The 115,726-nt window shown below is 42.6% G+C and overlaps 4 protein-coding genes across 10 annotated transcripts; 1 reads left to right on the forward strand and 3 right to left on the reverse strand.

The window, feature by feature from the left end:
- Positions 1 to 5,433: 5,433 nt before the first annotated feature.
- On the reverse strand, positions 5,434 to 24,299 carry LOC147795634 (uncharacterized). Of its 3 annotated transcripts, none has more exons than XM_087131525.1 (4): positions 24,011 to 24,299; positions 19,829 to 21,471; positions 10,337 to 10,393; positions 5,434 to 8,758 (listed from the first exon to the last, which is right to left on the reverse strand). In XM_087131525.1, exons 1-2 carry the CDS (start codon positions 24,176 to 24,178, stop codon positions 21,217 to 21,219), a joined length of 423 nt encoding a protein of 140 aa, XP_086987651.1. In that variant the 5' UTR covers positions 24,179 to 24,299; the 3' UTR covers positions 5,434 to 8,758; positions 10,337 to 10,393; positions 19,829 to 21,216. The 3 variants fall into 3 exon arrangements, 2 of the variants coding, with proteins under 2 accessions (XP_086987651.1, XP_086987650.1); XR_015423713.1 differs by lacking the exons at positions 5,434 to 8,758; positions 10,337 to 10,393; positions 24,011 to 24,299 and adding exons at positions 17,620 to 18,032; positions 18,268 to 18,368; positions 21,912 to 23,145 and having other exon boundaries at positions 18,691 to 21,471; XM_087131524.1 differs by lacking the exons at positions 5,434 to 8,758; positions 10,337 to 10,393 and adding exons at positions 17,620 to 18,032; positions 18,268 to 18,368 and having other exon boundaries at positions 18,691 to 21,471.
- Positions 24,300 to 26,585: 2,286 nt separating this feature from the next.
- On the reverse strand, positions 26,586 to 79,938 carry LOC110986291 (TNF receptor-associated factor 4-like). Of its 4 annotated transcripts, none has more exons than XM_022248052.2 (7): positions 79,449 to 79,938; positions 46,628 to 46,679; positions 42,787 to 42,891; positions 34,592 to 34,750; positions 33,831 to 33,992; positions 31,723 to 31,878; positions 26,586 to 30,067 (listed from the first exon to the last, which is right to left on the reverse strand). In XM_022248052.2, exons 1-7 carry the CDS (start codon positions 79,589 to 79,591, stop codon positions 29,450 to 29,452), a joined length of 1,395 nt encoding a protein of 464 aa, XP_022103744.1. In that variant the 5' UTR covers positions 79,592 to 79,938; the 3' UTR covers positions 26,586 to 29,449. The 4 variants fall into 4 exon arrangements, with proteins under 4 accessions (XP_022103744.1, XP_022103745.2, XP_086987657.1 ...); XM_022248053.2 differs by lacking the exon at positions 79,449 to 79,938 and adding an exon at positions 62,421 to 62,703; XM_087131531.1 differs by lacking the exon at positions 79,449 to 79,938 and adding an exon at positions 47,423 to 47,635.
- Positions 79,939 to 82,949: 3,011 nt separating this feature from the next.
- On the reverse strand, positions 82,950 to 99,435 carry LOC110986275 (matrix metalloproteinase-28-like). Of its 2 annotated transcripts, none has more exons than XM_087131542.1 (9): positions 99,362 to 99,435; positions 89,829 to 89,911; positions 89,097 to 89,293; positions 88,095 to 88,319; positions 87,122 to 87,367; positions 86,303 to 86,413; positions 85,581 to 85,757; positions 84,881 to 85,014; positions 82,950 to 84,533 (listed from the first exon to the last, which is right to left on the reverse strand). In XM_087131542.1, the coding sequence occupies exons 2-9, from the start codon at positions 89,900 to 89,902 to the stop codon at positions 84,249 to 84,251; spliced, it is 1,449 nt and encodes a 482-aa protein (XP_086987668.1). In that variant the 5' UTR covers positions 89,903 to 89,911; positions 99,362 to 99,435; the 3' UTR covers positions 82,950 to 84,248. The 2 variants fall into 2 exon arrangements, with proteins under 2 accessions (XP_086987668.1, XP_086987667.1); XM_087131541.1 differs by lacking the exon at positions 99,362 to 99,435 and adding an exon at positions 92,810 to 93,493.
- Positions 99,436 to 106,875: 7,440 nt separating this feature from the next.
- Positions 106,876 to 115,406, forward strand: LOC110986273 (collagenase 3-like). The gene is made up of 9 exons (XM_022248020.2): positions 106,876 to 107,316; positions 110,764 to 111,044; positions 111,280 to 111,569; positions 111,890 to 112,048; positions 112,435 to 112,595; positions 112,704 to 112,851; positions 113,015 to 113,154; positions 113,800 to 113,923; positions 114,411 to 115,406. Exons 1-9 carry the CDS (start codon positions 107,200 to 107,202, stop codon positions 114,647 to 114,649), a joined length of 1,659 nt encoding a protein of 552 aa, XP_022103712.2. The 5' UTR covers positions 106,876 to 107,199; the 3' UTR covers positions 114,650 to 115,406.
- Positions 115,407 to 115,726: the final 320 nt, after the last annotated feature.

Genomic DNA, 115,726 nt, shown 5'->3' on the forward strand with positions numbered 1-115,726 from the left:
GGTAAAAACAACCGGAGCCAAAGTGGGGAAGGATGGGCGGGAGCGGCTGGGCAGGGGAAGTATCACTAGGAGACCTGATCCACACTAATGTGGGGGAGGAGTCTCCTGCGTTCACATACCCCTGCCCTGCCTACATATGCAGAGTGGCACCGAACCCTGGAGGTGGGTCGGCGACAGGAGTGTAGTTACTAAAAGGAACATAATGCGGGTGTCGCAAGAGCGAGCACTCGCCAAGAGAAGCTCCCAAGTCAAAGTATCCACCACCCCACCCAGAACAGCGCTGGACATTGTCAAGACCACTGAGTGCAGGCTGTTTCGCTCTGCAGAACATCTTTCAGGGAGATTTCCAGCAAGCCGCCTGGCAGATTTCAGCTAGAGGAACTCCTCTGAAGTACGACCAGTACTCAGAGGAGGCCTGAACATCGTGGGCCCTGATGTGAGAGCGGGTCATCTCATCATGTTGTGCCCGCCAGTCTTGGCTACCGAAGATAATGTCCGAGACTGTCCATTGAGCAATGGTGTCCTTTGACGCCAGGTGAAAAGGGTTTTGTTGTGGTGACGAGAGCTGGGAATTAGATTCTCGGCGATGCTTGGTCCTGGCAAGATACCACTTGAGAGTCCGGACTGGACACCATCTCTCGTCAGAGTTGTCTCCCGAAAGTGAGACTGTGTCGGGAATGAATATGTCGGGAGACCAGAAGGTAGGAGTCTGGTTTTTCATCAGGAACTGATGGTTGGGACAAAATGAACCCCGAGTGGCTCCCAGCGGATGTGACCATCGGCAATCGACAGGGCATGTAGCTCGCTACCTCGTCTCGATGTAACCGTGCGGAGGAGCACCAACTTGATGCTAAGATGCAGGTCAGACACATCAGCCAGTGGTTTGAAGGGGGGGGGGGACTGGAAAGAACTCCAGGAAAGCTTCCGAGTTCCCAGGATAAGAAGGCTCTGAATGGGCCGCCCCCGGGGACAATGGGGCGTCGGCCCGAGGCATTGTAATGTCCAAGTCACGTCTGAGTGAATCACTGTGGAGTTCATTTGATGGCTGTAGTTCATGGCATGTAGCGGTCATTGTAGCTGGCCCTGGAGGCGGGGGCTGTTCCGATGTGTAGCCTGGTGTACCATACCGATGAATAGACGTCTTGTACGGTAGGCGCTGGTAGTTGGGAGACTGCCAAAGGACTTCAGAGCACGGGAACTGGGGGTGAATGTCAGCCGCCCAGACCTGGCTAGCGGGAGGGTAGGCTTACTTGCCTTGAGTGTAGCGCCACTCCATACTATTGTTGCCTGCGATGCGATCTGGTTATGACCACGGGATATGAGCATTAGCCCAGTGAGGTGCTATTATTCGAACGCACGCCCCACATTGAGAACAAAGGGCTGCCCGTGAGCCCTGTTCAACAGCCATACACAGCGCACTACAACAGTAGGTCACACCCCAACCTGTTGATAATGCACAGAGAAAAGGGGCTGAAAAGAACTACAAAATGCAAAAATAAGCATTCTTACCAATAGAAAAGAAATTACTCTTTATTTGTAATCAGGAATCAAGTCAATTCACAAACGTGAAAGGTTACGGAACTCAAAACTCTGAAAATGCCATAAAGACACATCTGTAAACTATAGGCACTGAGAAAAGAAGGACGAACATGGCGGCGGCATCGCAGTGCATTGTGGAGGGTCAAGGGGCAGTATCCATAATCAAGTCTTTTCAGCGAATTGTAGGCATATGTAGGCCGGGCTGGGGTATGTGAATGCAGGAGACTCCACATGTTCTAACACAGCTTTTAAGAGAAAGGGTTGCCTTAACTGTACAAAAACAAAGGAATGCCCATACTATGTAAGTAAACATCATCTGGCTTACGTATCGGTAAGTGACAATGAAGTTGTCTTCTTTCATTATACTCCCTGCATTGTAAAGTGCTGTATGGTATTCTAGATTTAGCAGTAATTGTAAATATAATCTGAAACCAACGGGTGCGAGGGTGAATCCAGGGGTGGGGGGCATTGGGGCTTCGTTTCCCGTCCAAAAGGGAAATACAATGACTGAAAGGAATTCGATAGGGGCTTAATTTCAGTTCTCTTCCTTCCAGAAGTATGTTGAAAGCCCCAAAATGTAGCAAAATGTGTAAATGAACCTACAAGTTTCAAAAAGTTGTCCAGCCCCCCCCAAAAAAATAGTTCTAGATCTGCCCTTCAGTTGAAACCTTCACTCATAACCTTTTGATTTAAATAAAAAAGTAAAAGGTCAACTTGACTTGACATTTTTGGTAATTTTTTCCTGTGTTTAGATTTGGGCAGACCTCCGTGCCCCTGCCATAGCTGCCTACGTTGAGGCTGACTAACTTATCCTGCACCATGGTGCGACTGGACTGACCAGCAATGATATCTGCAATGTTGAAGACGCAGGCCTTACATCGTGAATGGCAGCAGGTTAGAGTGGCATGTGATTTATGTCGGCTTTTAACCAGTAAACAATAGAAACATCACAGAAAAGGATCAACAATTTGGGGAAGACCCTACATTTGAAGGTACAGTCCATCATTGGTCCGATCCTTTGTGGATTATGTTCCTTTGAGGGAAGAAATTTACTCAAAAATCTAAAGGGTGCCTTAGATCAAACCTGAAGTTTCAGCTCAGTGAAAAGAGTGTATCTACCAAGAAAGACAACATTCTAGGATCACGGTTTGCTGAGTGACGTGTTAGATTGCACCTGCATTCAACGGCCCGGACACATTCTTACATCCAATCAAGTGAAGCTGTAAGATGTCATGCACTGAACCAACGAATTATACATTGAGTAACGCATGTGTCATGTCACAATGCTTGGATATGCTTCTTTGGAAACAACCTTCTTTCATTATTTCTTCATAATGACAGCTTGCTAGAACGACTGATTTCACAGGGAGTTCATAGTCCCTTGACCATCTTTAACCAAGTATGCTTTTCAACAGTAATTTTGTCAGTTAATTTTCGGATAACTGCAAATGATAGACTGTTCCTTTATTACTTAGAATCTAACAGAAATTTATTGAGTCAGATTGAGGAAGTGTTTCCTCCTTGACGTATTGATAAAGATGTGGCCATTTCAATACAGAAGGACAGAGATTCTATTGGTGAACTTAGACCTATCCAAATTGAGCAGAAGCACCCCCTCATTGGCTGAAAAGAGCCATGTTGGTAGGAAGTGCTCATTTTGTTGGTAGCAATGCAATTGTTACGTGCATTTCATATTTGTTTGTAAACCAGCAAAGTGCAGTTTCCACCTAAGGAGCCTGCTTTGCAAGGAAAACTGCGCCCTCTTGGACCTGCTCGGGCCTCATACCCATCCATAGAAGAGGATTTTTTTCCATAACGTCTGTTTCTGCGATACCTGAGCTAATTCTTTTGTGAATGATTCCTTCCCCAGACCTCGTATGAAAGCTATGCACATGCCCTAGGAGAAACCAGACCATAGTGCTGATGAGAAGAGTGCCCTCGCCTCCTTCACCAAGGAAAGAAGCAAGATGGAGGGCGAGATCCTACAGGACTTCCCCTGGGATGATTCGTGTAAAGGAGAGGACATCCTCACCTCTGTCGCTGAGGAAAAGTTTCCACATCAGGATATCAAGCAGTCGTTCACACAGGCAAGGAAAAGACTGCAGTTCCTTGCTTCTGCCTTGCAGAGAAGTAAATCTGTGTGGGGACCAGGGAAGAATATGCTTGGCATCAAAGGACACTAGGGGGCGCTATTCATGATGTACAATGTACACCACAGACACATATAAATGCACAGACCATCAGTCTCGCATGTATATCTGTGATTTTAAAAAGTATGGGCAAACAATTGGCAAAACGATGGAAGGTAGCGTGTTTAGTGCACATGCGTTACTCACAATGCACGTATAGTGCCTTTATTTGTGTACATATGTGACCCACCTTGCCAAAAAGGGTATTAAGGGACACTGCTTTTTCACACTAAGGGTGTTTGTATGTGGAAAGGGTGATTTTTTACTTCTTGGTTTCTTGGCGTCTATTACACCAATACTTTCACAATTCATACCAGAAACCTAACTGTTGCAGTGGGTATTAAGAGACTTCCTCCTTGGCTGATTTTTTTTCCTCTTCCTGTGATTAAAGGGCTTTATCTCTGAAAGCAATTCTGTAAACGTGTATGATATGATTATGCAAAAATCACTGTATCTCCAGATTACAAAATGCCACAGGGTTCAAACCTACACCAAATTAAAGCTTATAATGTGACCAATTCAAATGTGTCTGTAACTCATTTTGAAAAAATGTCCCCTTATACCCATTTTTGTGGAGCTGGTCACATATGTGCTTCCAAAGTACGTTAACTTTGTTGCTCTTTGGCACTGTTATCTCTTCTTTTCAAGTGTTGCAATTGCATTGTTTTGACTCTACATACATATAGGCCACATTTATGAGGATTTTTTGCTATCAAAAAATGGCTTCAGACAATTTTCCGTTGGCTGGAATTCTTCAACTGTTTATAAGTTCCCTGTACGTATAGTTTTGATTTTAGTCGGGCACCACACTGATCACCAAACGTCAGTTAGTTTGGAATGTGATCTGGCGGTCTGTGCGTTTATATATCTGTTGTGTGTACACTTGTAAATCTGTGTTCGGGATTGAGCAATATGAATTATGGACTCAAGGTGGGGGAGTTCATGGATGCTATGGAACACTAGGGGGCGCTGTTCATGATATGATCAATATACACCCTGCAGCCATTAAACTTACATCCAAACTGAATGTTATCTGCCATTTGAGTACTACTGAATACATTTTGACTGTTGGGGAGTTTGAAACATACATCTACCTCAGAATCTGCATTTTTGTCACTGCCAAAAAATTCTGAGTAGGAGATGATCCAATCATCAGCCCCTCCCCTGATCAAAAATTGCCAGGGGGCGGGGCACATAATTCGGACCCTGTTAATAGGAACATTGTAAATACCACATTCTGTTTGTTTGAGGTCCCAATCTCTTTGTTCTTCATTGTTTTTCATTCCTGATAATGCAAGGTTCCTGTTATAACAAGTTAACCTGCTAACTCTGAAAGACCTCTTACAAGTGACGTTTGACTGCATTCCCCCCCCCACAGATTTACGCCCCTGCCACCATATGATAGTGTCTATGTGCATATGTATATTAGTGGGAAAGAGTTCCATGGACATCACTTGACACCCGCTGTACTGGGCCAGGAAATTCTAAGCAGTAAATGCTTCAATATTTTCCCTGCTAAATTTGAATTTTTAGGACTGTATTGCTTCCTGGTGGCTGATTTATATTTCCACTGAGGGCAGAAATGAGCAATGTCAGTGTATGGAACTCTTCCCATAATACTTTCATCCAAATTCATGACTGAAAAGGATATTTTCCTATTTAAAGTAAATACTTAGTCAGATTACGTTTCAACAACCATTCCAAATAATTTGATCATGATACATTTATTCTGATTTTTCTATTGCATATTTCTTGCTTGGAATTCACTTTTTGGGAGTCAGATTTGCATAGCAGCTCTTTCCTCATCTTCCACCTCAGCAGCCCGGGTTTGAGTCCAAGGCTCACAACCTCTAAAAACTGAAGATTTATTTTCCTCTTCATTGCCACTCATAATCATCCTGTAATAAGCACTGAATGTGCATGAAATGAATACATGTATCAATTAATAATAAACTATTAATGGCAGCCATGTACATGTACAAGTAAACTCTATGGGATGATTTTCAATGGGTCATTATCAACTACGGTCCATGTGACAATACGCATTACAATTTTTTGGATGTGAAATGGGGATAGTGTTACGACGTGGGAAGAAAACCCCAAATAAATATTCAAGAAATCAAGTAGGGACTGAAAACCCGATGCACACATCAGCTCGGACAAGATTTGATTCTGGGTTGCTGAGGTGGAAGGTGAGGAAAGTATCGCCGTGCCAACTTGACTCCCCCCAAAAAATAAACACATAACGGTATCACAATGCTACACTTCAAAAACTGTGTCAGTGCTAAAATAAAAGGTCCTTACTGAAATTCCATTAAAAGGTCCTTATTGAAAAATACTTTTTTTAACATGAAATTGGGCAAGAATATTTGTTGAAATTAAATATATTGGCCCCAGAAAACTAGCTTAATAAATAAAAGTGAAATAAATGTTGTCTGTTTCAATACAACATTCCCTTCATGCTCAAAGTAAGACCGAGAAAGTATTTTCCAAAATTTTATTTTTGCTGTAATGACCTTTTAGCACTGGCCCAATGAATTTGTACGATTTGGGAAGACTGCAGTCTAGGGCACTAGAAATTTTACAACTATGTTGCCTGCTTTTAAAAAGTGACCAATTTATTGCACATTTCACATCTCCCCTTTTCTCGTTCAGACAAAATACCAGTTCTGTACCCATGAACACTGTCTAGCTCACTCAGTGACCATTCCAAACCTCATTGTAACAAGTTTTTTGTCATCCCATGGAAAAGGTTCTACATGCCTTTGAATTTTCCTAATGGAAGTCCTTTCATTATTAGCCTTTCCTATTTTCATTTTCACCAAAATTCTGAATCAGAAATTTGTTTGGTTTATAAATATTAGCTTGCTGTGAAAATATGCCTTTTCCAGGTATATTTATCAAACTTTACTTTACTATGTATCAGAACCATTTCAATTATACTTGTGTTTTTTATGAAATAAATGTTTAAACCTACAGAACTGTTTTAATTCTGTTTGTGAAAATGTAGTACTTTGCCACTTGGCCCATTCTCCCAATCTCAACCATTTTACACTGCCAGAGTTACATCTGTTTCCCATCTTTATATTTTACATTGCAGCCTAAGCCCTGCCAGTCTTAAACATCTTCCAAGCTTCTTATATAAAGTTCCCTCTAAGAGCCTTAAGTCTCAGTCTTACAAGGGCTAAAATAAACCCACTAGCAATATGGAACACTATTAGAAGCTATGTCCTTCAACCCTATGGGATCCTTAGAGCTCTAATACTGATAGTCCCAAGCCCTCAGCCATCCACTCTACCCTTCCTATCAGCTCTCTGACTTCCAGCCCCTAAGACTGCCACCCTTACCCATCTCCAGTACACAGTTTGGCCGAAAAATATTCTAAGTCCAAACAATGGAAGGTTTAACATTTAGAAACGAGCACATTTCTTCAAGAAAGTGCCGTGGCATAGCGGTTAAGGACACTAACTGCTATGCACAAGGACCTAGGTTCAATTCCAGGTGGGCATGCACAATTTTGTTAAAAAACTTAGTAAAAAAAAAAAAAAAAAAAAAAAAAAACCTCCTTTTCCGGGGACCCCGGGATTTGAACCGGGATCCCCTGGCCTGGCAGCCAGCTAGCTAACCACCAGGCCAATTGCTTCTTGATAAATAAGATTTCGGAACTTATATTTAAAGGTTAGGATTGCGCAACTTCAAAAAAGGTCAGAGGGCACAACTAATCTGCATATATTTAAATAAGCAAAATTTGAATATGCAAACACAGCAGAGACAGCATACCAATGAGGGTAGACACGGATTGCTAAATACCGACTTTGATGTATTTCAGTTTGATATAAATTCATGCCTCAATCGAGTAAGTATAAGCATTTCTATACCAACTGCTTCAAAATATTCATTTTGATATTATATATACGTCTCTGTCCCAAAAATCATTCAGCGGAAAAGTAACTTTTAACTTTGAGAAAGATTCTGCTAGGATAAAAATTTCAGGTCCTCTTGCTTTCAAACAGGGCCATCTTTGAGAAAATCTTGTAGAAACAAGCCTCTTGTTCAAGCTCCTTGTGACTTGGAATTTACAATGCCTGCTTCTGCATTTTGGGAGAAAAAACAATTTAAAAAAAATTGAAATGTCTGAGAAATACCCTGCATTTTTTATCTATCTTACTCAAGAATTAAAGAGTTATATACAATCCCCACTTATATGAAAGTAAAAAAGGCATAATTATGATTTTGTGCTGTCATAAACAATTTCACAGATACTTTGAAACTACAACTTTGAGTGCACAAATCAGTCTATCTAATGCACAGAATGCAAAATACTTGTGAGTTTTTTTTTAATGAATTGGAATTTGAAACCAACTTCAAGGGTAGCTGCAATCAATTTGTTTGAATACAAATCTTCAATATGCATCTCTGTGATCTTATTTTGTGGCTTTTCTTTCACTATTTCGAAGGGTAATTTACTGCCTTTTGGGTTTTATGCTAATGTTATTTCAATATTCATCAGCAAAACTATGATGTCATCACAGAAGAAAGCCTCAATGTTACACCTGTTTGCACACAAACTAGCACAGAGTAACATGTACAAGTACAATGTATGTCTTCCCCGGACATCACAGAAATAATGCCTTCAGTTGTCCAGGAAAGCATGGGTAATTTTCAATGCATTCAACCAAGAGAAAAGACTTTTCAAACATTGAAGAGTGTAAAGTTGCAGAATGGTTTCTCAGAAAGATCCCCTGCAGCCTTAAATAAGATTACTTCTTTTTCTGTAGACAATACCGATACCAAAGCTGTCCTGCAAAAAATTTCCTTCTTCGTTTGACTAAAATATCTACAACGCAAGCCTGAAACCACTTTTTACTGTGTTTAAGACAATGCTGGACACTTTTTGGGGGGAGGAAATATAACCTTTATGCTCAGGAGCACCCTATTTGCACTGGCCAATCTTGTGAAGTGAAGCCCCTCCAAGGACCACAGTAGACAGGAACCACTTCACCCTGCTTGGCTCACTGATGTTCTTTCACCTGCATAGATGAGAAAAATGGCAAGAGTCTCTTTAGGGCATTATGTTACATGAAATCACTTGAAATAAAGAGCAAATTCATGGCAATATGGATAACAACCAAATTTGTTGTTAAAAATCATCCTTTTTAAGCTAAAGTCCGATTTATCATGTAAAGCAGATTTTAAAAAAAACTTTGTGACTCGTATGTCCAAAACATTTTGTTCTCGAATTAAATGTGCTAATTTATTCAAAACACTCCTTATCACAGACCACTGTATAGAAAAGGATCGCCATGGAAGCTGCATGTAAGTTTGTCATCTGGCGTTCTGCACAGTGCATTTTAGTCTAATTTCTGATTTCTTGTTTTTCTGTCTCCTTACCTGACATTCCTTCTTTACTCTCAAAAAATACAGCCATAACGAATCTTGGTTTGGGCCATTCATCTTTTCAAGTTTCAATGCAAAGCTTCAGCTTTCTTTAAGTTGATTTGTGCTGACTTTTCAACTGTCTTACTTGAAGACCTAACCTATAAATCACGAGAACCCTTGGAGATACTGTAACATCAACCAATGTCCATTCTTATGCAAATCATATTATATGTTATATCATGCATGTACTATGAACATTTTATCTTAATTGGCCTCAATAAATAAAAGTAAAGTCACCTTGATTTTATAAATGAGAGAAAAAAGGAGGTTATACCAGCAACTTAACCAGAATAATCAGGATCCGTCTGATTTTAGAGTGAATGATAATGAAGTGGATTCAGGGAACACAATCCAAAATGGCCATCTTGTGAACAAAGCCAAGTGGGCACATAATAGAGAAAAGTTATATATGTGCATGAAAACATCTGCCTGGCTACGGGTGGAGTGTTAAAGGTACAGTCCATCATTTGCAGTTAGCCCAAAAGGTAACTGATGAAATAAATCGTTGTTGAAAGACATACATGTTCTTGGTTGACTGATGGCAATGGAACTAAACTCCCTGTGAAATTACTCTTTTTCTTGAGCAAGACAAGATGCTGGGTCCTTTTTAAGATTTTTTCGTTTTCAAAATTCTTTAAACATTCATCTTTTCATTTAATGGCTGTTTATATCCAAATGAAGGACTCTTTGGGCACTACTCTAAAGCTGACAGGTAACCTTCATTGACTCCTGAATATTTCAGCCAGGCCTGCTGCCTTGGAAAAAGAGCCCAGATTGTGCGGTGTTACATAAGATTCTTTTGTTCCCGAAACGGGCATAGTGCACTGCTGACCTCTTTTCAATAGGGGCCAGATTAGCGTGCAGCAGTGCTGTGTGGCTCATCGCTGCGGTGGTGGAGCGCTTTTGTCCCCGGTGGTAATCCGCTTGCTCTGAATGCCTCAAACCGTGGTATACTGTTTTAAAACAAGGTTGGATTATCTCCACTATTGAGAGCAAAAAAATGTTGGTAATGCCCAGCAGCTCAATCTTTTGTGCTGAGCACGGTCTTTTGTTATAAGGCCCAACTCTTTTGTCCCAGTTCCGGGCTCCCCAGCTCTGCATATAAAGCCTATGTACTCAAAAACGGGTCGCCCAGCAGGAAGTGGTTAAAAGAATCAATCATGGCTCACCTATGCTCCTTCAGCCAGGTAACTGCATCTCCATGAAAAGCCACGACAACCACAACACTGAAAGGAATTCAAGAAAAATCCAATTTGCTAAATCCTTGGCAATTTCAAGCCATCATGTTCATGATGTTTGCAAATAACTGAAGACACACAAAACATTTTAGCTCAAAGTTCCAAATTAATTGCAAGTGTTTTTCAAGTTAAACTCTGAAAGAACAACTCTGATCTCTTGATCTCTCCATGAAAGTGCTTAGAGCTAGCATTGGTTACTCAGGCCTGGATGGTTAGAGGCTCAAGTCCACCTGCTAGTTCATGTTACTGGGACTAGAGCTAGGATTGGTCACTCAAGTCTGGATGGATAGGGGCTCAATTCCACCTGCGGATGGATGTTGCTGAGACTAGAGCTAGGATTGGTCACTCGAGCCTGGATTGGTTACTCAAGCCTGGATGGTTACATCGGAGAGACAGGCAGGGATCTAACCACTAGACTCAACGAACAACGAGCCCATGGGCGACGAGGAAACGAGAAGTCATCCATTGTTAAACATTCACATGAAACAGACCATTCTATCAAGTGGCATGAACTCATCGCCAGCATCGAGCAATGTAACCCCCGACAAATCCGCAAGGCCATTGAAATCTTCAAGAACAAGACGGTCCTCCAAGACATCGGCTACATTATTGATATTTGGCACCCCCTCCTGTCCAAAGGGTCCCCTACACCCACAGACTCCCAGCCTTCAGTGCCACATGGGTCCCCTATACCTGGCACTCTCTCCAGCACTCCAACACCAACTGACACGCACCAGTGAGCAGCCACAGCAGCCCTCAACACAGTTCAGGCCTTCATGCCCCAGTACCCAGATAGCTTGGATCCCAATTCCCACGCCTAAGTGATCACCCACAGCATATAAGCAGCAGCACAGTTGGATCGCATCAGTCCTGAAGACGGACAGAGCACTCACTGTCCGAAATGTCAAGTAACTAGTTCTTTTCAGAACCACACATACTCAAAAGAGATATTTTCCACATGGTGTATCCGCAACACCCTCTACCTTATCGTATTCCACCATGCAAACCTTCGAGAGCTACTAGGATTGGTCACTCAAGACTGGAAGGTTAGAGGTTCAAGTCCACCTGCTGGTTCATGTTGCCGAGACTAGAACTAGGATTGGTCATTCAAGCCTGGATGGTTAGAGGCTTTGGATAGGAATAGACTTCCACAAATACATTGTACAAGTATATTGCTGCAAGAATGCAATTCTTTCCCCACGTGGAGTCGGTCGGGTCTCCTAGAGGATACTTACGCTGCCCAGCCTACATATGCAATTTTCCATGGGCCTATTACAATTCGCTGAAAAGACTTGACTATGTATTCTGCCCCTTGACCCTCCACAATGCACTACGGTCCCGCCCCCATGTTCGTCCCTCTTTTGGAAGTGGTAAGGTCACAAGAGCCAAAGTTGGGAAGGACGGGCAGGAGCGGCTGGGCAGGGGCAAGTATCACTAGGAGACCCGACCAACTCCACGTGGGGAAGGAGTCTCCTGCGTTCACATAACCCTGCCCAGCCTACATATGCAAAGTGGCACCGTACCCTGGAGGTGGGTCGGCCATGGGAGTATAATAACTAGGAGAACATAAGGCGGGCATTGTGAAAGTGGACACTCACCCGGCGAACCTACTAAGGCTAACTATCAGTCCCCTGGCCCGGAGCAGTGCTGGATGTTGCCTGGACTGCCGAGTGCAGGGTCGCTCTGCCATGGGCTGTTTCACTCTGCAGGACATCCTTCAGGTAGCATTCAGTGAAGGTGGAAGGATACTTCCAACAAGCCGCCTGGCAGATTTCAGCTAGAGGAACCCCTCTGAAGTATGACCAGGATGTAGAAGCGGCCCGAATATTATGGGCCCTGACATAAGCGTGAGTCATCCCATCATGTTGAGCCGGCCAGTCTTGATTAGTGAAGATAATAGCCAAGACCGTTCAATGGGCGATAGTGTCTTTAGATTGACAAAAAGTTGAGAATCAGATTCCCGACGACGTTTCGTTCTGGCAAGATACCACTTGAGAGTCCAAACAAGGCACCATTTCTTGTCAGTGTCGTCTCCCACAAGTGAGGTTATATTGGGAACAAATATGTCGGGAGGTCAGAAGGTAGGCGTCTGGTTTTTAGTCAGAAACCTGATGGATGGGATGAAACGAACCCTGCGAGACTCCCAGTGGATGTGGCCATTGGCAATTGATATGGCATGTAGCTCGCTACCCCGTCTCGATGCAACGACAGCTTGGAGGAATGCCAGCTTGATGATGAGATGGACGTCAGACGCGTCAGCTAACGGTTCGAAGGGGGGCCCAGCAAGAACGCTCTACATGTTCTTGTTGGGCTTCTACACATTTCCAAGATCCCAGGATGAGACAAGGCCTTTGACATGGGGGCACTCAACAAACATTCCTCGAAGAAGATGGTGGATCACAGCATTGTCAGAGACAGTCGATCTATCACTGAAACCCGAGTGTACAGCCGCCAAGGCCAACCTGATAGTTGCAGATAGTGGAAAACTGGAGGCCCCAGTGGAACAGGTACATGAGGAAGTCTGCGATAGATCTCACAGGAGCTTCAGTTGGAGAAACATTGTGGTTGTCGCACCATCTAGTAAAATGATGTAGTCGATTGTTGTAAATCTTGCGAGTGGACAGTCGTCGACCCCGGGCCGCCATGGACGCAGCGTCTGCAGAAGGGCCCAACGCTATGAAGGATCGTTGGACAACATCCAGCACGTCAAGTGAAGATCCTCCAATGCTGGGTGGAAGATCCCCGACTTGGGCTGGGTGGAGGATCCCCGACTTGGGCTGATGGAGGATGTAACCAGAAGGATTAACGGCGTACCAGGAGTTTTGTCAGTCTTGGGAACCATGGTTGGAGAGGCCAGAACGGGGCGATGAGGATTCGACATGGCTCCCATTCTATCGTGGACAGGACCCGTGTGATGAGGGCAATTGGAGAAAAGGTGTACACCAAAGGGCCCGACCAGTCAATCTGTAGGGCGTCAGTCACCCATGCCTGCGGGTGAGGAAACCTGGAACAGAACGTCAGGAAATGGGCATTGTCGGCAGATGCGAAGAGATTGATGTGAGGACGCTCGATCTCCGCGAAGATCTGGCTGACCACATTTGGATAAAGAGTCCACTCTGTCGGTCTGATGGCACCCCAAGAGTGTGTCAGCCATGTTTTGTTGCTGGTTCCCACTATGTGGACGGCTTGGAGGGTGATGCCTTGGTTGATAGTCCACATGAAGAGCTGTCACGCAAGGGTGCAGAGTTGGGGAGAGCGAGTGCAGCCCCGATGATTGATGTACGCCACCACTGAGGAGTTGTCACTCTGGATTTAAACGGAACGACCTACTGGGTATTGACGAAAGTGGCAAAGAGCGTTGAACACTACTTGAAGTTCCTACCCGCTGATGTGCTTTTCCCGAGAGGCAGAGTCCCTGACCCCGGAGGCATGGAGTGGAGGCAGAGAGGCTCCCCATCTGAACAGCGACGCATCTGTCATCACAGTCACGTCCAGGCTTGGAGGGACGAAAGGCAGGCCAGCTGACAAGACACTCGGTGATGGTCCACCAATGAAGGTGATTGCATATGTTGGGTGGAAGAGATACCGGGGTAGTAATTAGGTTGCTCTTGGGATGGTACTGAGAAAGGAGATGTAGTTGAAGTGGCCGCATCCGTAGTCGACACCATGGGACAAGGTCGACCAGGCTGGCCATTAAGCCAAGCAGACAGAGCCAGGCTAACACCCGAGGAGCCTCAGCCGTTAGAAACTGGAAGATGCACTGACACAGGTTGAGGATGCGCTCTGGTGTTGGGAGTCACAATACCTTTGCGGAGGTCGCGCACTGCACCAATGTAGACTGGCCTCTGTGATGGGTTGAGATTGGACTTGATGTAGTTGATGAGAAACCCTAGACGTACCGTTGTTACAGTGCAACCAGTGCATGAATTGAATGTTGTGTTTTTCCGATTACGTTTTTACTGTGTTCCGTTGATCGTTTTTATTCGGAGTATATATCAATCTACCCCGAAGGTAATGGATTCGTCCAAAAGTTGTAGCCAATCAATTGCTCGTCATTCCCGCGTAGATGTAACTCTGCCATTCAGAGAAGGTGTTCGCGAAGTGGGAAAACGCCTTCCCATCTTACGCAATGGTATTTTGTTCAGGCCGTGGTAATTGTCAGAATGCCCATCGTATTATTGTGATTTAAATCACTCCAGTCGATGAAGAATCAGTCACATTGTACAATCGGACACAATTAGAATCTTTGGGTGCATGTTGGAATTTTCTTATGTGAGAGATTTCGAGAGTGAGGGAGGTGGAAGCCCTGGTCTCGTTGGGGAATGGCTGATGATCAGCCAGTCGTCTAGATATGGAAAGATGAACATGTCGTGCTGTCGCAGTTGAGCGGTGAGTGTCTTGGCAACCCGGGTGAAAACCCTGGAGAAGTGGACAGGCCAAAAGGAATAGCCCGAAACTCGTAGATCTGGCCTCAATATTCGAAACGAAGGAATTTGCGGTCCCGGTCATGTATTGGGATATGAAGATATGCATTCCGCAGGTGTATGGAGGCGACCCAACACAAAACTGGCCGGTAGAGAGCACAAGACCATGTTAAGGGTCTCCATTCGAGACCACTTCGGCCTGATAAACTTGTTGAGCAGCTTCAGGTTGATTATTGGTCACCATTTCCCCGGCTCTCTCTTGGGTGTCAGGAAGAATGACGGAAATCGGTGGATGACTTGAGTGTACTGGTATAATGGCTCGTTTGCGTAGTAATTCTGAAATCTCCTCCACCAGAGCCAGATGCCTGGAATTATCGTGGGGAGGGGGAGTAGAGCAGTACAGACCATCTCGGACGGTGGGGAGCTCATGAAAGAGGGTGTGGCCATGGGTGATGGTGATGAGGACCCAGCTGTCTGCGGTGATTTCCCGCCAGAACCTGATGAAATTGCCCAGACGGCCGCCGACAGGTTCGGGATCGGTGGCCATCGAAGGTGAAGGAGAGCAGTCACTGGCGCCGCCCCCCAAAGGGACCGGGGGCGCAGGGCGTGAACCTACGGCTGGCGGGTCGTGGCTGGAACCTCCTGGAAGCAGTCCACGGTGGAGCTGGACGGGGGTTTGATGAGCGAGCTGCTGGCCGAAACAGACGGCTAAAGGGACAGCCTGAAGGAGGAGACAGGCCCGGCTGCCGTCTTGGTGGCGGTGGTGGCTGCCATAACGGAGGAGCCGCGGGTTCACAGAGTGAAATTTTCTTGGCGGTCTCCATGCGCTTCACTTCCAACTCGAGGACATCAGTACATCTACCAGCGAACAAGTCGTCCCCGAGAAGCAGCAGATCGAGAAGTTTGTTCTTGACTGACTCGTAGGGAATGTTCATAGCATCTACCGCACTAGCCCTGCGGCTGGAAGTAGCTAAAAGGGATATGTGGGTGAACTGCTCAAAGACGGAGTTAAGACCCTTGTCGAGCCCAAGCAGGGCAAGGGCCGCAAAGTCAGGTGAGACGGGAGAGCCCTCCTTGCAGGCCTGAGCAATATACTCCGGAAGGAGGAAGGCCGAACATCGGGGCCGAAGCAACAAACAAAGAACCGACTTGAAGTTGGCCTTGTCCTTATCGGGAAGTGAAGCGCTTACCGGCATCTGAAGAATTCTTGTCTCTAAGCAGCATCAGGGATGTCCAGAGCTGACAAGAAGCGAGAGACATCTTTCTGGGGGAAGCGGTAGTAGCACAGAGCCCTGGACGGCATTGCATGCCAGCACTTGGCCTTTGAGAGGACATTCATCATTTCAATGCAGGAGCGATCCAGTGGGATCTCCGGGAAGATGGGCTCAGTTGACTCAAGGTGTGAAGGGTGACGTTTAAATGCTCTGCAGGCGTAGGATCCGAAGATGGAAGACCGAGAACATGTACATGTACCAAGTCGCGCTAATGAAGGCGAAGGCAGCCCTTGGGTTGGGTCAGGCCAGCGATAGGCAGGCTTTGATCTTTACAGCAGCCACTGCCACTATGCACCAGTGAACTGCCGTGATGCCCTTTAAAAAAAGCACATACCTTTCGGCCTCCTGGCTGACGTGCCCCTTTTCAATGATCAGTAGGCTTAGATGTATTTGAAACCTTCAAGTTACCGTTTCTTATATCAGCTGTATCTTTTGGGTCAACGGCCTGCCGCATGGCCGCACAAGCACTGTTTTCTTTTTTCACCGACTGTATTCGTCGCCCGTAGCTGTGGTATTGCAACCATGTCAATGTTGTTGAGTTGTGTGATGCTAAAAACGTAGCACCAGACTACTTTAATACAGACTGGTTATAGATCACAGCACAGAATTACACGCAGTGCACTGATTGGATTCTGTACATTGCACATATTGAGACTGCATCAATAATATTTGTGGGATTGCGGACGGGAATACGACCCATGCAGTCTATTTTTCCCTCCCCATTTCACTGACAATCACTTATGCGATGCAACGGCGGACTATTGAATAAATGTTTCTGACCAGTGACCAACTCGACTGAATAACACTCTTGTAACTTTGTTGGTCGTTTTGTATTTGGTGTGAATTTCATCAATTTTTTCATCCTACCAGCCCATCATGCCTTCCCACAAAAGACTGAAACAAAATCATGCAAGCAAAATGGCCGGTGTAGCAGCCAAGTGCCAACGTTTGGATACATTGCATTGTTTAGGCGAGATTGGTATTTTAACAAGGCCTGACGTTACACTGGTCACATGCATCTTCTAAAGTTAGAGCATGGAATGCAAGCCAAATTATTTGGCGTGCTGCGTACACATGGTAAATGGGGCCTTACCCTTGGGTGGGAATTCGTGTTTATTTCATATCTGGTATTTAATAAAACAACTGTTTTCAAAACCACATTTAACTTGAAGGGTGGAATTTCAGTTGGGCATATGATGTTGGACTTGAGGGCCAGGAATTTTTTTTATAGGTTAGGCTAATAATACTAGGTAGGGGTAGGCCTAGATATCGTTTTTGAATAAGCACGTGGGGAAATCAATATCTTTATGAATGACTTTCGTTCAAGAATCTTGTTTTCTCAGGACTTTTTTTCGAAATAAGCAAGTGGGAGTCATTGGAATTACGATAAATGCATGCAATAAAAGGGGTGGGGTGAAAATAGATAAAGGGATGGGTTCAATAACTAGCAATGCATGTGGCAGAAAAAAAATTCAGCAAGATATTTGAAAACTTCAATGATTCAAGTGAATGCTGCTTTTAGATTGCTGACACTTATATTTTATTTGATTTCAGGCCATAATCACTTCCAACTGATAACTAAACTACAACATGTTTAGCTGTAATACTGGTAGATGCTTCGTCCAATGCCTCTTCCATTGCTTCGTCCAGTGCAAAGAGCAGGAAGACAAGGTCTGACACAGTCAAGTCCAGGAACTTTGGCAGCTGGTTAGACTTCAAAGAAGGCGGCAGCTGTGTTTGCAATGTTTGATGTCGTATTTGCAAAGACTACTATTCTGCTTCAAATGTACATAACACTAGGAAACAGAGGTTGAACTTGAAGTGTGACATGGATGCATATGGCACAACAAATGTGAAAACAAGACACAGCCGTTTCACACCGCAAGTTCCAGTTCCACTTGAAAGCAGTCGAGAAACTTCAGGGTCAATCTGAAACAGCCAAAACAAAGATGACCGTCAAAAACACAGTTACAACACTGAGTGCAAACAATAATGAGAAGATGTGCAAACTGTTTGACCTGGCCTATGTTGTTGCAAAACGTGAACTGCCATTCACCGTGTACAGTGCACTCGTGGGAATTGAAAAGAAACATGGTGTTGCCCTTTGGGATACATATGCAAATGAAAAAGCATTTAAGATGTTTATTGATGAGACAGGACGTACCATGGTTGATGAAATGAACAGTAATTGGCAGTGCAGTGGAGAAAACCAGACACCATTCTATTTTTCACTCATCTTCGATGGAAGTGCCGATAACTCATTCTCTGAAAAAGAAGTGATCTCGGTCAAGATCATCAAAGATGGAAGGCCAGAGATCAAACTGCTTGGGTGAGTATTGTGGGAGATGGAGATTTAAAATCTCACTGTAAACTATTCATTGTCATATCAATGATTGATTCTTTTGTACACATCTTGCAAAGACATTCACTGACAAATGAATACTTGTGTGCTAAATCATTGAGTGCATAAGTGACCTTCAACAATTACTCTTCCACCTTTTAGGATTGCAGAACCAAAAGGAAGCACTGCAGAAGCCATTTACAGTTCAATAGTTGATAAGTGTGATGAACACCGGTTGGAACTTACCCAGTCTTTGGTAGCATCAGCAGCAGATGGGGCATCTGTGGACACAGGTGAATACAATGGAGATTTGGCCACACTGACTCAAGCTGCATGCTCTTGGATGGTGAGAATCCACTGTGTACCTCATCGCATGGAGCTTGCTCTTAAGGATGCATTTTCCAACACATACTTCACCCAGGTATCACAAATAATAGTGCCCACTTTGCCTCTGTTTGACAACTTAGACTTTACAAAATCTGCGATAACCTACACGTAAATGCAATATGATTAAAATTTGTAACTGTATTACATTTCCATTGTTTTTACTTCTTCTCACAGATAGACAAGCTGCTGATGGACATGTACTATATCTTCAAGAGATCACCCAAGAATTGGACGGAATGTCAAAAGCTCTCACAGGCACTTCAGACTCATGTCATCAAACCTGTTAGGGCGTCTGGAACACGTTGGATTACCCACAGAAAGAATGCAGTTGAATCTCTTGACAAAGATTACACAGTCCTGGCTCAGCTTTTCGAGGACATAGCGTCAGATCAGAGAAAGGACACAACAGCAGAAGATACGGCTAAATTGAAGGGGTACCTCAAGACACTGAAGTCCGCCAAATTCGTGTTGAATCTTGCATTCTATGCCGACATCCTGCATGACCTGGCTCAGCTTTCCCTTGGCTTTCAGTCAAATGAAAAGTTTGTCTATCAAGTGAGAGCTAACACTGAAGCAACATTGGATGCACTTCAGATGAAAAAGACAAAGCCTGGGAGACTGACAAGCGCAGCACTAGAAGAGGTTAAACTAGATGACAAATGGACATTCAGAGGACTTGAACTCACTGTGGGTAATTTCACAGTGGAAGCATTCAACAAGATGTCCAGAGCTACCGTCAGTGATATCATCAGCAATGTTGACTCTCGACTGCGATCTTTTACTGAGGATGAAGTTTTGGTGGCCGCCGATATCCTGGATCCTACTAACTTACCAACCAAGCTCTGACAAGAATGCGCTCCATGAATATGGAAATGAACATGTCAAAAATCTGACCCACCATTTCAAAGAAGTCATGATTAAGCAGGGATGCCCGCTTCAAGATATCAATGCAGAATGGATGAAAATCAAGCTTAACATTGCACGAAACCACACTCACCTCAGATCAGTTGATCTGTGGCACAAAATGCTAACTCAGAAGCATGAGGAATTCCCCAACTTTCTGCATGTGGTCAGGGTTCTTTGGGTGTTCCCAATTGCATCTCCACGAGTGGAAAGGCAGTTCTCTGCTATCAAGCGAATTCTGGGTGATTGGAGATCACGTCTTGGACTAAGCATCACAGAAACCCTCTTACGTATTTCACCAGAGGGTTCAGAGCCTGTACAGTTTGATCCACAGCCAGCAGTTTCCAGACGGTGGAGTAGCTGTATCAGGTCCAGCCGACCCAACACAAAGGTACTGGGTCAACGGACCTCTATGCGGCAAGCTGAAAATGCTGAGCGAATCTGATGAGTCCAAGTCACCAGGTGCAAGATCACTCAACCAGTCAGATGAAGAGAGTGGCACAGAACATGAGAAGCAACAGGAAGATGACGAGGATGAATCTGAAACTGACTCAGATAATTAAGGGGATGTATTTTGAATTTGTGAGTAATTCCGTGTAGGCATGTACAATGACTTTCAAAATATGGCATCATGAAAAGTAATGACAACATCGAATGGCACCAGCACAGTATTATTTGTTTTTACTTTTTACAATTCAGGCAGTGTCAATGCTCAGCATGTGAACAGAAACAATGGAAATTTCAGGTTGAAAGTTAAACACCATGTTGAAATTGAAGGAAAGTCTGTTAAAGTCACCAACATTCAAAATGGCCTTGGTGCCCTTTCAGTTGGCCTTGGTGCCGTTTGGTTTTTGGGAGCATTCAAGGCCACATGGCCTTGACCCTCTGAAGCTTAACGTTGAAGTCTGGAGAGAGTCAATGTGTTCATCCTCAGAAGAGAGTAGATGAAGGCCCGCAGGAGGAGGGAGAGGAGCCGAACTGTGGTCAGAGCGAGTCCAGTCACCACGATCCAGGGCCGTATCCCGCTGGAAAAACTGGTCTGGCTGGAGAACAGAGGCCACTTCAACCTCCGAAGGGCACCCCTTGCGAAGGCGGAGGAATGGCCATGAGGGAATCCCGGTCAGGCTCTGTTGCTGCTACCTGAGGCTTGGAGTCTATGTTGTGGGCAAGAGAAGGCCTCCAAGAGGGACTCAAGGGTCGCTATCCATGGGGCGGATCCGGATCGGAGCGGCGTTTCTTCTCAGCCTTGGATGAGAAAGAAGAAGCCGAAGAAGACATTATGGCCTTATGCTTATTAGTCTTTGCCGGTGCAGGGGAGCCGGAAGCCGGGACAGATGGAGATGCAACTGGGCGAGGATCCCCGAGTGGTCGGTCGTATCCTGGGAGGAGTGCCCCATCGGCAGGGCAGAGGTCATAATAGAGCTGCAGATGGAGTGTGGAGGACAAAAGCCCCAGCGGCGTAGCAGTCCAAAAGGGCTAGCATCATCCAATGTAGCTTGAGGCTGGGTGCCGTGTTGTAGCGCAGGTTCGCCCGCAGTTGAGGCGGTGGAGCGTGGTGAGCCAGCCGTGGAACCTGTTGCCCGCTAGGAGGGGGTTGACTGGCCCAGTTTCCAAGAGGACGTCACCCGGTGAGCAGAAGCTGGTGAGGGACCTGGGGCAGACATCACCCCGCAAGCCCCACTGGGCCATCAGTTGGTAGGGTCGCTCGGGGATGTGGCCGGTAGCAACACTCAGTACCTGTAGCATAGAGAAGAAACAGCTTGTTAGGCTTTGGTCAATGATAATCGAGGGTAACGTCAGCTCAGCCCAACCAGTAGGTGCCGGGAGTAGTCTTCAGTGATCAAGGGTAGTGTTGTGGTAGCTGCTCGCTCAACCCTAGCCCATTTATTCCACTGGGTCTCTCCCCGTCACGGCCGTTAATTTCGGATAACGCAAACCGCACCACAAAGGAGCGAGGCAGCCCTCCAGCCCCACTCCACTGCCAGACCCATACAGCATTGGGCCGTTATTTTTCGAACGCACGCACCACATTGAGAACAAAGGGCTGCCCGCTAGCCCCGTTCAACGGCCATACACAGCACACTACAACAGTAGGTCACACCCAAACCTGTTGATAATGCACAGAAAAAGGGGCAGAAAAGAACAAAAGTATGAAATACAAAGAAAAGCACTCTTACCAACTGATCAGAAAACACTCTTTATTCCTACTCAGGAATCAAGTCAATTCACAAACGCAAAAGGTTACGGAACTCAAAACTCTGAAAATGCCATGAAGACAGGTCTGTAAATTAAAGGCACTGAGAAAAGGACGAACATGGCGGTGGGACCGCAGTGCATTGTGGAGGGTCAAGGGGCAGAAGTCTTTTCAGCAAATTGTAATAGGCACTTGGGAAATTTGCATATGTAGGCTGGGCAGGGGTATATGAACGCAGGAGACCACGTTACATGTTCCCACAAGTTTTTTCTAAAATTAGCACAGCACTTGCATGTACCACTTGCACAAAAATGTGCTTCACTTCCACGGCAGATGTGATCCCCACCACACCCCAGCGATACACTGTACTTTGTGAGACATTCTCTGGAAGAGTTTGTGCTGTGGTGCTAAATTCATTCTTAACTCGGCACATAATTTCAGCAAATGTTGTAAGCCTTTTTTTCTTTTCACCAAAGTACAAAGCAGTGGATTTTACAAATTTGTGTGTGCAAAAGTATCTGAAAAGTTGTTTGTTGTTTACATTTTGGCCCAACTCCTTGGGATTTATTTTCATAAATCCTTCAGTGTCAACCACTGTTGATGATAAAGTCTTTGTACTTGCACATTAGGGCCTGTTCTGGAAAGTCTTTGATCAATCAAAATACACATACAAAACAACTTTAAATGTGAGGAATACTGGGTACTTGGGGAAAAATCCCCCCCCCCATTATTGGGAGTTCTTCTCAACCCCATAATCTCCATCAAATCCTCAAATTATTTCATGAAAAAGAATTTCTATCCAGTGGTTGAAAAGGACGTAAGAAGTACTGAATGTGCTCGGTGTAGCTTCTGTATAGAAATCCTTTGGGTTTTTGACTGCCATTGGAAAAGTGTTGCAACCAAAACTGTTTTTCTCTTTCTAGAAAAACGGAAAGACTTCTGTTTGTTTAAAGAGCATCTCCAAGGAAAGCACGTTTTCTCCGATTTCATCTGTTCAAATAAATATGGAAGCATCCAAATTGGATGCAGTGTCATTCGTCTTCAGAGCTCAACTATAGTAAGCTTAAAAGGGTTTTTTTTTTCTGTTCTTGCCAAGATGCGAATTCTGAATGTAGATTGTGTCATTCGGAGAAAACAGAGGAAATGAGGGGAACCCTCGCCCTGTGTTTGTAGTGGATAAACCCTTGTGCATGCCAAACAGTGCATGTAGCCATTATTTGTAGCAATTGGTAGATTTTGTTAGAAAAATACTATTGTCTATGTTGATGTCGTGTTCTAACACAACTTAAACCACTGCTGTTTTGATTTCTCTTCAAAAACATTTGGCAGAATCAGGAGACAATGTTGGAGTCAAGTCCTCAAATCCAAGTACAAAGTACTCCGAGTACTTTAGGGGCTAAATCCTGGTCCGAGTCTAAGTACACTGGTGACGCAAGTACTGGGCCAAGCCAAGTAACAAATAACTTAATTATTAAAATTGAATAACACAGGCATGTGGTCTTCTTGCAACACAAATCTGTATTACCATGTGGATATTCACACCTTTTATTCATGTGAAATTATCAATGCATAACTGGCTATTATTATTTTTACCGTTTCTAAACAAACAATGTGGCTTACGAATACCTGTGCAGAAACCTTTACCAAAGATTTAATTAAGTACATAAGGAAACCCTGAGATATCAAAACTGAGTAAAAAAGCAAGACAATATAAACTTAATAAAGATATGTACTGAAATAGAAACCTACCCAGTCACCTTATAATATTACCTAATGTTAAAACCCAATGACCAAGACAGAGACCCAAGCCTTAACCATAACTGATGCCAAGACTGAGACTAGACTAAAATCTTGTAGCTGAATCACAAAACAAATAACACGAGCGTTGAAGAAATGGCTTGAAAGAATTCTGAATGCACCTTGAGAATCCTTATTTTCATATCAATAGTAATAATGCCCTCTGAACTGGAATGATAAAAAAATGTCTCCTATTACAGGAAATGCTTCACTCTATCGTCTTGTAAACTAAAAGAAATCAGTTTTTCTGAAGTTACACTTCAAGAAAACAAGACTGGAGAGCACCTTGCTCGTGAGGCGGCTGCGACGGGGGCTGCAGGAAAATACCACCTGTGCTGAATACCCGCTGTTGAAGATGGACGTCATCCCACTCTTCTCCGTTATTCTTGTTTTGCAGAAATTGCACACTGTGTTGCTTTTTCCCACTGATGCTGAACTCGCGGTATTCTTCATAGCCCCATTTAATTATATCAGAAATCGCCGACATATTCAATGATTGAAAAGGCCAAGAAAAGAGAAATATCTGTGGCCCACGTGCTCACGAACTTCGGGAATGGTCGGTGCACAGAAACACATATAAATGCATCATGCATTGTCACGTGCATGCACAACGTACCGGCACGGTACTGTAAAACGTGGCCTGAACGTATTGAGTCTAGCCCGACTAATAATCCGTGGCGTGGAGACAGGAACTAGACTAAAACTTTAAGGGCGTCGTCCACTAAATCAGGGCCCCATTGAAAACAGTGTAAAATCTGCATTGTTGGGGACCCAATACTGAATATGCGTACCAACATCCCTGAGGCATCTGAAACATACGTTCAATTACTGTATGGTCCATAATCTTTCACTTTCTTTTCAATTTTCTGTGGGTTAACCAATTACATTTTGAGTTATCAACTCAAAACAAAAGTCCCCCAAAAAGTGATTTTTCAAAAGTCTTCCTGCAGCCATTTTTCAAGTGACAACTCTCAACTTTCTCGGGTACTTGGAACCATTTTTCAAGAGTATTTTTTAGCCATTCTGCTCTCAGATGAAAGCCCAAAGAGCCAGGGAGTTGATTCTGGCAATTTTACACAATCTCACCATTTTGGGGGCCATACAATCTCCTTTTTAAAAGGTACTGTAGGGGGGGGACTTTTAATGCTTATGAACTGGCCAGAAATTCTCGCTTAAATTAGTGGACTGCACCCTTAAAGATCAATCCTTGCACCCAGCATGTGTTAAGCCGCCATGCCCAGCACTTCGATGCATTCGAGAGGAATAGATTAAGCGCTGTACTCGAATTATACCCTGGAGTACTGGGGCCGAGCACCGAGTATCCTTGACGTTTGAGTACACGCAAAATGCAAAATTCGAGTACAAAGAACAGAGTACAGGCAAAGTCCAAATAAATTTTGAGTACTGATAGCTGAGTACGAGCTGCGTCCTTACATGTACTGGAGTTTTACTCAAGTACGAGTACTCCAACACTGTCAGGAGATAATCAAAGTTGGACCGGAGTATTTTTAAAATGCAAGGTTAAGAGCTTGCAACTTTCAATTGTTTGGAGAAAACTCCACATTTTTTAACACAGGTTTTCAGTAAGAACTGCGTCAGAAAATGTGTACTGGGTTCTTTTCTCTTTTCTGAAAAATTGAAAACATCAGGGGGTTAACCTTAAATTTCAAATTCACTTAGGTCCAAATTAGAATTTTCGTCAATTTCTCCAAAATATTGGAGAGAAATACTCATCAAAAATACTAGTGATTTGTCCTGTCTGATAATCTCAAAACCTGAAACCTGTATTAAATTTTGAGGAAATGCATCATATACCAAAATCTCTTGTGAGCACAACATCAATAGTAACTGGGCCCTTACACTTGATGGATGTCCGTCTGAACAAAAGAAAGCTGACTTTCGTCACCAAAATTGAATTAACATACAAGGCTAAAAACCCTTGTGGTTTTTCAATTCAAAGATTAAAGAAGGCTGAGGAATTCAAAAGATTCTGAGACAATCAAACAGGTTAAATGATTGCTGTTAGCAATAATCATTTTAGTTTTTGATCATTACTTCAGAATCATATCACATAGATTAGAGAAAATTCAATTTTGACCCCAGCGAATTAAAAAACAAATGCAAGGTTAACCTCTCGCTGCTTTTTATCAGTTGGGGACAAATGCATATTTTCTTCAGATTTATCAAATGATACAGTGTTTAGCCCTGTGTTAGTTTTTACTGTTCATTTCAGAGTTTCACCGGTATTTAAAAAAGTGCAAGGTTAACCCTTTTTAGAGGCAGATTCAGGAATTTTTTCCAGGGGAGGTCCGGCCGGAGATTGTTTTAATGTCTCATTTTTGTGGATAAGTGGAAATGATGAGGAAACATATTACACAACGTACATTGTTTACAATGGTTGTGGTGCACTTACCTTCGTACACTAGTTATTTTTTATTACCTTCCCCATTTCCAAACTGCTTAAAAAGATGCTCTGAAATCATAGCAGTTACTATCCACAATAACAATTGCTCCCAATGGGCAAAACAAGAGACCATGCCAGTCAGTCCATGATGTGAAACCCATCCAGACTGCTGATTCCGCAGAATGCATCGCCAGCACCAACATCTTTCAGAAAATGCAGTGAATCTTCGTTCTATCACGCAGTCCATCAGGAAATCGCCCATGTCAAAGCCACTGAGATGACCCTTGTTTAGAGTTGACCTTTGGCCTTTAACCTAAAGATTCTGCAGTCCTGTATTTGTTTACACATACATGTAAAACTGTAAATTCAGCTTAATCCCGTGGTAGCTACGTGCTGAAACTATGAATGATTAGCTCCTCAATAAAACAAGTAAAAAAGAACAATTAGACGACCCAGTCAATGAATCAAATTTATTTTTCAGAACAACATTCTTTTATACTGGAAGATGTTAAGCTTTCACACAGCCTGTTAAAACACTACTGTCACCATTGACTCCTGTCGCATATATTCCACTTTTAACAAGTACATTTGTTTTCGTTCCACTAGCACAACAAAAACAGAATCTGAGGTGCATTTTGGTGTTTGTAACCAACTGTTGGTTGATTAACTTGATTGGAGAGTTGGTATTTTCTTGAGCAATGGTGGTCTTCGGTTCCTATCAGAAAAACGTAAAATGCACCCATGGAGAAAAGAAAACTCTCATCAACAATGAGCATCATATATCATCTGACAGAATGCTCAAAATGTGTTCTTGTGGCATTCTGTTCATCAGGCTTACACTGCAACCAACCAGAATGGCCCAACTCTGCCATATTTTTTTCTAACCCGCTTGTCAAAGAAAATCCAAGTGCCCAAAGTTGGATCTTTTTTTTCATACACACCATGGGATGAGCTACTACAGAAGTAAAAAACAATTCCGACTGCAGAATCTGTCTCCTCTATTTTGTACGCACATAGGAGACCCTTGTATAAGCAAGAAATCAATTTGACCACAGTTGTGAGCTGGGCCTGTCTATCTTGGGCATCTCTGTAACCCAGGTATTAAAGTGAGTTGCATACCTTGGGTGGACCTGATCGAAAAGAGGTCATTGCAATTGAGGTTATGTGAATTGTGCACGGACTTAGCTCAGTCCAAAAATAGCTCCTCTCTCTGTCCCAGTTTTAGTGGTTTCTGGGGAGTCAGGGAAATCTGCCACAAAATGAAGAGGAACAGTCAAGGAAACCCATCGACAAAAATCCAGCTTAAAGCACGTGTTCACTGTGCAAGAAAAATAAGTGTTTTCTTCGGGTTGCCTTAACTGTACGAAAACCAAGGAATGCCCATACTATGTAAGTAACATAAACATCATCTGGCTTACGTATCGTATCGGTATAAGTGAAAATGAAATTGTCTTCTTTCACAATGAAATCGAAGAAAAGTACATTATGTATCTACAATGTTAACACTGATTTATGGAAGTCGTGATAAATATACATTGTATCAAATTTACAAATATACACATTTATACTCTTAATAGTTATTTTCCCACACAGTAAGCTTGAATCTTTTGGCATAACTCCTCAAACGTCCCGATGTACCTGTGTAAACACAATTTCGTGAGGAAAGCTGGACATATTAAGTGTCTTTTAATTTCAGTGGTGTTTTTTTTTTTCTTCTTTAAAGTGCTGAAAAAAAATAAGCTTGAAATTACAAAAGTGCATCGGTGGTTAATACTGATTCTGACTTCTCACATTTAACTTCCTGTTTGATGATGGACAAAATATCGTACGAATACCCAGAGTCACTTCCATCTTGTTGTTAGAGAAACTGGGCACTCATACTATGTCAGCGATAGCTAGGAGATGAAGGAATTGGATGTTTAACTGAAAATATTTTTCTGGCAGCTTCAAGTTTAACGGTGCCCTCTTTGGTCAATGCAACCCATGTGGCTTGACCATGGGCTTTGCAAGGAAGGGCCATATGGCTCTATCAGAGAGTGGACAAAACATATGTTAGTGGCAGGCTGACCAACACTGAATGGTGGAGGGAGGTCAATTCTAGATCTGAGGCATTTTCAAGGAAAGTGGCAATTTCCATCCTCATCTATTCTTCCCTGTTATCTTTTCTCCCCCTCTCCCTTTTTCTGGTGAGGGGAATGTCCCCTCTTGCTCCCCCCTCCCAACACCATGTGTCAAACTGGTTCCCAGGGGTCACCATTCTTTGTGCCATCTCTGGGGGCCAAAATACACAGTGTAGGCAAATTTTACACGTCCATGTTGGACCCTACTCCCACTGGCTCGTTTCTAGCTGACTACATACAGTTGTGACGTGAGGTCAGAGTATGAAGCCATTTTGTTTCCCAAATGGAAGGCTATTGACCCTGCTGCTGCACAAATTGATGACAAAAATGTTATGCAACAGATCAAAGTTGGACTGTTGATTGTTTCGCGCATGCATTTATGTCCATTGGGGTGCACGTGGCAGACTTTGGAACCAAGATGGCTTCTACTCCAAAGTTGTCACAAAATCTCTCGATATGCAGCTCTGGTGTATTGGTGCGTGTGGCACCCTCAAGAAGCCATACAAGGACATCTTGGTCAGTACTTGCATTCTGAGTCCCTTCAGAATTGGAGAGACTCAAGAGGTACATGTAAGGATGCTTTGGCATCACAACCTCTGCATCTCCGGCAATTAATAACCTGGAACTTGATATCAGTTACATTTTGTATCATAAACCACAGACAAAATAATATTTACACTTAAACTTTATGGAAGAATGCAGCTTACATGTATAGGTGGTATTCTGTATACATATATATATGAAAGAAAACACAAAGTAAATGTTAAGCTTTTTTTTCTCTTCAAGTGAAAACTGACAAATATTTGTACATGTACATAATGTCTGAAAAGTCTTGAGGCCACAAACAAAGTTGTCAAATACAAAAAACACTAAGATATCTGTTCAATTTTTGTATGTACATGCACGCACAAAAATGTTCAACAAAAGTGAGTACATTTGATTCATTTCTTTTTAAATGTGAGGTATCTTGGATGAAGAATTGGGGACTGTAAAAATTTGGTAACCTTTTGTACCAGCAGTTGTTCAAACTTTCTCTGCTCCTGACATTCCCTCCAGAATGATTGTTCATCCAAACACAAAAATCAGACAGCACTGCAGATTTTCAGTGGTATAAACTTCAGGCAATCATTGCCATGGTTTTGTCTGTTGCCATAGCAACCAGGGATGGTTTAGTCAGTGACTGGACTCTGTTGCTTTTGTTCAGATGATGTTGTTGATCTTGGAGCAATCCACCTCCACCTTGATGAACATCGTGTCGTTCTTGATGTAGTGTTTTGTCTTGAGGAAGGTGTGTGAGACGAACGTCGGGTAGCCGTAGCCCAGCGTGTAGACATCACGGCTGGGCCTCTGGAAGTTCTTCCAGGTGGGGTCCGGCGTGAAGCACTCCTTGACGTGGGATGGTTTCTGGCCATCTTCAGCCTGGTCTAGGAGAGTGAAGGATATCGGGTGGGTAAAGGGCCAGCGCAGGAGGGCATCATTCTCCCCACTGACCGTCCGGATGTACACCGACAGGTGGGTGCCCTCCCCGGATCCGTTCCCATTTGGGAAGGCCGAGACCTGCAGCCGGTAGCCATTGCGGCTGGTGGCGAAAACAGGGCTCCGCAGCTCATATTCGTCCTCCAATTTGGATTTGGCAAAGCGGGCGGCATAGTCGGTGATCTTCCACAGCAGCGTGCCATCCATGCTCAACGACAGAGTGTCCAGCTGTGCCCGCAGGTCGTGGATTTGTTTCTGTTGGCGGCGGACAACATGACACATCAGACCCAGGTGTTCCTTAGTGTTCTCATTAAGATGTCTTTCCATGGAGTACCTCGGACCCTGGTTTGACACAAGACATCAAAACAATTTTTTTCATTATCTTTCTCCATGGCTTCCATAAGCACAAGCGTCATTTAAAGCCAAGAGCATGTAGTATTTGCAGCTTTACGTTAGCAAACGCCAAGACCCAATGTGTGACCCCGTCTGTAACAATGAGGGCGCAAGTCGCCTGAGCCACTTGTGACTATCAGGCCTTGAAAAGAATGTGAACACAACACATTTTATATATATAACGGTTTTTTGCCCGTACCCAACGTATGTTAATAAGCACTGTATGCTCAGTGCTGTCCGAGAGCTTGCGAAAAAAAACCTCACAAGCTTACTCGGGTGGGACTCGAACCCACGACCTCCTGCTTACTAGTGCAGATGTCTTAACCACTCGACCACCGAGCTTGCCGGGGTCGGCTGGCCGGTCCGAGTCAAATGAAGCAGCGGGTACCGCGAATTATTTTCAAGATGTATTTTTTTTTTTTGTCACCATCACAGTGCCCACTGTCATCAGGTTGCCACAATGAGTGACATACAAGGTCTACTCTTTATATGTCACAATTGTCTTTTTTTGGGGGGGATGTGACCCCCGGAATCTCCCCCGGGGGAGGGGGGGCTATGCCACTGCTGGCCATTAGTACAAAAGTAAAAGAATAACTCACAAAATGTTAAAAATTCCATGCAGCTATCAAAACACTACAATAATACATATTCCATTGACTAATAAATGAAAATACAAACCTTTAAAATTCGTGGGACGAATGTACATTTTGCAAGAATGTGAGACAATTATCGAAAATCAATCAAAAGGCAATTTTTTCTGCAAACTTTGCCCTCCATACAAATTGTAGGTAAAATGAGAGAGGTCTATATCAGAACCGAGTGCTAAGCTTGCTCTTTCTTATGCAAACTGAACAAAAATTATTGCAAAAAAATATGGCCTTGTGACTCATTCTCAAAGTACAGGTCTTATACCCAATAAATCCAGAGAAATTTGCACTTTAATCGTTTGGGTTGTAGCAAAGCTTCACCAACAGCCGATGGTACGCCGTTTTCTTAATCACCCAGTGAGAGGGTCCAGGCACAGAGGTTAATTGGAAGGGTAGCTGCAATTATTTTTTTCTTTTAAATACGAACCTCAAAATGCACCTTTGTGTCTCACTGAACATTTCAATTTTTGGTGCACTATTTCCAAGCATTTTTTTTGCTGCTTCTTTGGGGTTTCATGCAGAGAATTTCCATATTCATGAGCAAAACTGTGATGTCATTCCAGGAAGAAAACCAAAATATTACTATGATTTGTGCATAAACACTCTTGCAATTCTTTTAAAGATTTTGCTGGCCTGAATTTTCTCTTTGGTGATTCACTGTTGTGTAGTGAATGGCAAGTGCAAGCAATAAACCTTTTCTCTGAGATGTTTTCAGTGACTAAGTTCTGGGCTCGCTATTTGAACAGAAAAACCTATGCACCAAAGCATGTTGTTACAGCAACAGTACCCTCAGTTTTCCAAGAAAGCATGGTTGATTTTAAAAGTAAAAAAGCGCACTTATCAATACATTTGACCTGACAGATATGTCAAATAGTGTTCATATGTCGAAGAGTAACATATTGCAGAAAAATTATGTCCAAGAAGAAAGTCACTACAGCTACACTTCAAAGATCTTACTCTGTGTTTGCATCCGTGCTGGACAAATGGGCAGCTTGCCATGGAGGAGGGGCAGGAATCCTTAATGTGCTTGTCAACTTCTTCCCTGGCTATCTTAGCCGAGTCGCAGCGGTTTGGGCAACAGACAGGGTACCGGGGACACTGATGGAGATGGCTCTGCAAAGTGAGAGATGAGAGATGATGTTTGAATATTTACTTCAAGATACCCACACTTGACCATCCAGAATTAGAGACCTTTTGTACTTAATAATGCATTTTGTAAAAGCATTTTCCTTTTCTTAAGTGGTGACCTATAGTGTTTATGTTTCAACTTGTTTATGTTCCAACGTAAAACGTGTCTAAAAATGCAGAAATTTTCTTTGTTGAGACTGTGGTTTCCATGTTGCCCTGAAAATCATATACAGTACGACCTCTTTAATGCAAACTCTTTTGACGAGGAATTGTTTGAACTAAATATCTGGTTTACCCATACTGAAAAACAGATGGACTAACAAATGAATATTGTGCCAGGCCTGTCGGCTGGGGGGGGTTCAAGGGATTCGAACAACCCCCCTCCCACTCGCTTCTGAGTTCGGCTTGTTGGGCTTTTTCTTTGTACTGAATATTTTAAATAGACCGTAATATTCAGCACCGTAATATTCGGCATACAAGCCACGGCTTATACGTTGATTCTCAAGCTCAAGGTGACCACGATTCTGCATATTAATTGAGTCAATCTCCAGTCATATGTACCGTCAGGAAGTTCCGGCAAATATCCCCATTTCAGGTGTTTCAAAGGGTTTGAAATCAATGTATTTTTGTTAAGTTAATTCAATATTGAAAACTGCAGTGCACAAGTCTTACATGCAACCTTCAGTTCGCGACAGACGTGAAACTTTTCAATGTTGTTTTCCAAAGCACATTGTGATAGGCCTTTGTATAAAAATATGTATTCACAGTGCCGAAAGTTCCACTTTTGGGTTTGACAAACCCCCCCCCCAGTCTCTGGTCAGGCAACAGGCCTGTGTGTACACTTTAACAAGGAGAATTTTAACAACAAGAGGGTACGTTCACATCATTTTGACAGAGACCAAAACTTTTCCGGTATACCATTTCTCTGTGATAGTTATATGTTCAGGCCAATGGTCCAACCAGACTGGCAAACGGACTGCACAAATCGTAGAGCTAACGCTATCAGGATACAGGTAAGTCTTATCACTGTTTATTTGAAAAAGTCAAACTTTGGGGGGATCTAAAGTTCAGATCTGGTATGTGAAAGAGAAAATTACAGTTAACGATGCCGGTTTTGGTTCAGTTCCCTCTAAACATTAGTCTCTGTCAATGTTACGCCTTCGTGCTCGCAGACACAATGCAGTCAGATCATGGACTACATACGCCTGTGGATACCATTAAAAGAATCTAAAAATGGGTCATTATGTGAGGCAGCTGGGGGTCTCTCTGTGGGGGAGGGCGACTGACAGAAGAGGACTTTTATTATCACTTCTTTTCAACCAAACAGGACCACATTACATCTTAGTCTGTCTACATACACGTAGGCAACAAAATGCTATGTGCAGTTGGCAATGTGTGTTGTGCTTTAGACTGAAAAATGTAGTTTTTGTTTACTTGTTCACATTTCTAAAATTTGACGGAATGTGTGCTCCATTTCCTTCAAAAAACAAGGTCATATGAAAAAACTTGCCACATGGCATCGCACGAACTGCATTGTTGTGGGACTGGAGCTAAGTAAACTGTTCAACATCAAAGGTTACTTGTAGACAATTTTGAAAGTACTGTACAAACTCGTAACCAAAAATTTGGAGGTATGTCATAGGTTTATTAAGCTAATTCAGGACTGCCAGACAAAATCAACCGGAATTCGCTGCAAAATTTCTTCGACTTTAGACCAGCAAAAATCTGTATAGAACACATTATAAATACTATTGGAGAGCCTTAACTATGCTCTGAATGCTCCTACTTACATGCACATCCCCCTAGAATCATCACAGGTACACACATCAGCCACATCTGAAAGACTGGCTGTGGCTATACATGATGCGTGCCACTATGGAAGCCACTTTATATCCCACAGACACACCTAGCTGTAGACTGAAGTAATACGGCCTTACCTGCAATGTGTCAAAAATGAATTCCTTGGCGCAGTACTTGCAGGGGACCTGTCTCTTGGGACATTCGTTCATCATGTGGGAGTTGATGTATCGCCGCTGCAGCTGTGCCCCACACTTGTTCTCACAGAAGACGACTTCCAGCTGACAACGCCCTGTGTGGTGCTGCGAGATCATGGGACCAAAGGAAAGACAGATAAATATAGACTATCCCAGTATCCCTTGAGGACTGGCTGGTTTGTTGACCAAAGAAGCTGGCAAAACAGCCAGCCAAACACTTTCACTAGACTGTATCGATATAACTACATTATACCAACACTTCTATGTACATGTAGCTAATAGTGTGGAAACCAGCTAAACCACCATCCAGAAAATTAAACTTGCTTATCTTCTGACTATACCTTGCTAATCAGCCACTCGCCTGACCAACAAAACCACTGAACCACTGACCAATCTACTGCCAAACCAGTCCATCCAAGAGTCAATCCACAGGCCAACCAGCCAATCCACAGGTCAACCAGCCAATCCATGGTCAACCAATGACCGAGCAGCTGATCAACTGGCCTAGTAGCCGCTGTTTATCCCAACTAGCCAATGTTCTAGCCAACAAAATCAACATGATGGGTAACTATTTAACTCACAGGTCAAGTAGCCATTTCACTGGCCAGCTTTAACCAATCCACTAGCCAGCTGCCTATTCAGTGGCCCACAATCCACTTGACAAGCCAATTGATAAATATTGTGAAAGCGAGATCTTTCCTTACATCCATTCTCTGTCCTGGAAACTGGCCGCCACAGAACTCACAGGTTGAATTTCTCTTGGGACAGTCAAACTGCCTGTGATCCTTCAAATGGTTCCTAGCAACCATTGCCGAGCAGTCTGTGCAGGCGGCCATGTTGTATGCACAGGACTCCAGGTGGGGCTACAATGAAAACAGAAAACAAAAGCGAGAAGATGAAATGAGCTTTTCTTAACCAAACTCTGAAAGCAATAAATAGGGTAATCAATATACTATATTAAAAATGATGTTTTGCGGCAACTTTTCTGAAACACTTAGACATTTAAGACACTGTGATTTATGCGATGAAAAAACAGAGTTTCAACAGCCAGGACTGTCAGCTCACAACAGTTTATTTCCTCCTGAAATTGGGTAGAATGAGCAACTGTACCCTGCTTTCAATTAACAACATCCTACGAAGAAGTACAAAGAAATTTTGAACATAAAGAGCCTATAACTAAATGGTCAAAGCTCTCTCATCACAGAACAGTTTGCGAGATATCCAATACCAAAGAAGAAAGCCGCTTCAGCAGAGGGCTGTATACAAGCACTTTCAAATGCTCCAGTGATTTTTACGGCATGTCTCATTTTTTATACCTACCCATTCATCTCAACCCATAAATATCCAGGAGTGTATATTTACTATGCTTTCAGCTTCAGCGACCATTATTTAACGAGGTCTCTAAAGGCACATGAACGACAGCATAGGAAACCAAATTCAAGGCTCCATAATCATTTCTACATGTGTGCATGTGTATGGCAATATGTGGCAGTGTGCTTGAATGACCAATCCAAGTCTGTCGATGCACGCTTGGGTGACTTCAATTCTTTCCTTCACCACTAACATCTCATCATTAAATCACAGCAAATCATTACATCCATGATTGTGCAGTCCACCGCCAGTGTACTTTCGACAATGATGCCTAATGTACACACAGAAAATTATGCATTCCAAAAAACAGTTTCTGCATAAACCTGATGCACCACTCTGTGTATAAACAAAGAAATTCTTGTTTAGTTTTCTGACCCACTTAAAAGGGGCTTCACATTAAGGTAACCATGTTAGAAACATTCTTTGGACAGAATCATTTCATCACATACAAAATGTGCTCCTATGTTTTGGGACATACAATAAATTAAAACTTCCAAGCCACTCTGTGAATGATACCTCTCAAGTGTTACATGTTTACATAAGGCCAACTGTGTAAGCATGACGACAGTTCCCTTTCCAGCTTTCTCCACTCAAAAAAAAAACACACACACACACTGGCACAGGAGCAATAAACACAGAAATGTGGGCTATTGTAAATAGAGAAAAACTGTCACTGGGACCGTGAATGTTTGAACTGAAACATGGATGACAGGGCTGCCCTGCTTTCTCAGATCAAACAGTGACAGGCTGTTTGAAGAGAAACACGAGATGGTTTGCACAGCGGAGGAAGTTCAAAGAAAGAGAACAATTTTTATGGGCAGACTGTGCGATAATCTTGCCCCCAGAATTATGCGGTGCAAATTTTATTGCCTTCCTGACAATTTTCAAACAGGAAGAAATACTTGGTGGGAAAACGACCTTCTTCCACAAATCTTTCGCCAGTAACTGCTTGCCATACAGCATTTCATGAATTACAGAAAAGAAGACACTACCTCACAACCCCTGTACACAAAACAATTCAAAGGGTGATTTTAGGGAGACAAATTAAAGCATAAATCATGGTACTTTGGTGTGACTCATGCAAGGCTTTTGTGTTTTAAAAGCACTATATTGTGCAATAACATTAGTTTGTTGAACAAATGTTAGTTTCACTTTTAATTTCATTATGTTCTATTGTATGTATTTCAATAAAGTAGCAGAGTGATAAATCAAAATCATCGCCAATTTGTCTTTTGTCTTTTGGGGCTAGACATGACTCAAGTTGAGCAACAAATGTTGAAAATGCTTTGTAAGGTTCCGTTCGAGCCATTCTGTCATTCAAACCATTCATGTCTGAAATTAATCTCACCCATTTTCCAATAAATAACTATTGTTAGCTCTCCCGTTCGTCTTATAACATTATTTCTCCATTTTGCCTTGGACGTAATTCAGATTACTGAATATCAAATACATGTATACATTTTTATTGTACATAGCCTACTAACCTATTTTATTCATTTTCATTTTTATACATGTATATGCTTTCATATTTGTGTTTATATACGGATTTATTTTTAACGGTTTTATGTTTGTTTTAACTATACCTTTCTCGTAAATTGCAATTTCCCTTGCTGTTGGAACTGGTTAATAAATAAATAAAAATGAATACATTTTGTGTTTCAAGTACAAACTTTTCGCTTACAGCATTTAGTAGTTATAATCCCTTTATGATAAGGGTATTACTTGTTACGGAACCTCAACAAGACATGAAGCACCCCAGCAATGGTGATTAATCTAAATATACATACAGACCATTCTCAGTTTGCCAACGAGATGTATGGGTGGCTCAAGTTTTCCCTTTGGTTAGTTTGGATTTCACCTCAATTTTGTTTGAAATTTATATTTGTCCAATTAATATTAAAGAGAGTTGTATTTTCATCTAGGGTTACGTCATAAATGATGGCAAGCCCCTAGTTTTAGGAGCCACTTGCAGGAAAAACACAGCTGTGTATTAAAAAGGAGACGATCCTATTGGGTTGGAGTACAATAGCTCTCAGAAGAGATTTTGACAGAAGGTATCAGTGAATAACCAAGATCCACTCAACCTTACAACATGCCATGCATGACCACGACACCTCCTTATCCAACCACACTAGGGATCCTTACTGCCTCCTGTACCTCGGTCCCCCTCCAACCCCCCCTCCCCCATCAGACAAGCCGTCGCCCGAAGACACCAACCCGCACATAATGGTGTCCAGGTCAGGTACCAAACCCAATTACAGACACTCAGGGGTCCTAATCAGATCTGCCAGCCAGTGGCGTCTAGCCGCTGGACTGTGCAAAATGAATCGGAAAGGAGATGGAGTGATACCAAGTGCGTACACACTCAAGGCAAGTTTTTTTTTTCATTTCAATAACTTCAAACATGTTTATTTTTTCATTAGATACAGCTGGGTATGCAATCAATATGCGGAACCCTATAAACTCAAACAGCCCTCTGAAGTAAGTACATAAAGTTGCGTCCATATTTTTTTCTTGGCTGATAGACTAAGCTGGGGGGGTAAAGTCAGACACCACAGTACAACTTGAAGGCAGAGCCACATGTATCGTATCGCAGATATCGTCATAGCAGTGCATGACAAGATGAAGGTCACATGATCACATTTTCTCCTTATGGAGGGCCATCTGCAAGGGGTGCACACATACATGTTTGTCTTTCCACAGTCCCCCCTCCAATCCAGATTTGTCCCGCCCCCATTCATGTCAGAAAAATCATTGTCAATGTTGGTGGCGTGCACGTAGTGGGATGCTGTTTACGTAAAGGCCAAATAAGCATGCTCCTTCGAAGAGCCCGCTCATTGATTAATTGACCTGCACCAACACTAATGGCTGTGCCCTTTGACACAACGCAGCAAATATTCCCAAACCGATGCATGCATGTATACACATCATTCTAGTTTGAAGACATTGAAGAAAATATAACGGCACAATATGTACAGAGCAGCATACTGAGGCATTGGGTCATATGGTGAAGGATACAAGAGGCTGGGTTAAAAAAATGCTTTTAAATTTCCATTGTTGGATCCCAGTAATGAGTGTTTACAACAGTTCAAATCTGTTATTATGCAAATCAATTCACCTTTTCACCCAGATCATGGGTAATCATGTAATAGTTATCCTTTCACGGCATCACGCCCACATTTATCCTTGTATCAAGCACAGCTGTTTGTCAGTGCTAAATTATTACACTTCATAAAAAAATGATGGAACTATTGTTATCCCTGTGATGACTGAATTGCCTAGAGAAGTGACTGGCCGTGACATCAAGATATGCTGTAAAATTTGACAGCTTTAGAAATAAAAACTAGTGATAAAAAATAAAACTGCCAATCATCCACAAGAAATATTGTTGATCAAAGCTGACACCTTGACAGGTCTGTGGATGGCAGGGGGCTTCAGAACTGGGCATATTTCTCTTGAAATGACATTGGACATTCTACCAGACCCCAGGTGCTCAAATCCCCCAAGGCAGACAGGGTCTACAACCACCCAGGGACTGGAGAATGGTGGGATCATTATCAGTCACCAGTTAATGGGCCTCCTTGGTCAATGTGACAGGAACCTGTGTAGGCTGACTAGGAGGTTGGAATGGGGAGTGGTGCATGGACAGATCCTGAAGTAATTTTTTGGGGGGGGAGGGGAGATGTGTTTTTGGGAGGCCAAAAATTTTGAATTCTTTCAATGACACCTCTAATGGCCTTTCAGAGGGGTGAGGCTACATTGGTAGCTTTTTACCGGAAGGGAAAAGATACAGACTAAAAAATTCTCCTTTCTCTCACTATTACAAAAACATGACTTTTTATTTGAAGGGGACAACAGGACAATTTTCACTTTCAGCAAAGAACAGATTACCAGCGTAAATGACATGCTATGTATGACTTGTGACCAGTTTCCCCAATGAGTTTTATGCTAAGGAGGAAAGTTCTCTCTCATAGCATAGCCTGGAGTGGCTTGACCATCGGCAGATAAACTTGAGCAAACAAGAGCTGAAAAGATGAAAACTTATCTATATAAGCTAACTTATAAGTGCTTTACGATTTAGACAATTGAAACTGCTTGGACACATTTCTAGGCTTATTTGATGATATTTATCTCGACAACAGCTCTTTTTTTACCATCAAACTTCTACTGATATCATGAGGCTGCATTTTACTGGATGTGAAGTATGACTTTTTGAAAAAATAAAAAATCGGTACAAAAACTGCAAAAATAAGAGTAAAATCACCCTTCTCCAGACGAGTGGAACTTTCCACGATGTTTCAAGATTTGTACGTACATTAACATTCGAAAGAAAAGGACAAGGAGTCAGGCAGCTTCACACAACAGAGAGCTGTGCTCATTCAAAAGAGACGATGGTTACTGCATACAACCTTCAGTTTTTTTCCAGGCATCCATATGTAGACCATAAGGCTGATGATCCAACACTGTCATATGATATACACAGACTCCATACAGTAACAAACCATTAATATTTTAGAAGCACTCGGCAAGTTATTGCAGTCTGACAGCTTATTAGAATAGAGAGCAAGACCACACACAAGGAAATAAGCTGCACGAAAATGGATTGTCCGTTTTTGTGCACACTTTGATGTACAGCGTGGCCACAGACCCCACGACTCCTGTGTGCCTTTTGCGGGTAACCGAGGCGTGAGTTTCGCAGATGACCCTCCGTACGGGTGCCAAATCGCATCATTTATGCATGAGATTTTAGAGATGGTGGAAACTCCAGAATGCGCCGACAAAACTGACTCTCTTTGGAAAGCAGCTAAATTGAAAATTAATCTGCTCTTTCCACACACTTTCATGCCATCATTGCGACCAAAAATATCCTTCTTGGAAATGTTTTTGTGACCTTTTAGGCTGAGAATAACTTCTTTCTAGAATTGTCGGCACTTATATTAATTCCCTATATAACCACTACAGCACCAGCTCTGACCAAATAAAGAATGGAGGTTTGTAAAAGCAAGTTTGAAAAACTAAGGCTTAGGTGAAGTGTATTAAATTTGTAGAAACAAAGTACCAAGTTATGTTTTATTTCACTGGTTAACAAACAGCAAAGGAAACCAAAGAAACACAAGTGATACCAAAATATAGCTATAATTCCCATCGGAAGAGAAATCTCATCCAACAAAAATGAATTACGGACTGCATCTTGCTCTGTGCTGGAAAACACATCCCATGATGTCTGGGAAATATTCTCGGATCTCTTTACAAATGAACAATTTCCAGCTGAACAAAGGAAGTATTGTTTTGACAATTCCGTCCTTGCCTACTGCATGAATAAGGTACATGTACAGTATGGAGAGCTGTGCTTCATTATGAAAATGAACGAAGGGCTCAAGGGCTGATGGAATAGACATTTAGATCTTTCATGATATGCTGCAGATATGCCCATTTCGGAGGTAATGCAAGATCCATGTGCATAAGTACACAAATTAGGGGCATCACACACACTATGAACTTGCATGTACATGTAAACATATGTATGTGTTCATTCACCGTGACTTTGTAAACACCGGTTCCTCTTTCACCTGATATGAATGCCGGTCAGGCTCCACTGCTCACAGGAAAATCATCTGCCAAGGTCATCACAATCCAGGTTTGATTACAGATGACAAAAACACAACCAACAGAAGAGCAAGTGTGAAACAGCCTTTCTTCTCCTTGTTATTGTTCCGCAATGTACAGTCCATACCATGGAGTTCCATAGTAAAACTGAATCAAATACGACTCTCTCTGAAAAGGTATACACAAGTCACAAGTATGACAAAATCAGTTTATGTGCAAGGTTGGAAAGCCCACAATGTTAGCTTTCATTCAGTGTGTGGCAGATCTCAATTTCCCATTCCATTTCAGGGATATGCTTTGTCTTCATATCAATTGTTTTCTACTCGTATTAAACTTACAAGTGAGAAAACAGGCTTTGAAAATGTTGAGTCGGATATGGACTTGGGCTGGGAGGATACACCTTAATCCATCCTGGCAACCAACTTGCTCATTTTGAACACTTCTGTTCATGGAACCTGAAACTCTATTATTGAAAGATGTCATTTCTGACAAGAAATGGCATTCCGCAAAGGACTTTGTCATATCAACTTTTGAGCGGGCTGTTGCACACAAAGGCATAGCGTAACTTATACCACCTTTTCCTGGAGTGGGTTGCAAATTAGAAACCAGAAAACACCTGCTCCATATTTCGAGAACCGGATAAAGCAAAATGATAACAGGCCAAGGAAACGAACAATCAGCGGTGCATTTCTGTACCTAATTTATCAGAAGTGTTGAAAACAAGAACGGAGTCAAGTCCTAACAGATGCCAGGTAACAATATATTGTAATGACATAAGCTCACACCAGAAATGCTGTTTTGTTGTCCCAAGCTGTCGCCAAATGAGACCAAGATGAATGATGTTTAGGAAGATGTTTCCAATACTGTCCAATTCCAACCCTCCTCCCCCTTTGTATACATGCAATCCTTACTGAGTTACATGTTCGCTCATTAGGGGTAATGCATGCCAACAAAGATATGATATCCAGATGAGCATGGGGAGGCTGCAGGTGAAATTAAAGATGGCTGCTGGTCTCCACAAAGCGTGAAGTTACAGTTTGTTCCTCTGAACAAGAAAACCCGCTACAATGGGGTGTGGTGCCCACGTGTCCACTGTAGCTTTCCGCGATAGTAGCCAACCCACAGTGTGTGCATGCTGTTTAATAACAACCGAAGTAATAACACAATCTTTTTGTCTAATATGAGATGAAGACAGTATTGCATCTGGTGAGTAGCCTTTCGAGTGACTTGTAATCAAGACTTTCATTTGAAATGGAAACCGCACACAGCTAAATGAAACTTCTTTTCATCAAAATATCAAGCGCTGGAAATGTGATGCCTGCATTTCAGTCACTTCATAACCTAGCAAGTTTTGGTTACCCTAGCTCAAACCTTCCACCATCCTCCAAAACTCACCAGGAGATGTGGGAGGATTTTGCAGAATCGAAGGAAGGCACAGCCCAGCTACTGTAACTTGGCCATTCTAACTGGTTCAGCAGTTCCACCAACAGTGAATGAAAAGCACAAAACAAAGTCACTGGTTTCCTGCAAAGTGGAGAATTTGGAAGGTTCCTACGTGTAGCATCAATCCTTAGGCAGACCATTTTTTGAATGACACGTCCACAAAAGCAGTGATCAGCACAGTTATAGGCATACAGCTTGCTTCAGCCTGTAAAATATGTACTCAAACTGTGCATTTCAAATATCAAACAATTCTGCAGCCATTTCTCAATTTCAAGAGGGTGCCGAGGAAAAAAAAACCAGATACATGTGCAGTCAGATACGTTACCGAAACCTGCTGACCAAAAGTACACAGACAAATTAACATTTCAATAAGGATGACATTCCCATCACTCACTTGTAACCAAGTCCTGTTGCCAGGGCAACTAAAGGGAGCAGGAATTATCATGCAAATTGTTTTTCCTGTGCCCCTTATTCTCACCTTGAGTATTTTCAGCTTATCCATCCACTTGCAGCCGTCCTTGTAGAAAGAGCAGCGGACAGCCAGTGACATGATCTCCTCTGACATCTTGTCATCGGGGTAAATCTGTCAGATTTATCAAGACAGGGAAACAAAAGAAATAAAATGCGCACCGGTTGAGGGGCTAGTGATGACGTTCCACACAGGGAATTGCACGTGCCATAAGTCTTTGTCCAAGGGTTGAAATATATTACTAGGATTAAATTTAAAATCTGTGTGGACACAACAATGGCTACTGCAGAATATTATGTGACACACTGAAAGCAAAATATAAATGCATGCATTATTCCTAACCATTTGAACGATTTGAACCAGAAAAAAACAAAAATCATTTGGTACATCTTTATTTATAAAGCAAACATTGGTCTTGTGCTATATCTGTTATAAATGTCAAAAAGGCATATGCACTGAATAATGACACGTAGATTATTACATATATACAATTTCCACAGCTTCCGAAGCTCGCTCCGAGGCTGAGCGTGAGGTCTGGTTACTCATAGCGGTAGTCAGGGTTTCAGGCTGTGCATTTGACAACTGACGAGCGTCCACATTTGGCCTCAATGAGAAAAAAGGGCCTCCAAGGTGATGACAGTTTGATTATTTTACATGCATTTGTGTGACAAACAAAAAGTGTCCAAAATTGCCTGTAATATGCTCAAAAAGATGCAAAGACGTACATTGCAAGTAGCAACAGTCTGTCTTAAAAGCAAGAGCCAGTGCTGAACTGCATCATCATTTGTTATATGTTCTGTGGCCTGAGTTACACGGCTCCGAAGAGTGACATCCGATGTCGGGGTAAAGCCTCAGCATCAACCTTCAGCGCAAGAGTGTCTCAAGGAGGGCGCGGCAAAAAAATACACCGACGACTGACATTGCGAATTAAGGAAAGGACAAGAGAGCGAGGAGAGAAAAGAGGATGAAGTCAGACTAAAAAAGGAGCAGGAGCTGAGTGATAAAGAAGCAAATAAATTATGTGAAATCTCCTGGCAAAGTAAGATGGAAATGGGCACAAGCTATAATGGAAAAAAAATGCTAAAAACCTGAAGGGGGGAGAGTTTTTTAATTTTCAAATTTAATATTCGATACATGTATCTAAACATTCTGCAAGGATCCAAACATCAGGCCCTCTGACTTTTTGATGGAAGATAAGCATTAAGGAAAACATTTGGCATCTGCCATTTCACAAATACAAAATTGACACTTTTAAAGCCTCTTTTGGTCGGCAACTTTGCTTTTTCACACATCCATAGCCGCAATCTTTAAACTGCCACAACTTGTCAAAGGAGCATCTGACAGGAACTCCAACAGTATCATTGAGGAGACTTTAGTCCGCTATTCTCATACCAGCTAAATCTCATTTCAGCCTCTGTCCAATTTCTGACTCACTTTGCCAGGAAGGAACAGGAAGTTGAAAAGTCTGGAAGATGAAGTAAAGATAAAAATCTGAATGCTAAGATAGGGTTTCTCTTACGGCTCTGAATGTCGTGAGCTCTGCAGTTGGCACTTGCATCACAGCAGATAAAGAAAATGAAGGCGAGGAAAACAGTCTGTGAAGTAACCAACAAAATTCTGCTCCAAAGCAGAGAGTGCAACCGTCCAAGTGACGCGTTAACGAGATTACATCGATCTTGGCCTCGAATCCAGGATGTTCCTGAGTGCAAGCGGCACCCCGGCAAAGGAGGAATAATCTTGCTTATTTGTTCAGGCCCGGGTTGGTCTCTGCGGTTATATGTCGGCCACGATCTTCCCAGTCACCAGGGCCAACTTGACAAATGATGTGCCGCTACGCGGTGGAGGGACTTCTCAATGAGGCAGGCACGAAAGAGGAACGGGACCAGAGAGATGGAAAAAAAATTGTGTTTCTTGACAAAGTGCATCTGCGGGATGATTTTTAATATCGTCGAGCTCCGTCAGGCGCAATGATGGACCTGGCGGCAGTTCATCATCGCAAATTACACAACTTGCAGTGGTGGCATCGAGGAGCTACATGCGGCAAAATGAAAGGAGAAATTGGACGAATGGAGCGTGGCCAGGCGACGTGACCACACGCTTCCATTTGCATATTTGGTAAGTTAACAGCTGGGGTAATAAATTTTCAGGGAGATGTATGGAGACTGGAATGTGGATAGCTAACTTTTTTTGGGTGGTCTTCGACTTTGCTCCATTGGGGGGGGAGCTAGGAAGACTTCAAGTGGTGTGAATCTGCATAGGGGACTGAGGGAGACGGGAGGGGGTGGGGATGTGGGGAGATGTACGGAAGGGGGTGCTAAACATCACAACACTTTTAAAGGGGCACACCCCTTAACCTTTGGCTGCATTCGAATCTCTTGCCTAGAGCTAGGTCTAGGTCTTTGCTCCACTGGAAATGCGTGGAGACGCACAGACCTAGCCGTAGCTCTTGAAGAGCGCCCGTTTTGGACATGACCCTGCATCAAAATGGTTTATTTTGACAAGCTTTGGTATTTTTTCTCCTTTTTTCACTACTAATGAATACATTTTACCTCTAGGGAAATAAACAAAACCCTATATACCGCTATCCCCCCCCCCCAATGATTATGGTCCTGAAGGATTCAACTGCCATTACAATTGGCATTTGTACATTCAAAATGATCAGCTGAAAATAGAGATTAAAATATGTTAAGTTTATTTCGAACTTTGTTAGTTCCTGACGATGAGTTTGGGTCGTAAGTGCAGTGTGGTGGACACATTTGATTTTTTTTCCTTTGGAGCAACTTTTTTTTCCTCTTTGACAACGAACACAGTAACAAATAAGATCCTGGCTGGAACACCAAATGGTAAAATTTCAACCTACTGAGATCAAAAGCAGAAATAGTCAAATTGAGGATTTTTTTTTCTTCTTTTCATTAACAACCTGCCAACTACACTGTTTTATGATCACATCCAACACATCTTGAAGGACATGCATGATTGATGGGGCACATATGGACAGCAATCAGCAAGGCTTAAGCAAAAAAGTAAACATTCTAATGCTAAACGGTCATCTCCTACATCTGCCTTATGCAACTTTCAGTTTCATGACAGGACGGGACTTAACCCCCATCCCTATCTTTGCCAGGCTTAAATCTGTTAGATTTATGTGGCGACGTTGCTGTGGTGTAACGCAGGTGCCAGCTTTCATCAAGTTGATAGACTAACGAGACTAGCCCTCTGACATATTCATTGGATTAACTGATTTCAAAAATGGACAGGATCTGGGTGCGGTCCATTGGAAAAATAATCAATTTATGAGATGCAGATTAGTTGGAAGGGACGATGGCAGAGGACATCTTTAAGAGATGACAAACACGCCAAAAAGCGGAAATAAAAATTTTCTTCTCTACATCATGTTGACCCACAACAATCCCTTCTATAATTGAAAAAAAAAAACCATAGGACAAAAGAGCACAAAACACTTCCAAAGGCAAGTAAAGATGAAAATTCCATTCTTTGAACTAAAGAATATCCCGTGCTGATCTCTGATGTTTCCTAGATTTTACCAATTACAAAGCCTCAGCAAATGCTTTCATCCCCCTCCCCCCGAAAAAAGAAGAATCTTTCATTAGAGGCAAGAACTACCCCATGCCAACCCCTTCATCCTGTAATGGTAATCATTAATACCGAGAACAAAACGTCAAGACGCAAAATCATCCGTACTCATTGAAGATTCAAGGACATGCTCTCTGCAGTGAGGACCATCATTGGATAATCACGCCGCGGCGCACACAATAGCTGATACGATGCCTGAAATAGTTTCCCATCACAAGGGGAAAATGTTCGGAGCACTAGAAGAGAGGCCACTTACCTTGGCGTAATCTAAGGGAAGCCGATCTTCAGGACACTCAAAGACACCAGCACTGCAGGAGGGAAAACGAGGAAAGAGAGGGGAAAAATTAGGGTTGAGAATGCAAGGCGGGTTAAAGAGGCAGGAGCGTCTGAAGTGGACGCTGGAAGATGAGGCTAATAATGATGTCATAGACCAACGACTTGTTGGAGGACCTGGAAAATTGAAATCTGCTGGGTGATAAAGGAGAGAACAATATCTAATGGGTCTTGGAGGTGTGGGCTTACAACAACAGGGTTTGCAAATCACATTGGGTCAGGGCAACCATCTTTCCGGGGAAGCTACCTGAAGAAACAATTCATCAACTATCTTACCCTCCATATTTACAATATTCAAAATTATACAAATTATCTAAATTCCCAGGCCACTTATCACACTTCATGTACCCATTTTCTAGAGTACCAAATTGCACCATGTCAAATTCAGATTTTGTTTCCAACCACTTCATCAGTTACTCCTTGAATAAAGGTTATCTTATATATGAATGTTAATAATAATGGCACAACATACAGTGGTGAATCTTGTTTTATTGAATATCTCTTGTGAACAGAATCCCTGATATCCTAAGCTTATCCCATTAGATTTTAACGGTGAGAAAATAACAGGAAAGATTCTGGTGCCAACTGCATTGACTGAGATAAATAGGCCTTGAAAAATAAAACAATAAAAAAACCCAATCAAAAACAAATACTGTTCTAGATACCAGACCAGAATTGGAAACTCCTTTAAAGTTCCATCACGGACAACCTAACCTACCAGGATCAGACCAGGGGACACCATATGCACAGTATGCAAGCCACGTCCAAGTTGTCTCAGGCTGAGATGTTTCAGGACCGATCTGCAGAGAAGTTGGCCATCCTCCAGACAATAATCCCAACCCAAGCTCTGCCTGAATAAACTAAAAACCTTCAAGGCACAATCCCGGGCAGCTCAGTGTGTCCATATGGAGCTGAACATACTGCTTACCTCATCACCATGCCCCAAGGCACAGCCCCAGCAGATCAAACCCCATGATCTGCCGCCTGTGACTGATAAATGCCCAGAGGGGAGGAAAGCTCACTGGCTGGGAGCAAATTGCTGACAGCTAATGATATAAACCTACATCACGTGGAGGAGAGCCTGCTGGACAAATGTTACTACCCTGCAAGAACAAAACTGAACCAATACAGGGGTATACCCCATGTATACCTAATCTTGTCAGAGCTGTTATCTGTGATGACTGATGGGAGGAACTGTTATCCCTGGCTGTCATTTGGCACTGTTCAATTCAAGGACAACATATGGTTCCAAGTTGAGGGGTGCATGCTTACCCATGGAAGAACACAAAATATATCCATCCTGGTCAGTCTTTGTAAACCTTCATAGGGGTACCAACAACATGTACCAAATTACCCTGCCCTGAATCCTGCACACAAATCCTGTTCAGGTTCCAGGGTTTACCTTTTACAATATCAGCACAACTTGTTTAGAACGTCAAGATGTTTTAAAATAGTCATACAATTTTATCACAAGGAAAATTTTATCACCGTGGAAAAGCAGGATTGAAGGCCTAAACCCTATGTGACTCTCAATGGTGCTAAGTTTTTTAAGAAAGGTTTTGCTGCTAAAGTTACCACGCCTTTCAAATTTAAATTGAAGTTTTCTCTTGCCATTACTTCTTACTTCTTTGGTCTTCATTTGGGTGTCCAAAAACTAGAGGGGCAATTTTAACCATGGTAATCTGAGAGGAGTTATGATTTTCAACTGAAGTAAAGACGTGAAATACTGGAAAACGAAATCATTACCTTTTTGATCAAATTATTAAAACTTTGATGATATAAACCCAATATTTTTAACTAGGAAGCAGCCTAGTCTTCTTTGCTCAATGTCAAAACTGAAACAGCGCAAAAACCTGACCTTGCAGTGACTAACTGCCGCCACAAACCCACATGATAAGGATGGTCACGTCATCATGGCCCGGCAATGGCATAAATTTTTGAACATTCCCAGGCTAAGAAATTACCCAAGCTCTCGGATTAATTATGCATAGCTTCTGGTGATGGCAGCTGCTTCCAGCTCCATGCCTCGAGGCAATGTGGAAGGGGCAAAATATGACCAAGCACTGGGGCAAACATCCGAAGACCATGAAATTACTCTCTGTACTTTGATAAACCTTCACACTAGTGAATAGGGTCCTGCTAAAGTTAGGACTGGCATGACAAAGTCCAGGCGTGAGGAACCAACCGAGGATGTTTCAAACCTTCGAATTTTGTATAAAAACCACTATAAAAAGCTATAACTTGCTCAGATTGCCTGTGTGGTTTCCATGATAAAAACTTATATATTCATTGCTGTAACAGTCAGAGACAGTCAAATATTCCTTCCACTTGATTTGCCACAGTACTCACTACACAGACACACAGGGGTCATTTGACTGATTTTGACCGATAGGACAGCTTTGACAAGAATGCATCTCTGCATACATGTAGCTGATATGACTGTTTTGGGGGAAGCAAGGTTTGGGAGAATACTTCACAATAATCCATCAACAGCCTAGGGAATAGTTTTGGGCCAGAAAATCACCATCTAAAAATGGCAAGATACATCGGTGAAATTTCAATATGACGTCAAATCACACACATAATGACACTTGAGAGTTGCTTGTCACTTCATACATTGCAACACTCTCTGAGATTGCCACAGAGCGATGCGGGATATCGGTTGCAACAGGGCGTGTACAGTTCAAGTCCACCATCTAGAGAATGTTTCTGTACCTCCATGAAATTGTGTAGGTACAGAATAAATGAGACATTTGATAACTGAATCTGTCATCTGGCAAGTCATGTTCACATCTTATCCTCGGGTGTTAACAGGTTCATCAGCCACCCAGAGTAAAAAAAAAATTATTCATCCACAGTATTGAAAAAATCAACAATGACATCCATGATACACGTAAGAGCCTCACTCTACGACACTTACCACTTTTGTCTCCATATAGAGTAGCGTATCATTCGTACAAGCAGCCCTTTTGCATCAGGTCTCGTGTCTAATCCAACAATGTAAACGAGCATATTCTCCCCAGAAAGTAGGAAGGCAAAGCATGCCTCATAATACTACATGTATTTTACCAAGAGAGAAGCTGTGTGTTGATTTTAATGGCTGAAAGTGCAGACTGTGTGACTGGCATCTACTCAGAGAATTTGCCTCATATGGGGCAAACGTGTCGGCACTAGTTGATTAATATTGGCGAGTCAGAAGTCGGTAATGATAAAAAGTAAGCGACTTGATGGTGGTTTGACTTACTGCCCAGCAAATCAACCAGACCTGGTCTCAATTCCTGCTACGGCATGAAAGGTTTTGGCTTACAGTAAGCTCAACGGAAAACAGGATGACTTGCAAGCCCAAAGACACGAGCAACTCATGATGCCTGAGAGATAGCCGGTTGGCCAGTATCGCCTTCCCAGAGAATCTACGAGTCACGTGCAGCAGACGGCGTCAGACTTGAGTTGATTACTGGAGGAGTCTGTGAGGATGGCACGCAACAGGACTTGGAAGCTCGAGTTCCTATCACACCAAGTGGCCCCAGCCTGATTCTCCGGGTACAGGAGAGAGTTAGAAGGTGGGTTTGCGGTTGGCTGAATACAAGGCGGCAAGACTGATGCAGTGATGTGAGCCACCGAACAAGCCAGGCAGAAATGTCCATCCAGAACAGGAAGTCCTTTGCATGTCTTTGTTTATAAGCTACGGTCGATTCATCGACTGGGTCAGACATACACACGAAAAGGGGCCATTCATGTTAACAGTGTTTCTCCTACGGTTAGAAATTTCTGCAGGTGTTTCAATATCCCAAAGCAGTTTATTTGTGAATAGACATTCAGGCTGCCAGTTGAATGAAACAGCATAGCACTTCATGTTCTTACAAAGTTGACCTTCCCTTTTGCAGTAAAAAAAAAATGAACGGAACAAAATTTACATTTTACATTAAAATGGACACTGATTTTTTTATAGCCTCCACTCGTCTGATACACATGAACAAGCTGCAGAGCACTCAAGATTTTGGCGAAAATGTTCAACCATCAGGGAAGCACTTCTAACGTGACTGTAACTTACTGACCCTTTTTACTGTGTTTTGTTCCATTTACCAACAAGTTCAATTCTTTGTTTCCATTTACTGATCTCACTTTGAATGCTGCTGGTTGATCTTCTTTGTCGGCTCCTCAAATTCAAACACCCACATACATGTAGGTCCCTTGTGGTGGATTTCTCCATTCCTGATTCGGTAGTTGTGCAAAGTGTTGACTGGTTTGGTGGAATGCATGTGACAAACAATTAGCCACACAGCGGTAATTTTGAAGCGGTTTGAAGGGGAGGGATCAAAGAGAACGCTGTTTGTGTGGCATATCTGACCCTACAAGCTTGGTCGGCAAACCAACAAACAAGTGGACAATGGCGTTTATCATCACGTTGATATGTCAACTTGCAAAAGGTTCGGTGTTGGTTTTTTATTGAGTGGAAGAAAACTGGCAGTGTTGGCATGCACAAACAAAAATCGAACGAAAACAATGGGGGGGAGGGAATTTCTCAACACTAGCTACAACAGCAAAAGATTTAAAAGCTCGTTACTTTATGCATAGTTTTTCATGTTGAAATGAAGCAGAAAGTCCCTCTCTACTTGGCAGGCATTTTGTCAGGCAATAATTATGCCACCTGTTGGTCTGTCTGACCAAACATGCCCTATCACCTCCCCCACCCCTTCCTGGATTTCAAATACATGTATATTCACCTTACCACTTTGATTGGATGACGAGGGGAACACACGCAAAATGCAGCCCAATTAGACAAATAATGACCCAACTTCTACTGACCCAACTTCAACTGACTTTTGTGAGCAGTGTCTGACACCCAGCATAAGAAAACCTCCTGGTGCTTTATTTGGACAGTGACAGAAGGTTTCCAGGCCCTGCCAATCAGTAACCGAAACTGGTAATAAAACCCCAAACAAGCCTGCAACAATGTTATATGTACCAGTACACAGTATTTTGACAGCTCTGCCAGCTGAGAGAGGGACAGGTCACCGACCCCCTGGACCCTACCAGCTGGGATCTGAATACAGCCCAGGCATTAAAGGGGCTTGTCAGACACTTCATGGTATTGTAAACCAGTCACCAGTCACCATGCCCTGGATGTTAAAACTCGAATGAAAATATAGGTAGATTACATGTACATGGGAGACATGTACTACATACAGTAATGTAGCAACTTCTACCAGAGGGACCTTTATAGGAAACCTCTAACAGTTTTGGCATGTATAATGTACGTGTATACTATCACGTAGAAAAACAAGTACTGTGCAATAAATAACAACCCCAACACCATCAAACTCCATCTCGCCATTCAAGCAGATTTTGATGGAAATGGTCCAGCAGGCCCGAGGTGACCAAATGTTGATCAAGTATGACCACAGTATGATGGACTTCAACACTGCGGAGGCCTGCTGTGCTTTCATTCTGGTACTGATGTCGGTGGGTGGATGACTGCAGGAAGCAATGTGGATTGCGCAGGGAGAGTTCAGAGATGGATTTGGTCCGGTGTCTGGTCAAAATTAAAAACGGGGATAGGGCTGCCTCTACATGTGGAAAATCTTGAATGCACATCAAAACTAAAAGCCCCAAAACTCTGATCATTACTAAGCCAGAGAACCTGCAGGCTGTCATATTTTCCTCTCCTGTTTTATGATTTGATTTGTCTGATAAATTCAAGCACACGTCTCAAGAACAAAATGTACATATCTTTGACATAAAATCAATGCACAGTTAAAAGTAGAATTTCAAATACATCTACTATTTATCCTTACACAATCCCATCCTAACTATACCAAATTGAGAAATTACAATCGCCAAATCAGAAATGACTGTTACCCACTTTGACAGACATTTTACCATGTCTCCTCCTTTAAACCATAGACCCTCAACTGCACTTTCCCAACAAATTCCTAGGGACCATTCTCCCCTCTGTCTGGCCCTTTATTGTTTTTTCTCCAGGGGCAGTGGATCGAAGGAGGAGTTGTAGAGGGGGACAAGTGGTAGGGCTGGAAGGTGAGAAAGGAAAACACCTGCTGAGCAAACACGAAATTGACACCTGGGTGCGAAACATGCTACTGGCTCAGGCAAAGTCACAACAAGATGTAAATGGGCAGAGAATCAGTTCTTCAGGAGAGATCATGGAGACAGGGGAGAGGATTAATGTTTGCTGATTGGCTTCTCCACGGAGGTACATAAAACATGTAGGGCTGTAGTAAGGACTCTTCACTCTCAATTCCATTACCTCTGTTCCCAGAAAAGAGTCCACATCCAATTGCAGAGCAGAATATTTGACAGAAGAGTGGACAGCTTGGCATGCAGCTATCTACCAGGGCCAAACTGAAAAGATCGTTGAGACAGGATGACCCTAAAATGATTCACTGGATAATGTAGATATCCCTCTCATCTCATTAACATCCAACACCCTGTAACAATGTTTTAATGTCTTTTTTAGTAAATCAAACACTTTGGTCCCTCAACATGGCAGTCTGATCATTTCTGTGCTGGAGAGAAAGCTACATATTAAACTTGGCTCAAACTTGCTCGGTAAACTTCCAAGCCAAACGATGATCATAATGAGCACAAGCAGGCATCTAAAGAACTGATGAAAACCTGAAAAAGTAGCTCAGAGCAATACCACACTAGCTAGAAGTGGGGCAGGCCAATTAATGGGAGAGCCCAGAGCCTTCTCCCCCCCCCCCAGCTGGTCCCATTTAGCAAAAACCACAGGCATAAAAATTACCAACAAGATAGTGATGTGCTACCCCTCCCCAGCTGGCATTGTGGCTATCCCCCCTCCCCCCATGCCAGCAGCTGGCGATGGGGCTGGGGTGGGGAGGCAAGGGAGACCTTACACAGCAGAGCAAATGGTAATTGGTAGAGGGATTGCCAATTTGCCATTAACTAAGTTAACTTTTGCCAAGAGTAATCACCACTTCAAAATCAAAAATTGTTCACAAAGGCTTAGAAAAAGCAGAGAGTTCACGCGCCGAACTAAAAATTATTTGACTGAGGGTTATCAACATTAAAAATACCACTCCTTATAGAAAAAGCCTGTTCAAATGGTTAAATGGCATAATGAACTTGTACCTTAATTTAATGAAGGTCCCAATGAACAATCATCCAGTTTGGCTGCAATGCCAGTTAAATTAAGATTAGCCTGCACAACGCTGGGTCAATTTCTACAACTACACACCACCCCATTCAGGGTGCACTTCAGTTGTGTTTGCAGAGCCCAAGAGTTCAACAATCCCTCCAAGGCCCACCTCTCCAGTACCTCCCTGTTTGAGGAGACGGGGGGGGGCAGTGACGGGTCAACGATTGTGCCAGGATTATACTCAAACAATGTTCCTCTCATCCCTCCCTCGACAAGTTGCCCCTGTTCCTGACTGGAACAAGAATAGCCCCACTTGTATGAATGAAGAAAGAAAATGAAGCCTGATGGAAGGTGATTTTACATTCAATCACAGCTGGGTCACTTGGGTCTTGTTTGCCAATGGACTGTGAGTTCACTGTGTTTATTGTTTGTTTTGACTCATAATCTTACCAATTCACTTTCCGAGGGATCTGTGCCACTGGGCATGGCTCTGTTGACAAAATGTCCCCCCCCCTCCTTTCTTGGCTTATCCCGATTTACTAACTGGTCCGGAATTTGGGGAAAGGATTTATCTCTAAAAAAAGAGCTTTGACTGGTGCATAAAGATAGGTGCAGGATGAAACATACTTCCAAAACAGTAAGGGGAGGAGGAAGAGAAATTCTACTGCTGAAGAGGTGTACTTTGGTCTTCAGAAGACCCGTACTTTGGTCTTCAGAAGACCGGAAACAATAATCCCAGATTCTAGAGTGTCGTCTTAACCGTGATTTGGCCCCACCGGAAAATGAAGTCCATTGTGGGGCTGGGAGTTTGTCTAAGTCATTACAGAGTATTCTTCTCTTGAGAAGAGGGCGATGCTCAAAAGGAGTCAGAAGATATAAGGAGGAATTGTCCTGAGTAAGAAAACTTCTGAGGATAAATGGGACAGCAAGAGAGAAAAGGGGATAATGGTAGTTAGGGGTTAGAAGGGAAGGGAGAGCTTTTCAAGACAAACACAAGCAAGAATCTGGGAATCTGTTTTTGTGACAAGAGTGGTTTAAGTTGAAAAAAAAAACCAGCAGCCATAAATTACATACACCTAACACCACAATATCACATTACTTCACAAGAGTAACATAATTTTCTGGAACAATTTCAGCTGGGAAATGTCCAAGCATAAACAAGAACTACATGTGCATGTTTACTGGACAGAAAGACCTGCAATAAAATGACATTAATTATGAAAACACCTATCCAACAGTCATCCCTTCGGTCTGTGTTAGAACAGACCTCAGGAAAGCAAACTTTGGAGATTAACAATTGCGCTTCCATCTTCGATGTTGGAACAATATCATATACATGTACGGCCTAAATAATACCGCATCTCGTCAAGTCAATGCAAATAAATGCACTCTCACCACCAAAATTCACAGCAGATTCGGCCCAATTTTGCAGATTTTCAAAACAAAAGACCCCTTGCAGCCAGCTTCGAATCTCTGTCCCCCAGTTCTCTCCTTCGACCAACAGATCCGCCTCAGTGCAGGTTATATATAACCTTCAAGTGCAGTAGGTTATGATGCCCTGGTGTTCCCAACTACCCAGCCTGTCTGTCAGTGGGCTCTTTTTCAACACTCCCTGACTGGTTCAAAGTTTTGACAAGTTTTATTGACAAGACCCAAACAAACTGCCGGACTCACACCTACATCCCCAGCCAGTCTACCCCCTCCTCCTCCTTAGCCCATGAATCACTGGCTCTCTGACACAGGTTAGCAAGGGACCACAAGCCAGACTGACATAGTGACAGATCCACCGCCATTCCAGGCATTGCTGACATTCTGGGCAAGTTGCAGGGAGAGTAACTGCCAATGGTCATTTGGATGAAATGACCACTCCACTGGTCTTTTCAAGGGGGTATTCTGCTTTAAAAAAACAAACTCCAGTCAGTCATTGGTGAAAAAAGGGGCATAGCATTGCCAGGAATTTCCAGGATGTAAAGTGTACAAGTAGAAAATTTGATGGGGCGTAGGCTGAGTCAATGAATCTGTGTTGCTGCATTGAATAATTAATGTTGAAAGAATTTAAAGCTGTGGTGCTATTTTTTCTCTTTTCAAATGTTGATCTATGATCATGATGTGGAACTATGATGGCTCAACAGTCAAGAGATGTTCCTTCACTGAACAAGCTTACTGAAAAAGAAGACAACGTGAGTTGCAGATGTGCAGAACTGCAATCACAAATGAAACTTACATTCCAAAACGTGAAACTTCCGATACAAGTTTATGCATTAACGGACTTAGACACTAAATATTTGAGACACGTTTCTTGTGGCTTAAACTCCCAACAAGATCTTGTCCTCTAGGAAACCTTGTATTTATGAATCAATAGACTGATGTACATACAAATGAAAAATAATTTCCCAACCTGTGGGGAATCGAGTTGGATTCTCCCCCCAGTGCGTACCGCTGTGGCCCACCCTATCCATCACTCCAAAACCCTTTCACATGAACTCTATCCCGGAATGATAACAAGACATCTGAGCTAACTACAAGTAAAAGGATGCCATTTTGCCAATTCAGCAAAAGAGTCTGTGACCGCAACACGCCTTAAAAAATATTCCAGGACCTACAGGGAGGCAATCTGGCTACAGGATGCTCCACAGATATCAGCAAATGCACTTCTGCTGACGAGATAAGACTAAACAACTGCCAACCTTCCCACTAAAAATAAATCCCAAGGAGATAGGTTTAGCGATGACAGACTGTCGTCAGATAACTACTGCAGCACATTTGTACATGACAGTTATAATCTACAAGCCATGGTTTACATTCCATGTGCTATGCATTCTTGAGTTAATCAAACACCAAAACAGTGGTCCCTATATGGACTTGGCTGCTTGGTACAAAATTCCCTGACTTGATAAGTCCATTGGGGTACCACAGAAAAACTAGCAATGAAACAAACTGATCACTTTATGTCATGAAACACAGCTCTTTACCAGCAACTGGCATTGCACTTTTGTATATTTCACATGCTAATCTTAAAATTTGGTATAATGTGATCTGAAGTCATAATTTTAGCCCCAAATATTTGGCCTGACCATCCGTCCACCACGCAGAGTAACTTAACATGTAGGCTCTGCTCTAACAAGCTATTCGCTTCCATGCAAATGTTCACGAGCAATTTTGGAACAGGTAGCAGAACAATATTCCATGTACCGAAAACAACATGTATGTACACTTTCACTAAGTCTACCATTACATGTATGTCTAATGCACCAAAACCACATTGTATAAGGTGTCTCCAAATTTCCCAACCCATTCAGTGCTGACGCTAAAAAAAAACTCAATTAGTTATCTTTAGACTCTACAAGTTCACAGTTTCTAGCTTCTTTGTAGATGTGCAAAGGAGGTTCTCCATCCACGCTCAATGGCGTATCAAGTATTTTCAATTTGGTTTGAACAGTGAAGACTGTGTTACGTCTGAGTCTGAGCTAGCATTGAAGCCGAGGTTTTGGAAAACAGCCCTTTCCCTGTTAAAAAAATTCTATGACCTCACACTGAACAGATCCATAATTGCTCTGGTGCCTGGTGTAATTTGCTCAAATGCCTCAGACACCGTTTATTTGCAGAAGCCCTAGAACTGGCCCATTGTTGAGGATGAAGGTCAGGACTAAATCAGACTGGCAGGATAAATGAGCGAGGACATTTAAGAAGTAGTCTAGCAGGGACAAAACTGCAGTTATCCTCTACTGAAAACTGTCAAAAGAGTAATTAGCGAAACAGCCAGGGAGTAAGACTGGCAACATTATTTTTTTCATCCACCGCAAAAAAGTTCACAAGAAGACCATTAGCTGAACGTGGCCTACCAATTTGATCTTGGCAAACAGTACATACTTCCTGGCAGGATTAAGGCCTAATGACGCTTTCAGTTCAGGGTTTTTTGGCTCTTGAATGGAATCAAAGTAGGGGGGGGGGCATTTCCATTATTACCAGTTCTGGTCCAAAACAAACAGAAAAAGCTCAAATCAAGTAAAGCTTTGTTAGAATTGTACCACCACTTATGCAAACTCTGCCTGAATAACTTTCCTGCCGACATACAGTCTGATCTGGAGCTCAAGGAGATTTAAGTCCTGAAAAAAGTGGCCAGCACTCTTTTTTTTGCCAGGCAAGTTCTTTGGGTTTTCATAACTGTAAAAAGACAAAACCCACACTGCTCACTATTGACTGACCCTGCCTTGCACTTACAGCCACTCCTGAACAGAAAATGCCCGGAGTAACCTCATCTGCTGACCCCTGTGTTTTATGGGGCAGGGATGGAAAAGGGGGATTATCCAAAGGAGGCCTGGCTGGGATAATTGATAGGGAGTACATTAACCTTTCTGGAGGCACTAACTGTATCTGTTTGATCACACCCTGACCATAAAACATTGCTAATAGTTTTTACCACCTCATAAAATATCCCAGTCAATGGTGCAACCTTGACCTGGCTGGCAGAGCAACAACAGTTAGCTGGGCCTGCTAATGGTCAGGCCTTGCCCTGTTATGCACTTTATATCGTAAATAATGCATCAGGGCAGCCCATGACCAGACCAAGTTTTATTTTCGACCCTTAGAGAGGTTGGTTTTATGGACTTTGCCCAGGTGAGGGGAGAAAAACGCATGTAAAATAGATTTGAATAAAAAAATTAGCCTTCATTTCATCCACTGAAATATCTGTGCATGATTTTAAAAGAAAATCTATTAACCAATCTATTAAAATCTATGGGAAGAGCCACCAATGCAGGGCTTGATAGCTCAGTAGGTAGAGCACTGGTACAGTGTTCCAGAGGTTGCAGGTTCAAATCCCGATCCAGTCATTCTCTTTGTTCATCTTTATAATCTATTAAAATCTGTTATTTATGGCTATGTGCATGGATGCTTGAGGGCAGTGTTCTGTATTCAGTCTGCTGATAGGAACAAAGAGAAGACATTTTGAACTTCTGCATCTCTGAATCAAGTACAATGGGACCAATCTAAAAATCAAGACACAGTTAGTATTATTCTGTCTGTCCTCAAGTCAGTGTCATTCTTGAACTTTACTTCCTGTTCAAAACTGACTTGCAGTTTATGGGCACAATCTGGCTGAAATGCAGCTAGAAGGCTCAAAAAGAACACAAAATAACAACCGCAATCCCTCTTGGACAACAGAATTTTCCGGGTTTTCGGCACTAGCTTCGGGCATTCCGGGGAGGGTTGGACACCGGCACAAAGGAATCACAAAGCCTCGAGCTGGACAAATCGCAAGGAAGGGCAGGCCAATATCTCACCACAAAATTGCCACTTCCTGAAACAACCAAATGAAAAATCGACAAACTGCCTTTAGGCCAGTGAGTCCATTTTGAATCTTACGCGAATCACAAGTACACCAGTGTGAGACTTCAATACAAATATTTTATACTGACAGCCAAAAGCGCACCCTACAAGCAACAAAGGCTTACTTTCAGCTAAGCATTGTGATCTGTCACACAGGTGTGACAAATCAGTCTTTTGAGTTCCATTGCCAGTGGTCGGTATGGAAATCTCCTTATGGCACAATACTCAAATTCATATTGCAGCTTACAACTGATGCGTATCTCACAAAAGTACAAGAGATTTTACTCCAAATACAGCTAAACATGATTTTTATTACAAACCTACATTTTTATGATCATAAAGGTGAAACTCGGGACAGTTTTTTGACCCAAAATCCGGCAACTGTGTGGAGAATTCTGACAACATATTTACAGAAATGTGAGAGATGAAATGGGATTACACAGAGTACAGAGACGTGCAGGTATTCACATTTTTGACCAACTATATGAACAGTAGGAATAAGTTAGAATGAGAATCCTACATGAGAAATGACATACCACTGACTACAAATTTTTAAATAAACCCTTTGAGGGTGGCTTTACAAAGGCAAAGTCAAATTCCAGAGAGTCTTATTCTTGGGGGCGACTTCCTTCTGTTAGATGGAGTACTCCTAAGGCAAAACACCTATAGACCGCCTATTTAAAATATATCACCGCAAAGCACCATGCGGGTTCCAGAGTTTACACATTCTCCAAATCAGTCTGATTACAGCCTAGATGATTATGATAACCAAAGAATAAAAGGTCACTAAATCAGAGAATGGTGTCCGGTGCTGGTTGATAATTGAGTTCAATCCATCCCAACAACCCCTTCCCTGCCTGGGTGTGTATATGTCCGAGGTGCCACCCGTAGGTTCTCCAGGGTAATAGTGGTGCAATACCCTGGCAGTAGGCTGATCCAAAAGAGTCTACTCCCTTGGCCTTCTCAGTTAGACCGCTTGCTGACGTTGGTTGAGGACAACTGCGGGTTGCCGTCCGCAGAAAGACTGCCACACTATGCTGACTGGTACTTGTCACTTGTACTTGTCAACTGATGCCAATGACCACTTCCCGTTATTTTCAACTTCAACATGAGGTAAGGTGCACTTTGGTATACTCCAACCTGTGGTCAAGTGCCCACACACCGGTATCTCGATATTTCATTCCTCATTTGGACAGATTTTTTCCAAGGACTTTTCAAAGGTGGATAAGGCGACAAAGTCAGCATATACAGAGTCCATAGCTGATTGTACAAACGCAAAGACAGCTTCAGATTCATCCGGTAGGTCGATTAATAAACAGGCCCGTAGGCTGGGGGGGGTCAAGGGATTCGAACAACCCCCCTCCCACTCGCTTCTGTGTTCCGCTTGTTGATGGCCTTTTTTTGTGTGTACTGAATATTTTAAATAGACCGTAATATTTGGCATACAAGCCACGGCTTATATACGTTGATTCTCAAGCTCAAGGTGACTACGATTCTGCATATTAATTGAGTCAATCTCCAGTCATGTGTACCATCAGGAAGTTCCGGCAAATACCCAGTTAAGTTTATTCAATATTGGAAACTACAGTGTACAAGTCTTACCTGCAACCTTTGGTTTGCGACAGACATGCAATTTTTCAATGTTGTTTTCCAAAGCACATTGTGATAGGCCTTTGCATAAAAGTATGTGTTCACAGTGTCAAAAGTTCCGCTTTTGGGTTTGACGAACCCCCCCCCCCAGTCTCTGGTTAGGCAACAGGCCCGACAAACTACCCCCAACTCTGTCCTTGAGATCACACTTTATCCTCATTTTGATAGACTGCACTGACAGGGAATAGTTCTAGGTTCAATGTAGGAATGTGACTTACGAGGCTAATTTTTTTTCAGTAGTGTTTCGCAGGATTATTATGCCCCAATTGCAACCCAAACTAATGGCCAGGGTCTGCTCAGTGGGGCAAGGTTTGACATTCACATTTCTTGAGCCCGACAGTGATTGGGGTATCGGGAAAGAATTCTTTTCATCTAGTCACTCTGCATGCTTTCTTTCCTTCAACAGCATACTGCGAGCATGGCATCCACAAAGTCATCTAGACCAGAAAGAAATTTCAAATAGTTCCTTGTGGTTTCAAAAGGGGCACGGCACTGTCATAAAATCTAGGGACAAAGTCTGTATAGCTGCTCTGGCGAAGAAATGTATTTGTCATCCACCGCGGTGATTGTTTATCTCTTCCAAAGAAATGTTGCTGGGTAAGTTTACGGGCTTAACAAAAGTTACCAGAGTGCCCCCCCCCATAAGTCAGGGATATCATGTGGCAACAATCTGCTTTTGCTGAGCAAAACATTTCAGCATTTAGCACAATAACCTGATCAGACAAGATCCTTTCAACTGGTGAAATCAAACAGTGCTCTCCAACCTACAGAAGTAGCCCGCCAGCCCAGGGTTCGCTTGTCTCCAAACTTGTCTGAAAAGGTAGCCATCAAAATTTAAAGGCGAACCACCAAGTTCCACATTTCGGTTGTGACACTTAAATTCTCAAATATTTCAACTTACACAGCATAGTCAAGACTCCACAGACTGAAAATACTGGTATGTCAAGAAATAAACCGGATTTTCGACAAGGTATTCCATGCTCCCCCCCCCAAAGTTCATTTGAAATGGGGCAACTGGGCAGACATGCAGTAAATATGTACCAATAACACCCAGCCTTTTGAAGAGGGGAAAAAACTGAATGTGGTTTCGAAAAACAGATTGTACAGTGTGGCCTGGGCAGCGGCGTATCCACCTTTTGGTGTCGGGGGGGGGAGGAATTGAAAAGCGAATGCAGCTTAGGGTTCATTCAACATGATAATGGGGAGAAAAAAATATCAAAAGCTTATTATTTGATTTAAATCAATATACCGATTACTTTCTCTCCTACTCACCTATGAAGTATTCTCAGTTTAAAAAAAAATCCCGGGGGAGGGGGCAATTTCCTGCCCCTTCCCCCCCCACTGGATATGCCACTGGACCTGGGACATTTGAGTGAAATGATATTTCTACAGTATTAGGAAATTCACAGGCCGAGTGTGACTCATTTTTCCACAACCAAAGGAACTTGCAAGGAACTATCCCAAACCCTCCAAACTCTTAACAAGTAAACCAATGACACCAGTATTCTTCACACTTTAACACCTGAAAACAGATGTACATATACATGTATATATATATGTAAAAATTCTTCAAGCCAGATTCTTCAACAAAAATGCACAATACTTTAAATTCCGAACTCACCTCTCTGTAGTTCCCTGCGTCCAACTGGTCTGGTCTCCTCAGACAAACTGAAAACCTTACACAGCTCCCGGTCTGGCAGAGTTTCCCACGAGCCAGCTAATCTCATTTCCTTTCGATTCACACACTTATGATAGATAACTCAGCACAGCTCCAATCTGCAGGATCCATTTCCCCAGTGGGTCGGGATAAACAAGACGTCTGTCCCTCTGAAGTCTGTCTTCTGCATTGCTGTTGGAGTGTCCAGCATTCAATACCACAGATCTTTCAAAGTTTCATTACCTGGGTTTCCAGCACAGTCCCCATGCCAGCTTGATTTTAAGGTCATCTTAAGGTCACCAGGGCCTTTTGGTTTCAGTTTCTTGGGATCCAACAATTCAGCTGTAAATTTCTCCTCCCCCCCTCTACTGAGAATTTCACAATAATCGGCAGGCTCGGCCAAGCGTGCGATCCACTTCAACCTCTTATTCAGATGTGCCAGCATGGACTTTGCTGGTGGATTAATCCCAACAAAAGAACAACAAGAAGAAAAACAGGACTTCTTTTTGATTTGGACGGAACTCTGCGGCTGGAATAGCCATCGGGCTCATCGCAAGTCACCGTGAAGTGTGGCCTGATCGGCTTTCCCCCAAGTGATTTGACAATCACTGCTCTTTATTCCCACGGGTCATTAAACTGGCAGGAAATGGCCATTTCAATTTTTTAATATACGGGGTCTTGATTTCTCGTGTATTTTTCTTGGGAGTTAGATGAGTTTTCCTCATTTTTGACCCAATTCCATTTATGAACAGAACCTCTGTTGTCTGTTCTGCAAAACAGAAGCCTGTCTCCCCTGACAATGATGCTATTCACGTTCCGTACTAAGGAAAAGCCTAAGATAAGACACTATAAACCATGTCAGAGACAGTTTGGTGAATATATCAAAACTGCTTGACCTTCATATTGGTACATCACAGAAGAACATAGATTATGCATGCTACATGTAATTTCTACAATCTTCCTTCCAACTCACAGCAAACTTCATCCTGGACACAGGCATGTTTTATCATGTGGATGCCGGCAGATACTGGGAGGAGACAGAATGGCATTTCTGCCCAAAGTACAACACAAGAGAATCCACTCTTTGAAAGTTTCAAAGTTGCCATGCTGATTCGTTTTCCAGTCTTCTGTAGACTAATTTACCACAGCACAACACTTGTGCGCATTTCTTATCTTGAGGCGGGCACATGCAGAAAACCACAATATGCTATTGGCTGAAGCAGCATGTAATGCATGCATACTACATGTACATGTACCTGCCAACAGGGTGCTCCTGCAGAAATGGCTTAAAACTAATTCTGCTTATCAGCTGAGCCTGTACAAACACAAATATAAATATCACATCATCATTCCAGAGAGGCACCCGCTAAAGTTAATCCCAGATCCAAAAAGCTGTAATGTCAGATGTCAGCCTTACCTTTTCAACGTTTCTAGCCCAAGGAACCGCTGTGCAGACTTGAAGACATAAAATTTGACAATGGCACCACCATAGCGGAGACAAATTCGGTGAAATATAAAAAGTATTGTCTGTCTTATCAGTGCATGTTCCAAACAAGACTCAAATAATCCAGATTAAGAACTTAGCTATCGGGAGGGATGAAACCACAAGTCAGATGATAACTTGAGAGACCTGCCGATTCTTTTGTCTGCCTGGGGAGAGGACTACTAACTCAAAGTCCTTACACTTCCTGTTAAACAAAAATACCGGTTCACCTGGAGGCCAGTAACCTGAATAGAAAAAAAAACACTGTTCTGGGGGATCATATTTGAGTTTTGAAGAGTTTAAATAGTCCGTCCCTGTTCATTACTAACTTGAAATCCGCCTCGAAGTCCACCCATAAATGCACATAAACAGATCGTATTATTTGCATTACGTGACTGACGTGCCTGTTCTTATCAGCCTAAATATCCCGATGATTTGGCAATGTAGGTGAGTTTGAAAAGAGACCCAGAGAAAAAAAAGCTCAATATAGTTTGTTATATTTCTGTTCAATAACACAAGAAGCAAGAAAGGACAAGCATGTCTAGAGGAAGAATTTTTCAGCAGTTTTTCAAACAAAGAAAATGTCCAAAAAACAATTGGTGTTATCATTCACAGGCTTCTGTTGGGCATAAATGTATAGGTAACTCTGAAACAGGTCAAGTTTCTGGCATACATGTGTAAAGACAATTGACTGAAATGGGACCAGAGAATATATCTGATCTCAAATGCTACAGAAAAGCACATTCACCCAAAACATTCACCGTCTCCTTCCATTTGAAGATCTGTGATGGTATCACTGGCACCCGCCAAAACAAATCTGGGAGATCCCAGTGACAGAACTGTGATCTAGTCTCATTGCAAGTCATATCACAAGTCAGGGTTAATAAGCTTTGAAGTGACAAGGAGTCAACAACGGCAGTGGAAATACCTTTGTTATAATAGTTCATTTGGGTAGCTTCCAACTTGAATGGAGACTTGATGGCTTGGGATTGGCTAGTGAGGACTTGAAATTGGCTAGTGATGACTTGTCATTGGCTAGTGGTGACTCTGGATTGGCTAGTGATGGCTGTGATTGGCTAGTAATGACCTGTGATTGGCTAGTGATGACTTGTCATTGGCTAGTGATGACTTGTCATTGGTTAGTGATGACTGTGATTGGCTAGTAATGACCTGGAATTGGCTAGTGATGACTGTGATTGGCTAGTAACGACCTACTGTAGGATTGGCTAGTGATGACTGTCATTGGCTAGGGATGACTTGTCATATAGACTAGTGATCATGATGACTTATGAGGGCCTGCAATTGCCCAGCGAAGATTTGACTTTTCCGCAAAGGAACCATCTTGTCTCAAAATCACTCCTCCATTTTCTGACATCAACCCAACATCATTCATCTCCCATCAATACCATGTACACTTATCAAAACCTTTCTGGTATTTACACGCTTATCTTCTCTTATCATCCCATTTTAATGGTTAAACGCACTGTCATTATTACAAAAGCCTGGCTGTATAGCACAGTGCAAACATGCTGAAGCTAGCTACATTCAAACATCAGATCTGTTTACTCTTTGATTAAAACTGAACATCTGCATCATACATTTAGTAAATGTATGGGCTGCATTCTAGAGAGCGGGTTTATTCCACAATTTTACACATATAACCAAATCCCTTTCCTCCAAAAAAAGTCCCTCTGAAGTGACACACCGTGAATTAAAAAGCTCTAACATCAGCGAGAATAGTGGTGGTTCCGACTGATTTTTATCATAAGCAAGATTTGATTACAGAAGCAAACGGCTCGGGTGATTCAAAAGTGCTTCTGACGGCTCGCGACTCAATTTGCTGGACTGGGTTACAACTGAGATGGTCTACTATCTAATAAGTCAGTAATTTGGGCCAAGACAAGCAGAAGAGAAAAAGCACTGGAAATTGCTCAAGGTCAAGAATGGGCGGAGGAAGACAGGTGATTACGCAAACTCGAAAAAGCCGTGAGCACAAAGGGCCCACAGGCATAGTCTCTAGGTCGGTCCATCAGAATCCTTTAGGAATGATTGCGCTGTGCTTTTTGTTACAATGTCCGGTCGGTAATTTTTGATCAGGGATATCTTGGATGCCCGAGTGCATTTCAACATGGAAGGGAACTTTCAACAGCTTGGTTAAGCACAAATACTTGTCCATTGGTTTTGTGGCTCTCCTCATTTCAGTCCTTAGAAACATACATACATTTTTCCAATTTGGAATAATATATATACGAGGCATGCCCCTACGTAACAAATAAAAAATGAAATTCCATCATGCCTCCATACTAATAATGCTAATTCACTCTTGTGTTGATTTTTGTTTTGAATATTTGATGGAGATAAACGTCACTGAACTGAATGGAAAATGGTGTCTTCAAATTATCAGGTAGAACCTGGGTCCGATATGAAAGTTTCACCTCCAAGCATGCATATGCACAGGTATGACTGGGTCAAATTAGTTCAGCACCTGGTCTGATGTCATCGTAGAACACAGAAGGCCCCAATACTGCCAGGATGAAAGCAAGAGCTTCTGTGCTTATGAGCAAGAAAGACAGTCAAATGTTGCTTCCCCCGGGCTAAACAGGGATGAGAAAAGCTGAAACATCAACAATATGTTTGTTCCTTCAGTACTTCATCTCATTTTGAATGACAGGTTATCTCCAACCTTACCAGTGGTTACTATTTTTGTCGCTCATATTCGGTGGGGGAAAGCTTGCTGATTCCCCTGTGGACATCAAAATTCAAACAACTTTTCTTTTCATTTTTAGTCCAAATAAGTTCAACAGCCTGGCGGATGTTTGTCTCGTTTTTGTTAATCCCCCCTCACCACTCTTCTGAATCCTTCCTCTGGATTTCGTCCGAATGGCATGCCGTCTGGGCAGATTTATGCATTGATTTAAGCACGTTCCCCATTATCCACGTGCAACAATAGTGCAACTCCACAGGAATGTAGCCATTCAATTATTCATGTGAAGCCCCATGCAGCTGTACACTGTGAATATTGTTGTTAGTTTTCAGAGGGTGGGAGTTTCGTCAGCTGAGTAACATTAGCAAGGTTGCCCGTGCCCAGGGGTGACAAATGGTTGAGGGTGTGAATGACCGAGGTGTGGGTTGGTGAGGGCCCGCGGATGGGCCATGGAGATAATGTATGAAGATGGGCTTCGTTCTTTGTTGCAGCGGCAACCTCATCGGGGGCACCGATGACAACTAACTTCTCTGAGCTCTCATTGGCTAGATTTTGCATTACCTGGGGCTACTTACAAGGAGCCGATTACTTCGATATTTGCTGCAAACAGAAAACGTCATCAGCTTAGCTGAAGCAGGTTACCAGCCAAATATGCACATGATGTGTATGTGTAACTGCCTCTTGGTTCCTTGCTTGTTTTTCCTTCCCACCATATGTAGAGCCCTGGGTACATTTATGGTACATGCAAAGGGTTCACTGACTTCATAAGCACTAACCCCCTCGTAAAATCATATTGAAATTGGAGGATTGAGGACTAAGCACCAGTCCATGAAAGAGGACCACACAGTCCTCACTATAAGCTGTAAGTTCAGCATTTTTTTCTGTACAAGTTACACAAGAAATCCCAGTTCATGTGGGTACAGCATACATGTACACGTACATGTAGTCTTGTTGATCGGTGTATATTTACCAGTCCACAAGACAACTTGAAAACAATTTTTTTTTCTTACAGGCAACAACAGTTTTCACACATGGTTGTATTCTGGGCTATACAGCAAAATCTTCGTCATTTTTTCCATTATGTACACATTTCTTTCCGTCTAATCTGGATGGAATAACTTCTGAGCCAGTAACCTGCTGTAAGTCTACAGATTCGGCTGGCAATGTACATGTAGTTATTCACTGCAAACTTTGAAGAAAATCTCCCATGCACACACGAACGTGCACATGTAACTGACTCCCGAAGTTCGGACTCTGGTGGGCGTGTAAGGAATGTTTGACACTGGCTGCACAATGGATGGTACAAAAAGCAAACACGTTACGGTGCAAGCTAACACACACACAGTATCTCTATGCCCTTCCTGGCTGAATTACCGAGTGAATCACCCAAGCGAACAACGGGGTACAAAAGAAGTTGGAAAAGAGGGTTGAAAACAAGGGGAGAACAATGGAAGACAAAGCAACCAGAGATCGTGGGCGGTGGATCACAGTTTTAGGCACACAAGAGAGCGACTGGACAGCATTTGTGTGGGAGTATTTCAAAGAAGACACTGTATCGTAGGGATGTCAAAAAACAATTCTGAAGTTCCAAGTGTGGCTGTCCATCAAAAACCCACACAATTTGAAGGCAGGAAGAAGCCCACATATGATTCAGGGGCCTCGCCATCTTTGCTTTGAAGAGGGAAGAACAGGATGGAATAAGTGGTCAGGAATTCAAAGAATTTGTACGCAGGTTCTCCAGACACCACGTCAACCACATGCTGCTGAATGCAGTTCACCATTTGAATAGCTACATTGTTCTCTGTGACATCCATGATCGGCACCCAAGGTTTAATGTAGACATTCACTCTGAGTAAGGATTTTCTCTTGACAACTGAAAAATGATTCTGTTGTTTTGTTTTTTTTCTTTGGGTTTATGAGGTCCTCCCCTTACATAGCACACATGCCTGTGTACCCTCCTCTTAGAGAACTCTAAAATCGACAAAAACTTGAAGTAAACAGGATGACAAAAGAAGAGGGTTGATGAAACCAGGACTGGTTGAGTTCATTAACATTCCTCGGGTGTTCCTGTTTGCAGGGGTAAAGAAAATAGCGGCAACCTGCTTCACTGAAAGAGTATGGGAAACTTCTCAGAAAATATTTACAAATTTCCCCTCACCTGCATCAACACCAATTACTGGTAATTGAAACTGCACTGGCAACAATAACAACTGGCTGGCAAGCCATCCACTGGCTAATATGGTCAGCGTTTATGAGGTGTCAAGTGTTTCTGTGTTGGATCTGGAGGAACCCTCACAAGCTAGCTTGTTGGCTTAGAAAAATAACATTAAACAGTTGATGGTTTGGAAGGTATTGTCACACTCAAGCCCAGTGTGGGCTAGCTGTTAACAGTTACAAGCTCTGATACCACAAAGCCTCTCTTTCTGAGTGACATATTAACTGTGACAAGAGCTTCAACTCTAGACCATCATGGTGTGGAAAAGAACCTTGTTCAGCAAGGCCAGAGCAATTTATCAGAAAAGGGGGAACCATTGAGGACAAATGTCAGAAATTACAAACTGAGCACTTAAGGTGGTCATTCCCCTCACAAGAACGAATTTCAAACCACTGAGTGATAATAATGACTTTGAATATGAGCTAATGGATAATGAATGACCAGGACAATACACCCTGCATGAACCTTTGCAATTCATGTTTATGGACTTGTTCAATTTCTCCAATGAAAAATTAACATGATAAATCTTGTTCGTCTGAATCCATGAAGCATCTTTTTTTGCTATAAAGTGTATTTGATAAAAACCTCTATGATAATGTACATGTAATTCAGTAAATTTCAATGTATTTTACTTATTAAAATAGCCTGCTCAAGTACAGGGGTCGTCGACCCTAGGTTCACAGACCTGGGGGAGGAGGGGTGGGGGGTAATTATTCCCAAATTGGTTCAAGTTATAAATCCAGGGGATTACCCTATCATACAGCCTAGCACACACACAGCAGTGACTGGCAATATAACAGCATGCAGTAAACACTCACCAACAGAATAGGCCAGGAAGTTCTTGGAGCTTTCCTCCTAAAAAGCTGTGCAAAGGTAAGGGGGCAAGCAGGGACCAAATTTAGATTCGCTTGATGTGTGATATGGTACCATGTTGACTGGCTCCCCCCCCCCCAACTTTTACTCAATGTGCACAAATACTGCATTAAGCATTTTCTGCTCTGTGAAACTGGCAGCAAAGGGCCAGTTCAGTACTGGAAGCCTGCAGTTCCCTGTGGAATTGTTTCCACTTTTTTGAAGTTTGTAAGCACAGATGATTCAGAGTGGAAGCTAGCCCCAGGTACACGTATAAATAAGCATGCATACATGTACATGTACACTGGCTTGTGTATGGATATCATGGAGTGAATTTCATGAAGCCTTACATTCAGGAATTTGCTATGCACAAGAATATTTCCTCTTCCCTGACCAGTAGTCCATAACGTCATACAATGTACACCTCTTGTAAACAGTTCTCAGTTAATTTGGGTCAGTGAGTGAATTTCTGCCGAATATGTTTTCAGCTTTTAAGCTGTAGCAGCCCTATTTGAAATGGATAACATCATAATCACAACTTGATTTTTCTTTGCTTTCAATCTTCCACAAGATAGTGTACCATTAGGTTAGTCCATAAACAAACATGTTTACGCCAAGCCAGCTAATTTTGGGAGGATTGGGGATCAATACCTAATGCTCCTAGTAATGAGTGGCGATTGCCAATTAATCAATTCCAATTCAGTTCCTGATTACAGGTGACGGGACGTGTTCAGGCGGCAGAAAATCAATACGCTCCAGGCGCAACACAAAGTCAGAAGGGAAACTGTCCATGTACATGTATGTACATGTACACAACGCAGGCCAGCATGGAGTGGTTAAGATGTCAATACAGGATTATACAAGATGAGATCAAACTGCGGTGAACTAACATGTCGGCCTACAGACATGCCGAAAGAACACTTTGCATTACAACAGCATGGAATCAGATAAAACTTCTTTTAAAAAAAAAAGGGTAGGAAAATTTCATAACCAGCATCTTTTTGAAACGCCCATTACATGTTGGTCATGTACATGGATGACCTCCGCCTTAACCCTGCATTATCCATCAAAATCTACGAGGAGAGATGGAAAGATTTTACAAGATTGAGGGATGTACAACTCTGGCACATTATTAACTTATGCACATATGCAGGTGTGCGTGGGGTTTGAGTGTGTTACTGGTTTCCAGCAAAGTGGAAAATTTAGGAGTCGGTAATGTTTCAAGCAAAAATGGACAAAAAAAGTCGAGATTATGAGGTCACTCAAAATTGATACAATAACCACATGTTCTGATCAGCTCATTGGTACACCGATCTGTACAAGGAAGACCAAATGCTGTGAACGAAAGGAAAATTTGGCATTCACACCTTTTTCTGCCGTTTGGCTTTAAATATGGAACTCTCTCCAAATAATCATAAAGAATGCATCATCCCTGAACCACTCTTTGAAAACTGCTCTCAAGCAGTGCTTCATTGTTGAATTCATGGTTCTGTGCTTATTGAGGATTTTGTAACCTTTGGAAAAGGCATTTGGAAGTATAGGCTTTTGTTGACATAACTCTGTTCATTAAAATCCTGCAAGCAAAATATTGATGACTACGTTTTGAAACTCGAATCCGAGAGTTTCAAAATATTCTTAGCTGGTATTTTAATTTTGGCTTCTCCCTTAAAGCTAACTGCCAGGGCAGTCATTCAACAGTCAACACAGCATAACAACGCCGCTTCAGGCCTAAATAAGATCGCCAATGATTATTTGCATAAAAAGGAGAATTGAAACGTACTATCAGTTATCAGAATATGACACTGGTATCTTTTTAGGGCCACGGACTTGAATTGAACTGGCCAAAGGTAAAGTGATGCCTTATCAAATATTTTCGTGTCTGAGCAGCACAAAGGCATGCTTCCGAGTTGGATTTCAGCGTTGAAAGAGAACTCGCAGCGTGCCCACACCACGAACATGTTCGATTCTCAAAAATCTTTAAAGAGCCATATGATCAAAGAAGCCACTGCTGTGCTTTAATGATGTTATTATGGCGGGCACCCTTTTTTAAAACTGTTTCCTTTTAAGTACCAGACTTTCTGAGACCAATTGACAGGATTTGAGATACACTGTAAAGTACACAACAGCAAAATGAAATTCATGTTTATACATGTACCTCTGATGATAAGACACCGGAAATATCTCGGCCGATTTTTCATTTGAAATTTTCAAAAAAATACATTATTGGCATCAAACATTTCCACAAAATGTCAGAATATGATAACCAATAAAATCACATCCAGATCATTTCTTACCGTTTTTCCTTTCAATTTGAAAATCAGCACAGATCCGCTTGATTTAGCACCTTACGTTTATGTTATGTGATTGCATTAATTAAAATTTCAATGATGAAATCCCAGCACGTGTTACTATATGACATTGGTGAAGGTTGCTTCTCGAGGATATGTAAACAAAAGTAATGTATTTGCACAACGGCAAATACATTACATACAATACATTTGGAAGCTGAGGGAATTTGATCGGTTGTACAGTTGTAATGGTAGTGTTCAGTAGCTGTGTCAACACATAAAACACTTGGACATGAACCTCAAATTTTATGCACACTGAAAACAAAAGCATCCACAGCTTCTGTGTAATTAATACGCGGAAACCTAACTACTTGTAACGTGGGCTGGCTGAAATTTACTGTGCCACTCTGAACAAGAAATCAATCTGGACAGCGACTCAACGGTGGGCCACTGGGGAAATAAATTTGTTCCCTGTCCACAGCAAAAGGCACTTGGGGAGAGAGACAGCTCTCCTGCAATCGCAGATGGCATTTGATACTGATCAATATCTCCTCGTTTAGGCCGACAGGGCAGGCATGGGGCTAAAAAACAAAAAACAAAAAAAACACAGATGGCATCATAGCAGCAAGACAGATGTATTAGCCCAGAGCACACAGCAGGAAGATTTGCTCCCTTCAAATCATCAGAATTTCTTCACTCACTCAGGGTTTGTCCATTCGGGCGATCAATTTTTTTTTTTCCGAATCGGTTCTGGCAGGTGGGAGCCAATGTCAAGGGAAGGATACTGTGCACGGGCCTATTCTCAATTGGTCAAGGTGCATCGTTCCCAGTCACCGGCTGTAAACACAAACACTGGCATCTGGTGAAAAAAATAAGCCGGCTCGTGGAGGCCTGGGCGAGGGAGGTCAAAGCAAACTTGTTTGTTTTCACCCGCCCATCTGTGACCATTAACACCCAATGGAAAGTTTCAATAAGAATGACAGGCTGCAATTGGATCTACTTTTATAATTACAAGTCCACAAAATATTTGTGGACATACTCATGTCTCGCAATACTGGGCAAGTTAATCAAGGACCATAGTTAACCACAGTTCAACTAACTCTAATTGACTCACGCTAGTCTGCACGATGGTTGGACAAGTCGTGTCAACTATTCACGACCAGCCTACCAAGGTTGGTCGCATCGTTGGTTGCCATAAACAGTTTTTAACAACACAGTGCAGAGAGGACCAGTTATGAAAAAAATGCCGGAAAAACAGTATGTCAGTAGTAAACGACCATTTTCAGGTTTAGTTTTGCTACTATGCCCTTCCTGAGGCTACCCTTTCTCCCCTTCGGCCTGACAATGATGAACTAGGGTCGCTCGCACTTCAACTTCACTGCACATGCGCTAGGTACATGTATGTCACAAACCAATCACTAGCTAACTAGTTATCTTTGATCGAATTTGTCCACTGACTCGGACTCAGTGTACTTGAGTATCAATATAGTTTGCTTTGAATCTGTCTTGTGAGGGAACTATTACCTATGATATAAATATGCTGCACACTTAAGCAATATAATACAAGACAGGCGCCTCATGCAATTTGATATAGGTAAACGTTAAATTTCTTTACCACAATTTGCCTGGATAAACTATAGCCATACAAACAAATGGTCTCAATATGTCCCACGACCAATCCTAATTTTTCCCCCTTTGCAACATCAAGGAGCTACTCATAGAACAAATCAGCCATCAGGTACATGTATGTGCTGGAAATACGCAGACATTTTTAATCTGATCTCTATAACATCCAAACTGTGTACATGTCAGCACGTAATCTAGCTACCTGGATTTCAAGCAACGTACCATACATGTGAAAGTCAGAATTGGGCATGCACAACACACTGTAGGCCTTTTGTGCTGTGAAACCTCTTTTTCAGAAATAAGAGAAAATTACACAAATGTGAGGTTACACTTGATTACTCAACATTTATTTGATATAAACAGTTTTTCTGGCTGGTCTTGTATCACATTCTGTGTAATCATGCACATATGTATTGTGTAGTGGGGCATATTCCAAGGGTGAATTCCCAACCATCACCGCATACATTCAAAATGGCCTTCAAGGCAAATAAGATGATTGGTGACTTACATGTAAGCGGTTGTGCACGACTTCATAGAAAATCCCTAGCTCAGCATACACCTGCAGTAATGATTTGTCAAGCCAGGCCCTCCAAGGGTGGAGAATGAAATATTTAAGAGTCCATCACTAGACGCAATGCTGAAGTTTGTTTAGTCATGCTGCTGAAGGTCATTCCACACTAATAAAGCCGATAATGAGTCTTAAAGGGTTTTAGCAAAACCAATTTTTGAAGGAGTCATCTATGGATGACTCGAGCCTAATTAACAACTGCACACAGAATGCATTGAAGTGACAAGATTTAAAACAGCCAGTGAAGTAATCCCTGCATGATGAGGACATGTATCAAAAACTCTTCCAAGACTGGAAAGTGGCAAAGTGGCAAAACCTATCAAGTATATTTCCTCTGCAATAACAAATTCTTAATTGGAATGAAATCTGCTTGTCGTAATCCCTTCATCAGCTCTGATGCATCAACATCTTACCCTATCCCCCCCAAAAAAAATTTGAAAGCTTTAATGGGCAGAGCCGGAATGCCTTAATCAAAATCCCTTACAATAATATGATAATAACGATATTGAATCTTCCGCAAGGAGATAGCCGGTATTAGATTCCTGGGGTAGTTGGGATTGTAATGGTTAAAACTGTTCAATTATCTTTCTTTAATGGACATTACATTTTTTAAAAATTCCTTTTCAAAACATTTTCCCCTGGCATATGTGCCAATATAATCATCTAAGAAAGTGCCATCAAGCGCATTAATTTTAAACCTGCCTTCCAGAAAGCATGCTCCAATGAAACTTGCTTGCACAGGAAAAAAAGAATGTCAAAAAACTGTGGTAATTCTTCATTTCTGGCCCTTAAGGAAGTCCCCTAGGCAAACTGGCCGACATCTTTCTTAGAACTGACTTGAAAACGAGGGATTACCCCTAAACCTCACAGATCCTTTCAAATCTCCCTGAAGGTTTGTAAGATTATGCAGGATAGAACTCAAGGAGATTAGATCTTGGTCACTAGTGGTGTATCCACTAAGGGGCAGAGGGGGAAAGTTGCCCCCACCCCCAAAAGAAATTGGCCAATTTTTTTTAGCAACTGAAAGTACCAAATTTTCGAAATGCTACTTCACCTTTCTGGGGGGGGGGATTTCTTTAGGATGATAAGAACTGGACCCTTACTTAAAAAAAAATCCTATTCTGCCCCTCCCAACTCAAAACCTGGATATCCTAAACCTCTGTCCACTATTAAGTTTTAACGTACACTGTGCAGGAATTGGTGCCCCTCAAAAGTCAAAATGCATAGAGTCTGCTGTTTGCTTCAAACACAGTGGAGAATTTTCGATGAACTGAGGAGGGTTGCCATGGAAACAAATACCTTGGAAGTCAGGGCTCAGACTGGTAAACTACACGTTTGTATTCAGGTCAATCCCCTCTCATTCCACACATTTCTGACAAACAAGCTTCAATGATATTATTTGTGCTCATAAAATGTTTTCAAAATCTACAGCTGTAAAGGTAATAGTACACACTGCACAGCTTGACTGAAAACACAACTGGCCTCTGAATTTCACATCTCAAACGACAACAATGTAACGAAATGACAAGGTGTGAGTTTCCCTAATCCGCTGGATCATTCTGGAAGCTCTGTAGGGCCTTCGACAAATCCACTACGACGGCCCAACACAGCAAAATAGCTTAGCTCCCCTTCCCTTCGTGAAAAATCTGTCCGGTTTCGCCGTGATCAATGACGTTTACTGTCCTCCTTTCATCGCCAACTGCTCAAGTGGGGATTATAATAAGGTATTGTCGGCATTGTCTTCCGTTCAGGAACGGTCGGACAGTGCTCCCACTGTCCCCTTTTGGGATTGGGGCGGCGCTTTTAAAGGCCCAACATGATCGGTCGGCCAGAGAGCAACAATGGGTCGATAAGGACGGGCCCAAACTGGACAACAATGGGGGGAAGGCCACGTTTTTGGAATTGCTGTTTTTTCCCCCTCCCCAACGGGTTATTCAAGGGGGTCATTGATGGGTTTGGAGAGTTACTCTTGACGGATGTTGGAAAGAATCAACTTCAACAAATTACGGAATAGAGGAGCCCTATAGATTGCAGGGGCTGCAAAAAAAGTCATAAAGCCTGTTTCAAATCAACCACAAATAAATAACTTCAAATTTTAAACTGCAAGTCAAGAAGGGTGTGCATACATTTCCATGTAAGGTCGGGAGCAATGTCTTGTTCCAACTTCTAACAGTTTTTCCTCATTTATGAAAAGAACCATTCTTGGAAAATGGAGGCACAGCTTAGTAATAGCACAGGATACCCTGTCTAGTGTAACCATGGACGAATGGTCCCACCAATGGAATGCAAATTTAATCACAGGCCTTTTTTTTTAGTCGATGAGTAAAAAGTATGGTGTATTTCTTGTAGTAAAAAAAATTGGTTACCGGGCATGATGTCACAGATATACACATATGCTACTGATCTCAGCTGGGCTTTGTTACCTATTTTCCACTTGGCAACTCTATAGATTTAGGCTCTGGTGACTGGATAACATGCAGGTCTAATAGGTGATGGAAATGACAATACAACAAAAAAGTAAGTTTAAAATAAATAAAAAAAGTGACTCTTTTTACTTGGTATTCTGAGAAGTACCATTGGCATTTTGTGTACTATTCTAGTTCAGCTAGCTTGGATAATAAAATGATTTTAGAAAAGAGATTGAACATGAGCACTTCAGTAATTAAATTCACATAGCCATAACATCGTAAATCTCACAAGGGGGTTGTCAAAAATTGGCAATGCCACCAAATATAGTGAGCCACTGAACTCAGGAGTGTCAGCAGGGGCCCAAAAGCCACACGGGAATAGGAAATTTTTCCCAAGAGAAACACAAAGCCCAACCCTCGCCTGTGAAATAGGTGTAAAACTCGTCAACTTTTCAACAATTCGGGTACACTCGCCTCAACCGGAGCAGAAAGTTCCCCCTGCCAGCACAATGCCGGCAGTTGTTTGGCAGTAAATACAGGGTGGTGTGGGACTATAAAATGCCCAGCGTTGCACTTTTGTCAATGCCCGTTCTACTTTCAAACTATAAATCTTCTAACCTAGAAACTGCACCGAAGCCAATATATATGCCAAAATACAAAATAAAAACCGAAGAGAAGTACCACTAAATTTCAGGTAAAATATAACCACAAAACTGGAAAGAGTAAATGAAACTCCCAGCCAGTAGACTATACATTTGACAAGAGTTTAGACATGAGAAGAATCCTCGCATCTGGATCAAGATTCTACAGGCCTGTATTATAGTTTTATGTGCCATTTGAAGTCCCCTACATTTACCAAGACAACACTCATTGCCAGACTCTGTTTCACCAGGCCATTTCTGGCATTTATCGGCTCCACTAGATCTTTCAAAATCCACCCTATCCGAGGATTTTGCAGGACTTAGCCAATACTCACTCTGTCTCCATACAGAGGTACACCGTGGATGCCCCTCTAAAGATGAACTGATAGACAATGGTGGATTTTGAAAGCTTTAGGAAAGTTCCAAACAAAAATTCCCTCGTCGTTTGTGAGTGCAGAAGATGTGAGGGACTGGACTAGGTGGATGGCCATCATAGGAGGAGCCAAGGCCAACCCAGCGCAAACTGGACGACAGCCATAAAATGGACGATGATGCAATGAGTTAAAAGCCTCCTTTTGCAGTAACTACAGTCTAAAGTTTTTCCCACTTGATTTGCTACAGTAGACAGATATATAGGGGCTTTTGACTGATTTTGACAGAACAACTTTGTCAAGAAAGCATCTTTGCATGGGAGGGATTAAATTAACGGAATGAAAACAGAACGGTACTGTACAAATCAAAAGTTCACGCAGTAAATTACTAACAGATAATAATTTTCAAACCCTGGTCAAGACCAACCACACTTCTCAGCTAGACTTGTCTCTTTATCTGCCATCTTCTTGCTCAACAGAAGCAAAGAAAAATGACCTCCAGCAACGATTAACTGATAATCCTGGCTGGAAACCAGAATTTAATCCTTCTGAAACCAAATCAAATCTGGTATTAAAGAGTGCAGCTGTCTGAAGAAGGACTGTAAAGCTATTTCATACAGGAGGGAGACACACCTGCAGACCTGAGTGCCTACCAGTACACGGGATGCATGAGTGCTATTGACAAGGGCCTGTGTGTGTGTAAAGTTTAGGCTTCAGGGGAAAACTGCACACTTTGTAGGGCAACAGGGCTGGAAGTGACAAGTCTGAACAAGTTTTGGGTTGGAAACAAGAGCAAAATATCAAAGAACGGCTTCAGCAGCATAGAGTTCAGTGTGTCACAATTTGATGATCAAAGGATTTGTACATGAAGTCTAAGCTTATGACGCCAAAGAAGGGGATGCTTACATAAACCAATCACAGATTCGCCACATCCTCCAAATGAACTGTGGCCTTGTCATCGTACTAACTGCACGATATGACAACCAGAATTTATGCTGAGCAAATGGCAAGCTACATGTACATAATTCAAACACCGTTTTGACGTCATCAGTTTGGTGATCATGCACTGTGACTACACTGACTTAACCAAAAATGACAACAAAATTGACTGTGCCCCCAAGCACAATGCAATGCCCCAGCAGAGTGGAAGGACACAGTGTTGAAGTGGAAATTGAAACGCAACAATTCAAAATCAGTGTGTTTAAAGTCAATGGGAAAAGCAATCAACCCTGCACATATACTAATATTAATGCAAAACAGAAACAGATTCGCCATAGTACAGTATGTGAATCATGTATACCCCATACAGAACTAGTTATTGGGGTAAGTTATGCTAATTTTTGCCAGAAGATTCTATAATTCAGTACCATCCAAATATTCACTGATAACTGATTAATGGAGGGCAATGATATATTGAGTGTTATGTGTTATTGACACTTCACTTTAAACAAAACAAAAAAAATCTGCATCATTTTACCATAACAAAATGTATCTCATAACCTTTTAAAGTGGCCAACTATGGCATCATTGTTAAAAATATTACATAAGTTTTAAAACCCCATTTAATGATAAATGACCGAAGACGAATATCTCAATACTCATGTAGGCCTACTCCTGAACATGAGGGAATTGCCACTCCCATTGGATCACTAAACTTCAGCGTACCACCCCCCTCAAATACAAACATGACAATTTGTACATCATTAACAAATTAAAATGACACATAATGACAAGGGAATCCAACAAGTTCAGCTGTTGTGCAACTTCACAACCCCGAAAACCACTGATCATAAATCAAATGCCCACAACAAACCCACAGGAAGATGGAAATCTTACCTGAGATACTCCTGCAAACAGGTGTCGCAGTAGTGGTGACCGCACGTGGTGATCTGCACCGGCGCATTCATCGGCAGCCGGCACAGCGGGCAAATGTACTGCCGCGCTACCTTCTCGTGAAAACGAAACTTGTGCCCCGGCATGGCGACTGGCTTTATTTAACCAAAATCCTCCTCCTCAGATGTTTCTGTATTTTCGAATGAAGGATTGAGTACAAATCTTCGGTAGGTATGGACAGAGTTCAGGGAGTCAGCGAGTGGCGAACGAAACCGATTCAACCACTTGACAGCAGTCACACATCACCACCGAATGCCGTCCACTATATGTGAAAACAGCTGATTTTCGCTGCATGCATGCTTCGTGCATAATGCATTGCAGTGCGCGAATGCAATGGCATATCGGAATCTATATCACATACTTCATGTGTTTTTCGGCTGGCTCAAGAAAGTCGTGTAAGGGGTCTAATTTTTTTTTATTTTTGAAAAGTACAATCGTAGTAGTTGTCAGAACAACTTCTGTTCATTTGAAGACCAAATTTATACCCACCAAAAACATGAAGAACTTTGACATGAACTACATGTTCTGCCAAAGCACCACGTGCAGGTTGTTTTGTTATCGCTCACTGGTCAACCCGCGTGCATTCGGACCGTTCCATTCTGGCAGGTGTAGCGTAAATGGAAGAGAATGTAAAGTATATCTGGGGAAAATAATCTTAATACCTGACCCCTGTGGCTCATTACAGATGAATTGCCTTGTTCGAGTGAACATCTGCTGGTTCGGTATTTCGTAAGGGTAGAAAGTCCTGAGATTACGAAGTAATGGCGGTTTTTGTTTGACTGATCAAAGGGGGGTGTACATATGTTACGCAAAATGTAAAAAATTGGCTTTCGCGATTGTGAAGGAATAAAAAAAACACGACAAACAAGAAATATTCGTTTTAACAGCTGATGTTTGTCGTCTGTTTATACCTCAATGATCAAACCACCGTCGCCGTATTTTTTTGTCTTTGCTGTCACATGTCAGTCTCGTCAGCGCTGGCGATCGATATAAGTTTGCGAAGTCTAACCGCAGATTACCAGACTGGCGTGACAAAAAAGCTACCCTGGAATTTCGAGAGGGGTTAGCGATGGAAAAACAAGTTAAAGACAACATCCACAAACCGTGAGAAAATATTGGCATAAATGAATTCAGTTGTATGCTAATTTCCACGGGTGTGTCTGTAAGGGCGGATCCAGAATAATTTTTTTTTGGGGGGGGGGAGCTTGTTTGGGGGAGAAGAAACTTCCCATTTCGCTCATTCTTTTACCCAAAATTTGCTCCGGGGGAGCCTGATCGTTCTCCCCCCCCCCATTCGCCCTTTAGAGTGTCTGTGTCCGTCTTCATGATGTGTCCATCAGAAGGTCCCATCATTAACACGGTTTTCATAACTTGCAACAATTAAGTAGGGCATGGATTACCACCAAAGAAGAAGGAAAAAATGAATTCTATTTCACAAAAGCAATTAATATACAGGCTACAGCGACAGAAGCAGCCGCAATTGAGCAACAGTTACAAGCGACACCAACCATCGCCGCGGCCACTCCAAAGCCGCAGCCAAAGCACGCTAGTGACTAAGCACGCCAGAAGAACCAAATATTAGGGGCTTTCAGCAGCCACACCAAGAAGTTTGCTGCACTAAAAACAATATGAATGGCACGAAAATTCAACTGCTTCTCCTTGACAATGTAGAGCTCGCCTTGAATTATAGACTAGGCCAGCCTTGATCACAGTTTATAGACTGAGACACGGGGAGCCTGTCATTTTCTTCCACCCACCCCCGTTCTGCTGAAACATTCAACTTGGCCCTTTCCTCAACGAGGCAAACCATATTGACATTATTTCTTCTCTCCCAGGAGCGCTTCTGGTCGATCTCCAACCCTCTTTATTAGATACAGTGGGAGTAATATTTTGTGTAGTCGGCAGAAATATTGTGCTTTGTTTGTATCCAAATTCCCAACGGTTGACTATTTTTGTCTGTCCCGAATTCATGAGAAGCATATGTAGTTTTGGCACGGAACCACACGGGAAAACGCTAGGTTTATTTCGTACATTACCACTGACTTTATCAACAGAAACATTAATGACCGACAAAACCACAGCTTTGTTTTATAAGTCTCACTCCCCAGACGCAATTCTACCTTGGGTTCACTTTTGGATTTGGACAAGGAAGGCAATTGTCCATACAGGAATATCCCCCAGAGAAATGGGGAGGGAGCCTACAAGCATGACTCGAACTTACTGCCTACCACTGGGGGTTGAAAACTTGTCAAACAAAAACATGCAGGTTTCCACTTCAAGGAACCACGGGTGACCACATAGACAAATTATTCCAGTTAGGTTTCAGATAATAAATCAAGCAGTACCAGAGCCGACAACAGCCACATAAAATCAGCCATTTAACTAAATTACTTCCATAAATTCCAGAAAACAAAGCAAAGTCTGACGTCTAGAAGCAACGGAGAAGAGAAAATTCAATTCCCTAATGGATTGAACCACAACAAAGGTAGAGTAGAAACTGTTGAAAAATCAAATGAGGGCCTGGCAAAAACACAGCTAGACAACAAGGAACATAAAAAATCCCAAATTGCTATCTTAAATTTGTGGGAGACATAAATCATCCTATACGGTGTCCGAGAACTACCATAAAGAATGCGTCCCCATTAATAGGGCCAAGCAATCATAGTGATTAATGGTTACACAAGGAGGGAGAAGCCCCCCCCAAAAAAAATCATAACACTAACCAGAACTTATGCAAAATCTGACTGAAGCGTAGCAAATATTGATACAATATCAGTCGTGACATGAAGAGACTAAGAGACTGACGTCAAAGCCAGAAGTAAACGTCGTTTATCATTTCATAAAGACAAGAGGCCTATGCAGGAATTGGAGAGTTTGTTCTTAAGGGAATGAAGACATGTGTTTGGGAACTATATATGTACATTATAAGAGTTGAATCACAGCCATGTCAGTCTAGAGACTGACAATGCGAAATTTGTTGGTTGCATCATGCATAGTTGCGCACCAAAAACTCATGTGGCGAGTTGAAACTAGTGTGATACGATGGACGATTACATTTGTGTTATTCGTTTCGATTTTCTCATTTTGCGGAAACCACAATTTAACACGATTGTCTTCTTTGTTTAAATAACAAATTTATTACAAAGAAAATAAAATATTAAATCCAACCAGTTTAATTCAATTCCGATTTCCTTGTTCAGAAGCCAGTTTTGCAAACCTGCGGAGCCTGGGGTTGTAGAGGGTGCTGTTTAAAGAACGATAAAAACTTCCAACGGAAATTGCTCAACAGAGGGCGGTGTTATTTCATTCACGAAAGGGCAGTCGAGGCGCTTTCTAGTTCTCGACAAAGAGTCGAGTTCGACATTCATCTGCTGCTGACCAATAAGCACAACCATTCACAGAGACATGTCTGAAATAAATCCATCAGTTGTCATTTTAGCGGAGTGGACCGACACGAACTAGAGAAAGTCAAGGGATTTTTTTTATTGCTCAAATTGTAAGAAAAACTCTGATACAGTGTATTTGGAAAAAGTCCCGTAAACTTACAAAGAGCAAAGTGGTTAAAATGGCATTATACCTGACACTAATATTTACAATACTTTTATTATTGTTTAACAAGTATCATTTTGATAAAATATCCCTTTGAAAACAGTATTATAAAGTGTTGTCGACTGTAAGTAAAATCTACGCGAATACGGGTATTTCACAATAGTGCACCTAACAAGATTTTCAACGCCTTGGTCAATCAAAATGCACGAAAATTAACTGTCGAGCCAATGCGCGTTTGGAAAGGGTCGACAGATTTCTTGCGTTGTGATTGGCCAACGCGTTGCACACACTTGAAGGTGCACTATTGTGAGTCACTTGTATTGTTACAATCTGGCAACTATACGGTTCTGAAAACGTGCAAGATATATTACGTTAAAAGTGTCATGAGTAGCGACTCTATACATACATCACCAAATAACACCATTATGTACACCACATCGAAATTCCAAAGCTTTAATTCTGAAATGGTTGTCGTTTCTTTTCGCATCCAACCCATACGAACACGAAGCTAGTTAGACATCAAAGAGCATAGCTGGTGTGGCAGGGCCCGACAAAATCTTATTGCCTTGCAACCAATAGTCTAAGTTGACATTTTTAACCCTAAACAACTCCATACTCGGTGCATAATTTCTATGCACAGGAAAAGGTCAAAGTGTACCGACGAGGCGACCTAACTACTAACCCCAAGCACCGAATTTGTTTTCGCCTTTTACAAAAGGCAAAAACGCGTCCAGTCGGTACATGCCAGTTCTGCAAATATTGCCCTAGTGGAAATGTCAATAAACGTACTTGTAAGGTAAGTTTGAAGACAAGTTTCTCGTTTGTTGTAAATGAACGGCATCCCCTCATTAGATAGCCGCAGGGACATGGACGCAGCCTTTTCACTAATGATATACACGAACACAGAAACAACGAGCATTTAACTGCCTTTCCAAACTGTCAAGCATCCTGCAGACATCAAATTAATTTAGAACATATGTGTAAAAATAAGGCAGCCGCCGTTTTTTGTGGGGGCGTTTCTGAGCCTGAAGTGCATTGCTTGTATTACAGGCAAAGGTTTCTCTGTCCACCCAGTCGGCCCCACCAAATGCAAATCAGTAATGCTTGCTTGTTTTGTGAAAAAAAGGTTGGGGAATCTCTAAGGGAGAGCCTTATTTAGCTTCTACCAAGCAGGTATTTGAATATCTGAATATCTCATTTCCCCTCTGACATTTGAAGTCTTTCTGGAAGGACCTGCCCTTCCTCCAGTCCACAACCCATCCAGTACAGGGCCTTGGAGCGCGGGAAGTCCCGCCCAACCTTCAGCTTGGCGTCATTGAACCGCCAGTAGCTGTCGCCCTTGAAGAAGTAGGTCCTTCCGTTGCGCCACTGGAGGGCGCCGTCGATCATGACGGGGACACCAGGCCACTTCGTGGCGATCTTCAACGGGGAGCCGACGATCTTCTCCCGCTCCGGGTTGAATTCGTAATACCGCGCCCCCTGGGAGCCAAAAGGTACAGGGAATAATGAAGAGCCTTACACAAGCCCGAAAATTAACGTATGGGAGCGTCTGATTTCTTGGTTGAGGCTTGAAACAACCCATAAGCCCATAGCAAACCAGCTACAGCCATATTAATTTGGACACGGCTTCAGTGCTAGCTCGCTGAGGACGGCTAGCTACCAAGCGCAGGTTCGAAGTCAGCCACAGACTTGGTGGCAATTATCCCACTTTGCAACTTCGCCTAGGTATTGAACCGATTCAGAAAGTTTTTCATCGGATAAAATAAAAACAATACTTCAAATATCGATATTTTCCCCAAAACATTTCCAGTAACTTGTTGTCGTACCTTGAATATGTACATCTGACCGTTACCGCCCCAGACGAAGGCCGCGTTGGGGCTCTGTGGCACGCCGCGAGGGGCGGTCTTCTTCGGGTAGCCAGGGTCCAGAACGAAGTTGGTGAATCTCCACATTCGATGCCCTGCGAATTCAAACCGTGAAGGAGAGGATTGTGTTGGTGTGAAACAGGAATGAGGAACAAAGGACAGGCAAAGTGGAGGAAAGCTGTGGAAATACCTCTGAATTTGACCCAAAGAATGAGAAAGGATTACTGAGCCTTTGAACACAGAAATGAAAATGGAAAAACTTATCCTGTCGACAAGATTTACATGGTTTGCAAATGACGTGATATGAATTTACCGGTCAATTTCAAACATTTGTCAGGCGAACAAAATAAAACAGCTTGTCGTCAGAATGACAAGAGGGATCCAGTCATTATGGGCACTCCATAAACAGATTTCACCAATCTTACTTTATCTATTATTGTAACCAACGTAAAAGCTAGGGCGGGTGCAATTTCACAGAGCAACTCGAAATAGGGCTTGAAATATTTTATGCAATGAGCAAAAATATGGTTGAGAACCATCAAGATTTACATACATTACGCAGCAGTTTAGCTGGTAACTTGTTTTCCGCCCAAGTAAAAACTACTCCACGCTAAACATTATTTGTGTAACAACCCCGCACGGGTTTAGAGCTAAATGATACCCTTGAAGATGTAGGTCCTAGGCTGGGAGTAGGCAAACGTGGTGACGGCAGCGTGTATATTGCTAGGGGCTCCACGGTACACAAGGCCGATCTTCTTGGGGTAGCCTCGAACCACGCCCACGTCATTGATGGCCCAGAGATAACGCCCCTTGAAGGCGTAGGTGAGCCCATCCCCACCTGCAAACCCGAAAATAAAACAAGATAAGTCTTGTCCATTGCCCCCCCCCCGTTATGAAAACCAGTGAAGATCAACAATAGGCATGCCGAATGTCCGGCTTGAATCGAGACTGCGTGCATCGCAGCCGGTGCAGTCCCTCTGAGTTGGGCTGCGTCCCACCAGCAGTGGCTTCAGCTAAAGACAGCACGTGTGTACACAGGAAAAGTGCAGAGCGTGTTAATTTCGGTTGCGGCTAATTGATTAGGATACGGCTTTACAAGACGAGAGACGGTAATAGAGTTGACCAGACTATAAAGTACATAAAGGTTGTTGAAGGAAGACTCGAGACGTACATGTCTTTATGTCAATTTAATTCTTGAATAACAAGGTTGTGATGCTCCCCGGAATTCGGTCGTGACACTTCGAGCGATTCAAGCTAGCTTTACTATCGATGCAATTGACGGCGTGAAAAAAGACTAACCAAACATGTTGAATGTGACATTATTTTACCGTTGAAGTGCCTGGGCTGTTTAAAATAGATGTCAGTGGCTACAGCAACGCTCACCCATTGTTACTGCATCCCAGTCGCTGGTGCAGGTATTTGGGCGCCCGGGCTTGATGCGAGGCCCGAAGCCATCATCCATCGGCGTCCCCGGCCGGGCTACGTCAGGCTTACCTAGCGGATTGAAGAGCACAAGCAAATGCCATGTTATAAAGAGGACGTTCGCGTGCATGTAGGCCTACCGAGGGAGTTAATGAAAAGGGAAGAAACAGTGTAAAAACGGACGATAAAATGGAAATATCCAATACTTAAATCACGGTATCTTCCATTCCAAGTTCTCATTACATGAAGTACTTTGCATTGGTCATGCTATCGAAGGATGACGTCTTTGTCAGAATTCCTGGGAGTGGTCTTACGCCCTTTGTCAGAAGTATAAGTATCCTACCCATCCCAAGGGATGGTTACGCCCTGGCTATTTATACAAGAAGGGACAGGCATATTGTGTACATGTAATAAAGAGTGACGTAACTTGAGGGGAACTGGGTATTTCTACAGGGGTGGGTCCCTTCTGGGCTCTCATTGTGGGGGGGGGCACTCAGTGGGTTTGGTCACTGTTGAAACACTGACCAAGACGGATTATCGCAGGGGTTTTCCTTTTCAAATTTATGAGCAGTTGGGGGCACACGCGGGGCACAGGCCTTGGAGGGCTGGGGTGTGTCCCCTTACACGCCCCTTGTGCTAGAACTTGTGCACCCTCCTCGTCTAAAGACTGGAAAGTTTGGTGTTCCAGTGCCAGACCCCTTGCCTTGAACCCCCTCAAGAAAGTGATCCCGTGCCTCCCCTTCAAACTGGAACACCTTTTTACGCTGATCGGAAACGCACCATACAGTTGCTGTATGCCCAAAATGTCGTCTCGCGGCAGCTGGAAGTCGGGCACATAGCCCTGGTACCAGGGGTACATGAGGGCGCCCTGCTCACTGGAGTGGGCCAGCCCTAGGCTGTGGCCGAACTCGTGGGCGGCCACGATGAACAGGTTGGTCCCATCGGGGGAGGCCACCGTGAACTCCTCGTCCTCGTCGAAATGGGCGTCGCCGTTCTCTGGAAAGTAAGCGTGGGCTAAGGTGCCACCTTGGAGTTAGAGAAAAAAAAATTCACGAGAAAAGGATCAAAATGATATTTTTCCTACATTAACACGTCGGGTCTTTAATACAAACTAACTTTTCAGCAGTGAGGCTTACGTGCTCAGTGGGTATTAAACATAAGTTCAAAACTGCAACTCAGGCTATGACGTAGCTTCAGATTCATGACCTAGGCCGTTTTCTAATATTCAACTTCGGCTCCGTCTTAGGCTTCAACTGTTTTTTACTAGCTGACTTTGAAGCTGTAAGCGCAGTAATCAGTCTAATAGTGTCACAGAACATAAAATAAGATACAAGAAAGCCAAAAACTACAGTAATCCAATGTAATTTAAACGCTTCAGGCCCACAATCGGGGATTGGTTTTGGGAACGAAGCCTGAGACGGAGACGAAGTTGAGTATTGGAAAACGGCCCTAGTTGTCATGAGTTGCGACTCCCCGAGCCTCACTTATCTGCCACACAATCCGTGTTAACTTTGAGTCAGTAGTTCGAGTGCTTCCAAAACGTTTGCAACTGTTTCGGGAGCCACGGATGAATGCGAACTACAGACGACTTGTGATGTGGAAAATTGCCCACCCTGAACTAGGCTTTGCGGGGTTAATAAACAGCGAGAATTCTAAAGGTAGCCAAAAAGTGCTCCCAAACTGCAACTTGAACATAATTTGGCATTTTTGCAGTGCGAGGAACTCAACCCCTCGGGGTGAAAGAATGTATCACCTGGGCCGTCGAAGGCGGCGTACTCCCCGTCGCCGTGGTTACCCCGCGCGAACTTGATGACGATGTGGGCCTGGGGCTTGGCCTCAACCTCGGTGAAAGTCAGCGGCGTGACATCGGACCAGACCCTCCAGGCCCTGCTGATGGCGTCCCTCATGTCGCTTTGGCTGATGTCCTCGGCGTAGTTCTCGTAGTAGTAGTTCAAGTTGGTCGTGCTCCATTTCGCTCCTGCGGGAGGCATTTTGAAGTGACAAACTTAATTTTTGAGAACTTTGTTGTGATTAGCAGAAAGTTCTTTGAACTGTTTGGAATTTGTTCTGGCTTTTTAAGGCCCGTGCTAATGATTTAAGGTGACAATTTGTGCAAGTTAATCTCAGAATTGTCGGGTCAACTTATAAATAATTTTTTTTGGGTAGATCAGCCAGATAACTCGACGAAAGCAATGCTTCAAAAACTGCGATGCACAAAAACGTGAACAAAAACTAACTTTCTCAGTACTTTTCCTTGCCCAACTGAAAATTAATTCATGCCATCCAGCACTCCGCTAACGGCCACCTACGTAGCCAGAACCCATAGATCCACATAATGCCAAATCATTCAGCTTGCCAAATCAATCACTCAGTCAATGGTTTAATGGTTCATTTTGTCATTCGTGATGTTGACTGCCGGAGTGAAAACAATTCCTGACAATTTAGGTACAGTAATTGAAATAGACCAAGCCATTCAATTACATATGTGTTCATTGTTTATTTACTAACATTATGAACATCGAGCAAAAGAAAAAATGGTGCACGGGCAGTGGACGCTCATTGTAGTGAACTGTGTTTCTTTTGTTAGATGTTCGTAGTGTGAGAGTGCGTGTGGTAAAAATTCCCGTGCAGGGATTACATTTACAGAAACTAAACATTTTAGGGCTGCTGACTATAAAGCCAGAGCCTGTTCAAATTCTACCCCAATTTTCTTTGTTCTTTTTTTTTTTCATTTCAAACAACGGAAAGACCTCACCGTCGATGTTGTACCGCCTCTCCCGCTGGGCCGTGCTGTAGCGGCTGAAGCCAGGCTCGGAGCCCCGGCGGAGTTTGGCCTGCATCTTAGCCGAGCCGATGATGTCCTCCACCCCGCATCGCTCTTTGCCCAGCAGCTCGACGGTCGCGTCGTCCAGGATACCCGTCTCCTCGATACCGGCAAATTTCTGGAGTGTCCTACAGGACAGGCAATTTTCAGTTTGGGTCATTTTATAACTTTAGGGGCCCAAAATGTGACATGTGACCCTGTTACAACTGGTCTTTGTAATTTGACATAGAAATATCACTGACTCAGTATCAGTTTGTTTGACAGGTAATTTTCATTACTTAATCACTTGTTGAAATTGTTTGAATGTATTACAGACTTACAAAATCGTGTCAGATGTGACGGGGACATGAAAATATGGACCCCAAATTTACAGAATGACCCAATAGTAAACTGCATTTGTTTTAATGAAGTTTTGCATGTATTTCAAGCTCGAAATATGCACAAATTTATATTATTCTTGTTTGAAAACGAATATTAACATATTATGTGAAAATCACAACAGGATTGTCATTTTCATAACCGGGATTGTTTTTTTAAAAAAAAATCCTGCCTCACTCTACCACAAAATTTAATCCCTATTTTGAAATCACAATCTAGGAGAATGTGGATCGGGTAAGGAAGTGTAGCGGCACTTGCCAAGTGACATGGGCGGGATAATCTTACTTGAGTGCCCGCGGTATATCGGCCGGATTGCTCGGTGCACCGTCGGGTCCTTGGGCAACGTAGCCATACTTCATTAGGTAATTCTGCAAGTAACGATTGGCCGATAACAAAGGTTCATCAGTTCGTTCCGATAGTGCATCGATGGATTACTAATAAAAAAATGATAAACGTTGATCGAGAAGCAATCGACCTGATTAGGTACTTTAATAATTTTATTGTAACATCTTGGTCGATGGCATGTCAACAAACATTAGCGGGAAGACATTACCTCCGTTTTAGGCAAACTCAGGAAAAGTTTGACCAATCTTTTGGAAGGATATATCCTTGTCGGGGCAATTGAAATTCTTACAAAAATTTGGCAAATGATGTTCAGCAACATTTTTCATTGACTGGAAAACCAAAATGAATTTTAATTTTTTTTTAAAACTAAGAATTAGATATTATTGCCAGGGCCGAAAAAAATACAAAGTCAAAACATATAGAAAATTGGAAGGCAGACGAAATCAACTATAAATCTATTCATCATCTTTCCCGAAACATTTTTTTCATTTGTCCAAATGATGAGGATAAATTGCGGGGGTTGAGCCATCACGTTGCCTATTTGGCGACTGATTATTCAAACTCAATCAACTAACTGTAATTACATCTTATCATCAAAGCTACAGCTTCCAAGACCTTTCAGAGTTTCAAGTGAAGGCCACGCGAAGGTCGACAAGTCGCAAGACCGGACCACAGCAAGGGCAAAAGGCTCGGGAATGTTCAAGAATTACGGAAGCATTTAAGCGAAGCCCCACCAAGGTTGGGGGAGGGGGGCTGCTTAGCGGGCCCAATTATCACTTAAAAAGTCGCTTTGTGTTCCCGAACCTCCCTAACAGGCTTAACCTCATAATAGTGCTGGCGAGTTCGATTTTGGTCCAGCAAATCAGACCCAATTATGATTGGCCGAAGGTGGTGTCATTGAAGCCTCGACGTGCTGCGAGAAAGGTCAAAATGCTTGGAGCTGCTGATGTGATCTCGGACATTCTGAGAGACGAATCATTTTTGTGTGTGTGGATTTTTGACGTTTTGACTCCTATTTTAAAGGGCGCCGAGGATAATAAGAGTTTCAAGAGAAAAAGGAAAAGAGCTTGAGACACGCAAGTCATATCACCCAACAAATTAACACAGCCCAGAAATACCCAAACATACCAAATTTTGTCGTTTTGTACCACATCCTAGCCGATATACACTGTACATCACGACCAATCTAACCCCAGCCACGCCCCAGCCAAGTTTTCTCGGACGGAATATAATCTCCTCAGCTTTATGTTTTGTCCCGTTATCACATTTTCGGTGCCGAACCAAACATTACACGAATTAAACATGTGGATTCGGCACCCGTTGCGTCATGAAAACTTTTCGACCATGGACCGTGCCGATTACGGGCGACGATGTGAAATGTCAGTGACCAATAACCGCAAAGAGCAGGTTTTGTCACAGTCAATTTGAAGAGGCAAGATCCTTGTGGAGATGCGGAGTCCGTCCCACCTGTGTGATGGGGAAATACCCGGATAATTGTAGTTGGGTGAATTTATAAGTTGACCAAATGTTTGCTACAACTCAATATTCACAAGCCTGTTCATTTTAAAAACAAGCAAAGGGAAAGCAAACGACAGATTGTCTGGGAACGTAACATGCCAGGTGCATTGGTATATCTACACAAAAAAAAAGAATTAAGGGTAACAAATATCGTGCACACTGTATTGGATTTCTTGTTTTGTCGTGAAGCTATTTGTTTTTGGCGGGTATAGGCCTAGACAAACCCTCAACAAACGCATCGATTGCTCAAATCCCAAAAATCTGTTAAACTCTTGGGCGTGTCCGACTCCTGGTTTGATGAACTCTGTTGTAGGCTTAAAGCACTGCACATGATGCCTGGTATGTGCAACCATTGCTCTGTGGTGCGACCTTAGTGACGTAGTTCTCGGCCAGATGATCTTTCCCACGACCTAAAAGGAGACACCCTCTGCGACGTGAACTGGATCAACTCAGCAAGGACTCGAATACAGGGATCGCACACCGCTACAACACGGATCAGCACAGTCGACAGGACATCGATCAAAACGGCAAGAAATCTGGCACCTTTCAATGTTTTGCACACGAGATGAAAACTATGTGGCAGGAAATGAAAGAGCCACGGTGTAACGACAAACATGGACTCAACGGAAAAACGGACTTGTTGGCTGTAATGCCCATGAATGATAATACCACTACGAATGCGAGGCTAAGAGTCACTTGTAGGGGATGTCAAATTTCAAATAGCAATGGCAGATGGATGTATCATCTCGTAGGTGGACAGTTACATCCAGCAAGCTTTAGAGGGGCCGGCGTATAACCAGATATTGGGTGGGATGGGGGTCCCGTCAATATTAGTGGTCCTCCTTTCCTAAACCAAGATCCGCCCCTAAACACCGACGGGAACTTTTTGACAGGAATGACTCGGCCATGTCGTGAAAAGCACCGACGTGTTTACACGTAGAGCTCAACTTGTTTGTCATTTGGTGAATACAGTCCTTGACCAGTCAAACACGAACAAATAAACACATACGTTGTACACAGACTGACGAACACTCACATAGCTGAATTTATCCTTCACGCAATTATGCCAGCTTTTAACATTTTTAGCAGCGAATATTTTCTGTCGCACGTAACACAATTGCACTCTGCCAGTATTTTTAACTTTTAAAACTGTCACGCACCCGTAAAGATCGCTGCACTTTTCGGCAAACGTATGGGTAGCGTGGTGTCATATCAACATAACAGAAGTACACCAGTATTAAGCTTTCTTGCAAAGAACTCTAGTCCGCGTGTGCAGGAGACACAACGATTATCACATCAGTAAGATTGGAGAAAATTACCCTATCTTCAAACGAAAAAAAACTGCCAACAGGAAACAAGAAAACTTCTTGTTTGTCAAAGATGTTAGGAACGATCATACTCACAGCGACATTTGGTAGGTTTTCCCTGCCTTTTCCTTTCTTCTTTTTGTTCCTCGCTCGGGCGCACGCAGTTTCATGGACGCACACCAGCAGGAGAAGCAGTATCAGTGAAAATAAAGTTCTGAGCTCCATCCTCGACCCCAAAACTGAAAATATTTGGTCGAGATGTGCGTCGTTCGTAGTCCAAAAACCCCCCAAAGAACAAACGAGACTCTATTTGTGGACCACTTCCGATGAATTTGAAGATGTCACCTCGTCCATGCAACGAACGCGGTGTCTAAATTCCCAATGTCCTCGGTGACGCCGAAGCCGATGAGGAAACCTTTCCTTTCAGAGCAAAAACTTCGATTTGTGGTGTGCCGGATAATGACAAACTCCTCCGGGCGACACAACTAACGCTGGCCTCGTTCGGCCGGGATAATTCGCCCAGCCGATCAGGCGAGGTCGGTGGAGATTAGGGGGTTGTTACAATATGATGTCAAGATTACTCCCAAAGTAATGCAGCTTCATTGTCCAGACTGACTGTTCCTCGACTTAGGGTGCCCGTAGCCGTTTTTATCCAGTCACGTGACCAACGCTGGCCTTTGCAGCAGATCCTGACCCGTAGAATAACCTTTAGCCCCCAGCTCGAAGAATCAACAAAGTTCCATGCAAACAGGAGCTGGGCTTGATGGCTGTACAACAGCTGAATATTTTGCGTCAGGTGTGGAGCCTCGTCAAGGAATCACTCTGAAGTCTGATTTGACAGTACTATTGTTCATGCCAAGGTGGAATTGGACATGATGACTCTTATGCCATGTATGCCAATGATCACCTACGTGTTCTCCTCTCATATGATGCTCCGTGACACAAACTCCAGTGAAACATTAACATGGCGAATGTGATGATCTCAGAGGGAAACATCATTATTTTATGCAAAAATAGATTTTTCAAATGAAAAGAAAATGAATTAAGTGCAGCATCAATTTCCTAATACAACCTATTAACTGCAATGCTATTACAGAAGGCGGTTTTGTGTGAAATCATGTTAGACACTCTGGTGAATGTGACGCAGGAGGGCGCAAAAATTTAGAACTAAGAGAGCAGGGTAGTTTGACCACCTCAATGCCAGGTCCTGGCCAGGGGAGTTCTGTCCCATCTGATCCTGGCTGCTAGTCAGTGAAGTTTATTGAAACTTGGCAGAGTCTTAGTCAATATGTGCTTATGAATTGAAGTCAAAACAATTATTAGGGGCGGATACAGTTTTCAGGAAACGGAGGAGGGATTTGAGTTTATAAGGTGTGCCTCTGCATCAAGATAGGGCGCAATTTCCCTAGCAACAGAGGCTCCTTTGGTGGTGATGGGAAAAGCACTTCGATGGTTCATAAGCGACTGGGAAATGTGCGTGTTGCAGTCACGTAGCAACAACAAAAGGAACTCTCCCCACCAACGTGGCTCTTTTCAACCGATGTCGGGATGCTCCTGCTCAAATCAGATAGGAGGCTCAGACGTGATGCTTTCTGCTTCCCTCGAAGGCATCTTTGGGAATTTAAGAATTTTAAGAAGAATGTTGGCCCGTGTATAGATTAATTTTGGGTCCAGTGCTACATCAGTATCCTGAAATTTATCAGGGGTTGAACTGGGGAGGGGTTAACTTCAATCTGATGGCCAATTACTGGTGACAAGTCTTGCTTGTGAAAGGAAAGTTTTCGATCGTCATAAGCTGGAAACTTTTGCGGTCCCAGTGTACTCTTCTTCGGCAGTCTTATATTGCAATATTTAATGCTGCATATTTTGATGATTCACAACGTATTTGGAACCCCCGGCATGGAGGTCGTGATTTAACTGTGTCGCGCTGTGCAAGTGACATTTCCGACTTGAATCAAGCCTATGCCTTGGGTGGACACTATTATGATTGGGTGTAACATAATCATAAAATACAATAGCTTTGATACAGAGCCCCCATGGTGCAAGTAGACCCATGGGTGGATCGGATGACTCACTTAATGGAAACCGAGTACTGCATCCCACGGAGTCTGATTCCGGAATCTATATAAGAGACAATGTCGTCCTAACAGTATGACAGGTGTTAGGGTGCCAAACTTTTGCTAAACTGAAAGAAGTGTTCATTTTATTTTATTTGTAGAGCCAAATTCCGAAAAAAAATTAATCTTGGAAATCCGCCCTGAAGTGACATGGGTCTATTTTGCAGCTGGGTGTAGGCCTAAGGGTCATTTTTAAAGTGCATGTGCAAAATTTGAACAGTAAACAAAGGAAATAAGCTTCAGTCTTAGGTATGTCTTAAACAATCGGGGATGTAGATTATTCCTGATTCAATGAAGTAGTGGGTATTATCAATGTTGTCTGTGGAGGTTTATTGATAAAGGTTCTGCAACCCGAAGGTTTCACGCCAGTAAATAGGTCCAAAATTGCCTGCGCGGACCAAATCACGATTTGATATTAGAATCTTTCGTGGCACGTGGACTGGGTGGTTTGTTAAAAAGGTAGATGAACTGCAGGGGCAGGACTGTCAACTTGTATTTCTGAAAGTATCGGACCAAACGGGGCCCTCCAAATTGCTCTATTCTGCCATGGAGTGTAGGCATCAATTTCCAAAATGGCGATGGGCCTCCTGACTGTTTTTAGGGATGATTTTCTCTGGGGAGAAATATCTTCAAAAGTCATCGGTTAAGCCACTGAAAATTGAAAAAAAAAAACGAAAGATGATGAAGTGAGCTTTAAGTTGACACGTGTCTTGAACACCTGTGAAACTTGTGAGTATTCTTCCTGATTTTTTTAAGTGGGGATATTTATCTTTGTTTTCTATGGCAACTTATTTACTGGTCTACGCCCTATAAGCTTGTTGATGCAAGATGCCTAGGTCGAGTTTGATCGCCGTGTTCTTGACACGGGTTTCTTGTTCTCGCGCTCGAACGGCAGGAACACGACTCAAGAACACTGTTCTCGGAACAGGATCACACACCACCTCCTCGTCAGGGTTTTACAGGAACACACGGAAAAACTCGTGAGATTTTGATTTTTGAACAGCTGCAAAAAATAGAGAGATGGTTTACAAAGTTGGAGACGATAGGAAGTTTTGCAAAATTAACATTAATTATTTTTCACAACACAAAAGTGAATGTTCCTGTTTGAATAGAAAAGAATTCAGCCCAGTTGTCCCATCATTAACTCTCGAATAGTTTACTACGATATGGACGCCGCCATGTTGCTTGTCACTAACTACAGCGATGACCAATTGTACGTCCCGGCGTTCGAGCGGCCGACCCAAGAACGACAAATTAAGTTATTCGTGAACATACAAGAACAAAATTTGTTCTCGTATGTTCACGAACAGCTTGTTTGTTCAACAAACCACCCGAACTCGGTCCTGTAGGGTGCAGTCCACTAATTCAAGCCCCATTGAAAACAGTGTAAAATCAGCACCGTTCAGGGCCCAATAGCATGCACGCCAACATCCCTGAGATTTCTGAAGCACAAATGAAATTCTTGTCTGGTCATTTATCTTTCAATTTCTTTTCAATTTTTTATGGGTTAACCAATTACATTTTTAATTATTCCCACAAAACAAAATCACCCCCCAAAAAGTGAATTTTCCGAAGTCTGATTCCAGCCATTTTTCAAGTGGCAACCCTCAACTTTCTCGGGCACTTAGGACCATTTTCAACCGTAGTTTTTAGCCCTTCTGCTCTCATGTGAAAGCTCAAAGACCCAGGGAGTTGATCCTGGCAACGATTTACACAATCTCACCATTTTGGGGGCCAAACAATCTCCTTTTTCCAAAGATGCTGTGGAAGGGGGCACTTTTAATGCTAATGAGGTGGTCAAAAATTCTCACTTGAATTAGTGGTCTGCACCCTTTAGTTCCCCAAAGATCACGGGTAGAGCGCCCCCTTCCTTTTGAACCGCAAGAGGGCAGCAAACACAACACGCGCGCTCCTGGTGTCTCCAGTTACCTAAAAAAACTGTCCGGTTTGTAAAAGTAAAAAGTTGAACGACCCAGAGGGACGGGGTGTTGCGAAATTCAGCGAAACCAGATATTTCCTATTCCGTGCAATTTCATACAAGCCCATCAACCGATTAAGCACGGTTCAGTGCTACCATTGAGAAAAAACTATGCCACCTGTTATTTTACTTGTTTTGCTTTATTATAACAAATCGTCGTTCGAACTAAGAAGTGATGTATTTCCTTCTTACTCTTAGGAATATACATTGTAGGCCCTAGATACAGTTGCAAGCGTCTATGTCAGCGTTTTGTGTGGGCATCGTTACTTCAGTACTTAAAACTAAACTCAAACAACACTGAGTTGCCGAATGATGCTTATACATGAGAAAAATTATAAGCCGAAAACATTCAAGCGAAAGTACCGAATTACAAGGCACTATAGTGTCTAGAGATAACAGCAGCTAAGGTCAGACTTGTTCGCATTGTTTTTCCCGTTGACCGAGTCTTGACAGACGTTAATATGACCGGAAAAGATCTGGAAACTTGTGCTGTCCCGCTCGGCCGGCATGGGGCCGTTCTGGCCCCGATCATTTCCTCGGTTCAACTGAGGGTCAACCCAAACGCTGTAGGCATTCGTATGCCGCCTGAAAATACTTACTGTACATGTTTTAAGGGGGAAAACGACGACTTCATTAGAATACGCATCCACTTCAACAAAATGATAAGATATCCACAAAGCGCACGCAAAACGCATTTGTAAAGTCAGAAAATTGATAATCAACGGATCTTTTCAGTTTAGAAAGTTGAATTCATCAAAGCCAATTATTAAAACAATTTGGTTGTCTGAAAATAAGCAAGCTATTCGAAGCACCTTTTGAATTCTTTCTAAACTGAGATTTATCTTTGGGTTTATTTCCTGGTTGATGCTTCGAAAAGGGAGCCGCTGTTCTACAAAATGTGACCAAAGGGAAACTCTCGCGAGTGAGCAAAACGTCAAGCCAACGATAAAAAATGTTACTACACCAAAAGTTTCTTTAAATGTCGCAATTTCAAAGAATGCAGTAAAACTGTGATGTGATTAAAAAGAATAGAAATACCGCGTAGAAATTAATATTCTCACGGTCGACCGGATTTCTGATAATGAAAGGCCTAATATGACAAGTAACACAAGTTCCATTTGAGATTTCACTCCAACGAATCTTGACAAAGGGTTAGAGAAAAGTGTCTACGTGTAAATTTCTATGAGGTCACTGTAGTCATGGAGGAAGGAATTTCCATGCTGTAGTTGAATTCTTTTTGGAGAATTCCCTCTTGGCCTTCTTGTGTAATAAGAAACAGTCCATGAAAGTCGCAGTGAATGTTACCCTGGATTTCCCCGCAGCGGTGCTTAAAAATACAATAGCAAGAATTGTACAAGCTAAGCGATGAGTCATGAAATCCGAGACAGGGTATAGAAGTCGTGGGATATACCAGAGGTCGGGTGATGTGTAAACGGTGAACTATGCAATAGGTTAGAGTGGCGAACGGCTGTTTTCGGTAAAAAAAAAAGGAAAAAATACCTAGGCTGTAGAACAGCTGACTGCTGACGATCGACAAGACAGTATCAATTTCGTGCATTCAGAACACCTTTGTTTCAGGCAAAGAGAGACTTAGCGCAGGCCTGAAGTTGTGTTGCTCCTTGGCTCACTTTAATCATTTGTCCTCACAAATTTCGTACAAGAGGGGCGTGGCACAAGCTTGAGATAGGGCGTGGGAGAATAACTGAGAAGATATAAGGCTGTGGCGTAGCTAGAATTTTACTAGTGGGGGGGGGATACCAGCCTCTTATGGGGGGGCACCAGCTTCCACTCGTGTGGTTTTTTGGGGGGCAAGTGTTTGTTAGCCTTGTTCAATATCCATTCATCCATTTTTCGAGTGGGGGGGACCAGGAATTTGTGGGGGGAGCGAACGTGCCCCCCCCGTGGCTACACCACTGTTGTAAGGCCTAAAATTTAACAGCAATCAATTCCCTCTTTATCAATCACATACATTAATAACATAATTAAAGTAAAATTTATCAAAATGCAGTGAAACTTCTTTGTGTTCTTTCACCAAACTGCATACGAACACACACGGTAACTTGAAAACTGTCGCGTACATTACTGGACTGAACATTTCAATTTCAATTCAATTCAACAACATTTGTTTCCATAATGCAATGTATGGAAAATGGCGAAAATACACCTTGAAAATGATGACAAAAAATAAATCCAAGGAGAAATGATGACGCTCTGGGAAGAACTGAACATACAGCAGTCGCTTGTAAGTTGTAACGTGCGAAAGCTCATACTAGAAAACCACTGATCCAGTTCCACCCGTAGGTACATATGCACCGCAATTTAAAGCAAGCTAAGGTTTCAGATGTCTGTCCCCATGTCGATGTTAAATCACATTTCAATTAAGGTCTCCCCATGATAAGTCACCGTGCAAACCTGCAAAGACACCTAGAGAAAAGGACAGCGTGTCTATTAGGCCTACGTCCATTGTATTTCCATTCTCATTCGTCTGTCTTAGTATGCTGTGTTTCACATATCATGTATAAAGTTTAGTTATACTATCATTTTTAGACTTACCGAGTGACGTGCCCAGCCATCTACTTCAAGTTCAAGTCACTAACATCATCCGATTATTAGCAGAAAACAATTAGTCTGGTGGTTTCATGTCGGACCCTTTCAAGTTTTACAGAGCGAGGGCTTTAACTGGAAAAAAGTGTGTCTATTTGAATGGGTTTTGCCTTAGCAGCTTAGCAATTTTGAGAAATTGTTCTGCGAGTGTGGCATCGCTTTCACTTCAATATTGCAGTTAACGGGTCAAAGACTATACTGCTGCCCCGTACTCTTTGACAGACGAAGCCCAAGACAGCCTGAACGAATTCAGCGAAATAGGGTTCACTGAAATACTGGGCTTATAATGTCCTGTTCGTTTCAATTCGGCATGGTGACTACGACCCCTTTAAAATTCCCCCTCCAAGTCAGGCCATGTCTACCGTTCAGGAATTGTTGGCATTCGCTAGGGCTTAGTCGTTACCCGCGTTCACCGCAAATTAATGATTAATGAGGGAACAGTTCGACTTTCGTTTCCAAGAAAGTAATCAATCTTGGGGGACTTAACTTGTCAAAGTTATAGGAAAAGGTTACTGTAGATTTTTTTTCGAATTGGGTATTTGAAATTAAACTTTCTAAAAGGAACCAGGAAATAGAAATCTTTTTATAAATTTAACTAAAAACCCTTGAAATCGCATCTTTCGGTTTCAATTAACCATATTTATAATTTTTTGTTTTTTCAATTTTAACCCATATTTTGATGCTTTTGGTTTTTATGCTAATGCATATTTGCATATTCAGGAGCAGAACTATGATGTCATCCAAGGCACTGAATCTTAATGTTGCACTGATTAGTGCACAGAAAATTTCTAGATTTTGTTAATCACTGCTATGGCAGATTTCATTTTCTTTGGCAATATATATTATAAGTATATGGCAATAATCCAGCAGAAATCCTTTTCACAGAAATGTTCCCAGATAGCAACTTTGGGGTTCATAATTTAAACATGAAAAATGCAACCTGAACCATGTTTTCCTGAATTTACATCAAAGCAAAAGCGCCCTCACTTGTCCAGAAATGCTTGGTCAGTTTTTAATATTTGAAAAAGTGCACCGTTCAGTTCATGTAACTAAAAAAAAGGATGTCAAACAGTCTTCATAAATGGAAGAAGAGTACAAAAATGCACAAAAAGTGATTGTAAGAAAACTTCATTTTCTGGATCCTTTAATTGGCGTTAAAATTGGTATGCTTAAGTTACAGTAAAGGAATTGTAACGTTCAGTTAGTCCCTTTTAAAATGATTTTAGCGATTGAAAAATCATCGAATAAAATGTAGACCATAATTTTAAAGACATTAACGTCAAATCTTTACTATTTTTGTTGTTATTTTTCTAACAAGAAAAATGAACTCTAGGATCTAGGATCGTCAGTTTTTCCTCTTTTATTCCTCGCTATTTTACTCGAAACGCGTATATTGAATCCCAAAATGGACACAACTATTTTTTCTTTTTGATCCCATACTACTTTTGGGGTGATAACATGGACAAGAAATTTGCTGTCGTTTCACAAAACGGGAAATATGAAAATAACACAATGTCACGTTTTCCTCGTATTTTTTAAAACATTTCCTAAGAGTCTCCCTGGCAAGATATGTCTACGTGATAGATAATTGTTGGTCATTATATTCTTGATCCATTTATTGCCACACTAGACACAAATGCCATGAATACGCTACTCACGCACGCCTACAAGGTCCTGATAGCTTTTTAATTTTAGAGTCTTGCATTCGGGCGTTATAAAGAAAGGGGGGACGTCCGGACAGGACAGCTAGCTTGTATTTCTGAGAAGATTTTGTTGGAGGAGGGACCTCAAAATTGCTCTTTATTGCGAAGAAATTTTTGGAGAATTCTTTCTTTGCTTCTTTCTTTTTTCTCTTTCGTTCTCCACTCAGGGATCCTTATGGAACGCCCTATAAATCTGAATTCTGACATTTAATGTGCATATGAATGAAAATGATGAATTGACAATAAAATGTATGAACTTTACACATGGAGGATGTTACATCATAGAGTCGGGATGTCGTGTCATCTGTTTGCCAACAAACACTTACTATTCACAGGAGGAAAAACAATAAAGGATTCTCTGTATCCGTCCGGATCTCGTGTCTAGAGGTGACGCTACACTCCAAACGATTGGGATCAACTCAGTTGGGTAGGTTTAAAAGCTGATCAAGTTATAAAGTTTACCATATCTGAGATTGATGCGGGATGTTTAACGGGATGCTGAGAGTTTATACGAGAAAGAGTAACTTGAGGAGGTTTATGTCAGTGACCTTTGAGTTTTGAAAGTCATTAAAACGACCGCATGATACATCCGAAGAAACTTCAACTCTCTAAAAATAATTCCTCCTTGATAGACACATCCCTAAAATAAAGACAAAATAAATCACCTTTGTTTATTGTCACAAGCTGAGCTATCGATATGATACAGGAAGTGACAACGTGCAAATGTTACATGCAAAAGGTTGTTTAGCTACATACATTTTAAAGAAAATATTAGAATGCGTTACCTTTAAGAGATGGGCGTGGTTCTCGGCCTTTTGTGGAGTACAGAGTGATACATAGTTCTCTTGAGCACCTTTGAAATTTAGTTTTAATTGCATCGCATTTGTAAATGGATAAACAATGTCCTTTGGTTAGAAAGAAATAAGGTATATTTACACTGCGGTAAAATTGGTAGAGCTACCTTTACAATAAGAGGAAATTATTTTGGCTTGAAATAACAAACATCACAGCCCACCCAATTACGGTTTTTAAATAAGTTTACTTTCAAAACATTAAGTGAGAATAGAAATGCGGATCAGTGCCATGACAAACAACTTTTCCATTCATGTTCTTCGGGTTGTAAATTTCGGCCGTAAAAAATACTGTATTGTAATAAATAAACAGTTGAGGAAGCTCACATTCCAAAGCGCTCAATTGCGACATAATTACGCTTACTTTTCAAAGTATGCTGTGACACCAAAAGTATTTGCCTTAGTGGTCCAGCTCCACTGGCGTAAATCGCGAAATATTTCGCGGTCAGTTGCTGAAAAGGGTCTGACTGAAGTCCCGAATGGATGTCATAAAACTTTTGGCAGAGAGGAGAAATGTGAGTCACTGAAATCCCTCAGACCTGATGACGGAGTCTTGCGGTCAGTGAAAAGGGCTGCACGACTAAAAATTGGCGTACGAACACCTCAACATTTACATTACATTTTACCTAACTCTAATAATGGGTCAACTGGGAAAACAAGAAATGTATGCACGAGTTACAGTGCGTAAATCATGCTGAAATTAAAACCTTCCATATTTCCTGTGGGATTATCGTAAAAGGTCACGACTCCAAAACACTGAATCTGGCTAGACTCATTATGCATATTTTACCCATTAGTAATAGCAGATTGATCGTAAATTGGCTTTAACATCTGATTTTTGTATATGTCATCAATATACAATATGTCCCAATTCATCGCAGATTTAAGCATTTCCACTTCATACCAGCCATGGAGGTAGGAAAAGCAGCCAGGATAAATCAATGTTTTCAAGGACACCCCCTTTTCACTTGGACTCTTAACAGCTAGTCCTCGATCCCTCAATTTTATTATTTCAATGTTATTTTCCTTCGTAAACCCTGCATATGGACATCGTGGGTTAAGGTTAAAGGCGAAAGACAAGACGGAGTCATCGAGGTGACATGCCAGGCTGCAACCCTATCTGGAAAACTGTACGCAAGCTTTCCCAAGTTGGAAGGAGTCTCGTCCAACATCGCTCCAAGCTTCAAACGGTGGAGCGTGAGTCATCTTTGTGTTACATTTCTGTCCCGAAATGGCAGCAGCGGTCGGGCTGGAGAAGGTTCTATAAATCCGAACCATCGACTGCTGTCCTACACACTACGGGTGGGCAAAAATTGTCTGTCGCCACAGGCAAGCCGTTCCTGAACCACACCGAAAAGAGGACCTACCCTGGCCATGTTTCTCAGCCAGGGTCCGTCGGCAGATCGGGTGCACCGTCCCGTCGAGCAGGGATCAGACTGTGCAACTGGTAAATAACGCAGTCTGGTAAATTGAAAGTTGAGACGAAAGTGGCTTCTACGGCCGTGCCGTTTAGAGGGAAACTGACGCACACCGCGGTGGACTAAAATATGGTAACACGACCGTCAAAATGTTTTGTAGCAAAACATCATCGTAATCTGATCACCAAAATTGAAAGGGTGGCTTAAATTAATAGATTCCTACTAGCCTAAATGAGCTAAGTATACGGGATACAAGACCAAGACAGAAAGACAACAGTCATTTCCACTTATGCTCACATTTCATAAATACCGGCGCAACAACTCTTTAATCTGAACATTTTCATAGCTCAACTTGGTTGATAAGGTCAAAATCGCCCATTCAATGTTCCTTTCCTTCTACATGACTTGCTTGGGAAAACAGAAATGCACTTTTTATGTTTCCCCTGAATGGTTCAAGGCCTCACGAGCATTCTCTGGAAAATCACTTCTCTGGAAACAAGCCAGCCGGTCGGGATTTCCAGTGTTGCCTGGCAACGCTCTATAAAACCAAAGAGAGTCACACAACTTGGGAACAATGTTATGTAATCGGCAAACAAGAGTCACATCATCAAATCCAGGAAACGATAAACAGATGGGCTTGGCATTTATTTGTTAAAATTGTTTAAATGTTCTTGAATAAAGGGTCATATGTTGAATATTCAAGTTATTTCTCGCATTTTATTTTTTTCTCTTATCTATCGGTAATATTATGTTCAAACAAAAATTCCACGGTTTATGGCTCAATAATTTCGATAGTTTACACACTAATGCGCTAGGAAACAGTCTAAGTGAGTTATAATGTCGAAAACATGCTTTGGAAATATTCAATGTGATTCAAACTGCTCTTTATTGCTAACCGGAATAGATTAAGTATAATCTGTTTTCCTGTCAAAAAGCGATTGTTTAGAAGTAGGAAAAAATAATTATGTTCCCGACTTCCCACATTTTTCTTTGAAATTTGAAAAAAAAACCAGAAATAAAATCTACCATTTGTTTCAAAAGCATTTCATCTCTTTCTACTTCAAACGTCTGAATTTATATCAACTCGGCCGCAGGGAAATGAGTCAGACTCGAATCAAGCCTACACAACCCTTACCCCTGCGCTTGGCCCCCCTTATGGTAGCAGACTTGTAAATAAGTTGTCATAGACAACAGTGATAAATATCTCCACTTCAAAAAAATCAGGAACAATACAAGTTTCAAAGGTGTTTAAGACACATATCAAATTAAAGCTCACTTCCTGATCTTTCCTTTTCCTTTCAATTTTCAGTGGCTTAACCGATGACTTTTGAAAATATTTCTCTCCAGAAAGAAAAATCACCCCTAAAAACAGTCAAGAGGCCCATCACCATTTTGGAAATTGATGCCTACACTCCATGGCAGAATTGGAGGGCCCCGTTTGGTCCAATATTTTCAGAAATACAAGTTGACAGTCTTGCGCCTGTATTTCATCCACCTTTTTAACAAACCACCCCAGTCCACGTGCCACGAAAGGCTCCAATAGCAGAGAATTTCACAGCCTACAAATCGTGATTCGATCCGCGCAGGCAATTTTGGACCAATTTCCTGGCCTGCAACCTTATGCATCGACTATAAAAGCGACTTCATTTTATTGGGATTGGTTCTCTCTGAAAGGGTAAAAACTAATAGGTCCGAGCATACTTCTTGAGATTTTCCAGAGAATATTTGAAGTGACTCACTCATTCACGACGATTGAATTTACAAAGTTTTGACACTGTGCGGACTGTGTTGTTGGACCGTTCCTAACGTTTGTTTGAGTCCTCGACGGATGCAAGAAACATTTTAAACCAGCAACGAAGAAGGTAAGAAATTGAAGACTTTACCAACTCCTTTCCCAAATAACTGAAAATTCAGTCCACACTGGACTTCCGTACCGGAAATCGATGTTACAATATACATGCGGTTGCTGATAAACGAAGGTTACTGTTTTAGAAAGAATGTGACATCACGACGCGCAGAATAGAGAATATTCAACATACTAATCTTTGTGTATCGACACCACAGACACGTTTCCCACAAAGTTTATTGGCAATCACAGATATATATTCATAAACTGCCAACACAGAGACGATCCTGGTACGGCAGCGCAGTGCTTGTTTTACAAAGCGGATGTACATGTTTTACTAGAGAGAGATCTTCTTACAGATACACTCGCAACCGCTGAGAAATTTTGATTTCAGGGGTCTGATGGGCGATCCTACATTATCAAATGTCTTGGCCATTGTGCATGTTGTACAAGGGCAACGTTATGTCGATTTTTAATCTGGTTGACCGCAACTTCGACCGCAAACAGTTCAGATCGGATCTGTTCCTCTCAACCCAATCCTGAATGATGTCATTGTTAGCATTGTCAGTCCCTTGTTAATTGAATTTTTTTTGCAGGATGGACTTTTAAGGACTTTGTTTTGTCTGCTAAAGGAAACTTTCTTCCGTTGCAGGGGCTGGGAACTGATTAGGAGAGGCAAGGTTATGGTGCCTTGCATGGTAACCGAAAACTCTGTGAAATCATTTTCCATCTAAAGTCACACGGATACGAAATTAAAACAAATTAAAAAAATAACAAAAAGCGACCGAAGGATATTGTAAAATATTAGACTTTGCTGATGCAATAGTACAATATTATATCAATCATTCCGCTAAGTTCCCAAATTCTAATTTGGCGTTTCGTTTGGAAAAAAAGAAACAAAGCTTCGCATAGCCAGAAAAATAAGAGAGAGAACAGAAAAAGGGAGTCCACGTTTTTAATGGACTGAAAGTTAATCCGAATTTCGATTGAAATTTAAAAGAAGTAAAGCGTGAAACAGAATAAGTCCCAGTGGAAACTCAGTGAAATCTCGTTCTATTCGATTGATTGAATTTCACTGGAATTCGTCCGGTCATTGGTTTCATTGAGTACACTATCCCTGGAAAGGACTGAATTGCAACATTTGGAATTTAGAGAGTTGGATTCCTGAAAAATGAAGCCCAAATTTTAAAAAAAGGATGTCACGAACCTGAATTGAATTTGAAAGGTCAAAAAGGACCGTTTACCAAATCTTCCAAAAGTTCAATATTTAAACAGATGTAGCTGGCTGCTTAGCCGCTATAAAGACATTTTTGGAGGTTTATAAGTTCATTTCTCTTTACACAAAAAAGACAAATACGTAGGCCGTTTTCACAAGTTAAGTTGTAGGTGTTCGGTTATTTGCATAGTGATTAACTTCGTGAGTGTTGACTCAGAAAGCTAATGTTGTTTATTACTGAAATGCAAAGAAGTGTTCTCAGACGCTGGTGTGCGTGGGGGTGATTGATTATTGTTCCATTGTCGATACTATCAAGCATCGATGGCTACGTGGGTTGCACCTGAGAACGGATACAGTATTATAAGGCAACTTTCCATCTTCAACGTTTGTTGTTGGGCCAATCCTTTTGTCACCGTCGACAGCACGCCAGGTTGGCGTGGCCTTCAAAGCTAGCCCCGGTGCCACTATACAACTGTACAACATGCACAGATCACCGCAGCACAACCACTGCATGTGATGAATGAGTGACTGCAGAATTCCGGTCGCATGCGTCATCGTTCGACAGCGAGGGTTTCGTGGCTATATAAAACGTACACACTGACTATCCCCACACAAAACTGCCTGTGTCAACGGACCTAAGCACTTAGGCAAACTACAGAAATATCAGCTTCATTAGCTCAGAAACTAGTAATTTTACCCTTGTCGTCAAGTGCCTTTTTCCTGCATAGACGGTGTAGGGCCGACCGGTTCAAGATGTCGAGAGGTATCAACGAGAACCTATGGCGGGCGGTCTGGGTCGTGTTTTGTGCAGCTCTCGTTACAAGCTTCCCCACGATCTCTGACGACCCCGAAGTTGCCGAGGCGACATTTGTAAGTTCGAGCCTTGGGTCTTCTCCATGTTTTTTTTCAAAGTTTCAAACGCTAAAGAAGTATTCCAAATTACCGATTGCATTTCTCTGTTGGAGACGCCATCCTCTGATCTTGGTGAAATGTTAAGCAAAAGACAAAAACTTACAATAATGTGAATTTCTTCTCATTGAAAGTTTTTTCAACCTCTTGAGACGAGGCACCGCTGGTAACTTTTTGGAACACAGCTGCTGTGTTGCGGGGACTGTCCTAGACAGTCTTCTCTGTGGGGGATCATGTGGAAACTTGTGACAACTGTGTCTCTGCTGCAAATCCATTACTAGTTGTTACCGGTTCATCTGGTTTTAAAGGGCTCGTGTAATGCAACTGGTTGAGTGCAGTCCTGGCGGATGCACCTTTTTCTGTCATTTAAACTTGATTGTTGTGCTTTTAAAAAAACTTTTTATGCTTATGTGAATTTGAATTTTAGGCATTTGAGCGATAGTGTGATGTCACATCTGCATTACTAAGAACTGCCAGATTTTGGATATAATTTACTTGTCTCGACTTTTCTTATCTATGATGATTAGTTGTGTCACATGACTAGGCCAGTGAGCAAGTTTTTCCCAAAATTATTTTTGATGCATGACCAAATTTACGTTCACAATTCGAAAGAAAAATCACGTTTTGAATGTCTTCCTGAAATGACATCAGAACAACTGCGCCCTCACTTGTCAGGAAGCGATCGGATAATATAAATAGCGCAACAACAAAAAAAGAGAATATTTTCAAGGGTTTTCTCCAAGGTGTGCCTTATGCCGTTTCTGACAACCGACGGCGTTGCTGCTGCGAGGTCACTTTAAGCACAGGACCTATCGTCGCAGTGTATGAACTCGCTATAAATGTCTTGAGCGTATTTTTGGGTCAGTGACTGACACTGAGTCGACAGCGAACGAAACACTAGCCTGGGTGATGAAGACAAAAGAGTTAAACAAATGAAACATCGATGTACCTTTTTAATGATACAAGTCACAGGGTGTAATCTGACGTAATGTCGGTGATCTTTCCTGATGCCTGCTTGAGTGATCATTTTAGAGCTGTCGAAAATACCTTCTTGTAATATCGAACTTAGTTAACACATGCACCACATTTTTGCAGTGTGTTTTTCAAATGTGATGGAAAGAATAAGCCTTATCGCAAATAATGCATGGCTCCTTTTTCCGTCCCATAATGCCTTTCTACTATTGTGCAAAATCACCCAATGCAGTATTTGCGATAAGGCTTATGATTGATTAGTCTGTGTATGCGTCATTATGTCGCGGTCGGTAGTGACGCACGCATTCTATCACTGGGACCATAAAAGTGTTTGCCGCTGGGTATGAACTTCCCGGCACCTTCAAGCTTTGTGTACATTTCAAATCTGTTTCATCCGCTGTGACTTATCTCAGCATTTGTGCCCAGCCGAATCTGCGCCTTATTGAAGGATGAAAGCCATGATATTCGTGTGCGCGGTGCTTGTATAAATGAACAGCGGCGACAATGATATTTTGGTCTTAAAATCGTGTATTTTTAGAGCAGCCTTTTCCTGATTTTTAGAATGCAGAGTTCCAGTGATTTCAAACGCCACTTCCTGAACAGCTTGTATAATTTGAGGTCACCAGTATATAACTGGAATACGCGAGATGCACAAGCAACCGACCCTGGCCCTCTGTTATCCTGATTAATGGACCTGGTTGTCATGGATACTTGACATTATGGCCATCATTTGATTGAACATTGATCGACGATCTTCGATTTTGTTCTTTTAACGTTGTCTAAAATCCCTCGACAGCTTTTCTTTGTGAACTTGAACCAATCGGCTCGAACAATCGAAATTGCCCTCGAGATATCTTTGCCACTAATTTGAATTGCTCTTGAGACATCTTTTTGAGTGCTTACGCGCTTCTGTGTCTCAACTAAGTCGTCAACGCATGTGACCCTGGTCAGGCGTCTTGCGGAATTTCAATTTCTTTATTACAGGTGTTTGTGACTTAAACTTGGCCAGTTTCTTCTATGCACACACTGACTTCACCTCCCGGATGACATTATTCAACCGGTGACCCCGGCTGCGTGTTTCATGTTACCATGACGACCAAGGGGGTTGCCGATGAGGTTTTTCCCCCCTCGGCCATTTCCTTTCCTAAATATACAATAATGGTCAGTATTTATAGCCTGTGAGTCACAAGCATTGTGTAAATGATGACTTCCTCTTGATGTGCTCCGAACGGAAGAAGGAAACGATGCACTTGTTCGATTATTTTGCACCATGTTTGTATGCATAGCGGCCTAAAAGGAATTCCCAAAATAAAAATCCATATTAATTGTGGTTGTGGTAGTGTTAATTAACGGTATCCAACAAACTAGCTTCCATTGAATCTTTGATCAATGTTATCGCATGAAATAAACCCAAATGGCCTGGTTCTGTACAGTGCGTAAATGAATGGGTAATCTGCACTGTGCATTTCTTTCATTTTTAAAAAAATGGTTCGAGTTCCCATAACTGCACGAAGGATTGAAATGTATTAATGCTTGATTTAACCAAACGACTTCAATCGATTTTATGGGCGGAGCAATAACATGATTCACTGTGCCTGCAGCCGATTGGCTCCCGCAATCGGCGGTCAGACCAAATACGCCACTCTGTTTCACTCTTATTATCTCACAGCAAACGTGAACTATGACCGGACAATTTGTTCTTCAATTTTCCCGCCTCCTCCTTCCCCTGCTACACTCTATCCCCTCCCCTTTTTCGGTGTATCCACATTAGCTGGTCCTTTTTTTCTTTGGGCGGTTGGACCTGCGCTACCGGCATGTTTCCTTGGTTTAGCATGCACAAGAATTGTGTGAGCTTGTTAACTTCTTTGTTTAAAGTCATGTTGAATATTTCTAAAATCTCATTTGCATCACCTTTTTTGGCTTGATGGATAATCTATAATTTCTCCGTCTGATTCATTCCACAATCATACTTTTGATCACCCGGTGACTCTTTTTTCCCACAGAGACAAACTGTGTTCTTTTTCATTGTAGCTCTTTTCATTTCGGAGAAAGTTTCTAGTTATATTTTCCGAATAGTAATGTATATGTATTTCTCACGCCAGCTATCGCTCATAAATGCTCACTGAACTCTGCAAGTGACGACGTTTTACGCAGTTGGAATTAATTTGGTCACCACTTGTTTTGTTCACCTTGTCTGCTCTGGAAGTAACAACGAGCGACGATAAAACCGGCAAGGAGAAAGCAGGGCTAGCGTTCATTGAAGCTTCCTGCTACTGTTACCGCCCTGTATTTCTCTGTGGTTCTCCCATCTCGATTTATCTCTGTGTAGTTATGTCGCTGATGGAGGTAGCTTCATGAGTGTCAAAAGTCACAGCGGTCTCACACTTTCACTTCAAAAACTCATTTTGCCATGTTTGTTCAACGTTTCCACCATAGAGATACTTGACGTCCTACGGTTACATGAATCCCCCGGCGTCGGAAGAGGGCGACATTGCCACTATCACCGACGTCGAGTCTGCCATCCGCCGCGTCCAGTACTTTGCCAACCTGCCAGAGACAGGCACGGTGGACGCCGCCACGCTGGAGGTGATGAAGGGGCCGCGTTGCGGCGTGCCGGACCCAGTGGGCCGTAGCGTGAACGGCACGGTGCTTGGCGGGAGGCTCAGACGGTACGCTCACACTGGGGGAAAGTGGAACAAAAGAGATCTGACCTACAGGTAAGACTGAATTCTTGCAGCAACATTGCAGCAAGGTGTCTTGTTCAGAGACACAGGCACCACAACCGACTACGATGTAGATTGTATTGGCACTCTTATGTTTAAACAGGCGTTGCAGATGATAGCATAATCGTGTTCGGAAGTGGCATCACATAACTAGACAAATTAGAGCAAAGTTTCTTATTTAGAGACACAAGCAGGCCAATCACTCATGCATCTCTTTTCTGCCCTTCAGAATCCTCAACAGCCCTCCGGAGCTGTCTTACAGTCAGGTGGTGGAGACGATCCGGGAGGCCTTCAAGCTGTGGAGCGACATCACCCCGCTGAGCTTTTACGAAGTGACGGGGGCGAACTACGCCGATATATATCTGCGCTTCGCCCCCTACAACCACGGCGATCAGTTCCCCTTTGACGGGCCCGGGGGCACCCTGGCCCATGCCTACCCGCCGCTCAGCGGCTTTGGAGACCTGGACGGTGACGTGCATTTTGACGACTCTGAAACGTTTACCATCGGCACGTACGACGGTAAGAAATTGTTTCCCTCAAATTGGCCATTTTCACGTTCGAGTGCACCATGTTGGGAGATTGCACGGTTGTGCCATTGCTCAGCATGTGAGTTGTGAGGACAGATTAATTGAAAATTGATCAAACGGCAGGCTTTTCATCTGGCTGATTAACTGATTGACTTACTGAAAGTGGTTACCCGGCTGTTCGCATGGATTGATAGACAAGGTAACTTAATGACTGATACAAGTGAATGACTGTCTGCTCGAGTGGTAACTTGTCAAACCAGCCAGTTTGCCGATTGACTGATCAATTGACTGACTGGTTGTTTATCATCCCAGGCGTGAATCTTCTCCAAGTCGCAGCACACGAGATAGGCCACAGCCTGGGCTTGTCGCACTCGTCCGTGCAGGGCGCCCTCATGCAGCCCTTCTTCCCCGGTTACGACCCCAACTTTAAGCTGCACTATGACGACATCCTGGGCATTCAGACGATCTACGGTGAGGAAAAATGTCTGGAAATTGCTATATGACATGCCTGTCCAGAGCTGTTGAACAGAGCTTATTTTTTATACGCAGCTAAGTTCATTGCCAAACATGGCTGCAGCTGACGAACATGTGACTCCCATATAGAAAACGGTTTGAAGGATCATGATAGTTCAACTTTTCAGCGATTTGGCAAGGTTGATAACTTGTAGCCTGTTCATCTTGGCCCACAGTTAATTAACTTTTCAGCCCACATCTGGCGTATAGTTGTATGCAAACTGTTCCATCGGAGGGTTTTGCTTTGTATTTTATCACGCAGTTCTGAAGATTTCTTCTCATTTATCAAAGTCCTTTCGTCACAGACATGGATGTATTCTCATCATTGTTCTTTACACGAACAGGATCAGGAGGTCCTCAGCCTGGACCGAACCCGGACCCGACCTACCGGCCGGTACCCGATCCCACCGAGGTCCCGGTCACCGTGCCCAAGCCCGACAGGGACACCTGCAACAAGGCCTTCACGACTATGACACTCATCAGGGGAGAGATCTTCGGTTTCAGGGTGAGAAGGGGCACTGATTTTGAATGGGTTCGATTCTGGTCAGCTGTGCTCTTGTAGGTTTTCTTCCCTGAACTGAATTTAATCGATTCCATGACTCCCGTTCAACAGGGCGCTCGATACTGGCGAATCGCCCGTGAGGGCCAACTCATCTCCAGTCCCGAGGGGGACAAGAACAAGTATTTCTGGGTCGGTCTCCCGCCCAGGATCGACGCCGGCTACGAGAGATGGCACGACCAGAAAACGCTGTTTTTCAAAGGTAAGTTCCCCTTGGCAAATTCCCCCACAAACGACTCTGTAATCGACAGTAGAAATCTGTGAAAAAAACTGTGAAGTCTTATTGTTACTAAACCCGTTATACAATCAGCAGAGTAGTTTCAAACAGAATGGCTGTCACCGTGTATGTGAATGTTCTGACGCAGGAAACCAGCACTGGCTGTTTGACGGTATCACATTACAAGACGGCTACCCGCGCCTCATCAGTGACCTCTCACGCGACCTTCCAGTCGACATTGACGCGGCCATGACGTGGAAGGAATATAGCAAAACTTACTTTTTCAAGGTCTGTACTTTTCTTGGCCTAAAAATTTGTCCATTTTCATGCACTTTCACCTTATTGTCTGCCATATCAGTAGCGATAGAATAGACCGTATTTGCGGCGTCCCCAATTTCAGTCATATTTCCGCTACGTAGTGTATAAATTCAAAGAACCAGACTATATTCTACGATTTCATTCTGAGTCCCAAAATCACCTGGTACCATCCTATTACGGGTTTAAAATTTACACTGTACGTTCAGGAATACGACTGAAATTGGGGACGCCGAGAATATGGTCTATTACACAAGATGGCGCTTTCCCTGGTAGCTCTCACTGATTCTTGAATGATGGACTCAACACTGCGCGCTAGCCAGTGAAATAAAGCCTTTAGCGACGCAACGTTTTGTAGCGCTTGCATTGTTCATTCTCTATTCATTAACTGGTTTCCATTGAAGGAGCTGTTGACTGCTAATCGTTAGAATGTTTACCTTGGTCGTCAGTGAGTCATTCTGATTAACAGACTAGCAAGTAAAAGGCAGAAGAAAATAGATTACCTCGTTGCTGTTTCAGTGCTCCTGTTGTTCCCTTTGCATCCCATGTCTCATTCGGTTGCATGTTTGATTTTTGTCGACCTATCCTGAATGGCGAACACTGAATCTTATACTGCAGGGCGACATGGTGTGGAGGTTTGACGAAGCCACGCAGACGGTAGACCCTAACTGGCCGTATCGTATCAAAGATATCTTCCCTGGTGTCCCGAGCAACCTGGGCTCCGCATTCCGGGGACGAGACGGTGAGTTGCGGCAAGAGCATCCAGGCCATGCTGGGAGTTCCAGTAGGCATGCCCTCTTGAAGATGGGGAAGAACCGTGCCTTATCTCCCACTCCCAGCTAAGTCAAAAGCAACGATACAAAAAAAGTCAGAATGCTATCAATTCACTGAGGCTCATACCTTTTGGAAATGTGTTCACACTCAGAAATCGTCCCACACATGCAAAGAGTCAGTAAAACTTGTTGGCATGGTGAAGGATGTACCAAAACCCCGTCCACGTGATAAAAGTCACTCATTCACAATCAGGAGAAGTACTTCGTTAGGATCCCTTGAAATCCCCGTAAACTGGACTTCTTGTTGGACAGGTGGTCTTGCTAGTTAATTTGCTACACGTGGAGTAATTGTTCAGCTGCAAGACACTTGAGGCCACTCGTGTGGAGTCCCATCTCTCGACTGTGAAAGACTCTGTCTTTAAATTTACTCTTTCCGTCTTTCCTGCTCTCAACCAGGCAACGGCTACTTCATCCGCGGACGCAAGTACTGGCGCTACAACGACACGGCCAGGGCGGTGGACCCGGGATTCCCGCGCTACTTCGGGTCGGACTTCCTCAACTGTAACCTGGAGGCGATCATGGAAGACGAGGCCAGGGAGGCCGCGGAACAGCCGAACGGAGCGGTGGAGATGAAGGGGGTGACGGGCGCCCTCACCGTCGTGGGACTGGCCGTGGCCTGGTTAATGAGCTTGTGAAGCAACTTTAGTGTGTCCGCCCGTAAACTGGAATTCAAAATGCTGATTGTGACTCGGGTCTTTTGAAAAGTTATTTAGCCACGATCCGTTTCTGATTAGTTATTTTGTAAACAGCCCGTGGTATTTTAATACCACCACCAAACTGATTCAGATGAGGACCTGATCGTAAATTATGTTGAAATAATAGTAAGAACCCGTAATGGCTTAGGCTTTCCGTAAACAGCGCCCCAAGCGTCTTCCAAAATAGACAGTACTGCGTGTGAGTGGGAGGCCCTTTTTTATGTACCTCAAAGTTATGGCTGGCAAATGGCTAGCAAGTACAGCATTGAATTGAGTGACAAATGTAAATCGTGGGGTTGTATATGAACATCCTTCATTTCGGATGAAATATAGGCGGGGCTGACTTGATACTGGGGCCAAAATGGCGTTCGTATCAATACTGTGTAAAATGGTGTCTGTGAATAATTAAGTGAGGAAAGTACAATTCACTTTTCCAGTCAAGCGATTGTTAAGTTAATTTTGAGAGAGTTTAAATTATTTGAGTACTAAAATGCTTCCACATTGCGAAGCCCGTGTATTTAATATGATTTGAAACTGTTCTCGACGGTTCTCGTTTTAGACATCTCGCGGGCGAGATGGTCTTTACGTGTGTAAATAATGGCTTCTTGTGTTATGGGGAAGAAGCATTGTTACCGTATCAGTGTGTTTGATAAACTGTATGTGTTTACCCTAATAAACAGCTTTTCTAAGAAAATAAGTAGTGTCTTAAAAGAGTGTTGCCTTGTCACGACGTAATACATACACCATTGTATTTTGTACTCGTGGGATGTTGTATAAGAATTCTGTGCGGGAAAAGTTTTCAACAGTGTGAATGGGGGTAATGTGTTTGAATGGCCTTGAGCAATGAAACGGGTGTAAAAATGGGGGTTTCCTAATTTTCATTTATTTAAAGTCAAGGATTTGTACATTTTTAACATCTGTGACCTTTTGACCAGACGTTTGGAAAGTTTACCTCAACGGTTAGCCAATTTTAAAAGCACGCTTTGCCGTTAGTGAGGACGTTAGGGGATTAGGGTG

Source organism: Acanthaster planci, unplaced genomic scaffold (genome assembly GCF_054643075.1).
Source record: "Acanthaster planci isolate LZ-2023a unplaced genomic scaffold, COTS_SCS Contig1, whole genome shotgun sequence".
Lineage (NCBI taxonomy): Eukaryota > Metazoa > Echinodermata > Asteroidea > Valvatida > Acanthasteridae > Acanthaster > Acanthaster planci.

Excerpts from the sequence above, each read along its gene's own strand:
- LOC147795634 (XM_087131525.1), bottom strand. The coding sequence starts at position 24,178 with ATGAAGAATACCGCGAGTTCAGCATCAGTGGGAAAAAGCAACACAGTG. Across the intron at positions 21,472-24,010 it reads GCAGCCGCCTCACGAGCAAG|GTACTGAGTGTTGCTACCGG; the intron begins GTGCTCTCCAGT and ends TCTATGCTACAG.
- LOC110986275 (XM_087131541.1), bottom strand. The coding sequence starts at position 92,938 with ATGGAGCTCAGAACTTTATTTTCACTGATACTGCTTCTCCTGCTGGTG. Across the intron at positions 85,758-86,302 it reads CTGGGATGCAGTAACAATGG|GTGGGGATGGGCTCACCTAC; the intron begins GTGAGCGTTGCT and ends TCGGGTTTGCAG. Across the intron at positions 85,015-85,580 it reads TAGGACCTACATCTTCAAGG|GGCATCGAATGTGGAGATTC; the intron begins GTATCATTTAGC and ends TTGAATTCGCAG.
- LOC110986291 (XM_022248052.2), bottom strand. The coding sequence starts at position 79,591 with ATGCCGGGGCACAAGTTTCGTTTTCACGAGAAGGTAGCGCGGCAGTAC. Across the intron at positions 46,680-79,448 it reads TGTTTGCAGGAGTATCTCAG|TGCTGGTGTCTTTGAGTGTC; the intron begins GTAAGATTTCCA and ends TCCCTCCTGCAG. Across the intron at positions 42,892-46,627 it reads TTCCCTTAGATTACGCCAAG|ATTTACCCCGATGACAAGAT; the intron begins GTAAGTGGCCTC and ends TAAATCTGACAG.
- LOC110986273 (XM_022248020.2), top strand. The coding sequence starts at position 107,200 with ATGTCGAGAGGTATCAACGAGAACCTATGGCGGGCGGTCTGGGTCGTG. Across the intron at positions 111,570-111,889 it reads TACCATCGGCACGTACGACG|GCGTGAATCTTCTCCAAGTC; the intron begins GTAAGAAATTGT and ends TTATCATCCCAG. Across the intron at positions 112,596-112,703 it reads GAGAGATCTTCGGTTTCAGG|GGCGCTCGATACTGGCGAAT; the intron begins GTGAGAAGGGGC and ends CCCGTTCAACAG.